The following is a 128547-nucleotide window of genomic DNA, read 5'->3' as shown; positions in this document are numbered from 1 at the left end:
ATGCTCCACCTATTGCGGTCGTTAGTTGTAGGCGCCATTTCAACGGTCGTAAAGTTGCAATATGGCCATTGTACGACTGTTGTCATCAACCAAAGCATATATGTTTTGATTGATGACAACGATTGATGATATCGGGCGGCGGAAACAGTGCCGGTGCCCGAAGAACTGGGAGAAATGGGGAATCGCCTGTATGAATAACGGCGGCTCGCGCACCCCTTGGTCTTCCAGCGACATCCGTTCCAAGGGCGTCATGCGAAGTTATGTAGAAGCGCCTTCCCAATATTATCTTTATGCCTTCCCATACCGAGTTCAACCGAGTAAATCTGTCGTTGTTCACCTGCACTGTGTGGCAGAATCACTGCAAAATCGCGCAATTTATTTTTAACCTAAAGGGGTCTACTTCTATGTGTCACCTGGTGCTGCTAAAAAGGATCGCGCCCCCGACAGGTACGTGCGGTGGCGTGCTGGGACCGACCCAGCAGCTGTGTTGCACATGTCTGCCGGAGGTGGCGCTGGGTGTCGTGACAAAGTGATGGGGCATGCGTGGTCAGCGGAGAAGAAACAGAAACTATGTGGCACATAGTGTTGGAGTGAGATAGTATCTATCCAAATCTACATGAGGGAAATATTCGGCTTCTAGAAGCTGTAGGATTTAAGGGTAGCACAGAGGGAGTTAACATCAAGGCCGAAGAGGCGACGAAAAGATTAGAATGCTGGCGGACGAAAAGCAGAAAGCGGTATGTACATATGTGTCCTGTTAGACCTGTATGTATGTATATACGTATCCTCTCCTTACCTCTATCATCCCTGTTCCCCATTCCCCACACCCCCCACACCAGCAGGCCTTCCGGTGTCCACCCTTAGGTGAGATAAACTACGCCTGCTGGTGGTCTTTTCTTTCCTTGTTAACAATAAATTCGTTCATTCATTCATTCATTCATTGCCTAGGACAGCTACACCTGTGACAGAAAAAAAAAGTATGTTGTGCCTGCCCTAAGAGTGGCGGTAGTATTAAACGAGGAGTATAAAACATAGATTTATTAGTCTTTTTGGTAAGATGACACGTCAATACCCCCACTAGCAATCAATCAAATCCGTGTCACCGCTGTCCGGTGCCTATTGGCGACGAGATGTTGAGTGGCGCTCCCTGGCTCCTGGCGTCAGCTTAGGTACTCGCGCTGCTGCTGTCTGCTGCATTCCGCTTGTGAGGGACAGCAGTTCCTGTACTAGAAATCGCCCGCTTTGATGCTGTAGTGCATTAAAAAGCGTATTTTCAGTAATTCAGTTATTTTACCAGCTTCTCACACATCTCAATTATTTCAAGCTGCATTCCGCACAAGTTTACCATGCACGAGGAGAGAGAACAACTTTCTTCAGAGCATCAGTCAGAAGATCATGTGTAACTCGTTCTTTCTAGCGTATTTGTGAGAATCAGCGCTCAGAGCTCCACGATAAGTATTCGAAATGCGTAGGCTTCCCTAAAGTATTTTTGAGATGCTCTTATGAAGACCCAACCGTGTAATGCTACGCACCAAGCAGCGGGCCCCTACACGCGCATCGCGCAGTAGGAAATAAAACAGCTGTATTCTATTTCTTTCGTTGTCGTTGACTTGTATCAGATGAATGTTTTTTTCTCTGCCCAACGCATTCATTTTTCTGCACCGTCACAAACGCCTTATTAGAAGGTTTGGGGATGTTTGGTAGGCTCACAAGTTCACGTGAATATCTCCTTCAGGCTGTATGGCATACATTCTCTTCTTCACAAATTTTGCTTTCGTTATGGCTGCGTGCAGGAAGGTGCCTATCCGCAACGTCAGTTGTTTGTTCACATGCAAATGCAATGAGAAGGTTTGTGCCACACCACGCGGCGAAACGGCGTAGACAACGATGTCCAGAGTACTCGAAGGCGGTTTTTGTGCCTTAACTGACTCTCACGCCGAACGGTTATGACATGATCCCGGTGTTGAAGACTTCATATACTCGCTAATAAATCCAATAAATTGCATACGTCCCGGTTTCCAGTATAACAAGAATCGAAACTGAACAGGCTGCTCTTTATTGTTTTCCACCCCCTTCAGGCGCAAAGAACAAATCCTGGTCTAATCTCGATGGCTTTCCATTAGTTAAAGAAAATTACTCTTGCTCTCTTGTCCTGAACTGAGGACCCCGCCACTGACCAGTTCAATTTTACTGCTAAATAAAGTTTTCTCTTCCTCCTCCTCTTCAGTGCAGTTTTACTATAAAGGATATCTGCATTGGGAAGATATGGCTGCGGGAAATGTACCGTAATTATCCCTAGTAACACTATAGGTTACACTATGTAACACTATGTAAAAATACAGTAACACTATGTTTAGACGTCTGAACAAACATACTGTTACTGTATTTTTACCGCACGCGAGACTAGCATGCGTGCATTCGTGTGTGTCCGCGTGCGTGCGTGCGTGCGTGCGTGCGTGCGTGCCTGATAAGGCGGAAACATTGATCGATCAATTGATTGATTGATTGATTGATTGATTGATTGATTGATTGATTGATTGATTGATTGATTGATTGTAGGGTTTAACGCGCCGACGCAACACAGGCGATGAGGCGCGCGTTAGTGAAGGGCTCCGGATTTATTTTGACCACCTGGGAATCTTTAACGTGCACCGAAATCTCGTACACACGTTCGTTTTTGCTTTTCACCTCCATCAGAAAAGCGGCCGCCGCGCCGGGAATCGAACCCGCGACCTTGTGCACAGAAGGCGGAAACATGTTATGGCGGCGCACCTGCAGAAATTATGCGTAAATCGACTAGCACATAGATTCTATCCGTACTGGTTTTATAAGGACAGGAAAGCAGTAATGAAAAATGTGGGTGTCATTCCGAAGTCCAAGTGATTTGGCTTACACTTAACAAATATCAGATGAGGTTGAAATCACGATTACTTTGTGGATGAAGCGGCTATGGCGCCATGCACTGCATACGAGTACAGCCTTCGAGCTTGAACTGATATTTGGTATCGTGCTCAATTGCCCACGTTTTGCTCAATAAGCCTCCATACTGAAGAAGCCTGGTATAAAATCAGCACGCTTTTTGCGGCCCATGCATAGGACATATGGCAACATGACAACGCAAAGTGATGTGATACAATACTTTCGAGCGTTCGGCAAGGTTACAAAACTGTTTTACCATCTCCTTAGGTATACGATTACCGGGAAAATGCCGTCGGCCAAAGCCGGCAACCCCGGAGGCCTGGGATTTGTTTTCGTCTTGCATTTTCGCTTTGTCAGTTATTAGCAGCTGGCTGTTACCTTTGTTAGAAAGATTGTTCGATAAAGGAGCTGACGCTCCGACTCTTCGCGCTCCGCACGGGACCGGCTTCCCAAGGAATGGGGAGACTCCGGCAATGTTTCTCCCGGAGCGGTATCAAAAACTGAGCTTTAAATCACGTCTTGAGCTAGGGTATGCGGTTTGAAGTCTTTCATTGTGATAAAAGGTTACTACGCACACGCGGAATCTAGTGCAGACAAGCATCAAGAGTCAACCGAGCGCAAAGAGCAGGGAGACCCGCCGCGGTGGCTCAGTGGCTATGACTAGCGTCACTAAAGTTTATTTAGTGACGCTAGCTACGGCGTTGCGCTGCTGAACCCCTAGGACGCGGATTTGACTCCCGGCCGCGGTGGCCGCTTTTCTGATAGAGGCGAAAAGCGAAAACGCTTGTGCATGTATTCGAGATTTCGGCGCACGGTAAAGTTCGCCTGCAGGGGGTCAAAATTAATCCGGAGCCCTCCACTACGGCGCGCCTCGTCGCCTGCGCTAGGTCGGCGCGTTGAACCCACACATTCAATCCAGAAATAGCAGGGAGAGCGAGCCCGTGCGAAGCAGACGACAAATGCGAGAACTCCCAAGGCGACGTCATGGAGACCTAGGGTGCCTGGATGAGCGCGCGTGGAGCAGGGTGGGATCACGTAATCCAACTTAGCACGTCACACCAGGGTAAATCAGGTGAAAAACCCTGATCACACACGACGACGTGCCCGACGACGTGCCAGTTCAGCGCGTCGCTAACCCTGTGCGCGCGTTACCGCAAGATGGGTGCACCGTCGAACAGCTGTGGTGTGCGGTGAAGCCAACTCTTTTCGCACAGCGGACAGGTCATGACAAGCCCCAGACTCTCTGACGCTCTTGAACCGGCTGAATCCGGTTTCCGGTGCTTCGTATCTCCGAACACACGCCGCTCCTCGAGATCTCCAAATCCCTCCTCTCTCAGACTCAGCATGCTGGCTTCCACGGGACCGGGATAGAGAGTGTTCATGTGCGGCGTGTGCGTCTGTACTCTTTCGTGCCGTGTACAAAGCACCGAGAAAGCTGAGTGACCGTTGGCACTGTGATTATAAATCGCTTCAAGCGCCGCTCACTTGTTCTTCAGCATCGGATCATGCTGGCACTCTGTATGCTGTAAGCACGCTTACGGACTGCTGTACCTGTATCGTCATTTACGTTTTAACACGAAAGTGTTTTATTCCCGGATACATAAAGATATCAGTGACGTCATATCCGTCACGGAAGTGACGTCAGTACAACGGAACAAGCGGCCTGTAAAGGGTGCACCCCTGCACATAGGGTCTTCTTTCGAGGAAGCAACCTTTAGTACTAAAGAGTACGTTATACTTCGGGTTGTTCGTTTTCGGGTTTTATACTTTAACACGAAAGTGTTTTACGCCAGTATACACCAAGATTTCACTGACGTCATATCCGTCACGGAAATGACGTCAGTACACCTTTGCAGAAGCGACCCGCCAGGAGGACGTCGCTCGTCAAGCACACCCACAAGACAGCCGCCGACCCGCAAATCATGCTCAGCTCCAGATTTCGCTCCACATTTCACTTTCGTGGTTTACCGTTTCCTATGGAAGAGAAATCAATCACAGCCTTTTTTTATTTTTTACTCTAGGCTCTCTCTCGTGGTCGCATGAGGCGAACTCTACTGCATTATCGCTCGTCCATTAGGCTACCACGGTGTTGGCGGAGGTAGGCCCTGGGACGCCTCCCCGATTGCAACAGCGGTTACCTTTGGATGTGCACGTTCTTCGCCCAAGCGAGAAAATTATACCCACTCTCTTCGAAAGAAGACGGACCAAGACGCTGCTGTCGGCTCCAATGACGCGGTAAGCTACCATGCTATATTCTTCCTTTTCTGCTAATACAGCTTAAGGTTTCGCAATTAATTTTTCACATAAACCTGTTAGGGAGCGAACTAAATAGACAGTGTCGATCTCCTCTCCCGGCAGCCGAAAAAATTTCAAAAAATATTTCACCCGCCATTCGCCTCATAGTGTTTCTCGGAATCCGCGTCTTCGTTTGCGATTTATTTCCCTCCAACAGTGCAATATGCTGGCATCGAATATGCGCCAGCCCAGCATTCTGAACAGGTACCTTATGCATGTTTTCTCTTCGTTTAGAAATTAGAATGAGCATATCGGGACGACACTCCTATTCTCCGTTTTACGACGTAGGCACAAATTTTCCTTGAACATTGAGCACTCGGTCATTATATATTGTCCACCATCACCGGTTACCTTAGTGCCATTGTATTTCGTGAAGTGGTGCTCGCGTTCAGGAAGCAACGATGTCTAAATTGCCTTTTATAGGTATGACTCACAACGACTTTATTGATTTTGCAACGTATTGCAGTGTGTGTCAATTTTGGTAGGTGCAGATCCGTGCAGGTCACTGCAGCCACGATTTAAGATGAAGAAATGACAAAAGGAAATAGGCACGCCGCACATTCATCCTCCCCGCTCCAAACTGTGCACACGAGACCGAAACCAGTGCTCATGGTACTTACCTTTTCTTCTCAGAAATGTTTTACAGTTGAACCTCGTTATAACACTGATATACTGGCGAATTATCGGGTATAGCGAATTAAAAAAGCGCTTTATTGGTCACGCCTCATTTCAGCGGTACTCATTCTTTTATAACGAAAGTGAAACTCTGATAGCCATATGCGCACTATCGGTTATAACGAAGAAATATTTTACCGGTAGGCTGAGAAGCTATTTGGAAAAAAATTACGCCCACCTCCCCTCGCGGGAACCCTGGTGTGATGCGACGCTGAAGGGGGTTCCGTTGGGTCGATTAGTCGAATTGCGTGAAACGCGTAGTGAACGTGAATTGCGTTCCAATCACATCGTTGGGTTCCACGCGAGGGGATGCGGGCGTAATTTTGAGCATAATGAGAGACGTTGTTGTTGTTTTCGTTTAGACGGTGGCTGCTTCGCGTCGCCGGAGCTCGGCGTCGGCAGCACGCTTCTCCGCATGGCAGCGGCGCGCAGCGCACCCGAAGGAGAGGAGACCGCGGAGAGAGAGAGAGTACTGCACATGCGCACAGCGCGCAGCGCCGCCCACCGGCGGAGTGAGAGTGCGCTGCGCCACGCGCCCGCAGATGTTGGGCGAGAGTGTTCGCTAGAGGAGAGGGGGTGAGCGGAGGAGAGACGCAGCTGTGCGGACGCGGACGACGACGACGACGGACGCAGGACAGGGCCGCCGGCAAGAGATGCTCGTCTCAGCGTCGCATCTAAAAGTCGCGGGGCTCGAAACTGTAGAAAAGGCCCATTTGTTCGCGGCCATTACGGAAAACTTCATCCTGCTCAGTGCTGTGAATAGCCAACAGACAAAGATCACATCCTTCCTTTAAAAAATAGGAACGCCGGCCTGTTTCATCAGGTGAACTTTGTTCTTTTGTAATCTCCCGTTTCATGCTATCGTACATTGAGCTTGAAATGCCACAAGGAGGAAGATAATAGTCACCTTGTTTATAGTGAGTTCGAAGATTAAAAAAATGCGTTTTTGTATCAAGGATTTTTGTGGGGGCCAGATTACCGATTGGTTGGAACCGATTTTTAGCTACACTGTTACAACAAATATCGGATATAACGAAATGAATTACTGTCCCAATAGTACCTCATCATAACGAGGTTCCAGTGTATCTGTGCTTCCTTTAGAGTAGACTGAGCAATTGTTTCTTGCAGAAGCACAAGCTGAATAACGATGCCTTGACAGTCACGCTTCTCAATCAAGTGGATATGGGTTCAGACCGACTCATGGTAAGCGAAAACGAGTCAAACACACTTGTTATGAGACCAATTACGCGTATTTATAGCGCGATGTATAAATGTATATATGTTATAATGACTCCAGAAACTTCGGACATTGCTTCGGATACGAAAGCTGGGACGGAGCGTGAATCAGCAGCTTTCGTTGTCCTCTCGAGCTTTTGCAATGGTCGACGCATCGCTCCATCGGTAATGTCAATTACCTAACACAGCGTTTTATCACCGAAATAGAACACTGATTTAGCCATCTCCAAGTAGTTTCATACACTACAGAAATGTGCCATTGTACGCTTAAGATATTCAGAATATATTGAAAATGCTTTTTTATTTTCTAGAAATGAACAGGGCGTAAAAAAATTTTCCATAAATACAATAAAAGTACACTCGCCTAAACACATTTCGAGCAGTACTGTCATAAAAAGCATATCAATATACTCCGAATATCTTTGGAATATGTTTCAAATCCGTTTTGTATACTTGTGTAATGACCACGGTAGAGATACGCCATAAATACAACAAAAGACCTAATGAAATTATCCTGTAATTTTATTACAATACAACACTGCAGAAGGTAATTTAGGTTGGCTGAGTTTTCAGATACACGTGAAGCCTATCTAAAATTCTGCTTACACCGGGTTTCTAACGAATAAAATTTTTGTCCTTAATGTTTTAAAAAAAATGATGTTAAAGACTGAAGACAATATGTTCGCGCACTGCACGGTTTAAGGCAGACAAATAAAGTCCGAACTTCTAGGCAGACACCCTGCGTGCACATATATGTAAGCGATTGCGTTCCAGCGCATTTGGAGGGGGCAGGGGGCTGAAAATGCCGGACGTAGCATATTTAAATTGCACCAAAGACTCAAAAGTGATCGTACTATTTTCAGCCTATGGCAGCCACACCAAAGTTTCGTTACCAGTCACTTCAATATGTTTAAATTTTGGTACGATTTCAACATTGGAACAGTGATTTAGCCTTCTGTTTCCATCACGGAGCAAGAATAAAATTTTTGCGTCGTGGTTTCTATATATTCTTGCTCCGTGGTTTCCATTTTATGTCGTAGGACCACAATACGGAGAAGCATCCGCATCGTGCGTCCAGCTACAGGTGTAGCATCCACACATTCCATATGGTCTGGGAGTGCCAGAATAACCCAGACTTGAAACCAACTCCCAGCCCTACGTACGAGCAGCGGGCCGGGGAGTGAGCTTGCCAGCTCTGACCCGACTAGGCAGTTATGGCTGACCGAAAGGGCGAAGACGGTGGTAGAACCAACGGAGTCCTGGACTAAGGACCCCGCCCACCTACCAGCTCTTCAGTTGGATAAAGTTTTTCCTCCTCCTCCTCCACACAAAGCCGCAGCCAATACTCTGATGGAAATACGCTGCGTTTGCGGGCTGTGCCGAAGAAAATCTTCAAATTTAATTCAGAAGAACAAAGATGCTCGCTCGTGTCACCACGAGTGGTCTGAAAGGTTTGCGTGGCTTTCTTATGACTTTGAGCGCGTGCAGTAGCTTTCTTCCACGAGTGCCGTGAGACACTCGCGGAAGTAGGAAGTAGCACACGAGCTTTCTCGTTTTTGACGACGGGCTTCCAGAAGTGGAAGAAGGGTGCTGAGAGGATGCAACGCCACGAGAAAAGCCAATTCCATGTTGATGCTATAAACCATAGGCGGAGGCTACAGGGGTGAAGCGAGCCCCCTTTAGTGTTTCCCGGAGGGGGCTCTGCCCCCCACCTCGGGCGATGCTGATCCCTTTCCCCCCTCTACTCCCCCAAGTGTCATTATCAGTGCTTCCAGTTGACATTTCTTTAGAGGTGCCTCTACCGTGTCACTTGTTATTGGGCCTGAATGTTTAATGCATCATCGAAGTGGCGCAGACGTGGACGGCATATTTACATATTTTACATTTATTCCTTCGAATTCTTTCCATGAAAAGACAAGCGCACTAGAAACGCACTAGAAGCATGTATGTATTGTGAGCGCGTATGTCGCGTCGGCACAGCATCGACACTCCCAGGGACTGTTCGTACAATCTGGGCAATCTCCTGCATTGCCTCCTCGCAGTAACATTATCATCCTCATTAACATTACCCAATCCTCTTCGCTCGTGCATCATCATCATCGCTCTCGGTACGGTGTTGGGAACCGACTGGATCGCCGAATAAACGTCTCGGTTCACCCGTTGCTCAAGGGCCTTACAGTATGTATGTATGTATGTATGTATGTATGTATGTATGTATGTATGTATATATGTATGTATGTATGCATGTATGTATGTATGTATGTATGTATGTATGTATGTATGTATGTATATATGTATGTATGTATGTATGTATGTATGCATGCACGTATGTATGTATGTATGTATGTATGTATGTATGTATGTATGTATGTATGTGCATGATGATAGGTACATTTTATCGTCATCATCATCATTGGCTGCCAGTCAAGGGGGGCTGAGCCCACCCTGGGAAAATGAAAACTCTCCGCCTATATGGGACCCACAAGTTTTGAATGCGGTGTGGAGACGGCCCTGCGATGGTGGGGGCTGCTCAGGTACGGCAATGGTGGCACAAATATCTTCGGATTCGGGATCGCCGCTCAGCTCAGAAAGATTTATTTTTGTCAAATGTAAAATATCACCATCATGAACACTGAAGACGAAGAGCAAGAAGATCTGCTCCTCGTGGCGCGAGCGCGCGATCGGAATTCTGGCAGCCATTAAAGAAAGGATTCAGATGGTTCCCCGGTCTCTCTCGTGTTTACAAGTGGTGCCGTGACCAGGATTTCTACCTCCACGCCACGAAAGCAAGCAGCCTGCCTTGGAGCAGCGCAGAAGACGGAGGCGTCGGAGCAGCTGATCGACCTGGTCCAGACAACGAGGAGACCCCCGCGGAATCAACGGGATCCGCCGAGCTGACTGAAACGTAAGAGGACTTCCGACAACCCTCTTCCAAGATGAGCAAAGAGATAGTAACAAAGAAGAGGAGGGCGATACGCGCGCAAATTACGCAGCTAATCAACGCAGCCGAACAGCAGATAGCAGAGAGAGCCGAAAGGACAACGTTATGCTCCACGCAAGCACAGATCAAGGGAATGGAAGCGCGACTTAAAGAGGCAAATAACCAAATGGAGCAATATTTAACAGTGGCGGACAGTGAATTTGAAAGAATCCTTGAATACGACATGAAAATATTGGCTATACTCTCGAAGCTTGAAATGAGCATTGTGGAGTCCATCCCAAGCAACATAAATAGCCCGCCGATAGCACCAATCCCACAGTGCAGCGCAAGGACAGATGAATCGGAGTTGGTCAAATTGCCAAAGCTAGAGCTTATAAAATTCGAAGGGAATATGCTTGAGTGGAACAGATTTTGGACACAATACAAGTCATCAGTTCACGACAGGCCTAACATGAGCAAAGCTCAGAAGTTCAACTATTTGATGGCGTCATTAGACGGAAAGGCAGCTGCTGAAATAGAAGGCTTACAGTTTTGCGCGGAGAAGAACTACGATCATGCAGTCCAATTGCTATTGGAAGCTTATGGAAGACACGACAAATCGGTGGATATTCACATGAACGAGCTGTTAAACATTCGAAAAGTGAAATCAATAAAGGATATTGAAGATCTTCGACGGCTGGTCCAGGCGGTACAAGTGAACATGCTCGCCCTTGAATCCCTAGATGTAAAACCCGAGTGCTATGCACCAATGCTAATGCCAGTGTTGAAGAGGGCTATTCCAGCAGAACTGTCAGTAGAGTTCAAGTTGAAGGAGTTGTCGCAGAACACACGGAACAGGGAAGAAAGACAGCAAAACGAGTCAACAGGAAAAAAAAGCGCAGAAGAACTAACCCGGTTGCTTGAATTCCTTCGGCATCAAGTAAACTTACGAGAGGAGACAGAAAAGGAGCAAACAACGGTCTCTCAAAAACAGTCAAAAGAAAGCACGAGACAGTTTCGAATGACAACAAATTTTTACAGCTCATCCGAAAGAGTGTGCGTATTTTGCAAACAGAACAACCACACGACTGAGGATTGTCGGCGCAATATGCAAATGGAAGAGAAAAAGGCAGCACTAACAGCTAACCGGGCATGTTTCAGGTGCACGCGGCCAAATCACACTGCGCGTGTCTGCAGAGCCAGCGTGCGATGCAAACAGTGTAAAGGAAGGCACGCGACATCAATGTGAAGGACAAAACGAGAAAAGAAAGCAGAACAACATGCCGCGATGGTCCAGCCACAAGAATCGACGGCCTGCACCATGCATGCCATTGAACGGCAGGAAAGGCAGTGCGTACTGCTTCAAACTGCGGTAGCTTGGATTGAAGGAGACTCCTCAGGCGACTACGCACGAATCTTACTTGACAGCGGCAGCCAAAGGTCATTCATCGCAGCCGGATTAGCAGAAGCAATTGGTGCAAAGATCATCAAATAAGAAAAGTTGACGATTGGCTCGTTCGGCGGTAATGAAACGGTGAAGACCATGGATGTGGTGCAAGTAACAGTAGGGCAGGAAACCAAGAGCTCGACCATCACAAGCGAAGCACTGAAAGTAGACGTGATATCCCGTAATTGTCTGCCAGCACCCAGCAAAGACATCAGCGAAGAGATGAAGAAACTAGATTTGGCAATTGCCGACGACACCAATAAAACAAGAACGCAAAAGTCGATAGATTTGCTAATTGGCTCAGATTTTTATTGGGAATTCTTCACAGGAAAGATAAAACGAATAGGTGACAAATTAATGGCTGCGGAAACAACGCTCGGATGGGTAGTGCAAGGACCATACTGTCAAAACAAACTGAAAGTGACAAAAGACCAGACATTCATGGTACTTCATGTCGAAGCTACTGATAAAGGAATACAGGACGAATTGCAGAAATTCTGGAATTTGGAGTCAATCGGCATCACAATGAAATATGGTCCACCAAGTAACGAAGATAAGGTGTTAGAAGGGTTCGAGGAGAAAATAACGATGGAAAATGGCCACTACGCAGTAGGTCTGCCATGGAAAGAGAACGTAAACCTGGACACGAACAGAGAAATCGCAGTGAAAAGGCTACGGCAATTAACAACGACGCTGAAGAAGAGTGGTGCTCTCAGAAGGTATGACGAGGAAATCTCAGAATATTTCACCTCTGGGGTAGCGGAAGAGGTGCAGGAAGGAGCAGAAAAAAAAAATTCCCCCGCATTTCCCCGAGGGGGAGAATGTGAAAGTGCGAATGCACGGTTGTCGGCCCGCTTGCGGCGCTTGCGCTCGGCCCCCGCAGCCCACCGCCTCGCCGCCTTCTCTTCCATCTCTTCCATCGGGTTTGTAGTATCACGTGTACACCACGCAGTTATCAAGCCGCTATAACGCCGCTGAGTCGCCAACGCACGCCGCTGACGACGTAGTTTGAATGCGTTAAAGATATAAGGCGCGTCACTAACACTGATATCAGCGTGGCGTCCGTGGCTTAGTCGGTAGAGCGTCGCGCTGCGGCCGCAAAGTCCTCGGATCGAAACCTGGCGCCGGATGCTGTTTCTTTTTTAATATAGAGGAGCACTGCGGACGCCGCCGCCGCCGCCGGCGGTGGATGGTTTGGGGTCGCTTATAAAGTGCATTCGCACTTAAAACAAAATACCCTTTGCTACTATATGCCCCAACGCAGTCATACGAGAGGACCGAGCAACCACGAAAGTCAGAGTCGTTTTCGACGCGTCGTCAAGCACGATGGAAAACAGATCGCTAAACGACAATTTAGAAGCCGTTCCGAACTTTAACGAGGACATACTGTCCATGCTTATAAACTTCAGAAAAGAAAAGATTGCACTGATCGGAGACGTGGAAAAGGCATTTTTGCAAATCAGCATCCACGAGGAAGACCGAGACTCTTTGCGGTTTCTGTGGTGGAAACACGACGACCAGGGAAGACTAACTGACGAAATTCAGGCGTGGAGGATGACAAGAGTGACATTCGGCACTACACCGAGCACATTTCTACTGGCAACCACAATTAAGCACCATCTAAAAGAAATGACTTCTGAATTTCCAGAAACAACAAAAAGACTACAGAGGGCAATTTACGTCGACGACGTGATGCTCGGAGCGGACACAGTCGATGAAGCCATCAAACTGTACAACGAGACGAAAATGGTGTTCGACAGAGCCTCGATGAACGTGAGAAAATGGACGTCAAACGACAAGCGAGGAAATGAAGTGTTCGACGCGACCGAAAAGGACGAGGGTGCGCACAAGGAGCTTCGGTCTAGCGGCCGAACGAAGTTGTTAGGAATGATATGGAAACACCACGAGGACGTTCTGTGCTTTCCAGTGGAGAAATGGGTGTCAGACCTAACAATGCTCCCACTGACTAAAAGAACAGTGCTGCAGGCAACTGCTAAAATATTTGATCCACTTGGACTATTGTCGCCATTCACCATACGAGCGAAAATAGGTTTCCAGAGCCTATGGAAACTGGACACAACATGGGATGATCCTTTACCTGCTGAAGAAGACAAAAGGTGGAGAGTTTTAATTGAAGAGGCATTAGCGATGAAACATCTACAAGTGCCCAGGTGCTATGCTGAAAATCAAGGTCTGATACAAGACTCAACGCTGCACGTCTTTGCCGACGCAAGCCCACTAGCATATGGAGCAGCAGCGTACCTCGTGACATCAAACAGCAATGGAACAACGACGGCAACATTAATGGTGGCGAAAAGTCGTGTGGCTCCGATCAAAGAACTCACGTTGGCTCGATTGGAATTGATGGCAGCAGTGCTAGCCGCAAGATTAGGAGATTACGTACAAAAACACTACGTGGGAAACCTGGGAAGCAGTCACTTTTGGACTGACTCTATGATAGTGTTGCACTGGATCAACGGAAGCAGCAAGAGAGAAGCATTCGTAGAGAATAGAGTCGCAGAAATACGGGCGAAAACGAAAGCGGGGAGCTGGTCATTTGTACAAGAAGAAGATAACCCAGCAGACCTACTAACGCGAGGAATCAAAGCACGTGCCTTGATTGAGTCACAACTATGGTGGCGCGGGCCCAGTTGGCTAGCGTCACAAGAAATGGATCGCTACAAAAACTGCGGAGGAGACGACCAGTTAATGATTGAAGAACAGAGGATCGAATGCAACAAGTGCACAGACGGAACAGAGAGACCGGCATCATCGATACTGAACATCGAGAACTATGGATCATACAATCGCCTTCTGAGAACAACTGCTTGGGTATTTAGATTCGTCAAGAACCTTAAAAAAGAACATTGGAAGGGCCCATTGGAAACGCAAGAAATAACCTCAGCGGAAAATTACTGGATTAAGAAAGCTCAATAAGCATTTACAGGGCACAGCCATTCGCACCAAAAAGGAAAAAATGTGTTTCAAATACAAGGACAAGACGTATTTATTGACGATGAGGGGATTATACGGCAAAAAGGACGCGTTCAATTTAGCAATGCGATAAACAAGCACGTCATCGTGTTACCGAAGCAAGGACATTTCACGGAGTTGCTTGTGAATCAAGTTCACCGTCTGACGATGCATGGTGGAGTTCAAGCAACGCTTGCTCAGCTGCGAACACGATTTTGGATCTTGCAAGGCCGTCAGACGGTCAAACGAGTAATAAACAAATGCATAATTTGTAAAAGACACAATGCAAGACCACTGAGCCAAGTGACACCTCCCTTACCAGCGGACCGAGTCACGCAAGCCATGCCATTTCAAGTCAGCGGAGTAGACTTTACAGGACCGCTCTACGCAGCCGACAAGGGCCAGTGCCTGAAACAGTATGTCGTGATTTTCACCTGCGCTGTCTCAAGAGCAGTTCATCTGGAAGTGGTCAACAACATGCCAACACTCAACTTCTTGCAAGCATTCCGCAGATTCACAGCGCGGCGAGGAATGCCAGCAATAGTGTATTCAGATAATGCGAAAACCTTCAAGGCGGCGGCGAAAGACATCAATGATGTACTGGGCACCATTCAACGAGAGAACTTGGATGATTACTGCAGCTCACGTTATATCAAGTGGAAGCTGATAGCGGAGGGCGCACCGTGGTGGGGAAGGTTTTATGAGCGTCTTATACTCAGCCTTAAAACCTCCCTGAGGAAAATCATAGCGAGGATGACTATTACAGTAGAAGAGCTGCGAACCGAGAAGTGGAAGGAGCTTTAAATAACCGACCGTTGACCTACGTGTACGGCGAGCCTATGCCAATAACCCCTGCGGACATCATCGGAGGGAGACAGCAACTTAACGATTCACAACGTCTCATCATCGGGAATATCGAAGAGGCCTGGAGAAGTAGGTGTCGGATCGTGCGGACTTGGTGGGCAAGATGGCATCGAGAATATCTCAAAGAAATCGGAGCGACAGCGCGTACAAAAGCAACGGCCAGTAAAGCGTTGGAGGAAGGCGACGTAGTTCTTCTGGGAGGAACCGGCCCGAGGACATTCTGGGAAATGTGTAGAATAGAGAAGACGTACACAGGACGTGACGGTGTGACAAGGGCGTGTCTTCTGCGGAGAAGCAACAAGGAGCTTATACGGTGGTCTACCAAGCACGTTTACCCGCTCGAGGACGGTTTCAAATAAGCGCGCCACTGATCCTTCAAGCGCACTTCCGGCGGGCGGGACTCTGTAAAATATCACCATCATGAACACTGAAGACGAAGAGCAAGAAGATCTGCTCCTCGTGGCGCGAGCGCGCGATCGGAATTCTGGCAGCCATTAAAGAAAGGATTCAGATGGTTCCCCGGTCTCTCTCGTGTTTACAGTCAAACAAGGCCTCCCATGAAAATGGACATTGGGTTTTCCTTTAAAGAAGCTTCCAAAGTCCATTTCAGGTTCGCGAAAAGATCGAATGAACGAGCTTCGAGTTGGTCTAAAACAGCTCCGACAAGCTTGGCGCTTGTCTGCACAACGCTCACGAAGGCGAGCCCCCCTGGTCACGGCTTCAGAGACTCAAGCCATCGCAGAAGCCTTTATGCTTCATCCGCATCGGACCAACCACATTGCAGTCCGTGCGGACAGCCAGGGAGCCCTACGACGCTTCGCCACGAATGACATTCCATCCCCTGTCCACACCAACCTGGCAGCATACATGCAAGCTCATTTGCACCTGCACGTTTTCCTCGTGACCACCAAGGCATAGAAGGTAATGAACGAGCTCACGCTCTGGCCCCCGGCGCTTATTTCCAGGCCAGCCCTCAGCCGTGGCCTGAAGAATGCAATCCAAAAGAGGATAGAGCGATGCAACATAAAAGGCGCCGCGAACATCTCGGCAGCATCCGTACAGCAAGAATGTTACTTCCCTTCCCATCTGAGTTCATGTCACGAAGACACGCCACATACATCAGACAGGCGCAGACTTTGTCCTTCCCCTTCCCCTCCACTACAAACGGAAATCACCAGGCCGACCTCACTACCAGGTATGCGGCGGCTATCCGGACAATGAACACATTGGCGCTGTGTACGGGCCACCTCGTTTCCCACATTTCTTTCTACCAACCCTTTCTCCGGTGATATTCCCTGCTCGTAGTCTAGCTGGGCCGCTGGCCGCCCCGTGGTCCCTGTTGGCTGCCCACATTGAAATTCTTGGTCAACCTCCGCCAATCCCGCCACCGTCGGAGGACTCAACTCTGCGGGTCGGACTTGAGCTGCCGAATAAAGTTTGCTCTCTCTCTCTCTCTCTCTCTCTCTCTCTCTCTCTCTCTCTCTCTCTCCCTGCCTTGACGCAACTGCTAACAAAAAATTGGAGTGGTTCAAATCGTGAGGCTCACGCAATAGTCCTTTTTGCCATGACGCACATCCGTCCTGCCACAGTTAATCGTGAAATTATTCGTTCGTCTTGATTTTTTTTTATTCCCAATGTCTATATCACGAGCGGGAAACACGCAAAAGAGTTTTGAGCGCAGCGCAAAAGGTACAATTTCGCTCTCAATGCCCCGTTGGGGGTACGTACGCACCGCTCAAACGCTGCCTGTGGGAATGCTCCCAGGATCCCCCCCGCCCCCCATCACAAGCAGCGAGCAGTGGGCAGCTCAGGCCTGGCTATCCAACCACTCTTGGTTGAATTTGGTGCTGAAGTCGCCACCAGCCTCGTGGCCACCCGTCACTTTAAGGGTATCGGGTATGATATCAAAAGGGACTAAAAATTGGATTTTTTTTATTATAGTGCCGAACTATTCTAACACTCTTTGGGAACGTCCCCACAAAGTGGCATCCTCAGATGCGCAGCAGAAGTCATTTAAAAATGGTGGCAAACACGCCCCATGTGGCCCCACAGTCACCACAAGAATTTGTGTGACGCACAATGGTATTTTTTTGCTTGAAAGCGTGCACGATAACGTTTATTTTTATAATTAGCGCATCGTTACTGGAATCTTTCTGTAGTTCACTGTATGCCGCGATGGCGGTGCGTTGGTTGAAAAAGCATTGCGCATGCATTGCGAAACGTTTGTTTACATCAGGTCGGTCGCCTATGATGCTGTTTGCGCGCGCGTAACTGGTTTCTTTTTCGACATAGAGCGATCTTTTAGGCCTGGAGTACACCGTGCTAGTAGCATTGGCTCGCTTTTCTCAGAATCCGCGCGAGATGCGACAATTTGACATCTCTTCGTCTATTTGGGTTTCCGAAACAGTTTTTTTTTTTTTGCGAGTTCCGTATCAATGCTGCAACACATTCTGAACCAGAATAAGCATGTTATTTTATTCATCTTTCTCTAAAAAACCATAAAGTTTGTGTTAGTGCTAGGTGCATTTTTTTTAAAAATCAACGGTTAGTATTTTGGCTCGGAGGAAAGCCTGAGGTAATTAACACAAAAATGTTTCAGCGATTTACCTGCTAAAACATTTCTGAAAAATGTACCTTAGGCAGAGAAAAATTTTAACTTAAGATTTGTATTTTTAAGAACAAATTTCTGTATGAAATTCTTCGCACGGTTAGTAGGCCTTTATTTTACATAACCTCCCAAACTTCAAGCCGATTGGTCGAAAAGCAGCGAAGTTAGCTTTTTTTTTCCTTAAATGCTCCTGGGGGAGCTTCTGGATGCGACGTATGAGGCAAGGGGTGCTTTGAAATCAGGTGGTGTTGGTAAAACCGAAGCAGCTACCTACACAGGTAAGGGTTTACCCCCTGAAAACTAGGCTATTGCAGTTGACAGCTAAGGATGTTTAATGGTCATAAATACTGACATTAGGATGAAGTGGAGGAACAAAATTTATTTCCTCGAAGGTAAAGTGTAGGCGGAGAAAAAGGCAAAAGAGGACACAAAAGACAGGAAATACCAAAAAAATGAGGCCCGGAAGGAGAACAAGAGAAAAAGTAAAAGGAAACACACGGGTTTAAATAAAGCACGCACGAAAGTAGAACAAGGAAGCGAAAAAAAAAGTAAACAAAGGAAACACACGGGTCAAAACAAAGTGGAACGCGGAGGCGTTCAGGCATTGACGTCCTGCTCCGGCACATCTTCGAACTCTCCTTCCTCATCGGCCGTCGCCTCCTGGTACTGCTGGTACTCGGAGACCAGGTCATTCATGTTGGACTCGGCCTCTGTGAACTCCATCTCGTCCATGCCCTCTCCGGTGTACCAGTGGAGGAAGGCCCTGCGGCGGAACATGGCTGCGCAGAGAACACGGAAAAGAGGCGAGACGGATACCAGACAATCAAGGACTGAGTGCACACTCAAGAGAAGTCTCTCCTATGAAGAGGAACCAGAGTGAAATCTAAAGGCTACACCAATACCGCAATTGAATCCCCACGTGGTAGAAGTTATTCCGGGCCCATTAATAGCGCCTCGAGCACCTTGTATCTTCCGCTCGTAAAACCCCAGAAATTCAGAGTAGCATTGGTGGAAAGCGTAGTTCCAAAGCATGCCTGGAGAACTAAATACGCGTGGATCAGTAGCATATAACTTATAGCAGACATTTTAACTATTACATCAACTTTGAGAATGCTCGCCTTACAGGCTTTATACAAACCAGTTATGCTAAACAGTGTACACAAACGCTGGGTAAAATTTCATAACGGCAAACATGCCTACTTGTCTAAGTTTCATACACCACATAGCCACGTCAAGTTCGGAGGCCATTCAAAGCAACCCAGGACGTACCAGTGAACTGCTCCGAGATGCGCTTGAAGAGCTCTTGAATGGCAGTGCTGTTGCCAATGAAGGTACCCGACATCTTCAGGCCACGAGGTGGAATGTCGCAGACAGCTGTCTTGACGTTGTTCGGGATCCACTCCACGAAGTACGAGGGGTTTTTGTTCTGGACATTGAGCATTTGTTCGTCCACCTCCCGCATGGACATGCGGCCACGGAAGATGGCGGCCACGGTGAGGTACCGGCCGTGTCGAGGGTCGCACGCGGCCATCATGTTCTTGGCATCAAACATCTGCTGAGTGAGCTCGGGAACAGACAGAGCCCGGTACTGCTGTGCACCCCTGGCAGTCAGTGGAGCGAAGCCGGGCATGAAGAAATGGAGCCGCGGGAAGGGGACCATGTTCACGGCCAGCTTGCGCAGGTCGGCGTTGAGTTGTCCAGGGAACCTGCGTGCGTTAAAGGGAAGAAGGCAAAGCGCGAGATGCGAAGATTGAAATAAAAAAAAAATGGCTCCAATCCACGCTGTGATGGGAGTTAGAAAGCGAAGCTGTAAACGACACCCACACCAATTGCCAATGCGGCGTCACTTTAACACACGTGGCTCTACGAAGAGTGAAATCAGATTCTGCCAGCCGTTACCCGCAATTCGCGGGGGCGGCGTCCCGAACGCAGTAGCGGCCGTGCGTCGGCACAAATGAAACGGAGAGAAGGGTCTTCGGAAGGGTGAGACAACAGAAGCTAGCCATCCTGATGTGCTAGTTCGGGGCTACACCACCGCGCGACACAAGCGCAGACATCGAAAAAATTCGACACGTGAGCTTAGCGATTCGCATTTATACCGATTTGAACTAGTTTTGCAAGTTTTCAAATTGCGAGAAAGCTTAGGGAACTTTTATAATCTCTATTTATCGGAACCGGTTGCTCCTTTTGCCCTTTAATACCTGCTAAAATACAACCAAATTGGTCTTAGTGCGCAAAAGGTAGCGTTTCTCTAGCGGCTAGCTCTGCATGTGGTCTCTACATTTTGTTTTTCCGCGCTGCAAACCAATTGTTAACGCATCTTTGCTGTACAACAACTTAATCCCGACGGGTTACCCAGGAGGTGCTGTTGAACAAGTTAATCAAGCCGTGCGTAGGAAGCGCGCAATGACGGGAAGCTGCGCCAAAACGGGCCCAAAACAGCAATCGGTGAAGCAGACGACAAAGCCGTCCCGCCGAGAGAGAGAGACAGAGAGAGACAGAGACAGAATCCACTCTATGTGAAACTGGTTTTAGGGTGGTGGAGTGGCAGTGGCCTAGAGTGCCGCCGCGACGTCTAGGGCCCGACCGGTGACCAGTTCTTAGCGGTCGCGGTCCGAGCACCTCAGAGCCTGTTTTAAGAGGGTGGGGGAGGGCGGAGGGGGGGGGGAAGGGTCACGTGCACATTCGCAGAGTGAGTGCTAGAGCGTGTACGGCGCGTCTCACAAGGGACAGTTGGGAGAGGAAAAGAGGTGAGGGTACGTATGCACTAATAGATTGCGGTGGGGAAAGGAGTGCGTCTGAAGAAGACGCCACATGTGGGCAGCCTCGGCTGTGAGGGAGGGGTGAGGAGGGGGAAGTTGTCTGTGAAGGAGGCGGTAATGTTGGGTGGGTGATGCCGCGGTATGTGCAGCAGTATGTGAATGCGACATCTCGAGAACGCCGTGATTAGGTGTAAAAGAAGCGCCTGCCCGGGGTGTAAAAGCTAGGGCTTGGTTGTCGTCCCACCGACGCGCCCGCAGGTTTGTGCAGGAACCTGCGCGCGGGGAACGAGGGATAACCATTCGCCGTGCCATCTACACTGCTCCGCGAGCGAAAAGCGCCCTGCCCCTCCCGATCCGCGTTGGGAGTTTCTTGTCGCGCACGCCACGAAGAAACCATTGGCTGGTAAAGGTAGAAAGCTTTGCTTTAAAAGGAAGGACTTAACCGAAGCATCTACAGGGGGACCTACCGGAGGCAGGTAGTGACACCCGACATGGTGGCAGAGACGAGATGGTTCAGGTCACCGTAAGTGGGCGTGGTCAGCTTCAGCGTGCGGGAGCAGATGTCGTAGAGGGCCTCATTGTCGATGCAGAAGGTCTCATCGGTGTTCTCGATCAGCTGGTGCACCGACAGGGTGGCGTTGTAGGGCTCCACGATCGTGTCCGAGACCTTGGGAGAGGGGACAACGCTGAAGCTGTTCATGATCCTGTCCGGGTACTCTTCCCGGATCTTCGAGATGAGCAGGGTGCCCATGCCCGAGCCGGTACCTCCTCCGAGGGAGTGGGTGAGCTGGAAGCCCTGCAGACAGTCGCACGCCTCGGCCTCTCTCCGCACTCGGTCGAGCACAGAGTCCACCAGCTCTGCTCCCTCGGTGTAGTGGCCCTTGGCCCAGTTGTTGCCGGCACCACTCTGACCTGCAAGGCCAGGATGAGTAGGCTCTTCAAATGGGACGCAACAATAACACATGAGGGACCTAGAGAGAGGACAACGTTTGTGAAGCACCGAAAGGCCGATAGTGGCTGCCTGGTCAATAAAGAACACCGTTCGAAACAAAGGCGTACCATCACAAGATATAACAAACAACCGAGTGAGGTGTGAAACCGGAGAGTGGGAAGTACAAGGGCTTAGGCAAGGCAAAACTTGGAAATTCAGGCTGATAATCGCCGACATTTCATCATCATCATCTGCAGGGCAAAGGCCTCTCCCATATATCTCCAATTTTCCCGGTTCTGTGCTAACTGCGACCTATCCATCCCCGCAAACTTCGTGATCTCATCTGCCTATCTAACGTTCTGCCGCCTCCTGCCACGCTTGCCTCCTCTAGGGATCCACTTAATGACCTTTAATGACCAACGGTTAACTTGCCTTCACTTTACATGTCCTACCCGCACCCCTTTCTTAATTTCGACTAATGTGACCTTAACGCGCGAATGTTCCCTGACCCACTCCGCTCTCTTGTCCCTTAATGGTACACCTATCATCTTCCGCTCCAATGCTCGCCGAGTCGCCCATGCAGCTGTCATACTTTCTCTTTCAGGGACAATGGTAGGCTGCCATTCAATATCTGAGAATGCCTGCCGAAAGCACTGTACCCCATTCTTATCCTTCTAATCTCTGCCTAATGGTTGGGATCCGGGGTCACAACTAGGCACAAGTAGATATATTCGCTTACCCCTTCCATTGCCTCGCCACCTATCTCAAATAGTTTCCTGCATATTAATTTTCAGTCCCACGGTTCTCTGTTTGTCTAGTGCGGAAAGCATGCTTTGCAGTTCGTCCCCCGAGTTTAGCAAGGCAACGTCATCAGCAAATCTGAGGTTACTGAGGAATTCTCCATTAACCCTTACTCCCACCTGTTCCCAATCCAAGTTCTGAATACGTCTTGTAAACATGCTGCGAATAACATTGGAGAGATTGTGTCTCCTTCTCTGACGCCCTTCCTATAGGTATTTTACTGCTCTCGTTATGGAGGGCGATGGTAGCTGGCATCTTTTAGTAGGTAGTAATTGATTTGGCCCATCCGACCAGTAATGACAGCGAGGGTAATGAGGGGAATACTCGCCGAAGACGAAGTTGTCGGGTCTGAAGAGCTGGCCATACGGTCCAGACCGGACGGAGTCCATGGTGCCGGGCTCCAAGTCCACCAGGATGGCCCGAGGCACGTATTTGCCTCCTGAAACAAGGCAACAGAGGCGCGGTCAGCTCAAAACTCAGTATTCAAAATACGTGATAAATAGATCTGGTCAGGGCATTCAGCCCTTAGCAGAAGGACAGTAGATTCGAGTATGCTGGGCAATACATTAATACCCAGGATATTATTACGCAGTTTTTATCTGTCAACATCGGGGAGCAGCGGCGGTTATCCCGCCATATACGCTGCCCATGAGGATATTACACATGAACCTTTACCAGAGGCCTCATTGTAGTAGACGTTGATGCGCTCGAGCTGAAGCTCCGAGTCTCCGTGGTAGCTCCCAGTGTAGTCGATGCCGTGCTCGTCGGAAATAACCTCCCAGAACTGCAGACAAAGAAAGCGGTGGGGGAAGAGGTTTAAGTGCACTACAGAAATGCGAAGGTGGTGCAGTTCCACAGATTATTAGGGGAGGGCTGAATAGTGAAAAGGTGCACTTACGCGACAAAAAACAGCCCAGAATTCTGAAATGCGTCAAGGAAGTAATGCGTAACCAAACAACTTTCAACTATTCTCAACTTTTGTAACCTCTGCACGATCTGGTATAGCTGGTAAAATGGAATGGCTTCACCAGCCGCGACACAGAGTTAGTGTTACAGTACCCGTTTCCAGAGTACCGGGAGCCGACTGGACATGCGGGAATTCGTTACGGTAGGGTGACTTAGTTCCGGCGAAGGGCGGCCCGCCTCGTCATGGCCTCTTCCACGCATTCGTTCCGCTGAGGGGGGGCCCGCCTAGCCTTGCCCGCGCATGCGCAGTCGGGTCTCAGTACAACGGAAACGGCACGCTGACACGGTAACAAAGATAAGATAAACTAGAGTTATCAGATCGTTTACATATTTGCGTTACCTCTTAGGGTGTTACCCGAAGCCGAAGTTTTCGTTTACCCCTGAAAACGATACGCCACGTTTTAGCACACCGTTTACGGGTTTGTGTATTCCGGCCGCCATGGTGTAGGAAGCGGCATCTCTTAAATTGATATCAAAGCTAATCACGCACAATTTTGTTGCTCAATTTGCTTTGAATGTTTCACGTTTCGGATGAGGCGTTCACTAACACTAGTTGTTATAATACTGTAGCTATCACCTATAGAGAGACATTTACTGAGTAGAATTAGAAGGTATACGCTGAAATTTACGCCCGCTTTCGGCAAGTAGTGAGTAAAATTTGTTGTAATTACACAACCTGCACTACCTAGCCCAGGCCAAATTTGGGGGCGCATATTTCTACGCGGCATATGTACTGTGGAACACTGCTGTACCCCCAGCTCCGTCAAGCTGTCCTTGAGATAGCTTTTTCTTCCAGCACCCGGCATTGTGTATTCTGAACATGATGCCAATAAAGTTCATCGTTCAAAAGCACTTTGCGAGCTTAGAAACCGATCAACTATTTAAGGCAGGCGAGGCTTGGCACGAGTAGGGACGGTCATTTTGCTCGCTCGTCTGAGAAATGTAATCGTTTGTCGTGCTCCTGTGCATTATTGAGCAAGAAAAACGCGATAAACATCAACTAGGAATAGTTTTATCGGCTGTACAAAGCATCCAGCGCCGAGCTCACCGCCTTTGCTGTAATCAAGACGTGAGGGTATAAGTCGTGTGCTCAGGAAGCTCGCCGTCAACGGTAACGCCTGTGACGGTAAGTTACCCTTCGCGAGAAATCCTCGCGCATGCGCAGACGCCTCCCGCACGCACGCTAGACGGTAACGTAAACCGGCTAACGGTATACCTGTCAGCAGCTGTGGTGATCACTGAGCTGTACAGCTGAGATCCTTGTTATTTCCCTGCGCCACCTGAGGATACGTGGGGGGCGATTTACAGTCTTTGTCAAAATTTTGTGGGCCACGGCGACCGTGGCCGGAGCGCTGCCAAGCAGGGGCGCTGCGCTTGCTGCTGTCGGCTGGTTGCGTGGCTAAAGGGAGCGAGGGGAACTTCTGCTCTTGCTTTTGCAGTGTGCCCGAGCAACAAGTGCTGCGCAAAGTGCCTGCGCTGAAGCGAAGTGCGCCTGCTCTGGGAAGCCGGCCCCGCTGCACTTATCGCGCCAGCCCTACTACGAAAGGAAAAGCGATAGTTCCCCTCGCCCTCTTTAGCCGCGTAACCAGCCGACAGTCGCAAGCGCAGCGCCCCTGCTCGACCGCACGCCTGCTCCGGCCAGGGTCACCGTGGCCCACAAAATTTTGACAAAGACTGTACATGCGCTAGGAATACAGGCAACGATGGTTTCAAGGGTGCTCAGCTACAGGTAAACCTGGATGTAACGAATTCCTGGATTTAACGAAGTTTTTCAATGATTGATTGATTTGATTGATTTTAGGGTTTAACGCGCCGACGCAACGCAGGCGATGAGGCGCGCCGTAGTGGAGGGCTCCGGATTAATTTTGACCACCTGGGGATCTTTAACGTGCGCCGAAATCTCGTACACACGGGCGTTTTTGCTTTTCGCCTCCATCAGAAAAGCGGCCGCCGCGGCCGGGTATCGAACCCGCGACCTCGTGCTCAGCAGCGCAACGCCAGCCCCCGCGGCGGGTGAAGTTTTCAATTCTCCATTGCCAACCCCATTGAAACCCACGTGTTCGCGACCTCTATGTAACGAAGGCGTCGCGACGGTTAACTTTGGTGTAACGAATTCGTTACGCCGCGGAGCCATGTTTTTTTGCCACTTTTTCTGTAAAAAATGGCTGGAGAAATGGAGAAGTGCGATATCGGTTGGGTGCTAGGCCTGTCTGTCGGCGTGTAGTCGCGTGTCTAAACTGCCATCTGTGTTCTGCCACAAAACGAAAAATTCAAGACAAGCTCGCAATTTCAAGTGCCGGCTCCACAGGCGAGAAAGAAGAACGTCGCCGCCTGGTACAATATCTCGGCTATAGTGTCTGTCTTGTGTGTTCCTTGCTGTTTTCTGCCGCTACGCCGGTCCATGGCGGAGTTCAGTGGAGCCAGCCTTGCGGCCGTCTCAAGTGCGAGAAATTTTGAGTGCGGAAAACAGCATCAGGTTCGCGAAAAGACGGCTTTTCAGCATCAGTTTGGTCCTTGAAACGCGTTAAGGCACCGAAAAGTGTCAAAAGTGGTACTTAAGTTAAGCCTGTAAATGCGGGGTTAAGTGACCTAGCGTCTTTGGAGTGCTGTGTTGTGCCTAAGCTCGGGGGAAAACAGCAGGCGCAAATAAAGCCGTTTTTCACCATGAAATAAATCCTTGAGCGGTGAGTCACCATCCCTTATGTCTAGCATTTGTTTCATTTCCACTTCATTCACGCGAGCCTTAATTCAACACCTGCATGTAACGAAAAATTGCGAATTTTTTCGACTTCATTATATCCAGGTTTAATGTGCAGTAAACATGCCTGAACAGTCAAGATCAGCAAGCACCAACCCGGAAAAAAAAAAAAAAAAACCAAGAGCAGCGATAATATAGAAAGTCTGACAAGGGACAGCTCGCAACCACACGTCCGAGCTTGCTTGATTGATTATGGGGCTTAACGCGCCGACGCTATAGACAGGCGATAATGCGCACGGTAGTGGAGGGCTCTGGATTCACTTTGACCACTTCGGCATCTTTACCGTGCGTCTAAATCTATAGGACAAACGGCAGTTTTCGTTTTTCGCCCTTATCAGAGGAGCGGCCGCCACAGCCGGGAATCGAACTTGCGTCCTTGGGCTCACCTGCACAACGCCTTAAGCCCGTTCTACATGGGGCGAATTTCGCTTGCGAATTCGCAGCTGCGGCGCCGCTCGTGCACCAAAACGATCTATTCTCGTTGCTGTGACGAATTTCCAAATGTTTGGAAGAGTCGAACTCCTCTTGTGAACGCCGCTTAGCATTTGGAAATATGTCGCAGCAGTGAAAATAGAAAAAATGAAATCTTTTCGCCGCACGGGCGGCGCCGAAACAGCGAACTCGCAGGGGAAATTCGCCCCATGAGCCACCACGGCGGTGCGCACGTGCGAGTTGCGAAACCTGTTTATCCGAGCCCTTGCAAGGAACCGGGCCCCAGAGGCGCTGCTTGCATGTGCAGACAGGCGAAATTAAATGCAGGACTTCGTGTAGCGCCAACAAAACGACAAGTACAAAGGGGGGCGACGGGCACAAGCGCTAACTTCCAACAGAGTTTATTGAAAAAAATGCGTGAATTTAAAAACACTTGTCAAAAGAAGCAAAGAAGCAAATTTTGTCATGAGCTGTTTTTTTTTCTGTTCTTTCCTATCTGTTTCTTTTGATAAGTGTTTTTAAATTTACGCATTTTTTCAATAAACTCAGTTGGAAGTTAGCGCTTGTGCCCGTCGCCCCCCTTTGTACTTGTCGTTTTGTTGGCGCTACCGCTACCAACTAGCCCAAACCCAAACTAACAAGAAATTGAATGCTCGTGAATGACGAGACATTGCTCACGGGAAGCCCGTGCATGGTGACGGCGCATATAGTGCACCAGTCAAATTGCATCCACGTCTACTCAAGCGAAATTTAGGTACGCCGAATCGAAAGAGCCCCAACAATAAATTTCTCGAATAATCACGTGGGAGCCAGAAACCTGCGCGCGCGCAAGATTCTTTCAACGCGGTATGCCGTTTCCTGTAGTCGTGCAAAGGCAGATTTTAAATAGCGCACGCGCAAGAGGTTCGCAACCTGTCTGCTTAATTGGTTCAAAATACATTACGCTACAAACGTCGAGGGAAGCACGCTAGCTGCACGCAGAAAATAAAACCGCTTGTGACCAGCACCGAGGTGGGTACCAACGCCGAGAAGGGCATTTTTCCGCAAAAATATTTACTTAGATACCGTTTGCAAAAAAAAAAAAAAAGAAATAATAAACATTGTGATTTCCGTAAGTTCGGGCAACAGGCACATTGTGCATGAAAGGAGTCAACAATCTCGGATATAAGTGAAAGTAAAGTAAAATTAACAAGCAAAATGCCGAAAAAAGTCCAGTTAAACAGCGGGAGAAAAAAATACGGCTTGAGCGCAGAAAACAAGCTAAGAACAAAATAGGAGTTTCAAAAATTGAAAAAAAGACCGGTTTATCTTAAAGAAACGGGCACTTGAAATTTCGGCTCACCAAAGAAAATCACTGTTGAAAGACCGCAGACGGTATGGTCATTATTGGCACAATAAGGAGCCGTCGGCGCACTTCGCAGTTAATAAAACATCCCTAAATTCGACGTGAACGATCTTACTAGCACTGCCACACAGTCAATGAATAAAACTATTACCCGCCGCGAACGGCAGCCTCAATGCTGCGTGCACTCGTGCACGGAGGGGTGCCGTCGAACACTATCACAGAAGTAAAAAAAATGGTAATAAACGCGGCGCAGCCGCAGTGGTAGAAGACAAAAAAAAACGCGAACCCGGAAAACGCCAATCCGCTTTAACGAATCCCTATACAGCGAGCCGTTTATAGGTACCAAGCCAAGCCGAGTAGCGAAGCCCGGTAGCTGAGCGTGTTAAGTTGTGTGCGGTAAGAGAATGGCACACAGCAAACCGAAGCTCTCTCGCGAGACGATAAGAAATGCGGGAAGCGGCAATGAGCATGGAAAATAAGACAAGCATTTCTGTAGAAGCAAACACGGATAGCAAGCTGCCTCGACACGCTGAGAAAGGTCAACGAAGGCACGGCCGAGTTGGGCAGGGATTTATACACCCCCCCTACTAACACGCCCCCAGAAAGACTTCGACACCCCCCCCCCCCCCAAAAAAAAAAAAAAAAAGATTCCACAACCACAAACACCCCCCCCCCCCCCTAAATCGAAATTCTGCATAAACCCCTGGAGTTGAGACAATTCGAACGGCTCACAAACGTCGGCTTGGGCGTGAAAACCACTGGGATTTACAGCGGAAAAGCCAGCACGCATGAAATAACCGGGAGGTCAGCAATTAGAATAAAAAAGCTGCGCGTTACCAAACGCGCAAAGCCCGCAGCAAAACTTCGCCCCTGACCCGGCCGCGAGACGGCTTTGCTGGCAACTATCCCATTGGGGTCATCGCTCCGGCATCGTTAACGGGCGTGGCTAACTACATCGTCCCCTACTCGGAACGTGTGACAGGAAAAAATCAGCGTAAATGCGCGCCTGATTACAGGCGATCGTGCAAAAAGAAGAACACGCATTGAACTAAGGCGCGAGAAATTGCAGCTGATGGCTGCGAAAAGGTCGTGGCCACGGCGGCTGGTTTCGCGTTCGGTTAGGCCTAGCAGTCCCGCCTTGCGCAGACTTCCCAAATTGCGGCACGAAATAAAGCTGTCTTACCTTGGCTCCTATTTGGTTGCCGCACTGGCCGGCCTGGATGTGGACGATCTCTCGCATGCTGGAACCGTTTGCGGGAGCTTCACACCGAAGGAAGACCACAAAGACTGGCAGTGACGAGCCCGACCAGGAGACAGCTTACGGCGCGAGAGCAACGGCCAGAATGACTGACGGGACAAGGTGGGGTATGCTTTTCACATTCGACGCGCGCGTCCGCAGCCAATCGGGGCCAGCCACTCCCAACGCTCTGATTGGCGAGCTTGGTGGCGTGACTATTGCTGTCGAATTTGTTCAACTTGATGATGATGATGGTGGTGGTGGTATTGCCTTCGAAGTGGTTGGTACGTACCCACCAGGGATTAGGTTAGGGATAAAGCGTTGACTGTGGCGCTGTTGAGGTTATAGGGTTGATAATTGAAAGCCCGGCAGCGTGTGTTTGACAAACCTGGCCGATTGGTTGATTATAATGATAATAATAATGCTTTATTGCGCAAAATACTGAAAAAAATACAAGGAGGCAGGTCTGCCAAAGCCGCATTGGGCTTGAGCGGCAGCGCCTGGCAGGCAACGGAAACCGCAATAAATAAATAACACTGACATAAGTACGAAGCATAGTAAAGCAGAACGTTTAAGTATACATACAAAGAAAAAAAAAAGGGAAAACAAGTTGACTTACGACACATAGATTACACCCGACAGAATAACAGCACTGAAGATTTAAAATATCAGCTTGTTTCCTAAACGGGCCACAGCTTATCAGAAATTAGTCTACAAGAGCTCGAACGTTATAAAACACGCAAACAGCGTTTATCACACACCACCTGATATGGTTTGACAGAGCGTGAGGTGCTGATAAAAAAAGCGGAATTGCAAAAGGTCAATAGTTACTGGACAGAAATGTATATAGCATTGCTTTGAAGGCTGAGGCGTTTGAACCGATAAACACCATTTCTGCAAGACTACACCCTATGCAAATTATATGTTTACACGACGTAATACCTTTTTAATGAGCGTTTAACTGCGTGAGACAAGGCAGACGATATCACGCATTCATACCAAACCCCTTTCAAAACGCGCGCGAACTGACGTCACGGGTCCGGCGCTTTGGCGGAGTGATACACTACATGAGGTGGTGCCGTTCTTGAGTTGTAACCGAGTATAGGCGTGAAGTGGTGCAGGCACCTCCAGCGATCGCTTCTAACCGCTCGTTCAAATGCAGCACGAGGCGCAAATGAGTTGCTCATGCGAGAAAAGACCTTATAATCTGGTCAAAAGCGCACTATAAAACGTGATTCGCACCGCTTGTGAAAGCGTCCATCAAAAATATATACCGCGGTGGCAAGTCTAAACATCTGCAACGGTGCCCGCCTGCTGCCCCGAGCTCTTCGAAGCTCCCGCCATGTGCAGCGCGTCTCCCCATTGGCGCAAGTCCTCAGGCGCGATTCGTCACTACACGTCATCGCAACCGTCATCCCTCATTGGTCTTTGCACTCCGCCGAACGGCGGAAATGGGTCTCGGTTTTATTCGCTCTGCGCATGGCCGGGCTAGAGCGGCGGCGTGCCGCTCCAGCCCGGCCGTGCTCTGCGGCAAGGAAAACGCGCTGTTCTCGGCGAAAACAGGGGCGGTATTCCCGTGTTTGTCCGTTTTGCGTCCGTTTTATTGTGACGTACTTCCAGTTGTAGGTGGGCTTTGGATTGACTTTCGCGCAACTGTTCTTGTAAACACATTTTAAACGGCTATCTTTTGTGTGTTTATTGCTCCGCCAGCAAACCATCAAGGCGACGAAAATTAGTCTGCTCCGAGAAGCGGCCGCTCAATAAGGGCTTGCTCAAAACGTACACTGATGAAACCGACACAAAACGGACAAAACACGAGAATACCGCCCCAGGTTTCCAAAAGCTGCCGACGTCACAGAACAGGGAGGATTTTAGAGAAGCAAAGGTCTAGCTTTGCCTGTAGTGCCAGAAAAAGCGTAGTGGCGGCGTCGTGAACTACCCAGTACGCCCGCTTGATGGCGCTGTAAACACGGCTTTGTAAACATGGCGGATGCTTTTTGCACAGGCCGCTTGAGCTCCTTAATAACATGGCTGCCCTCGCACGGCGGCCGCCGGCTCGCTGCTCCACGGCCGGACTCGACTCTCCTCCTCCCGCGCGCGAAAGGGGCGTCGAGTCCGGCCGTGGCTGCTCCTGCTGGCTCCTGGCTGGCACGCTGGTCGCGTGTTTACTTGCGCCGCGCTAGTGAAGTGATGTTACGCCAGGTGACCAGATGGCCTCGACTGGCACAGACCACAGTGAGCAGCAAGTGAGAACAAATCGTTTATTGACATCCGCAAGTTTACAGAGGCCAGGACATCATTTCATTTCGATCGCTGCAATTGTACGTCGCTTTCGTGACAACATTTTTTTTTTTTGCCACAACAACTCGTTCACTTGCGCTAAGATTTCGAACGAAGGGCACAAATGAAGTATTGACGGCGACAACGGTTTCCTTTGCACCGTCTTTCTAGCGGAGTGCATAACACTCACCTTCTGTTTGAAGAATCGAATATTCTGGCCTCGACAGCTGCCTTCCGATGCGGAATTTCCCACATTTGTCATTCCACAAGCACTCAATTCTCGTGTTTTGCCAGTCCTCTCAACAACTGATGGACGCAAAAGCACATAACAGCAATAACAGTCACGAAACCGGTGCTCCGCGCACATTGAAACGGTCGGCCGTTGCAGCGGTTTCAATTTGAATTGGCGGCTTTGTGGTTGCGAATTCAGAAACAAGGTGGTGCACCAGTCGGCTGTTCGTAAAAAGTTGCGTACATTTTTGCTCAACGGATGTTTGATGCGGAACTTGTTAATAGTATTTTTAAATAACACATTGTAAGCGAACTGTGTGGGCTCTTTGAGTCACGGAATGAATGTTTTGTATTCTATACCAAAAGTAACATTTTGCCTGCGCCGTCTGGTGGGCTTGATGGTCGAAAACAGCGCTTTAGGTTGGTCAAGGTTGGTCACGTGGGGCGTCGATTTTTACGCCGCCTATAGGGAAGACAGGGAACGTCCAAGCTTGCGAGCCCTGCCGACGTCGGCAAGTGGCGCGCAGCTAGCGCGCCTATAGACCCTATGCAAAATGCGCCCCGCCATCTCACGTCGACTCCGGTAACTAGGTCCGCCATTTTGGTACGGTCGTTTGAAACCGAAACCAAGTAGCAAAACATAGAAGGCGGGCATTGACCGCACTTGTTGATGGACTACAATGCCGTAGCATTGCTGCGTGCCGCAGTGCACGCAACGAGGAAATACCGGTCCAGATGGAGAAAAGGCACGTGAAGTTCCACGCTCTTGAACGAACTTTCTGACGCGAACTACGCCGGCGCGAGCAACCTTTGTGACACGCTGAGCGCGTTGCGCTGGGAGCGAGTATTTGTCATTGGTTCGCTAAGCGCGGGATTTCGTAGTCGCTGTCCGGATGAAAAATACAGCTGCGTTGGAGTTCCGTGGTTCAGCCTTTGTATTATAAATGAAGCCTGAGCGTGCGTCACCTATTTATGACTGACAGCGGCGCTCGAGCGGGGAAACAGTACCACACGTTGTCAAAATTAGGCTTTATTTCTTCACTGATTGTGCCTATGAGAAAGGTGCTCTCTGGCTGAAGTGGCGTCATTTGCGGGGGGCGCGCAAGTCTTGGAGGGGTGCAGGGTAGGAAAACTCAAGGTCGTTGTTTCGCCTGGAGTGATCCGGGATTCTGTACAGACTCGTCGGGTGTCCCAAAGCAAGGTGTCTTGGCCCTGTATTGTGAGGTGCAGCCGGTTGTCCAATGACGACTGAGCGCCTCTTATTATGTCCTCGATTGGCGGTAGGGGTGCAAGGTCCCGTAGCTTCCGTAGATCGGTGAACTTGGGAAGGCCCGTGATGGTCCGAAGGATGTGTCGGTGGAGAATTTGCACTGTCTTTTCAGCTGTTTTTGACAGGGTTACGACTGTACCCCCGTAGGTGATCTTACCAATTGCAATAGATCTCAAAGGATCGTGCACGCTGTCTGTCGTGTTCCGCCGAACTTATTGGAAACGCGTTTGATTGCGTGTAGGACCGCAGGCCATTGCTTTTTGAGTTCCATGATCCAATGACGGCCCGTGTTGCAGCTGTGTATAGGAATGCCGAGAATTCTGACATGTCCATGCTTAGTCTGAATTTCATGTTGTCCCAGTGTTAACGTGATTGCCTCTCCTGCCAGGAGGGCACTCCGCCTTCCATTGACACAGAGGAGTTCTGTTTTCTCCGGTGCTAAGGTAAGTCCTAGTTTTGGAAGAGTTTCCTCAAGTGCAATTAGCGCAGCCTGGAGCTCGGTGGCCATATCTTCAATATTCCCACTGTAGTCCCGTCCCTCTGTCCAAATGGTGATGTCGTCGGCATAAATGCTGTAGCGGGCACCAGTATTAGTTTCAAGCTCTTGGGCCACAGTAAGCATGGCTACATTGAAGAGCAGGGGACCCAAAATCGAACCCTGAGGGACACCGCGATCGAGATAATATGTCACAGGCTGGAGACTGCTGGTGCTCCGAAGTCGAATTGGTCGGGCCTCGAGGAATCTGGCAATCCAATCGAGAGCACGCTGACTGGGGTAAATCTTGGCCAGATTAGATAGAATGTGTTCCTGCTTGACATTGTCAAATGCTTTCTTTATATCGACTGCCAGGATGTAGTCTGGTGGTCCCTTTCTTGCGTTTCGGTTCAGGACCCTCCGAAGCAGCCAGAGGTTATTATGAGTTCCCATGTTGGGTCTGAACCCGGCCTGAGACGGATGTAAGCCTGGCTTGCAATATTCGATGTAGTGGGTTATCCTGGTGTGTATCATTCTTTCCACGAGTTTGCATATGGTTGGTGTCAGCGATATGGGGCGGAGATTGGTGACTTTTGTCGGGTCTTTTCCCGGTTTAGGTATTGGATTAATAATTGAAAGGCGCATGTGTTCCGGGACAGTTCCCATGGTCCACTGCTCGTTTATGATTTTCAGCAGAGCTGTCTCAGTGTCTTCGGTTAAGTTTCGCAACATCTTCCAAGTAATACCGTCATGTCCCCGTGCTGAGTCACTTCTGCCATGCTTAAGGGCGGCATGAAGTTCTCCCAGCGTAAAGGGGTCGTCTAATTCTGCTTTTGTAAACTCGAGCTTGGGTGTTTCGATGGGAGCAGGTGGCGTAAGGCTGGCGTGAGGAAAAAAAGATTTAATGATTTCCTCTTCGAGCGTATCGGTGTCTTGGCGGAGAGTAAGAGTTTCTAGCGGAGAAGGGCCTCTGCCTTTGTTGAGCATTTTCCGGACGACTGCCCACAGCTGCTTCATTCCTTTAACTTTGCCAAGCCGCTCACAGGTAGAGACCCATTGAGCTCTACTGAGTTCTTCCCCGTGTTGCTTGATGAGCTTGTAGGTGTCTCTGATCTGACGGAGGGTTTGATATCTTTTACCGTTGGTCTTGTACTGATGTGTCAGCTTATTAGCTTTCTTCCACAGTGCTACCATCCGAGAATCGGCTAGTCCCTTGTCTTCTTCGCCAACTGTTTCTTCGGTTGCAGAGCTCAGATTGCTTCGCATAAGCTGAGCGAGCACAACGCCAATGCAGTATTTACTGATGCCGCTCTCGATGGATTTCGTCTGGCCTTGGCTTGGTACAAACCCTCAACCAGAGAAGCCAGACGTTACGTCTGCACACTGGACCACGCAACACCTGCACAAGCAGAACTTTTGGCTATCTGGACAGCTCTAAGGGACAACACCGGGCCTTCCGTCATATATACGGACTCATTTGAAGCACTACGTAGCATTGAGGACCCAAAAACAGACGACGCCACTGCTCAACGCATCCGCCAGATACTCCAGCACAAGCAGAGGAACGACATTGACGCTAGGGTCACCTGGACGCCGGGACACGTCGGGGATGCGGGGGCGGTAACGAGGTGGCACATGCTCTTGCCACCTCACAATCTGGAGTTCTACCTGTACATCTCCAGCCTCTCCTGCTCGGATCTCCCGACCTCCGCGACCACCCCTACGCGGACTCGCTGCCAGGCAGCCACTTCGAAATGGCGCGAGTACGATTCTACCTCCGGTTTCTTCACCGCGAGAGATTAAAAAGCATTACCCCTCCACAAATCTTTAAGAATTTACCCCTCAGCCGATCGCAAGAAATATTTATTAACAAAGTACTTGCCAACACGGCCACTACACCTCATATCATCCATAAGTGGCAGACACTTGCTGACAGGAAGAAGGGCATTGGCACCGCTGCCCCCTGCACATGTACATTTTGTCACACTGTGTGTGAAGCAAATATGGACCATCTTGTGCTGCACTGCTCCGCTTTTGATATTCATAGACTGGACCATAATGTTTTTCAAAATTCAGATATAGAAGCATTACATAGGGACATTCTCTTAAATCCTCAACACCTGGTGACCTTAGCCCAGTTTGGCGTTGCCAGTGGCCTGGCGAGCATGATTTAGTGGGCGTCTACCTCCCTCCCTATTCCCCCTCTTCCCCCTCCAGCGACCTTCGGTCCTCCCCTTCCTAATAAAAGAATTTATCATCATCATCATTTCTTCACTCGTCCCTGTGGCTCTACGCCCGCTTCATTTCATTGTTAGATGGTACCGCTTAGCCCCTACACGAGCCTTTATCTTACCTAGGGCTGTAAACTTTTCTTGCCGCACTACGCCGTCACGGCGCGGTTGAAAATTTCCTCTGTGGCGGGCGCGCACGGTATCGGAGTAAGTTGTTAGTTTCTTTTCGGTGCATTTAACCGCCTGTCGTTGCGGAAGTGGCGTACACTGTTTTATGATGATCTGACGTTGGAAAATTCGAGTTTCTGCACTTGGTTCCCGATTTGCCGGGCTGACAGGTTTGTTTACGTCAAGTTAACTTGTTGCCCATTGTCATTTCAGCCGCGATGTATTTACTGTCGAATATTTTGCGACTAAAATACACACTCACTCCTCTAGTTTGTCACATACTGCATGCATGCCTCCGGCGTAATGATAGTGGCCATTGATGTAGGTAGGTGAGGAAATGTTCAAGTTTTCATCAAAAAAAAAAAAAAAACGGCCCGAGTTACATCAGTCCACCGCGCATCAGCTTGAGTGGTTTTGCTTTTTTTGTATCCACAGTGAAAATCCTAGTAAATTAAAATACTTCGCTGATTTATAGCGCGTGCAATATAGCAAACTGTGGATATAAATGGAACAGCATTCGCGCACCCCTGCATGCAGCGGTCTAGTAAACACGACATTGCCCAGCCTCTGCGTGCTCGCGAGATGACCACGGCGTGATGTTGCTTGAATGCTAGCTGGTAGCTCATAGGTGACCCTCCAGGTGACATGCCAGTCCTCGTTTCTGTTACTGTGTGTGTGTGTGTGGGGGGGGGGGGTGAGGCCAGCAAAATTGAGGCAAAAAACCCATTCCAAAGGCTACCAAGTTTTCTCCCGAGCGCTTGCAAGACACTTTATTGCTGCTCGCATTGCTCCTGCACTCGACGTGCGCCGAACAGACGCATTGGCAAGGGAAGGGAGGGGCCATTTTCTTGCGGGCTTCTCCAGTCAATGTCTTGGACACTCGCTGGCTTGATGCCCTGCTGTCTCAGACGTCCCCACTGTTGTGGCAGTTGTGCACGCAAGCTCCGGTGGCGCCTCTTTAAAACCTTGGGCTTGCAAGAGGACGAGTACAGCTGCCAGGATGTGACTGCATGCTCCACTGCAACCCGCCGGGCACTAGCACGCTGCCTCCACAATCGCCCCACTGTCCGTCTCAGAGGTGAGGCACACAACATAGGGCCGGTCAATTTTTATCTGGGAGCGAAAGCAGCTGCTGACCACATGGATGAGGCCCAACCTGCAAGAACAGAGAGAGTAACAGTAAATAGCACTCAGGGAAGAACAGGACTAATCCGCTACAGTTTATGCTACAGGGACAGAGCAGAAAGCAGTGGCCGCAAGGAACATCTCGACTCAAAATGACCAGATTTGGTGTCTTGCTTAACACTGTTGCAAGGGCAATAATCTACACCTCAAACAGCAATGATGTCAAAATTGTTTTTCAAGTTCGAGCGTGCAAGTATCGCTGCATGATTTGTTAATGTACTTTCAAGAGAACCTCACCGTGGGTAATGATACCAGTACCCGCATATTCGTGTTTGTCATAACTTAAGCAAGCAATATTATGATTATCTGGAACTCACTTCCAAAACCTTTCCAGATAAACAGGTAAACATTCTGGTTATACCGATGACCCATCGAATTTTAAAAAAAAATTTAGTTCAGTGAGTTCGAGCTAACGAGGTTTTACGGTATTATCTGTTCGGGCACACTCAAAACATGCGCTTTAGAAGCTACCACAACCACCCCACTGCCAAAAAAGGACAAGCCAGACGCACAAACAGATTTTTGCGGCAGGACATGCGCAATAAATAATGAAAACACACACAAAAACGAAAATTCAAGGCGCATGTGCACTTTTGTAGTTGACTTCGCCGCAAAGCACGAATGCTTTGCGGCAAACGCACGGGCGGACGACCGTCACGGAAAACGGCCGCAACCTTTCCGTAAACATCTTCGCCAAAAATCGTCCCGTAAATTCGATGTACAGCATTTGAAAATACCTAATCCACCCACTAGCGGTACGGTCTGGCGATTGTCGCTTTCCTCTTCCAGGGTTACTGCAACAGGGTCCCCGCTACGCATTTACATGGTAAACAACGGTGAACAAAGTGCTGTACAAATGCTCATACCGGTTAACTCGCGTCAAGTAAAAAACAAAGATTTACTTACTGCGAGTCGCACGTGTTTGTCCGCACCGATGAAGGCGAGCAATGCGGCTCGGGGGCTAGGCGGCATGCCTGCTGCGCTGGGCTCGGATGGGTCTTCGGCGCGGCACCACGAGTAGTGTGAGTCCTCAGACACAGTCGGGAGCGCAGACGAGTCCTTCGTCCACAATCCGTGGTCGGGACCCGAAAAACGCAGTCCAGTTTGAGCCATACCGCGTTACCGTCACCTACTTTTCCACAGTAAACAATGCGAGACTTCGCGATCGTCGCCCGTACCAATATGGCGGACGGTCTTGTTTACATCAGTGTTGCTAGATCACCAAGCAATTTCGCATAGGGTCCATACTATCATCTTTAAATGGCGCTAATGGCCCGCCCCGCTTGCAATCTTCCCAGCTCTGAGATAAGCCTCGCCAGGGCAAGGAATTATCTCAGGTATCGGCGGCGACGAGCTTCCCTCCGGCTCAGCGGGGTGCTGAGGAATCGCGGTGGACGGTCTCTTACCGCGCCCCATGGCTCCGGGAATTCGTGGTCCTCAGGGAACTCAGTAGGCCTTGCGTAGGGTTGTCAGGCGGGACAGCGTTCCTGAGAGAGAGAGAGATGAAACTTTATTAGGCAGCTCAAGTCCGAGCCGCGGAGTTATCAGTCCACGGAGGAAGGGGGTGTTCCACGGTCCTCCGACGGTGGTGGGCTTGGCGGAGGTGCACAAAGAGTTTCAATGTGGGCAGCCAAGAGGGACCACAGGGCTGCCCGTAGGTTTTCAGGGGGAGCGGCCCAGCTAGACCACGAGTAGGGAATATCAGGGGGGAAGGGGTTGGTCGAAAGAAATGTGGAAGACGAGGTCGCCCGTACACAGCGCCAATATGTATGTTCATTGTCCGGATAGCCACCGCATACCTGACAGTGCGGACGGCCTGGTGACTTTTGTATGTAGTGGAGGAACAGATCACAGGGGAGGGACAATGTCTGCGCCTGTCTAATATATGTAGCGTGTCTCCGTGACATAAATTTAGATGGGGAGGGAAGTACCATTCTTGCTTTGCGGAGGTTGCCGAGATGTTCGCGGCGCCTTTTATGGTGCATTGCTCTATCCTCTTTTGGATTGTATTCCTCAGGCCACGGCTGAGGGCTGCCCGGGAAATGAGCGTCGCGGGCCAGAGCGTGAGCTCGTTCATTACCCTCTATGCCTTGGTGGCCAGGGATCCATTCGAGGAAAACGTGTAGGTGGGGATGCGCGTGCATATATGTTGTCAGGCTAGTGTGGACAGGGGATGGAATGTCATTCGAGGCGAAGCTTCGAAGTGCTCCCTGACTGTCCGTGCGGACTGTAATGTGGGCGGTCCGATGCTGGTGAAGTGTAATGGCTTCTGCGATGGCTTGAGTCTCTGCAGCTGTGGGCGAGGGGACGTTGACGTGATGCCGTACGTGAGCTGTGCAGGGGCCAACCGATGCCGTAGTCGTTGTATGGTCCACAAAACGGGCGTCCGTGTAGTAGGTGTCATGGATTGGTTCGGGCAGATGTTGAGCGCGCGATGCTCTACGTTCTTGATCTGTGGCTTGACTCATGTGTTTTGGTATGGGTAGCACAGTGATTCTTGGTATGCTTTCCCAGGGTGGCGGCGAGGGAGTGATGGGTGGGAGGTGGTCGGTGGGATACCCGAGGGCGCGAAGAATCTCCCGCCCTTGCATTGAAGTTGTTAGTCGGTGGTGCTGAGCTTCATGATAAACTGAGGCTTTTTCTTCAAGCGTGTTGTGGAGGGCAGCGTCATTAATTAATGCTGTGGGAGCGTAGAGAGGCACTCCCATTTCTATGCGGATGCATTTTCTGTTGGCTGTTTCGATTTTGTTGGCTTGTGTCTTGGTAAGGCGCTGAAAAGGGTATGCATACATGACGCGTGAGAACACGAGGGCTTCCACTACTTTGCGTAATTCGTGTTCTTGGAGGCCTTGATGGTGTCGCGTCACGCGGCGGAGCATTTGGTGAATTTGGTTAATTTGAGCAATGATGGATTTGACCCATTCTGTACTTTTACCGTCTTGTTGGAGGATGAAGCCCAGGACCTTGATGTGGCTACGGCGAGGGATGGGCAAGTTGTTTACTGTCAGATTAATTAGGTTGCGATATTGGTTATTTTTCTTGGTTCTGTTGTCTAATACCACTACATATTCTGATTTCTCGTTTGAGCAGGTGAGTCCTACGTCATGGGCGTGCCCGCTGATGATATCGAGACCCTGTTGCAACGTGTATTCCTGCTCGCCGGGGCTACCCTTTGTACACCAGAGTGTGACGTCGTCAGCGTATATGGCGTGTTGAAGATTTGGGATAGCGTTCAGTTTGTCGGGGAGATTTTTCATCACTAGATTGAAGAGCGTTGGTGATAATATAGACCCTTGTGGTGTGCCTCTGTGAAGTGGGTAAGGCCGAGATGGTTTCCCATCGGGTCCCAAGATGCAGATGGTTCGGTCTGTTAGAAAATTTTTTACGTAATTGAAAATACGGATACCCGGTCTAGTTTCCTTGAGGCTGAGAAGTATCGCGTCATGGAGCACATTGTCAAATGCTTTTTTTTTATATCTACTCCTACGATGGTGCGTAATTGGGCTGCACTTGGCTGTGCGTATACGTCCTCATGGATGCGCTTGGCAATGTCCTGTGTGCTCACATGCTTTCGAAATCCCACCATTGTGGCTGGCAGGTGGCCGTTGTTTTCGAGGTGCCACTCCAGTCTAGCGAGCACCATCTTCTCCATTAGTTTTCCAACACACGATGTCATGGAAATAGGGCGGAGGTTGGCGGGTGTGTTGGGTGGTTTTCCTGATTTTGGAATGAGGGTAACATGAGCTTCTTTCCATTCGGGGGGTAGGTTTCCTGATCTCCAAGCCCGATTGATATGGTCGAGAAGTTCTGCAAGTTTCTCGTCAGGCAGGTTGCGGATCATTCCGTATGTAATTTTATCGGGTCCCGGGGCCGTGTTGCGATTGAGTTGATGCAGTGCCATGTTTAGTTCTCCGGAAGAAAAGTCCGAGTTGATTCCTTCATCCTCATCTTCTGGGGCCGTTTCTGTGTAAATGATGTCGATGCGTGTGGTACTACAAGGGGGGTACAGTGCGTTACGGATCTGTTCTGTGATATCATGTGGTGTGCCTCCAATCGCTAAGTGAAGCCGTTGGACGGTGTATTTTGGTTTTTGTTGTCCCAGTAGTGTGCGAAACAGTTGCCAGACCCTTGCCATATGAAGCTGGCCGTTGAGCCCTTCGCACACTTGAAGCCAATTCTGTGTGGCTAACTTGTCGGCATACTCTTGGGCTTCGTGATTGAGGCGGTAAAGGCGTTCTTTGAGCACGCCGTTATGCTTGTCACGTTTCCAGCGTTTGACAATAGCACGACGCTTTCTCCAGAGGGTTAGGAGGTGCTGGTCAATGTAGGGATTGGATTCGGTGCGGGCTATTCTTTTGGTGTGTTTACGGACGACTGTCAAGATGACGTCGCTCCATTCAGCAAGGGTAATGCCGCTTGTGTCAATTTCTTGCAGGCGTTTACGGACAATCGGCCAATTCGTTATACTTGTTGTGGGCCTGTTTGAACCGTTTCGTTTTGATGACCGAGTGAGAGGGACACTTATTTGGATAATGTTGTGGTCGCTCCCGAGAGTTTCTTCGGTGTTGTCCCAGGCGGCGATTAACGGACCTCGAATCCAGGTAAGATCGGGATTTGTGTCAGCCTCCTGATTGGAGCCAAGCCTCGTGGGAGATGTGGTGTCATTCATAAGGGTGAATTGATGGAGGCTGGCAAATTCGTCCAATTTACGCCCTAAAGGGGACGTTCGAGTGTAGCCCCAGGTGGGGTGGGGAGAGTTGAAATCCCCAAGCAATATAGGAGCGTGTCTGAGCTACGAGCTGCATTATACATCGTATGGAAGGCGGGCAGCGTGGCAGTTGTTTGTTTGGGCGGCCAATAGCAGTTTACAATAGTGATGTTATTACCGTCAACCATCGTAGTAGTAGCTACGTGCTCTTTTTCAGAAGTATTAAGATGCGTCGTATCCAGCTGGACGGTGGGGAGCGTCTTGTCTACGTAGGTAATTGTCATGGTTTGCGGGCTGGATAGCGGTTGCGTCCCTTTCCTATTTGGGATAATGCTTGGCTGAACATAGCGATCATATCCCGGGAGGGAAAAGTCTCCGTTAGTTTCTTGCAAGGTAATAATATCCGGTTTGTTGTTGGTGATGAGCATGTGTTGAAGTAAGGCATTGCGTTTTCGACGGAGACCTCTACAGTTCCATTGCCATATTGTGAGTGATTGAGGGGTTGGAGGTGATTGGTGGCGCATCCTAGACATGTTCTGCGTTCGTTGGCTCTGCGGTGGTAGGGGTATGGCGCTTGCGGGGAAGGAGCTCCTCTTCTACGACTTGGAGGCGCGCTGTTAACTGTTGTAGCATGTTCTCAAGAGGGGCGAGAGCTTGTTGAATAAGGGAGGCCAGTATTTGCTGTAACAGCCCTGGGAGCGACTGTTGAATGATCTCGTGCACCTGCTGTGCTATTGCTGAGGGGGATGGTGGTTGCAAATTTTGTATTGTGTTTGTGTATATTGGGTTTAACGTGGGTATCTTGAGGATCGGGGGTTTAATAATTGGGGGAGGAGTGGGGGGGTTAGCTGGGCCGCTCACCTGTGGCGGATCTTGCTTGTCTTGTAGCGGATCTTGATGGGGCTGGGAAGGCGACGTCGCTTGGACAGTGGAGCGAGCCGTTTGGGTGGCCTCGATGTGAACCTTGTTCTGCCCATGCATCTTCGTTTGTGGATGAAGCTTGTTCGATGTGCCCCGACGGCGGTGAAGGCTACGGCTCCGGTGTTTTGAATGATCCCGGCTCTTGCTCCGTTCGTGTGACCGGGACAGAAGGTCAAAGCGGTTACTTGTAGGGAGCAGTGGCCATGCTTGTGCGTCGTCACGTTGCGGTGGGGGTTCTTGGCGACGTCGCTGTGTGGCATGGAAGCGGGCGCGGAGAGCTGTCGTAGCGTCGATGCGTGCTTGACACTTTGCGGATGAAGACTGGTGCTCTCCATTGCAGTTTACGCAGTGAGCCTCGCATTCATGGGGGGTCGTTGCGGGGTCTACATTTGGGGGAAACTGCTTGCCGCAGTTCGCACATCGTACGTACTCATTTTTGTTTGGGCAAACATCGGCGCGATGTCCTATTGCGTGGCAGTGGTGACACTGTTTGCTCTGGGGTTGTTGCGGGAAGATGCGGTAAACGCCGGAGAAAAATGTAGCATGTCGGGGCAAGTTACGGCCTTCAACTGTGATTAATATGGTATTAGTCTTCCCTAGTCTCCGGGCAGCTAATATCTTGCGGCCGGGAATGTGAAGCTCTTCGCGCAGGGTTTCGTCTGGAACGTCGGTGAAGAGACCATGAATTACCCCACGAGCATTGGAGGGGTCATTTGCTACGTAAGATCGAACTCCATGGCACTTGCCGTTGGTGGGGACTTCTTGCATGGAAATGATCTTTTGTACAGCAGTGGGGCGGTATGTGTCGATGGCAAGAAGGTTCTGTGAAGCTCGAAGCTTGATGAACGTATCGTTCCTTTCTAGTTTAGTCAGGCCAGCAGTTTGGAGTATGGCGTGGCATAGATGAGCGAAGTTGAGTGCAGATAGATTGGTGTTATCCAGGAATTTCAGAACCACGGTGGTGGACGTAGCTTGGCGAGGAGCCGTAGTAGGGAACTGCCAAGGATGGGGGTTGGTGCCAGCCTCCACGTAATGCGAGGCGACGTTCTGGTTGGTAGAATCCATAGGGATGGTAGAGTCCATGGTGGCGGAGAGCGGGCGGCAACAGCCGCTCCGCTGGTGCTATGGCTGGAAGTTAGGCTTAGGCCGGAGCTTTCCCCGAGGGGGGCTGTAGCTGTCGGTTTTTCTAAAAATACGGGCCGCTGGGCCGGGATTTCCAAATCCCGATGTACAGAGCTCGATCACTTGCCTCTGTGATGAATTCGGCAGGGCTCTGTTGTGAAGAAACGGGGCGTTCAGCAGTTTGAAGCGGGAGCCCGATGAAAGCGCGATCGCTGGCATCGAGATCTTCCAGCGTTCCTGCTCTGCGCTCGAGTGCACGCTCAGAACGACGATGGCGATGAGCGTGGCGCGTTCTGGCAGCTCTCGCGGCTCGTGAGTCGCTGGGTTGGTCAGTTGCCTGAGGGAATGGCAACATACCCACGTCGGGGATTGGCCAAGGAGGTGTGTGCCAGATAAAGGCTAGAGTATTTTAGATGCTGAAAGGACTAAAGTAAATGGAGTAGTGGAAGACGATATCCCGCAACGGTATTAGAACGACCCCGCTAGGTGGATGACGAGGACGCGAACGTGTGTAGTGGTTTCGAGTCGAATTTGGTAGCTAAGAACGAATAGGAAGTGGACGGTGTGAAGAGCACCTCGGCGCCCCTCACCGCCAGCTCTCTCCGCTTACACTCTTCACATTCCACTCACATTACGCATTCCATCGGCCGCAAGGACGTGGGTCGTCGTCGTCCAAGAGATCGCGCGAGGGGTGCGGGCTGGTGGGGCGTGATGGTATGCGGAGGCAAGCGTGGAGACTCTCCGTATTCGGACTCCGGGAGTGAGAGCATCGGTGCAGTGTCGATGACGGGTTGGCTTTAATGGCAGCCCGCAAATATCGCCTCAGACACGTGAGAAGAGTTATTTCACGCAACAGCAGTGTGCCTCATTCATTGGTATGCTGTAGAGAGCACGTCCACAAAGGAAAGATAAAGGAGGGGGAGGAGAGACAAAAACAACCGGATAAATTTGATACAGCTACGTGGAGACACTGGGTGTTGTTTGAGATGTTCAATAAAATCACCCGAAACTGCTGTATTACATTCGTTTTTTTTTCTTTGTCGCAATTCTATTTTTATGAGTTCTTGTTAAAGGGACACTCAAGTGATTTGTAAACATTGCGGGATTACTAGCGCAAACTGAAGTCTGGAGTCTCTACACCACGTTTCGACCACAGGCTCACACCCGAGGTCCACGTAACCGGACAGGTTACACAGATAGGGTGCGGTGAAGCCCTGCGTGGCCTGATCCGCACCTGCGCGCCGGACAAATGAAATAAAGTCCTGTTCTCTCTCTCTCTCGCTGTGCTTATTAAAGGAGCCATGAAGAGAAAACACAAGTTTGGTTCATTCAAAAGATTGTCTCGTTAGAATCATACTGACACCACTTTTAACGTAAACTTCGCTCAAATAAGCTACATAATTAGGAAAAACGGGAATGGTCATGCGACCCACCAGCTCATTTCCCGCAACAGAACCTATGATGCCACATGAGCTAAGCTCTGCGATTGGCGGAGGCTGGCAGAAGCAGACGTAAATTAGGTAGATCTTACAAACTAGACGAACGAGCGATTTGCGCTTAAATTTAGGGCACATTCTTTACAAAGCAATAAGAATGATGGGACAAACAGTGGAAGTTACGAAAGCACATGTAAACACAGAAGTACTGATGCGTTCTGCTGTTCGTACTGCGCACAGCATGCTTGGTTTAGCTGCACAGCACTACGGGGCTTGGGGTTGTCTCAGACGACACTGGCCGATTGACGCAAGCAACGGTGTCTTACGTGACCCCATTTGTCGAGCGAGCACTGTTTCAGGGAACGAATATTTTCTCCCAGAACAAAAACAAGCCAAGTTTAAATTCGGGCAAAAACAAACCAAACGCTTGCCACGGTATGGTGGCGCCATCTAGGTTCGGGTAACGTAAAGAAACGCGGGAACAAACCAACACCACTGTACAGGGTGGAGACAACCTCTGAACGGTCCCGTGCCGCCGCAATTGGGCCAACGGGCTCAACGCGTTATTCTTTTCGTTTCCCACGAGACCTAGCAACGCGAAACAGACAATATGATTCAAACGTCTTCAGTAAACCGCGTTGCGGCGATAATTTTAGCGCGTTTTTGACACAGTGACTTGCTTCGGCGGCGAGCGAGCAACCCAAAATGGCGGCGCCAGCGTATACGTGTCTCTACCCTGTACGGCGGATGCGTGAATGAAGGGATTCTTGGCTGCAGAGCGGTCGGTTCCTGTGATGTCATTGCTGGTCATTGCAGACCCCGAAGACAAACGATTTAGCGGGAAAATCAAAATTTTAACCTAAATTGTTTAATTTCTCAGTGAATAAAGCATCGTTTGTATCCGGACAAGCGCTGAGGACACTAAAACACGAAATCTTTCGAATAAAACCAACTTGCATTTTCTCTTCATGGCTCCTTCAAAAGGACCCTGCAACACTTACCATCGACTACTCGGAATGTATTTTGGGGTAAAGTCTATTGTCCCAGCAATCTCCTCCCGCAAGAATTATGAAAATCCGTTCCCTATCACCTAAACTACGCGCGATGAAAATTCGCGCGTATATGTGCCCTCTCAACTCAACCGCGGACAACGCGCTCTCCCTGGAGAGGGGGGCGGCGCGCGGCGTTCTGTTCGGCGGCCTTCGATATGCCATGTGCCGGGGAGTTTCGTCCTTTTCCCCGGAACGTGGACGGCTCTATTAAGTGCGAATGCACTTCTTAAGCGACCCTGAACCTGCGTCCACCGGCGTTGTCCGCGCACGTGGAGATGGGCGCGCGCAGCCTGGCCGCTGACCTGGCACATACCCACGTGGGGGATTGGCCAGGAATCTCCTCGTCTTCCTTGGCAACGGGGGGAGATGGGCGCGCGCTGCCTGGCCGCTGACATGGCACATACCCACGTGGGGGATTGGCCAAGAATAGGGCGTGAGAAGGGCTAATGCACCTGCTTAAAGGAGTACTGACACGAAATTTCAAAGCTGAGATCCGCTCTAGCAATCAAGTACAACGACAACACAAATAGGTGTCTGTGAATAAATGCATCTTTCTTTCTTTGTAGCTGTGTGTGTGTGTGTGATCTCTCTTTCGCGAACATTACCGAACCGCGCAAATTCAACTCGTGCATTCGCACTTTCACATTCTTCCCCTCGGGGAAATGCGGGGAATTTTTCCGCTCTTGTGCCACAAAAAAGCAGCCATGGTGGCCTGCTCGCAAGCAAGCGCTTAGGCTGGTAGGGCGTTTTTGGAGCAATAAACGTTTGTTGCCGAGTGGCCTCGTTGAAAGTGGAATATTTAGTTCGTCACTCAAACTCCGCGCGCACTCAAAACAAAAGAAACACCAAAAGCATGCGGACAGGTTCAAACATAGAAGAGGTTCATACACAGCGCCGACGACGGCTGATCGTCACAGGAAATGCCAGAATTTAGCCGCGAAGTTGACCAGCGAAGCCAATAGGACAGCCAGGACAGCCATGGCCCGATTGACGTCTCAGAGGCCATGCCAGGGGTGCATAACGAGGAGAATTTGGTTTTTACGCGTCTTTCACGGTGATTTGCGCGCTTACCGCTTCACGTGCACGTGTAATATTTGGCTCGGGAGTTCCTGGAAGTCTAATCTAAACGTCGCGCAAGTTTACTTGCACTGCATGAAGAGTGTTGCAAGGTCCCCTTAAGTCCAATTCGAAAATTATGTACTCTTCTCTGCATCTTCCTTGCCGATATACTATGAAGTTTCGTATGACGTGAAAACAAGATGGCTTGGCTTGAATGTGCTGCTGCACAGCTCACCGACCGACCCTCCGACAGTCGGCCCAGCGTTTAGTCGGCCGGCGGCCGGCGGGTCGTCGCAATTCGTACGCTCAATTGAATTTAAGCCACGGCACGTTTCTTGCTGGGAAATGTCACGTCTTCACGAGGTAGAGTACTAGTATTAAAAAGACAATTAATGCATATACTGCATAGGAGACGCGATATAAATGTTAAATTTCGGCGAGCGATCCGCGATAGCCGCCTGCCGCCAGATCGGCCACGACAAGTTTGGTCGTATGGGGGGATCTGTTCAAGACGAACAAAATTTATTGCTTGTAAGTGCAATAAATTTTTACCTTGATCGATTATATTATGCCTTGAGGATGCGGCGAAACAGAAGAAGAAGAAACTTACTTTATTTTCGCATGGATATACCTATATGTGTGCCGATGATATTGCTTTTTTCTCGGCTGATAGGGACATCCAAGCGTTGTATCAGCGACTGCAGGACTGTGTGGTTGTCCTGGATAATTGGCTTAGCCTGTTACACCTCTCGCTAAATGTCAGTAAATGGGCCGTTATAGTATTTCCCAGCAATAACCCTATATCATTACGTCTAACATACCGGTTGCAATCCATCCCTCAGGTCACGGAAATTAAATATTTGGGTATAATTTATGACGACCACCTCACATGGCGTCCTCATATTTCGCACATTGCTGCCAAAGGTGAAAAAGATTGCGGGAGTGCTGCGTAGGCTATGCAATCATAAATTCGGTATGCGTAGAGACGCCCTGCTAATGATTTATCGTTGCGCGTTATTGGTTGCGTGTTAATTTGGTTGCGTGTTATTTTCTGGCTGCGCGAAGTACAAACTCCATCCCCTATTTCTTATTGAAAGATTGGCTTTGCGTTTATGTTTAGGGTTGCCAAAGTATGTAGCTAACTCTGTATTGTACCTTGAAGCACGGTTGCCTTCACTTCTGGGTCGATTTAAATTGCTAACTGTTGTAACATGTCTTTTTTTTTTCGAAAGTTTGCCCTGCGGCATAATAGATGTAGGCGCTTACAGAAACACGAACAAGTTGGTTTCGTGTATAAAGTTCAGGAGTTGTGACACGGTCCATGCACCCAGCGTTGCAGGTCAGGAGGGCGGCCAGGGTGGAGACCGGTTGCACGAAGGTGCCGCAGGCGAACTTGATGCAATCCCGGGCAGGCCCAGAGCAGGTGCTGCACATTCACGTCTCCAATGGCAGTGGTGCAGAATGGACAGGTGGATCCGCATGGGCCGCGGTATTGCGATGGCCAGGAGGCAGTCACGGACGGCGTAAGGGCCACCACAACGCGTAATCTCCGCAGCGCAACCTCCACTCGGCGAGTTAAGTCGCCAGGGAGGTTTGAACCACACGGTGGTATACGAGTCCTCGTGTGGTGCGCCGAAGATTTTCCTTTTGTCGTTCCAGGTGCCCGCGAGCGTCTTCGGGGAAAGGTAGTAGTGGCCGCATGACCGTGCTCGAGCGGCTAGCTGAGTCTGCCTCCGTATTGCCAGGCACAGATGAACGGGGCACACATTCGATGCGTATCCGCAGCGCCGTGCTTCTTGCCAAGAGAGAGAGAAACAACTTTCGCTGAGCCCATTTCAGGTGACGCTCGCAGGCGTCAGACGGGGTGGAACCCTATTCACGAGTCCCATATGAGTCCAATAGCTCCTGGCCCCTGGACGCGAGCTCTTGCTGCGTCGAGAGGTCGGGGCTGGACATCAAGATCTCCCACCGCTCGGGTAGGGGGCGAGGGGAAGGGGAGGGAAGGTAGGGGATTCTTGAGCTCAGTACACTCCGCCAGTATGTGCGGCAGGGTGCCTTCAGTGTTTTTGCAGAACGGGCAGATGGGGTCGTGCTCTGCCGGGAACATCTTATTCAATAAAGCTGGGTGCACCAGTGACCCCGCTTGTGCGCGGCGCACTATTGTTCGCACCAGCAACTCGACTGCGTCTTGCCAAGCGATGAATGGCATCTGAGAAGGATGTCGATTGTGCCACGCGACGAATGTCATGTATGGCTTGCGTAGAGTCAGTCCGGATGATTAGTCGTGAGTACGGCCCCGCCCTGACAAAAGGTAGTAATGAGACCAGTCCATCATGTATTGCAGCTAATTCAGTAAGATACACGGGTGGCAGTGGATTGGCGGCATATGAACAAGTTTGGTCAACCTCCGGTAGCTGGGGACAAACCAGTGCGGTGTGTACCATGCCATTTTTAAAACTGTTTGAATCTCCATTATACGAGGCTCAACCCATTTTCCTCTTGAGGCCTGACCTTTTCCGAGAATTTACGTGGCCCCGATTTCAGCGACCTCAATTGGATTGCGTTTAGGCATGGCTGCAGCCTCTTCATGCAGATCTTTTTCTACTTCAGCCCTATTCTGATAATTTGTCGCCTGTCGACATAAGCTTGGACAACATTTTTCCTTCGCGTGCGAAATTATTGCCGGCCCGATTACTCATAATTTACTTGAAGATCACTTGGCTACTCTTCATACTGATGTCCACAGATGCCTCGCAAAGTGATGAGAAGGCTGGGGTAGGAATATATTCTCAGTCTCTAGATTGGTCCTTCTCAATCAGGCTGCCAGACTACACCCCGATCTTTCAGGCAGAATTATTGGCGATAATCTTAGCCCTTAATAAACTACAGCACAGTTTTGCGAAGGTAGTTATCCTTTCGGATTCTCTCTCCGTGTGCACTGCTCTAACAAATGATAAACATTCTTCCCTTCTCAGGTCATTCCGTTCATTCATTCCTTACCAGCTTCGCGAGATCCGGTTAGTATGGGTCCCTGGTCACGCAGGGATAATCTTCAATGAACTGGCAGACCAATTAGCCAATTTGGCTCTTGGGGGTCCTGCCGTCGTGAATTGCCCAATTGACGGTTTTCTTTTGCGGGCGAAGTTCAGGCGCCTTCAAGTTTTACAAATTAATCGGCAAGATGCCCTTCGTTCATGCTCCGACTATATTCACCTCTCCCACTTATGGAAGCCTAAATTCTGCGAATCTCGTAAATGTGAGGTCGCAATCACAAAATTTCGTTGCAGAATCCCTCCTTTAAATTTTTATCTACACAGAGCTGGTCAGGCGTTATCTCCTCAATGCCCTTTCTGCAAGGCCCCCGAAACTATAGAACACTTTATTTTAAATTGCCGCAGCTTTTCCTCGATGCGCCGTACGCACCTTGAATACACCTTTAATCGGCTTAATATCCCGTTATCTTCCACCGTTGTTCTTTCCCTGGGTGCTTCCGTCCGAGGAGTTTGCCGCAGAGATGTTGTGATCGCCTTTCACTCCTTTGTTGCGGCGACAGGCCGGATGCCCTGGTAGACAGCTATGTCTTCATTCGCAATTTTTTTTTCTGACAATCCTGTTCTATCCAAAGATAAATTTCTTTTTCTGCTCTCAATATTTTTATCGTACTTCCTTTTTTTCTATCTCTCTCTCTAAAATAAACCGGGTCACAGCCTAATTATTACAGGCAGCTTCTAGGCCAATCCCCCGGGGGTGTTCGCGCCATGTCTTAAGGAACCAACCAACCAACCAACCAACCCCTAGTCCGGAGCTTCCGGGATAGCCGACAGGGCCTTCTCTGCGCGTTCAATGAGTGTTCTTTGCACTTCCGCGCTCGAGCCGGCCAGCCTTCTTTCCCATGAAGTGGGGGTAGGATTGGGTATGGGGGGAAGGTTAGGGTTGTGTGTACATGCCCAGAGAGTGATAGATGCTAGGGTAGTCCCCGCAGTTAGGACACTTGGGGGTACCAGGTAATCGTTGGAATCGGTGTGTTAGGTGTACAGTAGGTAGCGTGTTTGTCTGAATTTGCCTTAGTACAACGGATTCCCGACGAGTGAGTGTTTTGTGTGGTGTTGGGTACTTGTCTGTTTTGACGGGCTGTCCGTAGCAGATCATTGGTGTCAACTGGTTGTTGAGGTCCTGGTTGCGCCCTACGTTCACTTGAATGTGGAAGTGCATGCTCAGGCGCCCGGTGGGAGTGCGTGTGCGCTCTCATTTATTGGCGTGCCTTCGTGCCCAGGTACCCAGATTACCTTGTAGCACTTTTGACTTGAAGCGAGGACCTTGTTCAGTACATGAGCGGTATTTCTGTGCATTCGGTTGCAGAGAAGTTGTCGGCATATAGCTTGAGAGTCGGTGTAGAGATGCTTGCAGCGCTCGCATGTAGCATCGTGCCTTCGCCGCGAGATGGGCCCCTCACGAGTCTCGAAAAAAACTCGAAAAATCAGTTTTCCCTAAGCGAACAAACTCAGTGAATGCATTATTTTGTTGCGGCCTCCGGACGCTGTCGTATGCAGTGGGCGTGCAAGGCCACTAACTTTAACAATCATGAAATAATGACTACCGATAATTATTTCAGTGCTACTGTAGCGCCCTATGTAGCTGCTATGAGTACTCTCACAATGACGATGAACTGTTTCGCGATTTCATTGGGGAAAACGGCAACAAAACAATCGGTCACTTACGTAGTGCGCGACATCATCGCAATATTTTTATTGGAATAATTTTTGGTTTTGGCTTTTTACATAATTGTTTTGTTGCTGTGTTGTTGTTGCCTACTTTTTAATCATTTCATGTTTTACCTTTCCGTTTTCGCCTGGACACGAAATCGTGCGTACGCCACTGCCTCCGGGCGACGCAAAGAGACCAAGAAAAGGAAGCGTATACTTGGTATGTATCCGAATACAAAGCTTTCCTTGGTATGTATCCGAATACAAAGCATCTTTAAAAAATTACACCATCTTCCCGTAGGGGAATCCAGTATGCGAAGCACCCATGGGGTCGACTGAAGTTCCCATTAGCTTTCAGTTCGTCGTTTCCGTTGACGTTCAGCTTCGCGTGCCTTCGTTGTATCAGTAGCTTCTCGACGTAGTTTGAATGAGTGAAGGACATAAGGCGCGTTCGTAGCACATGCTCCCGTCTGGGTTTGTAGCGCAGTGGGAAGAGCGCCACGTACCTCCCGTTGCGGCCAGAGTCGTGGGATCGAAACCCGGCGCCGCCTATTTCTTTTTATAGTGGACTGCGCTGACGTCAGCCCAAACGCTGACGGGGCTGAAGAGACGCGCATGCGCAGTAGAATTCGGACGGCGGACAACAACGAGGGAGGGAGGGACACAGCCCCGAGCATGAGATGCTTCGCATCTAAAAATTGCTGTGGTTTAGTTTTGGTTAACCCTGGTTGATATATCGAAAGCTTCAGTGCCCTGGCTAGGCCCGTGGTCTAGGTGCGGTCGAGGTGTGCTTTCGCAATGATATACAGACATGTTTGCTAGGAATACACTGCTTATTCTTCGTCTTTTTTGCCTCACGGCGCTTTTTAAGCCTCGCCGCTGTACGAGCGACCACAGCTAGATGTTCGTCTTCCTCCATCGCACACGGCTATGCGCCGCATGTGGCCCCCTGGCCTTCCTCTGCGGTGGTGGCGGCCTCCTCGCATTCCTCCGCCAGGTGGCGACACGGGTGCCGCGCACGTCTCCCTCTTCGCCTATCTCTCGCCAGAAGAGTTGCCCCGCATTCGTGAACGTGGGAGGGACGCGGTACCCTCCAGCCGAGTGACGACCCACTGCCTGCTGTTGGTGAAGGTGACTGACCACGAGCTGCTGTGCTCGTCGGTGTTTATTGGCCGTCCCAGCACAATGTTGCCCACCAAGCCTGGTGGGGCCACCAAACTTAGCGGCCAACGAAGATTAGGGTCGGGGTGACGCACATACTTTTCACTTTTGCAAGCTGGGCTAGTTGGAAAGACATATTATAGGATGAAACCAGCGCGAACTTAAACAGAGACAAAGGAAGTGGAACACAAGTTGTATGCGTTTGAGAGCATGAATTGCCAATCTCCCATCATCCCATCTTTCTTCACATTGTACTAAGTGCCGCGGGTGTGAATCTAATTTTTCTGCCACTGACACTTTGTTTAGACACCGTGAACAAAGTCCCCGCGAAATTATGGAAGCTTTTCACAAAGCAGAAAGTGTAGACAAGTGTGTCAGCCAAGCAAGCGCGCGTCTTCATCCCAAAGAGTTTGAATATCTGCGCGCGGGCCTTGACTGTAGCCGGTGTCTATCTAGCTGCCTTATCACCGTGGCTTTTGTACTTGTTTTGCTCATGCGCAGTTTTTTATTGTTTTGTGTGAAGTGTTTATGTTCACTGGACCCGCGACTGTGCTTGTGTTCCACTTCCTTTGTCTTGAATCACCCAAGTATAAGCTTATCTCTTCCCTCCCGCCTCTCTCCCTGCCATCGGGACGCTGCTCCGTGCCGGGCGCTTGGTTTGTCCTCTAGCTCTCAAGGTCAAACTGGTCACCCTGCGAAGAGCGCCCGAGGTAGCGTAGTGTGGCTTTAGCTACAAAAACATTCTTGGAACGCGTCGCAACAGCACCTTCAGACTGGCTCGTTTAGGCTGTTGTGTCGCGCACTGATTATCCCAGAGCGCCACTGGTCAGTTGACCACACGATACATGAAAGTGTTGCGGAGGTTGTCGACCTCCATGCAGCGAAGTTTCTCGGCGAACTTGTCGCGGCGGATTGACGGCGTCCACCCCAACCTCCATGCAACGCGACGCGGCGAACGCCGCCGATGGAAGACAGGACAGGAAGTACAAGGAAGTACAAGGCTGTGATTGGCTGCAGCCTCAAAATGCAGTTTGCCGCTTCCGGTCGCGTTCGCCGCCGCGCGTTCGACATCTAGCTCGTGTGGATCGCCGGCGAACAGCCGTATTTTCGACGCCGGCGGCAGAGCGGCCGCCGCCGAGCGACGTTCGCCGCCTTTTCGCCTACATTTCGCTGCATGGAGGTCGGCCTTTAAGCTACATGGAGGTGCGACGGCCGCAACTGGGCCAGCTAGACCCCTCATAGGCGGCCAGTGACGGTCCGAATTAACGGCACATCGTTCCTTTCGGGCGCCGCGCCGCCAGGCCGTCGGCTGCCAACCAAAAGGGTTTATCCAGAATTTCGATTTTATGGGGTGGGGGCCGGGGTGTCGAAATCCTTCTGGGGGGTGTTGGGGGGCTGCTGGGATGGGGGGAGGTGTATAAATCCCTGGGCCTGGTACTCGTGGTCGTGGAATCTTTTTGGGTGGGTTGTCGAATTCCTACTGGGGACGGGGATGAAATCCCTGGCCAGGATACGGGCCTTCGAGGAGCTGATGCGCCCGCTTCACAAAATCCGCGCAATTATGAACTGGGAACGCAAAATTGGATAAATACGTAATTCGCACCGTTAGACGAAAAAACAAACTAGAACAGAGACACAAACACGGTGCATCAGATAAGCCAGTCGAAAGCCAAGCGGTTTATAGAGTCATAAGCGTTCGAAAACTCGTGAAACACTGGCGCTTGTCATACATCTTCCTGTTGTTTAGCGCAAAGGAAACTATAGGTACATTTGAGGAAAAATATACGTAATTAACCAGCAGCGCCCGCATTCCTTTAGTTAAGGACGCCCGTTGGGTTGGCTTTCACGATATAAACACAAAATGTGGCAGTGCAACGCCGGCACGTGCGGGGAGAAAACCACAGAGAACAGAAGTTCAACTGGCACAGTTTCAGGCGGGGGGCGCGCGAGCACTGCGAAGGCGGGAAATTTGAATTGCATGTGGTGGTAGCAGTAAGCGGATAACAGCGGTACAGCCCATTATGGCGGATCACTGCTGTGCACTTCCGAGAGCTTTCACATTGAGTGGAACGGCGTTGCGCCCGCCCGCCTCTTATCGTGGAAGTACTGCTGCTGTGGCTGTTCAAAGCGAGGCGAGACGAAGATCGCATGCTCAGGAAGCACCCTCTCGAGCTGGAGGAGGAGGAGGAATAAACTTTATTTCTATATTAGTTCTGGAGTAGTGGCAATGGCGGGTCGTCTCAGTCCAGAAGGCCCTGGGTGGTCGCTGCCAGGTGGGCCCTTTCAACCAGCCGACGCTGATCTCCGGGGTCCAGGCTGGCTAGCATGCCTGGATCCCATCCCATTAGGGGAGGGGATGGGGGGCGAGGGATGGTGTGGTGTTGTGGTGTGTGGGAGCATGCCCAGATCATATGACTGAGTGTGCATAGTTGGGGACAGTACTTGCAGGTGGCGGAGTACGCGGTGGGGTGGATGGCATGGAGAAGGGTGCCGTGTGAGCAGGTGTTGGTTTGAAGGCGGCAGTAGGTGGTGGCTTCTTCCTTAGTCAACTTGTCATGAGGCAGGTTTAAGATGCAGTGTTCGAGGCAGTAGTGTTCAAGGATGTCTGAATTTTTGAGGTACCGAATGGCACACTAATGACGGTGACGCTGGAGTGTTGGAGGGGAACGCCCGGTAGTTATGCTTGTGGCCGGCAGCATGAGCCGCTTCATTCCCCTCCAGAGACCCATGTCTCAGGGCCCAGAGAATGTACAGGTAAGGGGGGTTAGGGATGGACGCAGGTGATAAGGCGCGCCATAGTGGACGGCTCCGAATTCATTTCGACCACCTGGATATCTAACGTGCGTTGAAATCGCGTACACATGGGCGTTTTTGCTTTTCACCTCCATCAGAAAGCGGCCACCGCGGCCGGGAATTGAAAGTTCACACGACACGTCAGAAGTAACGTACCTAACATGGTCCGTAACAAAGAGAACTGTTACTGTTAAATGCTTGTGAGCATTCATGTGGTATAATCAAACAGAACCAGAGGCACCACAATAATTGTACAGTGATGCTTCTTGGAATTGGTTTCACTTGTCATAAGTAACTGGCAAAAAAATGGCTGGCATCATGTTTTTTTTTTCTAATATCAAGCTTAGCTGTTGCAAATTTGCATTCAATTAGGTACGTGGTTACTGGGGAGAAGCAGTCTTGACAAAACCAAACTTGCACAATGCTGACTGGTGGAGTTATGTCGCATTGGATGTTCTGGCCCAAAAAAGCTGCAATACCACAAGGATGCAAAAGTGGTGGCCTAGATTGCGCATAGCCCAATTTCAGACACCTCTTGATGTCTTCCACACACAAAAAAAAAAAGCAGAGAAGTGACTTCTATAAATATTAATTTTCAACATTCTGTTTCTTTCCTTAAGCAAGCTGTAAATCAACCCCGTATCTAGCCCTTTCTGAAAAAGTTGTCTTAAAAGAATGAACACGGAACTTTATTTACACGGTACAGGTAAAATCGCAGAAAACACTCAGTAAAAATCTTCGTCAGCCTGGGTTTCCTGGACGGCTGCCTTTTTGTTCTTGATGTGGTCTTGTTTGTTGTACAAATCTGCGACCTGGATAGAAGAAGGGGGAAGGGGGGAATAGAATATAAAATGAGAACAAAGTTTCGGAATATTTTCCTAACAATAGTAAAGACAGACGCCAAAAAAGGCGAACAACAAGCCACTAAAAATACGTACTGCACTAGTGCATCTCGAGTAACTGACGGAAAAACATGACAGCGTGCTGCTGCCAACTGCAGTGTCACCAGAAATTACGACTGAGTAAAATTCATTTCTTGACTTTATTCTATACTGCAGGCTTTCTTGAAAGGCCGAGCAGAAGTCCCAAGAAAAGTGTTCGCAAGTCACATTTGCGCAAAAATAATAGAACAAAAAACACAGGATCAAATGCGCAATGTCAAATAAGAAAAAACAGCAGAACCCCAATAATACGTCCCTTGGCTTTATGACGACCTGCTTCTTACCACGAATCACTGCAATGTAGAAACAATGCATTAAAAACCCCAATTATACAGCTCTTGGGTGTACAGGTGCCCCAAAAAGTAAACGGAGCACGGGTTCGATATTTTGAGGGGATTTCTCCGCCATCTGCTCAGCCAGCAACATCTAAGTGGCTTTTCAAGAAAGGCATTCTAGACTAAAATCGGGCCGCACATATTCTATGTATGCTGGTAGCCGCATAAAATAGAAATTATTCTAATTTCACGAAGCCGTGCTCCGTTTACTTTTTGGGGCACCTGTACGCCGCCCGCTTCATACGACGGACGCTGGCGGAGATAAACCAGCATTTTCCCCACCTTTTATACCGCATCGTTATTTCTTAACCCCCATTTGACATTTCTGGCGAGAGGGGGGGGGGGAGGGCACAAAATCAGCTTTTGTTTTCTTTTACAACTCGAGATTTTAGCTAAAGTATCACAAATTACATGAGGACGTACTAACTATAGTAGTTTAAACATGTTCTTAGCCCACCTGTTAGGTGAGACCGTTTATTAGGGCGGCATTTACCACCCTGCACCCCGAACATAGGACACCCCGGTCATACGACGCTTTCTTACGGTCCCTTGAAAGTTGGACTATCGGGGTTCAAGAGGCGAGTAAGATAAATGCTACACGAACACTCCAACAATGCATTCAGCAACGCCAGGGTATCACCTCGGCGGGGCAGAGGCATTTCGGTTCACAAATGCTTCCAAACGTTCTACAGGTGAGAGTGCAGTGATTGGTAATGAATGCCATTATTGCACTACTGAAAAATGAAAACACGGAAATGTTAGTCCTAGCATGAGGTTGGGTTATATAGATTGGCCTGGTGTGCCAGGTTTTTCTCGTTTTGAAAGCGGTCCATGACCTAACCCATGCTCATTACTGACCAATGTTATTGGTGATCATTTGTTCAGTTACGAAATCACGGAAGTTTTATCTTGAGTAAATTAAACGTACAGCCATAACAATGAAACGCTGGTACTGAGAACCAAAAGTTTGCCAAAAAAAAAAAAAAATCAATTTTCCACAATCTCATTTGCAGCGTACGTCACAGAGGGTACACACCTGCAAAACAATGCAGCTGTATCTTTAGTATTTACAAAGATGTCACACTTTAAACATTCCCTAAATGACCATTTTCACCCATTTTTCCAAGCTTTGTATAGCTTGTTTTCCCAGAACTTGCGAAGTCGACTGTTGGTCGCCCTATTTCGGGATGTACTGGTCAGACTCGCGTAATTTTTGCTGCGTTGCAAAGCTTATGAACTGAACAGTGCAATAACACCACAGAAGTAAAACTTGTTTTTTTTGCTGGGGAAAATTCTGTGCAGCTCATTGAACAAAAACACAGTAGAGCCTCGTTGATACGTTAAAAAGAAAAAACTATAAAAAAAGTAGCCTGCACATAAGCATCCCTTCATTTTCATTTTCTTACCTAATTTTGTTATTTTTGTTTTTGCATACTGATACACCGATGAGTAGTGTGAATACTATGAACGAAAAAGAGGTTGAAATGAAGCCGAACCAAGGGGGGGGGGGAGGGGTTCACCCCTAAAAAAATTTTGGGGATGTCCTCAAGGCACAACTGCTTGAGTACTAGTGCAACTTTCCATTGACAGATGGCAGGCTCATCAGCTTGCCCCTGTTTGCCCCCAGTGCAGGAGGTCCAACCGCATACTCACTTTTGATACAATGGATCTATGGAGAGTTTTGCCACTGGGGTATACTGACCAACTCTGCTACCCACAAAATACAATGCACTGCGCAACTCAGCGAGCCAAAAAAATCCGGAAAAGAATCTGCAGACCTGCTGGGCCGATGTGGCGTCTTCTGGAGTCTTGTCGTCCCGTATCCGTATGAAGCGTGGGAAACGAAGGGAGATGCCTTTCTCTGGGTCGACCTGCGCAAGTGACGAGAGAATGGAAAGAAATTCGGGCTTGAAGGGACCATGCAGACAAACACAAGCTTGGTTCATTCGAAAGATTGCCTCGTTAGAATCATACTGACACCACTTTTAACGCCCACTTCGAATGAGGCTGCCCACAATACGGCTCGAGGGCTCACAATCCGAGCTGGGGCCAGCCTCGAACCCTATCACGGGGCCAGATCCGCCAGAGATAAACTCCTTACGTACAAAGGAATAACCGCTCATTACCGCCTCGACCGCCGTAGGTACCCCCCGGCTCACGCCAACCTTACTAATTTGGAAGAACACACGTGGCGTCTCCTTCAGACGAACACGTTCCCTAATCCCGCTATATACTTCACCGAATACACCCTTCATTGTACCCTTCCCCAGAATGCCCTGCATGTGGAGCCCTCGCCACCCTTTCCCCTAATTTCCTGTGATGAGCAGTGGGAGGAGGCGCTGGGGAGCTCAGACCTAGAGGTACAAACCTCCTTGGTCACCAGAGCTGCCCATGTTGCCGCCCGGCACAAGCCAGCGGCCACAACCGTCCCCTCAGCAACATAAAGCTCAATAGAAATGTTTTTTCTCTCTCTCTCTCGCTCAAATAAGCTATATAATCAGGAAAAAAGCGAATGGCCATGCGACCCACTAGCTCGTTCCCCGCAACAGAACCCCATGATGTCATACGCCCAGCTCTGCGATTGGCTGAGGCTGGCAAAAGCAAACGCAAATTAGGCGCGGCTTATAAGGTTGCCGAACCAGCTATTTGCGATTAAATGTAATGCATATTCATTTTACAGCAGTAAGAATGGTAGGGTAAACTGTGGAAGTTACGTAAGTACATGTAGTTACGTAACTTCAACAGTTAGAAGTACACATCGGTACTTCTAAGTACACTTAGAAGTACCGATGCGTACTGCTGTTGGTGCTGGGCACGCTACGCTTGTTTTAGCTGCACAGCACCGCGGCTCTTTGGGGTAGTCTCGGCAGCACTGGCCGACTGACGTAAGCGACGGTGGTGTCTTACGTGACGACATTTGCCAGGAACACCATGTTTCACGAAACGATTGTTTTCTACCTTGACAAGAACGAGCCAGGTACAAACACAGTCAAAAACAATGCAAAGGGAAAAAATGGCCCGGGACATCTAGGAGGACCGATGGTAAACAAGGCGGCTCCGTAGTCGGCTTTTGAGCCTAATGGCAAACTAGGTTTCACTCTAAGACCTGTTCTTGTGACATCAATGCACACATCATGAAAACACACGATTTGGCAGGAGAACCAAATTTTAACTTAAATTGATTAATTTATCAGTGAATAAAGCATCGTTTGCTTCCGGGCAAACGCTGGCGGTGCTATAAAACACGAAATATTTCGACTACAACAAACCTGTATTTTATTTGAATGGCCTCTTTAATTCCTTTTCCAAAAGAATTTACAATTCCTTCAGTGTTACCTATAAAACTGATACCACCGGACCACACTTCCAAATTGGTAACAACTGCATCCTTTGAACAGGTAATTGAACTGATAGCTATGAAAAATACCTTTGAAGTGTTAACAATTTTTGTTAATGGTTAGCAATTCAGGCGACAGGCATCAGGGCTCCTGATGGTCTATATGACAAAAATTTCAAGCATTTTCAAGAACTTTTAGGGCTCAGTGTGTGGATTTCCAAGGATCGCACTGTCTGCTCGAAATCTAAATAAAACCGAAGCTTTAGATAAGATAGACGCTTGAAAGGATGAGCAACCATTGAAAAGTGGAAACTTTACTCAGGCCAACATTTCAAACAATGGACTTGCCTCCAGACAAGTTCCTGTGCCCAAACGATGGCTCGCGTGACATTTTTTTTTACAATTTCTCATCTGCGTGTGTTAGGATTAGGCAGATAGGCAATTTCAGTGAATTACAAAATGCAAACCTTTATTTGCTACAGAAGATTAACCAAACCTCAAACATTCAATTAGGCCTTACATAGCCTCATGTTACTTTTATGTGTATTAAAACAAACTTCATGAAATTCATGGATCTTCAAGGTTCCGTATGAATTACAGGACTTTCCCAGCCTTGAAAACAGGCTTTGCTTCAAATTCGAGGGTCTAAATGTTTTCAAGGGTCTGTACAAGTCCTGGTATTACACGTGCATACAAACAGGCACACACACACACTTCTGAATCCGCTCCACACTAAGATGAGGTGCATTCCAACTACATTTAGAGGAGAATGGTCATAGTTTTTGTCACTCACACCGCTACACGACATGCCTTTGATCACCCTCCGCCAAAAGAAGGGATCACGTAGGAAAACGGTTGCTGCACTAGAAACTCTCACTCACCAGACCCAGGGCGGCCTTGTGGACAGGTGAGACGGAGAGGTCAGCGCTCTTGACCTCCCACACCTGGCAGGGTTCGAACCAGACGTCAGGCGCCAGGCTGCTGTCGAAACGGTAGTACGACTTCGGCTCCGCGATCACGTGCTCCTTGAAGAAGGCAGAGTGCTGGTCCAGTTGCTCTTCGCTAAAGCCCGTGCCGATCTGAAAAGCGGCAGGCACAGAACGACACCTTGTGGCACGACGAACATCTGTAGCCTGCGCCAATTTAAAACGTGGCAGGGACAGGATGACACCTGACACATCGAAGATCTCTAGCCCGTGCCGACCTAAAAAGCAGCACGGACAGGATGCAATCTTGCGGCACACCGAACAGCTGTAGCCCGTGCCGATCTGAAAAGCAGCAGGCACAGAACGAGACCTTGTGGCACAACGAACATCTGTAGCCTGTGCCAATTTAAAAGGTGGCAGGGACAGGATGAGACCTTCTGGCACACTGTAGCCCGTGCCGACCTAAAAAAGCAGCGTGTACAGAATGCAACCTTGCGGCACACCGAACAGCTATAACCCCTGCCGATCTGAAAAGCGGCAGGCCAATCTGAAAAGCAGGGGGCACAGAACAAGACCTTGTGGCACACTGAAGATCTGTGGACCGTGCTGACCTAAAAAGCGACGGGGACAGAACGAGACCTTGTGGCACACCGAACATCTGTAGCCCATACCGATATAGCTTGTATTCACTGGCGAGGCACACATGCAAGCAACCATGTGAGTGCGCCGTCGCTGGTTACGTAGGGCTCCGCAGGATGGCGGTACTTGTCCGTGCTAAGCACATAATTAGTGTTGGATGTTCCAAACTCTACCCCACCGAACGCAAAGTAATGCCTCGAGTCAAATGTGAGTGCGATTAATAACATCTCTGTTGACACCACCGTTGAGAATCGGGTTGAAACGGAGCAGACAACGCACATCAATGGTTTTTTTTTTTTTTTTTTTTTTTCCCCCATTTTTATTCGGCGTGCGGCGCAGTGGCACAAGCCGCGCCATGTCCATGGCCGCTTCTAGTGTTGGCAAGCGAAGAAATTGACAGGTAAACTTTTCAATGAATACCACCTATAAAAATCGACGGGGACAGAACCAGGCCTTGAGGCACACTAAAGAGCTGTAGCCTGGTGTGCTGGCACAGACTGGTGTACTGGCACAGACCGCCATTTTTCCCTACTGCGGAGGTTGCATATGTTGACACTGGACGCTTCAGATTCTGTGGTGCTGTGGTACTGCGCAGGCAGCAGCAAGCAGAGCGCGCTACAGAACTGACCGCAGCCAATGGGAGGTTTAGAAGTCACTTCACTGCTATGAATGCCAGATGCCTTTTTGCTCAATCAGCCAATTAATGCTTTCACGAGCTTCTGTGGGTATATGCTGCTCAAGCATTGGGTAAACATCTGTGGTCACATGGTACGCACCGCAGCCAACGGGAGGTTGAGCCGCTTTGCTGCTAAATGCTACATCGACACCAGCTCTTTGCTGAAGGAGCCAATTATTACTTTTGCATTGAAATCAGCCTCGACTCCTGTAGACTATGCGGAAACAACTAAAAAAAAACGGCCAACCTTGCAGAGGGTCTGGAACTCTTCGTTGTCGGGATCGTAGCAGCCGAGGAGGAAGCAGCCAAAGGTTCCTGTGCGCTTCCCTTTGCCGTGGTAGCCCCCGAGAACCACCGCATCCACACTGTCGCCAACGCCATCCAGATAGTCCTTCTTCAGCTACACACCCGACAAACAAAAGAGAGCGCACAGGTGGTAAGCCACACCCCAATGCACCACCACTGAGGCCAATGATGACTCCCTGCTAAGCTAGAACTTCGCACAGACAGGCCGATCTATCAATGTCGTTTCATTGCACTTACATTGCTCAAAACTGTGCACTCATATGAAGCCTCATGTGAAGACATAACGGCACAGGCTGGGGGACGGTCATCAGTGAGGGAGAGGAAAGTGCGTATACCTTTTTGTATTTTTTTTTACAATGCCCAGCGTTAGAAATCAATGGAGGCAACACTCAACTGATGTTTCATTGCATGATGTCCTCAGTAAAACGACTAGTCAAGAGAAATGCTAGCAGACCATTGAACAGCACATCAAAAATGCCCTTGTTACACAAAGCCTCTTTGTTATTTGAAAAGCATATGGCCTGCTACCGGGAGAACATCAGCCCGAGTTTAGGTCACCTACATAATTTCGGCCTAACCAGTGGCCTGCTTCCAAACTTGGTCTGCTGATTGACGACAAGTGGTCAGACCCATAAAGTTTCTCTACAAAAATACACTAGAGAGGAATCCGATTCTGCAACTTTGCATCATCGTTAGAATTACGTGAGGAGTATAGGTTTGCATTACCATGTTGCCCAGAACTCATGCGCATTTCTCTAAACGTAATGCATTAACATCCTCCTTGCAAACTATTTTGGTTTCTGCCAGCATACGAATCTGGCAGAGCCTTCTTAAGGCTGTAATTTCTAACACATCTAGTGTTAATCATTCAGCGATTACAGAGAACAACAAAACTACATGTACCAAAATTTTGTAAAAAAAAGTGATGCTTGGAATGCCTAAACTGAGGTGGCCCTAGACATTACAAATTTGCTTAACAACGTGGCAAAGTCAACCACGTCAGTCCTCCCAAGAGGTGCGAAGACAAGGCTCAGCTAGAAGTAGCAGCTGGAAATGTACCTTGAGCCAGTTGTGAGACCGCTTGGCAATTTCGTACGTGGCCCCCGCATCCAGCGACTTGACCATCAGGCCTTCGCAGCTGCCTGGGGAAAAAAAAAGCACATTTACAGCACGCACCTCGCTTAGAGCCAAAATAACTACATCTCCAGCAGTCAAAAAAACATATGCTCTCAATAAGCACAGAAAGTATGCGGAATGCTTAGTACATTCAAAGAATGTGGAGGTGAAAGCCCAGTTAGACTTCCAGTTGACCTGCTGTTGAACTTTCGGATGAACTGTGTGGCTGAGCCCATCGCCACTTGACCACTCCAAAGCTCATTCCCAGGTGCGGAAGTGTAATCAACCAGCTATGACGCTACGGGTTTCAAAGGGGCATAGCTACAGATCCAATCCAATCCTCGTTGGTACCTTTGTCTCTTAAGGCGCTCGTTTTGACACTAAATAACTATGTGTTTTCCCGGGGGATAGTCAGTCCACTTCAAAGGGGCATAGCTACAGATCCAATCCAATCCAATCCTCCTGTTAGAGGGGTTGGTACCTTTGCCTCTCAAGGCGCCCAAAAGGGCATAGCTACAGATCCAATCCAATCCAATCCTCCTGTTAGAGGGGTTGGTACCTTTGCCTCTCAAGGCGCCCGTATTGACACTAACACACTACAGTAAAACCTCGAAACAAGAGACACTGTTACAAGAGACACTTGGTTATGAGAGACATTTGAATAAAGACTGCTTGGCTAGTTTTCCTATGTTTGCCATGTTAGCAACAACGTATATAAGAGACCTCGGTTACTAGAGGCACATTTCTTGGGTCCCTTGGGTGTCCCTCGTAATGCGGTTTTACTGTATGTGTTTTCCCGGGGGACAGTCAGTCCGCTTTCAAAGGGGCATAGCTACAGATCCAATCCAATCCAATCCTCCTGTTAGGGGGGTTGGTACATTTCCCTCTCTCAAGGCGCTCGTATTGACACTAACACACAACAGTAAAACCTCGATACAAGAGACACTTGGTTATGAGAGACATTTGAATAAAGACTGCTTGGCTAGTTTCCCTACGTTTGCCATGTTAGCAACAACGCATATAAGAGACCTTGGTTACTAGAGACACATTTCTTGGGTCCCTTGGGTGTCTCTTGTAATGCGGTTTTACTGTATGTGTTTTCCCGGGGATAGTCAGTCCGCTTTCAAAAGGGCATAGCTACAGATCCAATCCAATCCAATCCTTCCGTTAGCTGCCTTTGCTACTTCTGCCTCTCAAGGCGGCTCGTGTTGCATACGTAACAGTGTTCTGCCCTCCTTTGGAACTGCTGTTTCTCTTCCCTGGTGCACGATTCTCAGCTCGCACTCCCCAGCCCGTGTAACTTCAGCATTTTCGGACCACCTATTTTCCAAACCTCATAGAGTGAGACAGAGAGCACTTTCTAGCGCAAATTCAGCACTGAAAGCAGCCTCACCCTTGATGGATTCCTGGAGGAACTCTTGGATGTCCTCGACCGTCGACAGGTCTGCCGACCGTGCCAGCTGCGTCTCCCCCGGGACTTCGACCAGCGTCTCGCGGAGAAGCTCCCGCCGCCTCCGCAGGGGCTCCTTGACCAGCGACTCCCCGTTCAGGTACAGCAGGTCAAAGGCAAAGACGCACACCTGAACTTTGACCTCTTCCTCCGTGGTCTCCTGCACAAAGCGTTGAACGAAACTCCGCAGTTGAATAAAAATTCCACAATGTTTACATTTTGCTTCACTTTCTACTCATGTCTGCTGCCATTAATAATGACATAGTCCCTCAAAATTTGAATAGCCTGCTGTCTGGCCCAGCTTTGCATTACAACAGTGTGTTATCGCAGAAAAGAGCACACCAGTCGACTGCAGCGCTCTCTCAGCGCACTTAACATGTTTGATATGGCGTTTGCCAGTGAGGCATATTAAAGAATTACATTGCTGTTCTAATATTTATTTATTATTGCTGTTATAATGGCTGTTCTAGTATAATTATTTATTCGCTCACTTTTTCTAGCCTGAATCTTTTTGAGCAAAAAAAAAAAAAAAAAAAAAGGTGCTGCCGGGTTGCAGGCTGTATCTAGATGTAGTCGTCTGCACTCTCCGGTGGGGAGACGACCAGAGGTGTAAACAGTATTGCCAAGTTGTAAAATGCCCAAATACAGCAGAATCCCGATGATACGAATCTCGCGGGACCGCGAAAAATATTCGTATCATCCAAAATTCATATGAACCAACACAGGCCAAAAAAACCGAGCACTCAAATAACAGGGTTCGTACAGGCGTCAAAAGCAAAAATTCAAAGGTTTTCAAGGACTTTCAAGGACCAGAAAACACATTTTTAAGGTCCCCATCTAATGTTTTATCTGGGATTATTTATAACTTTTCCAACACAATGCAAAAGTTTTTTATTGCACAATACCTAAGCACATTAGTGCACATCTAGATAGGTGCTAATGGGTTCGTAAATGCTCCCCCAGCTTTATTTTTTTTATTTCATGGCTGGTATTTACAGGTTTTTCTTTTTTCTTTGTGTTTTTCTGAGGCTGTTTGATTTCAAAACTTCGTTAATGTTGCCTGCATCTCCTGCTTTGTCAGCAAGAGTATGAGCTGAAATTAAATCGAGCAGTATTGCTTCAAGGCAGGGTGAACTATGTACACGTCCACCATTTGCACGTAAAAGCAAACGCAGATGGAGCGTATGAGGCACAGTAAACAAGCAATCAGCAAGCGTCCACAGACTAGATGCAAGATAGAGAACAGAAGCTGGCTTTTACTGGATTGTATTGTGATATGGATTGGATTGACAAGTGCCTGCTCCCAATTAGTCCAGAGCCCTCCACTGCGGCGCGCCTCACTGCCTGCGTCGCGTCGGCATGTTAAACCCTACAATCAATCAAATCAATCAATCGAGATTCCACCGTAAACTCACCATACACCGCAAACACAAGTGGAAGGCGCCACAGCTGTTCACCTTTGTACCCGATGTATCGTTATAAACGGCATTGTTACAAGTGCACTCGACTGTACACGCATATACACATGCATGGGCGCCCGCACCTTGCGCTTGCGGGTGCTGAGCGTCTGGAAGGGCAGGATGGTCTGGGAGGGGCGGTCCCAGGCGACCGCCTCGCTGTCCAGGATGCAGGTCTTGGTCTCCGCAGAGATGGCCGCCCGGAGCCGAGTCACCACCTCCGGGTACTTGCCTGTGTTGTCCTCCTGGTTGCGGCTGTAGATGCGCACGCTGCCGTCCTCCAGCAGGTGGATCTGCAACCAGCGGCCCCGCGGGTTGGCCTCTCTTCCCTCTCGGTGCGCAAACGCCCACTCCGCTTTCACCCCGCAAGCCTCGTTGGTGAAGCCTCCCGTATTTCAACAGCGAAGCAATTTACAGGGTTCGTACGGGCTTCAAAAGCAAAAATTCAAGGGTTTTCAAGGACCTTCAACGACCAGAAAACACATTTTCAAGGTCCCCATCCAATGTTTTATCTGAGATTATAACTTTTTCAACACAATGCAAAAGTTTTTTATTGCATTATACCTAAGCACACTAGTGCACATTTACCAGGTGCTAACAGGTTTGTGAATGCTCCCCCAGCTTTATTTTTTTTATTTCACGGTTGGTATTTTGAGGTTTTTCTTCTTTCTTGGCGTTTTTCTCGGGCCGTTTGATTTCGAAACTTCGTTAATGTTGCCTGCTTTGACGGCAAGAGTTACCAGCCGAAATTAAATCGGCAAGTGTTGCTGCAAGGCAGTATGAACAATGTACACGTCCACCATTTGCACGTAAGAGCAAACGCAGGTGGAGCGTATGAGGCACAGAACACATGCAATGAGCGAGTGTCCACAGGCTTGTAGATGGAAGATGCAAGATAGAGAACAGAAGCCGGCTTTCCCTGGATTGTATTATGACATTAATTGGATCGAGAAGTGCCTGCTCCCAATATTGCCTCGTAATAATGAAAATCCACCGAACTTGTAATTTCACGCAACACACCGAAACTTGATTGTTACAATATAAGAAAACACTCCAGCATTTGCCTTAATTGCAGCAACACTTGCTCGGAACGGGAAAGACACGTCCTAGCGTACGCCCGGTGATGTCCAATGATTATCATTCCCCCAAAAAATGAAGGAAGCTCGAACTTACAGCAACAAAGAAGGATTAAAGGTCATTGCGGCAGCAAAGATGAAGCAAATCGGCTGCAATCGTGGGCTTATTAAACCTTCGCGATGGTCGTGAAGGTTGCGTACAGCTTTGCCACCTTAAAGTCTTACGCGTTCGTGAGAGCTTCCCTTATTTTTTTTTCAAGTTTATAACCCGCTTGCGCAAAGGTTGACGTGCAGAAGCGACGCAAGTACATATTTGCATCTCTTTCTCCACTTTTATTTCTTCGTTTTTTTTTTTTTTGGCGCAAATTACATCGGCGGGCAGACTGGCAAAGCTTTAGGCCACAGCTTCCGCAGCATCAGCGCCCTCTTCGTGGCTGGCAATGCACCAGTTCTACTCACGTGCTGTCATGTCCACATGTCACGCGACATCCCGTCAGCGTTGCACGCACCGGGCTAATTCATACCTGCCAACCTGGTGACACAGAACGTCGTAATATCTGCGGACTGGGAGAAGTGGTGGGCAGCACACTTTCAATTTTTAAGTCTAAAATGATTCATTTTTTTCTTCACGCGTTCTCTGGTTTTCAGAACCATACATGAAAACCGCCAGTGTTGAAGATTAATGAGCAGAGCAACTTCATTGGGAAGGGTAGCAAATTCGGATATCTACGATTTCGAGAACACTTGGTAGTGCTTTCGCGGCCTCGAGCCCGCCTTTGCACTGCGAAGCAACTACCGCAGTCGTACCACGCACAGGAACGGGGCAGTCATACAAAGAGCGCCACGAACACGGAAGTCGTAACCGGCCCGTGAACAACATGCTATATCACCCCGCTGCGTAGCCCACCCCGAGAAGACGACAGAAATCGCAGCTTCGCAGATGGTGATAACAAGACTACGTATTGCTTTCTCGTGGCGGCGCAGGTTCCACAGTGTCATTTAAATAGGTGGTCCCAGTTTTTTTCGAAAATTCGTAAAATTTCAGGCAGGATTCGTAAAATCGTAAGACGCGTCAAAATTCGTACATTTTATGGAAAATTCGGAAGCGTTGGCAGGCATGCTAATTTCACCACTCGCACCCGTGTGCAATACCCATACAAACTCAAATGTCGTCGTCGTAATCGTCGTGTCATGTTAGCATGGTACTAAAACACCAAGAAACTCGTTTACGCCCCATGCTAGAACGTAACACGTGCTAAAAAAAACACCGAGATGCTCGTTTATGTCTCGTGCTAGAGCGCTCCGTGCTTAGAAAAAAAAAAAAAGAGGCTTTTACAGCCACGCTGTATACCAGTAACCCCCAAACGGTTTCATCTCCCTTGGCAAAAACGCCAAGGGGCCAAGAATACACTTACCGTACTTACCCGATTCTAACGCGCACCTTTTTTCCGCAAAAATAGGCCGAAAAATCGCATGCGCGTTAGAATCGGATACGAAACCGAAACTAATGAAACAGCTTAAATTTCGTTCCATCCATCGCCATCTCAAGATGGCGGCAAAGCTTTTAGCAACAATTTTTCGGATCTAGGCGCCTAGGCTTTTCTTTCGGCGTTCACACAAATCGTCAAATTATTCCACTTGCAAGCTTGATAACAGCAATGGCAGCAGCGGCAACGAAGGTACGCTGCTTCTGCGGCTTACGAGCGGCTCCCACGCGTTCACAACGAGCGGTTGGCTGAAGCGTATGCCTCTGGAGAAGCTCGCGGGATGGGCATGCGAGGCGTGGACCACAATCCCATCGAACATGGTTGAACGTTCGTTCAGAAGTGTGGCATCGCGAAAGAGCTTGACGGCACCAATGACGAGATGTTGCGGTCAGTGGAAGGCGACAAGAAGCTGCCGGAGAGCGACGAGGAGTGAGATGAGTGAGATTACTTCGGGGAATAAATCGCCTGTTTCTCTCGCATTCGTTTTTGTTGCTCACAAAGTTCCTTGTGCGTTACAAACGGAGGTGCAAGTTTTTTCGGTTTTTTGCCTGGAAAATCGGGTGCGCGTTAGAATCGGGGGCGCGTTAGAATCGGGTAATTACGGTATACACTGCATGCTTTGCACCTCCCCAGGTTTCACGTTAGTGGAGATGGCCCGGGATTGTTTCACAGTGTTAAGCTGTCTTGAGCTAGGTTTTGACTAAAATTGCGTGCTCTTATCGGGCCATGTCGACAAAGAATCGCACGCACTTGCTTCAGCGCTGGTATACTACACTCCGTAGCTGTCAATCTGACAAAGGTATCCTAGAAAAAAAAAAAAAAAATAGATGCTGAAATATGCCGCTGGGACGGCTCTATCACTATGCCGACTTTCATTTGCTCGTCGCAATGTTGTAAACGCTACGGAATTCCCATCTGCTGTCATTGCACGGCCGTCTATGGAGAGAGTATGGCTACTGAAAACGGCAGCAACTGTCGCTTTATCAAAAATATGCACAAACAAATTACACAAGAATTAGTTCAGAAGTTATGTGCATGCGTCTTTATTCGAATGACGTGGCAAGTCACCATACATAACTCATAGTAATCCCCTGATACTGCTTCGCTGATCTTCCATTTTTTATAAAACCGCAGTGGGAACGCTCTAGATTCTTCGGCTTATTTTTTACAGTGGTGGCCTTTTGCTGTACCGGACAACGACGACACCGATTTCTCGCACAATTCCTAATCCAGAAACCCAGTAACTGGGAAGAAATGTTCGAGACTTGCTTCACCTGTGCCCGCTCTCCGTCGTACTTGAACTCGCAGGTGAAGGCGGAGCCCTCGAAGCGGTTGAGCACCTCCGAGATGGCCTTGGTGGGGTGCGCCAACATGGGCTTGAGGGGGACGCCCGGACTGAGGCGGCACCGCTGGGGCAGCGACTCCAGCCCTTCCTCCAGCAGGGCCCCGATCAGCTGCTCGTAGTTGGGGCACTCGCTGCGCCGGTTTCCAAGGGGGGGGGGGGGGGGGGGGGGGGGGGAGGAAATGCTCGTCTTTAATTAAGGGGGCGCATGGGTCTTTGAGCAGTTACGACGATAAAAATGGGGGGAGGGGGGGGCATCTGTAGTTTTAAATGCAGAGCATTTGTATAACTCACGATGACACCCGTTCTAGGCATCCGTAGTAGTCCGCATTGCTCAAAGGTGCGCCCTCTCCCCCTCTCCTCCTCGCCTACTCTCCGCTCGCATCGCACGCTCTCTCCGCGGTCGGTTCGCGCCCAACAGGTGGGGGTGCGCGCGTCGCGGGATCAACAACATCTGTGGCGTGATCGTGACGTCAGCATCGCGCACGCGTGGCGCGATCGTGGCGTGATAAAGGCGGGTGTCGGCGAGGCTGGAACGCACTCATCGCCGCACTCTCTCGTCAGCAGTTGCCGTTGTCGAGTCTCCGTTGCACGAGATGGAATCAAGACCTTCAACCAGTGGTGCTACGCGATGGAACAATAACGTAACGCAAACTACTTAACGTCGTGCGCCCCCGGAAATGCTCTGCATTTGATCGTGCCCCTCGCGAGGGGGATGTTTCTTTTTCATTCTGATTGTAGATATATAATTTGTTTTTGTGTAAAACGACTACATTCAAACTTATTTGGATTTTTGTATTTGATTTTGTGACAACCTCTGTAAAAAGCCGCTTGAGGGATGCGGCTGAACAGGGTACCAGTGAACTGTGCACAAATCAAGGAGTGCAATAAGACTGACATCATCATTCTATCTGGTCTGTAGCAGAAGTTACGACCATTTGAAGTTTGCGCCTGGAAGGCAAGACGAGTTTTTCTGGTTGCCACCTTTCAAGCCCAAACTTCAAATGGTCGTGCATAAAAATACATAAAATATAAAAATCCAAATAAGATTGAATATAGCCGTCTTACACAAAAGCAAATTTTATATTTACAATCTGAATAAAAAACTACATATGCCCCCCAATTTTCATCATCATAACAGCAAGAATAAACTTTGTTGGTTTAAGACCAGTGTTCCCCCTTAAGAAAGGGGCCTTGAAGAAAACCCAACCACGACTAGCCTTTGGCGGTGCAGCACGAGCACGCTAACAGCAGATTGCCTTCCAAACCACGAGGACCATTTATACAGTGCACCGGTATGTCCGGTATATGATGCACACAACAAACAGCCCACTCTGATACTGCACCACAATTCCGCCACACACACACATTCACTTATTTCACTGCCTTCATCACCTTTCCCACATCAAACGCACGAGTCAAGAGTGCATGCGCAAGTGCACGAGTATGTGTTCGAATTTCACGCCGAACCGAAACTGGCCACAGCATCATCCTTGAGAGTTTAAAAAAGCAAAGCTAGGGAGTGCAAAATGTTGACTTCAGATTGCAGCGCAAATTCCGCCCTCCTGGCACTCAAGCGCGGCAGAACAGTACTGGCGACATAGAGTTTCACACTAACGCATACTAGTTGTTTTATTAGAGAAATATGGATCTCCAGAAGATTTGTCAGGAATTAATCGAAAGCGTCATACAAGACAAAAAAAAATTCTACCTTTTTGTTGGCTTTGGCTTCAAAAGCAAAAAGAAGCCGTGTGACGAGCCAAGCTGAATAGGAAATGATGGATTTTGCTAGCCGGTATGGTGATAATAGCCAAGGCAGCGCGCAACTGCAGTATCAAATTCTTCTCTAGTTTATATTATACTTGGGCACAAGATAAGGACGGCGATAGCTCGTGTCGTGTCACTCCAGCAAAAGAATAGACTCATGACATCAGTATGCACCTGTTTGAAAGGAGATTGCACTTAATGCCATGGCATCACTTGCTTTTCCTCCCCTATTTAAAGGAGTTTAAAAAGGTTAAGCACAAAAAATCAAGGTAACTACTCATGTCACCTTCAAAATATCCACAGCAACACACTCTTTGTGCCATGCTTAGGAATAGCCACATTGGTTGATTGATTGATTGCAGGGTTTAACATGCAACCCAATGCCGGCGATGAGGCACGCCATAGTGGAGGGGTCAGGATTAATTCTGACCACCTGGGGATCTTTAACGTGCGCCAAAATCTCGTACGCACGGGCGTTTTTGCTTTTCACCTCCATCAGAAAAGCGGCCGCCACGGCCGGGAATTAGGAACAGCCAGCTGCGGCGATGAGGTGCAGCGGCAACTTCCGTTGTCGTTCTTAAGTTGCGTCCGAGTATAGTGTGAAACTATGACTGACGAGAGAGAAGGAAAAAAAAAAAAATCAATGACCCTATCTTAAGACAAAGATGCTTAAAACGCCAAGCTTTCTCCCAAGCAACCTGAGTCGAAGTCTAAGTCCAAAATCCAGACTGCTTGGCAGTGTCGGAATCGTGCAAAAGTCCGATTACGGGAGGCTTTTTTTTTTTTTTTTGAGGTGCCTAATGGAGTGTAGAAGCCCATTCCCTAAGTTGGCTTTCCTGCAGTGCATTCTTTTGATTCTTTTCACTTCACCTACGATCATCATCATCATCGTCAGAGAAAGTTTGCTGTCCTACAGTGCATTCCGGGTCAAAGCCACCACCAGTGAGGGATCGAAAGCTTCGCTTCAACAGAGCCTACCAGTAGGCGGTCTTCACCAGCAGGGCGGCCTCTTCGAGCCGCTTCTTGGAGGCCTTGGGGTCGCCGTGTGGCGGGGACAGGGCGACGGCATGGGCCAACGCCGTGAGCAGGGAGGCTTCAGCCAAGCCAATCCGGAGCTTGCCGCCCAGAGAGCGCACCAGGAAGCGCGTCTCGCACTGGCGGCACGCCACCAGCAGGCCCTTGATTATGTCCACCTTCTTCTGCTGAGACTGCCCCAGAACAAAACCAGGGTTACTCCAGTGTAGTTGAATGACAGCGACAAAAGGTTCCATCAGGAACAGTCTAGTAGAGTAAAGACTTGCTACAAGAGGTGCTGGGGCTTTTTGATTATCAGTCTCTGAATCACCGCAGGCTCCCCAAGACAGTCTGGCATTCGTTTTGCACACACACTTTTGTGGCATGGAGAATCCTTGGACTACCAGCGGACTATGCGAGTCTGGGACTGTAAATCAAAGAGCCTGACACTTGGCTACAAAAGATACTCAAAGATAATTTGATTGGTTTCCCTATGTCTTTCACTGATTTGATTGATTGCAGGGTTTAACGCGCCGACGCAACGCAGGCGATGAGGCGCGCCGTAGTGGAGGGCTCCGGATTAATTTTGACCACCTGGGAATATTTAACGTGCGCTGAAATCTCGTGCACACAGCCGTTTTTGCTTTTCGCCTCCATCATAAAAGCGGCCGCCATGGCCGGGAATCGAACCCGTGACCTCGTGCTCAGCAGCGCAACGCCCTAGCCACTGAGCCACCGCGGCGGGTGCCTTTGTCTTTCATGCTAGCAACCACCTCATACAAGAGGAATGGCTTAGCACTAAGGACCACTTTTTTAGGTCCCTAGAGTAAATTCTTCACTATTTAGAAGAGACAGGATGGGAGATATGAGGAAGACACCCCTGAGGATGGGCCCCGGCCAGAATTAAAGGGGCAGATAGGTCTGTGGGGCCGTAAAATGGTCAAAAAAACATTTTCGGCACCCACAGCTATTTTTCTATCAGTCTGCAAGTTTTCTCTTCAAAAGGCACCGTGTTTTATTGTAAATAGCATTTTAGTGCACTCTACAGCTCAGTTTGTGCAGAATTCAATGGTAAAAACGGCACTTTTCTTGCAACGCGAAGCTAGCGTTTTGCCGGTGGACATCTCAGCACCCACGGCAGGTATGACAATTTTTTTTTTTTTTTTCACTGATACATAAATGCATGGAGAATGGAATGTTGGAAACAAATTTTCAAGTAAAGAGTTTGGAAAATTATTATTGTGTTCAATTAACACTACCTGTGAGCCATTTTTGACAGAGCACGAGAAGTTCAGTGTGTTGCAAAACGACTGAAAATAGCTAACTCAACACAGTTCTCCCAACACTGTATTCTTTATTCATTTGTCTGCGTAGCCACGGGGTAAAATTACCATTCTGTATGGAGTTGGTTATTTTGCAACTGTGGCCCAAAATAATGGCGATTAATTATTATCTCAGAAACAATCAACTTGAAAAAGAATCTAAATGCAGATTTAAAATCAGCACAAAAAACTCAATAATGCTGTGCAGTCTGCAGATATGGACCCCGGGTGGTTCAAAGCGCTTACAGATCATATGATCCTCGCACAAGTGAATGGTGCCCTAGAGGGTGAACCAGAGGAGGAGGAGGACGGCCACAGGGACATTGCGGGGCACAAAGTGTTGGCAGATGAAAGTGACGAACACTGAAGAGCATTTTTCAACAGTACTTTACGCAACAGGAAGGCTGGCAAAGTGAAGGGTGCCTGACGTCCATAAATTGAGAAAGAAGCTCATACAACCTACAGTCAAAAAAACTATTACAAATGACTTCTTTAGGCAAGCCCTAGCAATTTCCTGTAGGCATGTTTACACACACTTCGATGATGACGTATACGAAGTGAACCAGTGCTGCCACACAGTGTTCTAAGAGAATTTTGATCACAAGAGACGTGTTTCCTGGGTCCCTTGAACCTCTCTTGCAATGACGTTTTACGGAACCAATTTACCATTCTCGGGCTATGTTTGCTTCGTCCCGCAGCAAGGGACAATGAATGACATCATTGCAGTCATCATCGTCCGCCAACATGACGTCCTGTGCAGGACAAAGGCCTCCCCACTGACTCCAACTACTGAGCAAAAAATCTATTCTTTGTCCCCAAATAACCGGATTACACACCTACGGGGCAGAAGCTTAGAGGCTCACTAAGAGGGTTCAGCTTAAATTGAGGACGACTCAGTGAGCAATGGAATGGAAGATGATAGGTGCAACGTTATGGGACAAGAAGAGAGCGGAGTGGGTCAGGGAACAAAGGTGTGCTAACGACATATTAGTATAAACTAAGAAGAAGAAATGGGTGTGGCCATGTAATGCGAAGGCAAGATAACCGTTGGTCATTGAGGGTAACAGAGTGGATCCCTAGAGAAGGCAAGCGGGGCAGGGGGCGGCAGAAAGTTAGATGGGTAGATGAAATCAAGAAGTTTTCGGGGATAAGTTGGTCGCAGTTAGCACAGCACCGGGATCACTGGAGATCTATGGGAGAAGCCTTTGCCCTAAAGTGGGCGTAGATATGATGATGATGATGATGTTTCAGGCTTCATCCCTCCAGAGTGTTATTCAACTCTGAGTAATCACTCTGTTACCTGGATGGACCCCTGATTGTCACTTTTCCGCTTTACATGCCCAGCCTTCCTCAGAATTTTAGTCTTGGGGCCTTCCACCAGACTCCGTTTTCTGATACAGGAGCTGGAGGGCAAACAGCAGAGAAGGCTAAAGACATTCTGGAGTGACTGTTTTACCCACAGCAAGTTCTATGTCCAAATCGCTTTAGACAATGACAACACCGGCACCAAACAGTTCTCACTTGTTCAGGACTTCAAGTGCAACGCTAGAGACAGCTGCAACCCTCAAGGCAAAGAATACGCACGGCATTTCCCGTCATCTCTGCAATGGAGCGCAGCTTGGCAAACACGGTGGCCAGCGTCAGCGGCGGCGGTGAGAACAGGACGCGCTGGTGGCTGCGGCTGCTCTGCAAAAACAAGAGTAACGACAACGCACTGACAATGCATGTTAACAGAGATATAAAAAAAGCGAGTAACAGACACCACTAGTGTTTTCGTAGCAACCCGCACGGCTTTCCTAATAGCACCTTAATACCCCTGACACACGGGCGCCTAAAAGGCCTTTGCAGAGAAGGACTGCTACCGAAACGGCGTTTGTAGGGATGGGCGAATATTCGGTATTGTCGAATATTCGATCGTATAGCTCTCTATTCGTTATTCGCTTCGATCCGAATGCAGATATTCAATATTTTCGAATTATTCGATGCTCCCGAATAGGCAGCTAAAAGCCAAGCTTTTCGGTCAAGCATTCCAGGAGTTACCCCAGGCTTGGCTCAAGACCCACCAACGCGGACATTTCTATTATCAGTGCCGGCACTGCCGAGTTGCTGCCTTGCCTAGAGGTTCGACGAAGCTCTCGGCCGCCAGCACACTTTAGGTTAAAAAAAAAAAGGCGGCACTGAAACGACACCGCTCCGAACATAGCGGCACCAGGCCAGCAGACTTGTACAGGCCGCCATTTTGAATAGGCTCGCTCAGTGCGGCAGTACGCCGCACTAAGCGAGCCTATTCAAAATGGCGACCAGCCACTTGCGCTTTGCTTGGCTACGGCCGAGGATACTAGTGGCTACAATACTTTTTTTAGCGGAGCTTCTAGGCAACGCTTAACTCTGCGAGTTTCTAGGCGGCGCTTAAACTTGTGAATGAGCAGCCGGCGGAAACTGCTGCACCTAGAGCGTGTGGCGCAACAGGATTTCTTCATGAAAACTTGTGAATACAGCAAAGGAAAGCTGTGTGTAAGATTTTGCAATAAATGTTCAACTGGTAATAGTTTTACACAATGCTGTGCCAGTGTGAGTTCTAATTATTAGAAAAAATTGTGTAAATTAGTCAGGTCACAAGTTGCTCATTTGTCTTTGTGATTTGCAATGTGCACTGTTCGAACTATTCGATTCGAAATCATTCGACTAATCACTATTCGCTTCGAACCTCAAAATCTATATTCGCCCATCCCTAGGCGTTTGCCTCGATGACACACGACAAAGGAGAATCTCCTTCACCGCAGCGGGCATTTCCCGTAAGGGGTGTTCGTCTATCTCCTTTCCCGAACGAAAAGGAGCAGCTAGCGGCGCAGCCTCGTAAGCAGGCACTTGCAAATCATAAGCTTCTCAGAACTTAGTGCGAACAAATGCGATTTCATACTTTCATAATTTTTTAAACTGCAGTGAAATTAAATTGCATTAAACAAGCCCAATCGTAATGTATTTTTGTAAACATCTGCCCACTGTTGCCAGATTAGGCACAGAACATAGGCTAAAAAAGCACTCCATCGTTGCTTTTTAATACAAATATGTGAAATTACCCATTTATTTTTCTAAACAACATAAAACCCGCGGTTTCTCTCTAAAATAATGAAGAAGACCTATTAGCCGCACTTTATTTTTGTTATTGTGCATGCTTTTTTCCACAGAACTGCTAGCGCCACTTTAATGGTGTGTCAGTTACGGGAACTACATAAAGGAGATCGGGGGTTGCTGTGTGTCAGGAGCGCCATTCCTTTCCGCAAAATGTCTTTTGACGTGGCGAAAGGGGTTTAGTTTAAAGGAGATCTAGCGTTGCCGTGTGTCACAGGTATAACTCTTTCTTCACCGTGGGAAATTAACCGATTTTTAGGGGTCTAAAAAAACCTGTTTTACTGCAAAACATATTGATTAGGCACTAATTGCAGCAACATAAAATGCAGATGATTTAATGCCCTTTCCAACAACCCCAGTTTTTATAATGTTTGCATTTGCATATATCAAAGTTGCAAAAAAAAAATTAAAATGAAATTTATGTAAAGTTGTAGTAGAAATTGATAAAAAAAGTTGTGTATAACAAGCCACCAAAAGTAAAAAAAAATGTTGAATATACATTTTGAAGGGAAACATTTCAAAAACATGTCCTACAAAAAAGTTGACTTGCGCGAAACAGCATATATAAAAGTTGCGAAAAAAAGAATTAAAATCGAAATTTCTGTCAAGTAGTTGTAGAAATTGATTAAAAAAAAGGAGTTGTGTATAACAAGCCACCAAAATTAGAAAAAAATGTTGAATATACGTTTTGTAGGGAAACATTTCAAAAACATGTCCTACAAAAATGTTGACTTGCGCGAAACAGTTTGTCAGGCGAAAAAAAAAAAAAAAAACTAGCACGCAAGGCGCCCCGCACCTTGTGGTGAAGCCCAACCTCTATTTCAAAATGCGCAATTTTGGGTGGTTTCTTAAAAAAAAATTCGGCGGTTTGACATTATCAGAGGCACCAATTTGTCCCCACGTGACGCAAGAACATTTTGCCAATGACTGACTGCATTCACGGCCAGCACAGTATTTGGGGTACAGTACGCGATGCCGAAAAATCTGCATGGAGTTGAAAACAAAATTTGTTTGTTGAAGTTCACTGTCAGTTATCCCTCAAAACACAAACTTGCGGCTTATCATCATCTTCTGACTCGCTATTGTAGAACTGCTTGCAGGAATGAGGTGCAATACTCTAGAATTGTGCCCTGCAAACGTTCACCAAGTAGCTGCTGCGCAATGAAAGTTCCGAACTACGCATTGCAGCGCCACCTAACATTTTTTAAAATGAAACAGTACAAAACTTATTGGAGACTCTGCACAAACAGACAGTTCTACTAAAGAGCAACACTAGACCTCCGGAGATAGCCTCATTTGGAAATGAGTCTGGCTGGCGGTGTGCAAGGCTGGTTTGAAGCGCTCTCCTTGTCGGAACTGATATCTGGCGACTGGTTGTTATCTTTTGACTTGTATCAGAAGTTCTTATCACAGAAATCGGGTTATGGCAGGATGAAATCATGAGCGGCACGCTTTCTTCGGGGATCAGTAGCAGACACTGAAGGCTCCACGGCAGATAGGCTTGAAGATGGGTAACTGCGTAGTAGCGCCAAATATTAAATTCACGGCGCAGAAACGAAACCGAAACTGTTTGCGAGTGGTCCTGTGGCACGTAGACCACCAACACGACTTCAAACAATGTGCACAAAGGCAATAAAACTGCCTACAATCATAAAGTAATTTTGCAAACAGGCACTGCTTCATATGTTCAGCCGATTTCAGGGATTATTACTGGCAGAGTGCAAACATGATGATTGAAAATCATCTGATTCACCATTTGTGTACTGGCAACACAAGCCAAATGCTGATGCAAAGTAATTACGAGCGGCGCGCCTTCTTCTTTGGTAGCAGTGATGCACGATGATCACGCCCCTTTTGCATACCCAGGTGGTGCAAACGCGGGTCAAAAATCAAAAACGCAAACTGATTTCAAAAGCGCATTTTGTGAGCGGACTCCAAATAGCTTTACTTGCTCTAGAAATTCTTGGAATGCTATGAAAAGGGGCTCCCAAGGTATTGTTCATATTGAACAATTTTGATTAGGCCTGGCAACGAAAGAGTTAATGAGATTTGGATGCGCAAATGCATGTAGATGCTTTTTAAATATCTCCACATTGCAGAACTTTGGTTTAGTACCAACCCCTTCATATTCCCCGCTGAGTGCCCCAGACTTTACTAGACAAACGCCTCTGTGCTCTTTGCATCCCCCCCCCCCCCATTCTTCAAACACACACAGAACGTACCTCAGCAACGAGCCCCAGGTCCCCCTTGGCTGCGGCTTCAGCTCGCACTTTCTCCGCGGTGCGGCCCGTGGCTTCGGCTAGGGCTTTGACCAGCAGTGACTCGCCGATGCCCAGCTCAAGTCCCTCGTAGTCCGGGGCCAGCTTGTTCAGGCAGAGGTAGACGGCCTTCAGCAAGTCGTCGGGCGAGAGGACCAAAACCGAGCGAAGGAAGTTGCTCAGCACCTCGATGATCCGAAGCCTGAGACAGAGCCAAAGACAAGCCAAGGCTGCTAAGAGAACGGAATGATTTGTTTAGGACGTGGCTATGCCTTCCCAATATTGATATTTTCACACCAATAGTTGTGGATATGAAGCAGAGAGAGGACTGCACATTCCCTCTCGCACAAAATACAGTTCAACCCACCTGATATTGAACTATAACAGTCTGCACATCCCCCTCAAAATTTTTGGCATACCTTGAGTATTTTCTGCATCGATTCATCCATCGCATCAATGACTGTTATGATGATTATGTCGATTCATCTATCGCATCAGTGATTATTATGATTACCGTATTTATTCGAATATAAGGCGAGGTTGTTTTTCCAAAATTTGTATTCTCAAAGTCATACCGTGCCTTATATTCGAAGCTCAGTATATTTTATGGCAGTTTCTTCTTACTCTCCAAACTGCACCCTCGCCTTATATTAGTGACCGCCTTATAATCGAATAACTACGGTATTATAGCTTTTGTAATGGCGCAAGGACAACTAGCGGTCTAAGCCAAAAAAAAATTACTTATATAACGAAGGTAGTGTATAATTAACTAAAATTGGGCAATTAATATAAAAGATAGACAATTTAAAAACAACTAAAATATAATTTCCAATGAACAGTTTAAAAATCCACTTAAGACGAATCCCGGGATCACCAGAGAAGAACTCAGATCCACCTGTAATAGCAAGGCAAGGTTGCCAGGTACCCAAATATACTAGCTAGCGCTTGCAATGCTTTCTGCGCAGCCATAACTGTCCCAGCAAAATTGCCTTTTTGCACCAATTTTCGTGAAGCCCAGGGACTTCATCCTAATGAAATTACACAAACACTTCTCATTATACCGGGAATGAAAACATGGTTTCCAGTTGTATCAAGGATTTTGTTGCACTGAAGTTCATTAAATTGTGGTTTTACTGTAGGAACGTAGGATCCAGCTCTCTTCAACAAGAAATTATTTTCCAACTCTGGCTTTAATGGGGCCATGATGACAACACTTTAAAACTAACCTTTGGAAAATCCCTCTGCTCCATTTCAGCCATGAAAGAAGATCTTTTAAGCGAAAAAAACACTAGAAATATTGAAAAAATTTCAAAGTTCGCACGTGAGTGACGTAATATGAGCAGGAGTGGCGTAATATTGGCCCGCACTAAAAACCTACTTACCACAGTGCTAACTACAGATTGGTATTCAAGTGATACAATCAAACGGAACTAGAAGGCCCTCTACAATCGCCCAGTAATGTTTTCTGGCGGTGGCTTAGGTCAACGATTACCAATCACACAGACAAGTTTCAGCGATGCCAGAAAGAAATCGCCAGGAAGGGGCCCGGGAGTCACCACCGCTTCATCTGCTTTACTGAATAGTATCTCTATTATTTGTCTGAAATTTGCAATAAAATTGGTATTATTATTGGGACACAGCAGTGTTTTCAACGAACCAAACTTGCATTTTGTCTTCTAGGCCCCTTTGAAAGGGACCATGCAGACAAAATACAAGTTTGACTTATTTGAAAGATTTCGTGTTTTACAGTGTTCCAAGCACTCACCCGGCAGAAAACGATGCCGTATTCGCTGAGAAATTAATCAATTTAGATTAGTCCACCTTCACTTTGTTTTTGCCTGCATTTCCACCTGGCTTGTTTTTGTTAGAATTGAAAATAATTCTTTCGTGAAACACTAGGTAGGCTTGACAAATGGGGTCCCGTAAGACACCATCGCTTACGCCAATCAGCCAGTGTCGTCTGAGAGAGCGCCGCAGTGCTGTGCAGCTAAAACGAGCGTAGTGCGCCCAGTACCAACAGCAGTACGCATCGGTACTTCTATGTTTACAAAATTTCGTAACTTCCATTGTTTACCCCACCGAAAGAATGCGCCCCAAGTGTAAGCGCAAATAGCTCGTTCGGCAACCTTACAAGCCCTGCTAATTCGCATTTGCATTTGCCGGCCTCAGCCAATCGCAGAGCTGTCACGTATGACATCATAGGTTCTGTTGCGGGAAACGAGCTAGTGGGTCACGTGGCCTTTCTCTTTTTTTCCTAATTACGTAGCTTATTTGAGCAAAGTTTACGTCGAAGGTTGGGTCAGTGGGATTCTAACGAGGCAATCTTTCGAATGAACCAAACTTGTGTTTTGTCTACTTGGCCCCTCTTAAGCTAGAAGGGCAGAGCAGAGTGTTAAGAAACCAGGGCACCCACCTGCCAGAGATGCCGTCGATCTTGTCCAAGGTCACGGCAAGGGCAAGGTAGGGCACCTTGGCCCCCTTCTTCCAGCAGGCGTCCTCCACGGGGTCGTAGTTGGACTTCTCGGGGTTGTAGTCACTTGCCCGGTCGCTGCCCGCGTCGGACTTGCCGGTAGGAGTGAAGGCGCTGAGGTGGCACAAGTGTTTACCCAAATAAACCTTTAACATACTTCACTGAATACAGCCAGTTTAGAAATAAGATGTCATCTATGCCTTGCTTCAAGCAAATATCTGTATGAATGCATGTACAGTCTTTGTTAAGATTTTCCAGGCCAATTCTAAGCCTTCGGGACCACAAAGAATTCAAAGAATGAGCATAACCTTTAATTGTGACAAAATTATTTTATGACAGTAACAAAGAAAGGCGTTTTCTCCAGCTTTCCAGCATAAAATGTTTCAGCCTCACTGAGGACACAAGCTTGTACATTAAATTTTTCGTGGTCCGTGCACTTTCGACACGGCCTAGGAAATTTTGAAGAAGACAGTACGTTACAAAATCACCCTTGTCATTGCTTTCGGTACACTAGCAACATCCTCCTTAGCGACCTTGCCCTTCATTAAGGACAGTGGCAAGCGATACCAGTCTTCATTAATGCGACAACTAACCTCTGAAGCGAGAATTGTGATTTCCTATTCCGCTCTTGTTACACATTCTCATTTCTTGGTGACGTCCTGTAGAGAGACTCAACCTTTTCTTTTTTTTTATTTTATGTCACCTAGTTCAATAGCAACCCTCCCTGTTATAACTTCCAAACATCCAAGAGAGTGCGCATTTGTTTTCAGTCACCCTTTGTAGACACCAAAAGAAATTTTCGCAGCCAATGCCCTCAACCAGGACGGCTTTACAATGTTAGCACTGTAGGGCCCAACTTTTCTAAAGCATTGCAATTTTTGTTATCCTAGAGAAGGCAAAACATGCCAATAACACATGCCATTGTTTCCTTCAATTACCAGATGATGGACAGCTAAATCTGCCTGAATTCTCACACATCAGAAAAAACACGTTCAATGCATATGAGCATTTTTTGTAACAGTAAAATGTGTCTTAAGTCTGAGCAGGAAATTAATAAGAATTGCAACATGGAGATCAAAGAGACCACACTTTAAAATTTTAACTAGTGTTAAAGTGAGAGCTTGAGACAGACCTGAAATGTAGTAGAGTACATCATGCCCTATGTAAGTGAGCCCCAAAAAATGTTGGCTCCTAGCACTACAGATAGTTTCAAAGCTCTCCCAAAGTGTGGGTATCTAGCAGATGTGCCTTTGAGATATCTTTCAGAAAGAACATATGTCAACAAACATCCATTTTGATATCTTCAAAGTATCTTCTAGCCATCTACGAACACTAAGAATGATGCCACCAATGAGAGCAAGGGACGATTTTGTTTCTGCCTGTCATCTTGTGGCTTCATGCATTATCGCACAAGGCTTAGTGAGACCTGTGTTATTCAAAAAATAAAAGAAACAGGAACTTGGTCACTGTCATGCTCACTCACAAGTTTTGGAGCTTCTTCTTGGCACCTGACTCGTCCGACTTCTTTTCAGCCTCAGGCTTCTTCTCTTCGGTCTTGATTTTCTGCTGCTTGGGAGAGGTCTTCTTCTTGGGTTCGGACTTCTTTGAACCCTTGGTCTCGGCACCTTTCTCCTTTGGTGGGGTTGAGGAGGCCTCCTCTTTTACCTTCTTGTCCTCTGCCTCCTCCTCCTCCTTATTCTCGTTCTCATCGCCTGACTCTTCCTTTTTCTCATCTGCGTATGACAGGAAATCCCAACGATGAGGTGTAGAGTTGCTGAGCAGTCGCGTTGCGCACTGAGCAGCACAACTCCCAAATGAGGCAGAGAATATTTTATTTACCAACTGAGCAATTAATTAACGATTAACTGGTAATTTAAAGGCAAGCCAACAAATCAGTACTCTTAATGTGTCGAGCTCAGTTCCTATTCACTTGCATCTGGTCACTCCCCCAGATTGGGCATGTAGGCACGGTAAAACAGCTGCCCTGGTATTAACTATTAAACAAACCATAATATTAAGCAAGCAAATAGGTTGGCACACTTAGTGTGCAGAGCTCAGTTACTATTCATTATTGGTCAATCCCCACCCAGGGTGGAGACACTCGGCAGAACAGCTGTTTCATAAATCACACCCCGTTACCCTCTGTCGGCAAGCAATGTTCGTGGCTCACAAATGGCCGTAACTGCATTCAGGACAACGATAGCATGTTCATCAATGCACACAACACCAATACAACAGCTTGTAATCGAAATACCAACACCTGTCAATATTTTCCGCCCATTTGACTGATTGTTACTGCTCCAGCCTAAATTCGACGATTGAAAATAGTCACGATTCAGAATCAGCGCCCCGATCACAAAAAACCAAACTGATGCATCGCAATTACAAGAAGTAGGTTGTTTGTTTGTTTTTTGCAAACGGTGGGCAACAGTTATACCCAACTCTGTTGGGAGACACAAATTTCTGTTAAAAATCATGTTTTCGTCACACAAATGTAAACACCACTGATTCCGAAACAGCATTCCCTAAGCCTACCAACAGGTGGCTCTACTTGTCTTACAAATGCCTTGAATGCAATGAATTCGAGAATTAAAACTCTTGACTACCACGATTAATTCTGAACAGGCGTCAAAGCAAAAGGGCACTGTTACCTGTTGTATGTTAACAGGATGGGGAACGGGCACAGGACGTGAACATAATCGACGACCGGACTTCACAGACACTACGGTTTCGGTTAACACAATGCACAGCTAACGGTTCAAAAGTTCACAATGAAGTCGGCCACCTTGGCGTTTGTGTGGTCAAAACCAAAACTGACATGAATAAATGACGCTGCAAACAATTTGATAAGCTGTGGTCGACCATCTAATGTGCATTCTACAATTACTGGGCTGGTAGGCACCCATTATATGAAAAAAAAAAAAAAAAATCGCAGGGGTGAGACAGCTGAATGAGATTTGGGAGCAGTTTTTGGAGCAGCGAAATCTCGATTTTGGAGCAGAAGAACCTTGATTTAGAGCAGAAGAACGGCATTTATTATGTCCCCTTAGGAGCCTAAAAAATCAAATTTTTGGCAACTCGGGAGGGGGGGGGGGGTGCACTTTTTAATCGGTTTTGTGTTTACATAACCCTGAAACAGCCTTTACATAAAGTTCTTTCTACCAGAGTATCACAAGGTACGAATTGCACTACCTTTTTACAAACTATTTTTAAATTCTTAGGCTCCATGTAGGCCTACATAGCATGAATTCCCGTTGAAAATATCGTATTGAAAAACTAAGCAATCGTGAGATCTTTTCATTTTCATGTGAACGACAAAATTATTACTTTTGTAAACCCAGAATCGGCTTTACGCAGAAGTGTAGAGCCACGGCAAAAGTTTGGCAAAGCGAGGTGACAGTCGTCGCACCCCACCAGCCCTCCCACTTCGATCCCCAAGGTGCACGTTCACTAAAATCGTAATTTGAGTAACATTGGTATGTTTAGCCATTTCCCTCTTGGCATTAAATTTCACTTCAGATACATTAACCATCATTACTAGCGTGCAATAATACCCCGTCCTGCTATCGGACACTGCTTCAACATTTTGCGGCGATGCAGCCTGCGCTGCCACTTCCGCAGTTTTGATCGTCCCATTCCCGCCTGCAAGCTCGCCGTCAAACGCAGCAGTCCCTCAGCGTTTTATAACACCCCAATGAGTCCGAAAGTTCACTTCAAGCACGCACCGCGCCTCACACTCAAGGCCCAAACACGGAGAATTCGCGGGCACCACGTTGTTTTTGATGAACTCCCGTCTTTCTGGTCGCGCCGCAACTTCCCGCAACAGATCAAACAACTAAATGTAAACCCGGCCACCCCCATAACCAAAACCACGGTAGAAATCGGCGAAGAGCACTCTGCCTAAACCACGAGCAACTGCTTCGCCCGACGGCCCTGTTTTCCAATCTTCACCACACAAAAGAAGGCAGCACCCAGTAATGTCGTTTTGAAGATACGGCGCTCCGAAAATTGCCTTTTTTCATCAACTTACACCCGCAGTTTGTCGCATCAGTAAACATTAGTATTTTTTCTACAGGACTTCGCAAGGGTTTTGCGATGGGAAAACTTTAAAAACTCTGAATATAACATGTAAAACCTGACATGGTGACTTTCAAAAAACTATGTCGGAGACAATTTTATGGTTCTTTTTTTTATTGAATGATCACTCAAACATTTACAAAACCTCCTCACGCCAGAGGTGCTGGAAAATTATGCTGTCAGTAAGCATTTTTCCCCACTGAAACTGATGGGAGAATTAAAACCCTTGGCTCTCAGACTGTTTTGGAGCAGTCTGGTGCAATTTTTTCAATTTTCAAGCATTCGGAGCAGCCTGGCACAGGAAACCAAATTTGTATCAAAACTGCACAATATGGGCAGCTGTCTCACCCCTGATTTCGTGTCAGTAGTCGTGTTAAGCCCTCTCGGTTAACATGCTTAAAAGGATAGATTTTTGTGCGGGCAATCGCTTGTACTGTAGCCCTTGTAGTCTGTCTGCTAAGCCATTACGCCTTATATGGCACCTCTAACATTCGAATTCCTTTATTATTTTTCATCTTACGATATTAAACCTTCCTCCAGGAATCAGGCTGGCAAGATCCTCATGGTCCTGTCAGTACGGTCGGATTTCAGCCAAACAAAGTTTGCGGCAACGAATTTTCCATTTCCCAACAGCAGTGTTCTCAAAAGATTGACCATTTACACCTATGAAGGAAGGTTTGACATTCACCTCAAACAAAACCATGTGGCTGCAAAGGAAAGCTTTACAGCTTTCTCGGAAACTTCACAGTTGACGAAAAATTTGTCCTGGTCCAGAGATTTCCTGTTATCAACGAGATTTCTCCTAAAGCTCGTTGCTAACATTTGCAGCTACAGTCAAAGTTACTTATGACAATATTGAAGTGACACAAAAAAGCCATTGGTATAACTAGTAATTGTTATGGCAGAGTTGGACAGAAAAAAGTATTTTTTTGAGCATTCAAGGGTTTGCACCCAGTATTTACAAAACAGAAATGTAACTGCACGGCTGACCACCCAGACTTAGCCATGCGTGTGCCAACTGACTCCACAGGGCCTCTAGGAAAGACCATTACCTTTCACACAGGAGGAAGTCTCTGCATCAAATCCTCGACCGTCTTTCTTTTTTAATGATTGGCAGATTGCATGTTACTAAAGTGACACTGTTTTCTGCCTTTTCCCCACGGAAGTTTTATTTTAATCTGGACAGTGTTGAAGAGCCGCCCCCTGCTCCTACTGCCTGGGCCAGCTGGCAGCGGGAGATAAGAGGGGCAGTCAGGGGGTCTCCTCCTTCAGTGATAGCGTAGCTACACGTAAAAGGCACCAACTTTTTCTGAGTGTTGGAAATATAGGAGATGCCGAAACTTATTTCACGCTCATCCTTGGTCATTCACAATGCACCCAAGATCCCTCACAGATCCCCAAATACTATACTCTAAGTAGGCTCGTACCGTCAGGCTCAATTGTTGCGGTTTATTTTGCCATATAACATATAGCAAAGTTGATGGTGCCACGACTGTTCATAGTTATATCCAAGATAATGTTATAATTGGCATTGTTATAAGTGGGTTGGACTGTGTATGCTTATTTCTTGTCAAGTAAGGCTTTGCTACACTGACGTCGGACTGCGAATGATGCCCCCGCAGCCAGAGTGACCCTTACCGGCATCAGGTGGTGACTCAGTTTCCATTTCCTCATCCTTGGGAGATGCAGCACCAGCCTTGGACTCTTCTTCCTCCTTGTCCTCTGCAGGTGACAAAGGAGCTCCGAGAGTAGGCCCCAAGTTCCCCTTAGCCCCCAAAGCAGACTATCTCCCAACTCCCTCCCGCTTTTCTTAGGCTTACCTTCCAACGCGCACGCAGCTTCTTCTGGCTCGATCTTCACTCGCTTGCTGCTTGATGCGATCAAGGATGGGCTCGGATCGGGACAACGCTTGGCCGTTTTGCGCGCTGCAAAAAGACACAGTGTTGCCAACTCTTTACAACAAACTTACCCCCACAATCTTTACACCCAGATCTTATTGGCTAAAATCCCATACAAATGAGTTCGTCCGTCGCGATCAGTCTATTATCTATTAGAATCCAGCCAATTCGCTGCTACTGGCACCGGACGCCAGCTTTTTCACTCAAGGGGTCATTTAATGCTTTCACACTAAAAATTCCAATTTCGTAAAAAATGCAGAAATCCTACCTGTCCGGCGTTTGACGATAGGCTCATCAGATGTGGAAGCGGTTGGCGCCTCGCTGTCTCGGGATGCAGCGTCGCCGTCACCACTGTCTTCGGCTTTGGCTCCACCTTTGGCTTCACTCGGCTCAGACTTCACCTGGTTTGTGTCTTCTTCGTCGTCGCTGTCAGCAAGCATCCGAATGCGCTTTCTCTGGGGGGCTCTGACCGGAGAAGATTTCCTGAGTGAAAGAAACGAAGGAATGAGTGAAGTAAGGGGTTAAATTCCTTCAAAGGTATGCGCGTACACAATTCAGCTCCCTTGCATCAGAAAGAGGCATTGCGCCTGGAAGCACAAACTCCACTGAATCTGCTCCCCACCAAAGCTAAATGAAATCCTCGCAGGCACTTTTTGAGTCTCACAGACTTGCCCCCTGACAACAGAGGACAGAGTATCTGTTCTTTTTCTCCGTGGCGTCGTAAAGGTACTCTGAATGTGGTAATCGGGACTATAGCAATTTATGCGAGACACAAAACAAGAATTATGTACAGTGTGTTTCCATCGCTAAGCAAACCATCTGAATGACATCGGTGTTTTTTCACCCCTGCAACACCTCTTCTAAAGCACTCCACAGGAAAGCTGCAATGAAAACGTTACTGCAGAACACAGCAAGCAGGGCTAAGGTAGCAACACCGATCCCTTACAGCATCTGTTCCTCCAAAACAAACAAGGCACACCCTGATACATCATGCAAGCATCCGAGAGCCAAGCCATTCTGAACTTAGACAATCCAACAGCCATTCAGAAACAGCCTAATTAATTACAAACGTGCCACCCCACGGCCCGCAAGATGGTAGCGCAGTTTTGAGTTTCCAGTTTGCCTAAACAACCTTGGGCTAACGTTATCGTCGTCACAATTCTCCCAGATGCAGTCGGCTGCGAAGAAAGAACGCATTGCCGCCAGACACTTGAACTGTTCAAAATGGCACCTCAAGCCTTAGCTAACCAATGCAACAGCGTAATAGAAGAGAAGGTGTGTCTGGTTGCAACAGCAGTTCTCTGGGGAACGCCTGCGCTCCCCACAATTTTTTCATCGCTAAAAGGACCCGCACTCCCCATTGGTTTTTTTCCCCACACATACTAGTACATCGTACCGGTGCTCTGAAACAGCTTACATACCCAGATGAACTGTAAGCACTGCCCCGAATAAGATCTGACAGTTGGAGACACTCCTTAGGTTACAAGACTGTAAGCCAGGAGGAGTAGGTTCAGCCCACAGCCAAGAATGAAGTCATACTCTGGTTACACCTCAGCCAGCGAGTGAACACCATACAGATTGGAAACGACAAAGAAAACGTGAGAGCATGCACTGTACAAGTGCATATCTTACTGACAGATGTCAAGGGAGTTCGCACTGTCCCGCACTAGTAGTACCAACACAAGCCTTGCTGGGTGTCTAACAGCACGAAGCCCCGGCCGGCTTCGGTGAACAAGTTATTTTAATACCCGTGCTACACGAGCGTTTCGAAGGCCTTTGAGTCGAATGTCCTTTGACTCAAATGACACCTTTGAGCTGCTACACGACGTTTTTCAAAGGCCTTTGGTTCAAATGCCATTTGAGTCAAAGGAGCACGACAACTGACCTTTGAGAGACTCAGAGGCCTTTGAAACGCGAACGGTCGTACCCTCGGGCTCAGTTTCTGCAAGCCGCAATAACAAAACCAATTATTTACGAGAAAAACTTTGTGTTTGAAGTGCAAGATCTTAATAATTTTTCACTTGTTCGCTTGTTTTCGTTCTTTGCCACTCGCTCTACGATTACGAGGTGACTTGGTACTCTCAACACCGGCGGTGCGGAAAAAGACAAAAAGAAGCTTGCTGCCTTGTGCATGTTTTGTTCGCGCTTGTAGATAGTTATCAATTTGGTCTCTAATAATTGCTTTTTTGCCCATTTTAACTCTAAAATTACATTTTCGCCAAGAACGAAACATGGCAGCAGTGGCGACACCAAAACATGGCGGGCGAATGCGGAAACTTTCAACTGCCTTTGAGAATCGCCGTGTAGATCGGCGAAACTCCTTCCAGTTCGAATGGCATTTGAAATTTCGAAGGTCCTTCGACTGAAATGTCCTTCCAAACGCCCGTGTAGCACGGGTATAAGTCTCTTCAAATAGCCACATAGCACTATGAAGATAACGCACTGGATACCTTCACGACTTGTCCGTGTCACTTTCAGTTAAGGATGATCCCAAGCTACACAGGAAACAGATAATGAGGGCTGTCAGACAAATGCCACCACTAACGCCGATATTGGACTTGGAAGAGCTCAATGAACCAGCTCGTGCTCCAACAACTGTTCCCTAATATTTATTTCAGTATTTTGTAAATAAAATTGAGTGATTATGTGTTCGTTTCTATTCTAATCTTTTATGGGAGAAGCACCTTATGGGCTGGGGCTGTTGGCGTTTCCTGTCGATGTCGTAATTGCAAAAACCTTGTCTTGTCTATCTTTCTTTCGTCCCGTTTAAGCGCTGTTATTCTCTGTCAAGTCGTAATTACACCGAGAAACTCGTTTATGACTCATGCTAAACATCACGCATGCTAAAAAAACACCGGGACACTCGTTTACACCCCGTGCTAGAGACCTTTGCAGCAAAGCTGTATGTTGGCAAAAACGCCAAGGCACCAAGAATACACTTATACACTGCATGCTTCGCCCCTCACCAGGTTTCACATTAGTGGAGATGGCCCGGGAATTTTTTAGTTGTTGTTGTTCCATCCGTCAAAAGCTGTGACAGTGATGCTCACCCCTGTAATAATCCCTACGAGGGATTGACAGTGTTTTGTAAATAAATAAATTGCGAGTATTTTGTTGGCACAACAGCCTCCAGTGCCAAAGGAGGCTTCGTTGAAGTCTGCGACTTTGGGACCTCCTTTTGTATATCCTAACCATGTACTAAACCTTCTCTTTGCAATACAATCGTTGAATTACAACCCGTGTTCTTATTTGGCGTCATTTTTGTCACCTAAATACGAGGGTCACGGTTGTGATGTACTAGATAAAGAAGGTGTATATAAGGGTGTGGAGGGCACTCAATCTAAAACATGAAGTTGGTTACAATCAGAGGCGATGGTTAAGTGTAAAAGTGCTAGGAGCCTGATAACATGCCACACAACGTAACAGACAGTGAGGTCCCTCATAATTGCGTTCAACCTCTGAAGAAACGGTTTGCTACGTGTTCTCACGACAGCTGGGTGAAGGCGGGGAGAGCGAATACTGACTAGACATACGGTTCGAACCACCCCAACATGTCGAGACTTCCTCCCTACGCTGCTGTAACGACACTTTCAAACGTGCGGGGAGTGATAACTGGAGAACCTACCCGTTAACCTTCTCCTCTTTAACCGGCGGTGACGAAGAGGTTTTCTTCTTGGATTCCGACGCGGCGGCGGGCTCCTTCGCCTCTTCCTCGGGGTCGGACGACGACGATGCGGAGGGCTGTTTCTCCTTAATTGCAGTGAATGGCTTCGACGATGAGTTTTTCACATTGGTGTCCGACTTTTTACCCTTAGCGTCCGACTTGGGAGTCTTTTTAGCCTTGGTGTCCGGCTTCGCCGACGACTTTTTGCCCTTGGTGTCCGACTTCGGAGCAGTCTTTTTGCCTTTGCCATCCTCCGATGGCTCGGGAGGCTCGCCGTTTTCTTTGGACTTCGACGAAGGCGTGGTGCTCGTGAAGAACGATCTGCGGAAAGAAACGGCCGCGCCCGGTCGGCATTGTTTGCACCAGTTAGTCGACGGTGGACTGCAAGCGATGAGAAGACAGCGAGTAACCCGCGTACAACACATCCACAGCAATCTCGTCGCGCCCATCCGAGTGAGACGGGACGGACGCGCCTGCCCGCGCAGACGCGGACAACGGCTACTTACGATATCTTTTTCTGCGACATCCCTGAGATTGTGAACACTGCGAGCTTAAACGTTAAAAGCGAAAGAAGTACGATTTAAAACACTCGAGAGACAGACTCAACTGCGCGGGACAGCGCGCGACGGTACGGATCGCGCCAAAACAGTCACGTGATCATGTAAACAACTTTTGTAGTGAAGTTATTAGCAGCAACAACTTACTTTAAACTAAAATTTATTTGTGTTTTATGCTAAATGTGTAAAAGACTTAACACGCTGTTAAGTTACTGTAAAATATTCTTATTTTTGGATTACTATCACCATCATGCACAAACTGTAAAGCAGCTTTTGTATTAAAGTTGCTAGCATTAACAAATTATCAAAAACTAAGGTTACTTTTTATACTGGATGTTTTACATTGTACAACGGTATTAAGTTCTCGCAAGTATTTTATTTTTTTAACTAGTATTTACTATCATCATCATGCACACGTTCTTTTTTGTGAATATGGCGGCACGCACGGTGACCTCCATGGCGTGCTGTCACGTTGTTCTGCGCCCGTGAAAAACGCTTAATTTTAACCGTGCCAGAGTGCCGCGAAAATGACTTCGATCGGGGAACCGTTCGCTTTGGGCACAGTCACGAGCGAAGCGGACGCTTTTCAGACCTTCTGCGTGCAGCCGGGCCCATCGGAGACGACGGTCGTCGTGTCGCATGGTCAGCTATCCGCGTCCCTCGTGGAACTCGAAGGCAGGCCGTTCAAACTCAAGACGTGGCACACCTCCCACACGGAACCGTTCACGTGCCCCGTCGTTTACGACGGACAGAGAGACAAATATGTTGCGGCGAGCGGTAGCAGCTTGCTAATCCTCCCACAGGACGCCAACGACACCACTGCACGCGAAAAGATCGCTCTCTCGAACCGCGTGTTCGCAGTTCTACACCAAGCCGGCGATCAACCGCTGATCGTCCTGGACAGTGGCGTTTGCGCAACGCTAACAGAGCTGCAGGACGGAACAAAGAGCGAGGTTTCTCACCCGACCCGACGCCTGTGCGACGACAGGGAAAAACTTATTCACGTCGAAGCCGCAACCGACGGTGCGTCGACGGTTGTAGTGTTGTCCGTCGCGACGACGAAATCAGACTCGTCGCGTCGCTGTCGCGTATTCCGCCGCGGTAAAGCGGGGTTTGAACGCGTGTCGGAAACTTCCTCGCCGAAAAGCGAGAAGCGACCTGTGTGCCTTTTCGACGGAGGTTTGCTATGTCTGAGCGAGGACGGATCGTTGGCAGGACGAAAGCTGCCTTTGCCGGCCAGCAAGAAGTCTTTGGCAGCGGCCCTACTAGCGCTCGATGCTAGCCGCGTCCTTGTAGGCCTTGAAGACAAGGTTCTCGTTTGGAACGTCAAGTACGGTACGCTTGAGGCCTCGAGGAAGCTCGAGCAGGTGCCGCAGCGATGGGGGCTGGTACGAGGTGGTGCTTGCTTCGTGACAGGATCTTCGAGCAACAACGTGATGTGCGCGTGGGTGAAGCTCGGACGCGCGACGCTGTGCCAGGCTGTTGGGCTCGGAGCGAGGCCCGAAGATAGCGTGCCCGCAGCGTCCGCTGTTGCGGCGAAGATATGCTTTGGTGACCCCAAGGAAGTGGCCGAAGCGTTGGAACCGGTGAGTTCTAAAAGACTGCAGCAGGCGCTTTGTAGCTTTCGACCGGGAGGTCATGTGTTACGTTATTCCGTCGTTTTCAGACATGTTTTAATTTTTCTGCAGAATAGCGTGACCTTTTGCTTGCAACACGCTTTTTTTTTTCTTTTGAGGCACTTCGTGTGTTTCTAGAAGTTGTTCTGCCGCAAACACAGAGCAGTCACGTAAGGCCCTATGCAATGCATTGTCACAGAGTTTGCAGTACTTGTGCATGCCAGACTAAAATACCGCGTTTTCACGTGTATTACACAGCCCTAAATATAACGGAAGGGGTGTGTCCAGCCCAGATTTTTTTTCCCTCAAAAGTGACAATAGTTGTCCCTTTCTTTTTTTCTGGTTTCTCTGCCTTCCTTTCTGCGTAGTTTATTTCAAAACCCTTTCGTTCTTGGTTGTTGCAGGTTGCTGACACAGTCCCGGAGCGAGAGCTTGTACTGTTGCTCAGCCGTCTGTTCCATGGAGGTTCTCCGCCTGCAACGGACTCTGCCGAGCTGATGGTACTCCACAACCTCCTCCGCTGCCCCCATACCTGCGACGTTCTCACGCAATGTCTCCGTGAACACCTTCCTCTGGAGCAGGCTACCGCCCTCGTGGTGTACCTCATTAACTTCCTGGAGAACTACTCCATGGCTGATGAGAAGGAGGTTCCGCTCGCAAAAGCGATGGACTGGCTGGCATGCCTGTTGGACGCACACTACAACCACTGGGCTCTTGACACAGGCCCGCTGGCCGTTGACGAACTCTTGGAGAGACTGTCAGTAGCAGTGTCACGCGTTCAAGAGCTGTTCAGTGATCTGTGCGAACTGGAACAGTGGTTGTTAGTACTCTCAAAGAGAGTAAAGCTGCTCAAGTTCAACGATCGCTCCATGTACTCGATAGAGATGATGGAGATTTGATGTTTCCCAGTTCAGCAGAACTTGTGAAGGGGCACAGCTACAATGTGAAGGTGTTTTGAACTGGACCAAACAGACATTTGCAACAAACGCTCGGTGCTGTTGTGTTTGTGGTGCTTTTCTTTTGAAACTTCTAAATAAAACTACTGGCCTCAAACCTCCGACTTGTGCAGTGTTTATTTACATTACGGTAAGTAGTGTACGTGTTGCGTCACGGAGCTATTTTTGTGGATTTATGAAAGCCAGAGCCCATTATAACAGAAGCTGCCATAGACAGTTGACATTTCCTCTTGTATGAGTGTCTAGCGATAGCAGCACTGGTCTGCAAAATCTAATTACTATTAGTTCTACACAGTGAAATAAAACGCAGGCCACAGAATAGAATAGACCTCAGAATGTTAAATCTGCACAGATACCTAGTACATGGGAGTGCTTTTGTTTTTAAATAAAGTTCAGTAAAAGGGCAAATGTGGGGGGGAAAAAAACATGGCTTCATGCTCAGCATGAAGTCATGTTTTCCATGAAGCCAGTACAGGAAAAGGCTTACACTGGTTATAAAAATCAAAACAGAGTTAGGGAAGAGAAGATTGACGGTAATTGGATGGCCTCAGAAAGTTGTCCCTGATTGGCCAGCATACAAATGCAGTCAAACTTAGTCATAACGAAGTGGTGTCAGGACAGTAGTTTAGTTGGTTATATCTGATTTTCGTTGTAACAGTACAGCAAAAAATCGGTTCAACCAATCGGTAATCTGGCTCCCGCAAAAGTCCTTGATACAAAAACATCAAGGCAAAAACAAAAAAAATCACCCCATATCCACGGAATGAATGATGATAAGTGGGGCGAAGCTCGAGAGGGGGAGATCATCGGTAACCGTAACTCTCCCGTGAAAGTTCGCCCATTACATCATTAAGAAAGACGTAAGACTGTGTGCGTACATTGTACAAATCAACTTTTATTTTCGGAGTCAATGCTCCCAGGCCCAGACCTGGTGAAAGACCCCGCGCCATCGAGGACTACCCCGCACCTCCACCACAATTTGTCACGTAGGATGGGACACAACGGTAAAAGAAAGAACTTTTATTAAGGGCGAACTTGTGCCCGAACAAGACGAGAGGAAACGAGCAAAGGTCCTTGCGTCTCGTTCGATCTCCGAGAACGACTGCCTGCGTTCGTGGCGTGATCTCTTGCGTGATCTCCCCCTCGCAGTGCACGTGCGCTCGCGCCTCCGTTGGCGAACACAGACAAGCTCGCGCTCCCGGTGCCGAGTTTGCGCGGCCGGTTGCAGCCGGTTCTTGCGCGTGCAACGCGGCCCACTTTGCGACATCTCCGAAAGCATGCGGCGGTCACGTACCACGAGACACAAGGGATGGACAGACACATGACTTAAGGAGCTTCGCCCCTAAAACTTCGAACCTACTATAAACAATGTAACCCTTATCTTTCTCCTTGTGGCATTTCAAGCTGAATGAGCCAGAACATGAAATGGGAATTTACAACAGAACAAAGTTCATTCCACAAAACAGGCGTGCGTTCCTATTTTTTCGGGGAAGGATGTGATCTTTGTCTGGTGGCTATTCACAGCACTGAGCAGGATGAAGGTTTACACAGCGTCCTCGAACAAGGGGCCTTTTCTACTTCTGCAGTTTCGTCTGACGACGGGAGTTTCTTCGTTATATCCGATAGCGGGCGCGGCTCTCACAGTTTCACTTTAAAAAAGAATAACTGTCATTAAAATTAAACGTGACCAACCAAAGTTAGTATTTAGTTCGCCATAGCCGATAATTCGCTATATCAGTTCGTTATAACGAGGTTCAGCTGTAGCGCGACTGACCCCACTACAGTGAACTAGAATTCTAGTTGGGTACAGAAATGCTCAAAAATGGACGTCATGGAATTGTAGACTGTGGTTGGCCCTTGTTTCGCCATCAACTATTCCTAGACGAGCCCATTAATGACACAAAGCTAGAAATTTGCCGGAACCTGAAGTTACACGCCGGAGGTGCGGGTGATGCCAAATACTTGGCATCCTCGATTTACCAGTCCTGGACGGTCCGCGGGCAGTCCGAGGACTGCGTTCGGACCGGGAGCCCCATAGGAATACATGGGAAAATCGGGTGCCGGATCGCGTCTCGGGCAGTCCGCGGACGATCGGGGACTGATAATCGAGGAGGCCCACTATTTATGGAGCTAGCGCTGCCTGTCAGTCTTCCTTCGTCCCTAAATCTTTTTTTTTTTCGACTAGAATAACCAAGTAAATCAAATTTTAGCCTTAACCATCGCAAGTGGCGCTAGCTACAGCCATCATTAACTCAGGGGAAGCTGCCGCCCCCTAGTGGGTGTGACGTCACAGAAAATTGCCGCGCTCCTGACGTTCGGGTTTCTTGCAAAAACTCAGCAGTCATGTGGCGAAGCCCGACGCACGCTTCGTAGTTCACTTTTAGTTGCGCGATTTTTCGTAGCACGGCTGCCGCTTGAGGCTCGCCCCAAGAAGTTAACCGCTCGGTCCAATCTAGTCCATTTTTGTGTTTCGATAGCACTTCCTACTCGTCGCAATGTGTCGTAATGTTGTCTGCTTCGTGCTATTTTTGTCCGCCGTGTACTGCGTGGTCGGCGCTCACAGTAACAGCAAGTACAGCGAGGCGATGAACCGCGTTGGGCCACCGCCCTCCCCAAACGCCGAGAAGAAACCCTTTCGCATGCACAAGTTAAACATGCTCTGGGAAAAAGCGCAAAAGGTGAGTGCGGTACTCTAAATTTTCAGTAGCTGAAGGGTTTACCTTGGATGCGGTACGCTGCCAATTTTGTTTCCGTCTCCGTGTAGAGTATCCGCCTACTTCCGCCCGTGAGCCGGCCGACGCGGCACCTCTGTTTTGCACAGGGTTCAAAATTTACTGGACTACCGAGGTTACCAATTGTAGATTGTTGTAGTTCGCTTTCTTACTACTCACCTTGAAAAATATTTTTATTGTCGTCTCCCATGTCCACACTGGACGTGGTCGAAACGGGCCACCGTGAGTTCCCAGCCCGGAGAGAAAAAAATGTTGCAAAAAAATGTTGCAGTTTAGTTTAATGTGCACCTGCTGTGTCGCAATTTTAATGATTATTTCGACGCGACTACAGGGACAATGTGTGTGTGGTTTCTAATTTACGTTTCTCCGGCGCCCTGAAACGCAGCGGCTAAGCGAAGCCAAGCTGAAAGGTCTCTTCGCCGAGCTGCGAGTTCAAGACAAGGAGGAACTTTCGTGGAAGAAACTCAAGAGCCAAGACAAGGACGGGCTCAAGGAGGCCGATCTGAGGAGGAAACTCAAAGGTGCGCAGTTTATTTTTTCAAGACCGTGACAGACATCATAAGATGTGCACCCAACTGTCATTTTTGTACAGACAAATGAGGTGACATTTCAGCTCGTCTGGGAGAATCAGCCTTACGACAGAATAATCACTGCTTTGCAAATGCGAGTAAACCATTTAAGGGTCTTTGCCTAGTATTCAATGCTTCGTGCAAGTGGCCCTTCGGTTATTATGCTTTTGCTGTCCAATGGTAACAGTTGTTGCTGGTGCATTTCTGACGTCACCAAGGCTGTAGGTTAGATTAGGCTACAAATGCTTCTTTCATGCGCGTGAGCATTTTGCATGCATGGGCGTTTTCACGCCCATCAGAAAAGCAGCTTCTGAAGTGTGGAATTTAGTCTGCTACCGTATGTGTGAGCAGCACACATTTATTACACCTCTGCAGCAGCAACTTTGTCCCTTGTCAAAGCCACACAATGCCCTTCACCTCCTGATCCTTAAACTCTATTACAAAACACTGCAAACTTGTTTCTGTAGTACTTTTGATGGTTAGTCTGGGAAGTACCGCCGTGCATGGCTGGCTGAAGAACTAATGTTTAACTAAATGATGGTTTGACGTAAGCTGCAGTTCAACCCCTTTAGTACGTTACCGTTTACTGTGCTTTCCTGGAGGTTGCACAGTAACCGTTTGGTTCCATTCTTTAGTCTAAGTATAGAGTAAACTCCCGTTATGACGAATTCGAAGAGACCATGAAAATTTGCTCATATCAGAAATTCGTCTTAAGCGGATGTTTTTTGCATTGTGCAAAAAGAGAGCAAATGTGTTGTTTGTCTTAATAACGAGTCTACCGTATGTTCAGGTATGTTCTTCCAAATCGCGCATTTGTTTCTCAGTTCCCTGAAACTCGCTGAGGTTCTCTTGAAATGTATTCCTGTCTTCAAGGCAAGCTGTTCAAAGTGCAGTATTTTCGTTTAGGGGCTACAAGCACCAGTAGGGCACTTGTCAAAGATTCTACGGTGTGCTGGTTTCACTGTGTGTGCACGTGGAGTTTTGTGTACTGTACGGGAAAGGAATTTAGTCAAGACAAGCCAAACCACAATCCTGTCCATCACTCTGCATGCCCTCAGTGAAAGTGAAGGGTAGTAGGAGGGTTCTTTAAACGGAAAGACATCGTAGCTTAATCAATGAAGCCCTCGTGCAGTGCACCCCACATTGATTTCCTAGCTTTATTGCCATGGAAGAAGCAAACAAAATCCACAAAATGCCTGGTTCCAAACAAGGATTTGGCCATACGCCACATTGTATGCTACGTAAGTGAAGAGCAGAATGAGGTTAAGGGCAGATCAAGCCCCTCATGAGGAGTGAATTGTGGGCGCCCAATGACCTGCCATTATTGCTTTTGAGGAGGGGGACTGAGGGACATCTACGTATTGTCTAGTGAGACACCGGCCGATTTTGTGAGGCCCCGTAGTGTTGGTTGATTGCATGAATGGAGGATGAGTGAATGGTAAGGTAGCAAGTCTTGTCATGGTTGCCTTTGTGGTGGGCTTTTAGGAACAATCATGTGTCGTGACCTCTCAAGTTCATTGTCTGTTTCTCGCTGCTGTGAAGGTTCATTACGTGCCATTGTCAAGGCGGCGGTGTTTTCTGAAAGATTGTTGTAGTGCATTTTGTTTGAGCAATCATATAATCTTTCTTACATGCACGCAGAAATTGTGGACAAGTTCGACCTGTCCGACCAGTTCAAGCACCACGAAGATGAGCCCCCTGAGCACCCCAATGTGGCCCGGAAAGAGGGCTACATCTTCAGGGACAAGAAGCTCAACAAGCTCTGGCTCAAGGTGCAGAAGGCGGGACTCAGCGGTGAGAGTATTTTATTGGACTTAACTCGCTTGTTAGTCAGCACTAGCGTTTGATTTGTGGGCTTTAACGTGCCAACGCAACACAGGCTATGAGGTGAGCTGTAGTGGAGGGCTCCGCACTAATTTTGACCACCTGGGGATCTTTAACGTGCGCCGAAATCTCGAACACACGGGTGTTTTCGCTTTTCGCCTTCATCAGAAAAGCGGCCGCCACGGCCGGAAATCCAATCCGCAATGTCCTTGGGCTCAGCAGCGCACTGCCTTAGCCACAGAGGCACCTCGGCAGGTAGCAGTCGTGTTAGTTAGCGTTTTTAATCCCCACCTTTGAGGTGTTTTTTGTCCCCCGTCAGAACGTCCTCAACTTTCACTCTGAGCTTAAGAATTCAGAAGTTGATTCCTGGCTGCACCAGCTTCACATGAGTGCAATGTGCAAAAATATAGAATTGGCCTTTCCTCCTTTTTTTTTGAAGCATCAGATGCATTGAACAGTGTCTGACCCACCTTTGAGTTTTTGTGCGTGCCTGCGTGGCCATCTTTAGTACATCTGAAGAGTAAAATGTGCTTGTCGGTCCCAGGGAATTGAAGCTGGGCTGTATGGCTTCTAAGGAAGGAATCCTAACCAACGAACCATAGCAGTGCAGGGTTTTGTATGCAAGTTTTGCGTCGTCGTGAAATCAAAAATTTGTTACCCTCCACTAAACGGTTAACAATGTAGTGCGCGGTAAATCACTTTCACTTCGCGCTAGCTGCATGGTGTAATCGTAATTTGGCTGAACCTAGATGTTGATAATTGCAGTCACATGCCTGATGCTATACTCGGTGACAACTTAAGAACGGCACCGGAAGTTGCCGCTGTGTCTTATCACCGTAGCCGGATGTTTCTCCGCGCGGCGCAAGTAGAGCGTTACTGGGAATATTTTGAACATGGCGTGAGCCGTTCCCGTGATTTTTTGGACTTAATATGCTTATAAACGACTCCAGTGACGACAAACAAACTGCGTGAGACAAGGCAGGCGATATCACGCATTCATAGCAAACCCCTTTCAAAACGCGCGCGCACTGACGTCACGGGTCCGGCGCTTTGGCGGAGTGATACACTACATGAGGTGGTGCCGTTCTTGAGTTGTAACCGAGTATAGTAAGTGCTGCATCGGTACTCATTTTAGGTTACACTTAAACACCCTTACAACATTGGGGCAGGCGTTAAAGACGTCCTATCTTAAGAGACAACTTGCAGTTGTGAGGGAGTACTAAAACTATCATCCTGTTGTGCAGACGAGGAGATGCGCACGTTGAGAGAAGAGTTCCAGCACCACCAGGACAAGATCGACCAGTACTACACCACACAGGACAAAGAGGGGCAGAATCTCACGAGTGAGTACCGGAACCTGCGATTGTGTTCCTCACAGTGCCTCATGGCAGTAACGTATAACTCTGCACTACAGTAAAACCTCGTTACAAAAAGACAGTTACAAGAGACGCTTGGTTATGAGAGACATAGAATGAAGACGGTTTGGTCGGTTTTCCTGTGTTCCCCGTGGTAGCAACATTGCATACAAGAGACCTTGGTTACAAGAGACTTTTCCTGGGTTCCTGGAGTGTCTCTTGCGATGAGGTTTTACCGTACAGGCTTGTTACGCAGGGAATAAAACAGTGGTGCCCGTCTCCGCTTCACATAGTACCCTCTCATAAAGTAACAGTTTATGGCTATTGAGCGAAGTAGAATTGTGCACATTTTTGTACCTCACGTTGCACTATCAGCTTTTGTTTTTTGTTTGTTTTCCACCCAAATGACCACTGCTCACAAGTTTGAGAAACAATTGGGGGCCAACTATCACTAATGAAGTGATAGAAACGAAGTAACCTTGGTGGAATGAAGGATTCATTTGTATCAGTCATGGAAGACTCGCTGCTAAATTTTTCTCTGCATTAACTCTGCAAAGGTGTTGTTGCATTTCTGTTTTTAAAGGCAGCGTTTGGAAAAAGTATTCGCGGTGACTATTTCCGATTCGCATACATCACGAGGCTGGCACACTCATTCTGCATTCTGGGTGAACGTTGTTGGAAATTTAGTACCCATAGTAGCTGAAAAGAGCATGAAAGGTTTAAAATGAGACTTGGAGAAAGATGGGGAAGATAGGGGGAATGGGGAAGGTAGGGAAAGATGGTGAACATATGACGAGAGTTGTGTGAAGGATATTGTGAAGGGGGTGAACATAACCTCTTTCCCCGTCTTGCAGATGAAGTGGAGCTCAACATGCTGGAGGAAGAGGAGCGGCAGAACGGCCTCCTGTCGGGAGACTTGGAGAAGAAGAGGCACGAAGCCCTGCTCGACTCGTACCGCAAGCTCAACAGCCGGGCCGAGCAGGCCTGGAAGCGCAAGGGCGGCTTCGCCGAGGACCAGGTGGCCAAGCTCTGGAAGCTTGCCCAGCAGGGGGACTTCACGCCTTCCGAGCTCGAGTCACTCAAGGTGAGGGAGGAGGGTGCCTTTGGGTGCCATTCCGACAGCTTGAAGGGTTCTCGAAGTTTTTGCCTTGAGTCTTGGACGTTCAGAGGGGTAGCCAGTAGTTCTAGCACTGATCCGAATCCAGGCAAGGAGTTTCTAAGTTATAAGGTTGGTTTGAAAGTAATTTTAAGACATTAGGGGGCAAGTTACCTTCCTCACTGAGAAGTTTCAGCAGCTTTGGGCTTTCGGTGCTCAGCTCTGGAGTAGCTAGCTAGTTCAGTGCGAGTTCAGTGGACCGGAGAACGAACCCTTGCAAAGGACATTCTAGATCACCATGCACCTAGTTTGGCAGGCTGTGTGAACTGGTGGACCATACTTACAAGCAGCTGTGTACTTTTACAACACCTTTTCTTTGTTCCTAAATGCATTTGGGGTGAAGCTCACAGCCTCGCGTGTAAGCTGTGATGAGGACAAGGGCGACGTGAGGTCATTTCAAGGAGAGCGAGAGTCAATCTGATGGTTTTTGGCGGCTGACTTGCGTTTGCTCTCCCCCTCTCCCCAAGGAGGAGCTCCAGCACTACGAGCACCGCATCCGCAAGCTGCACCACTTCCAGGAAGAGCTGGAGCAGCACGGGGCCGACCCCAAGGCGGCCCCCGACGCGGACCACGTCAAGACGCTCAAGCAGCGCATCAAGCAGTACAGCCACAAGGTCAGCGGCGGCGGCAGTACTGTGTCCTGCACGCCCCCTCCTTCCTCTTGACCTCCCCGCCACGCAAGATAATGCCATTCCCCTTAGGGTACAATGTGCAAAACTGGGCTTCGTTGGTACATGACCCAAGGAAACGGCACAAAAAAGACGAGGACAGAAAGAGGACGGCAGAGACTGCACTAAACTTCCAGCTGGATTTATTGCAAATGAAGTACAATACATAGATAGGCCACTGTCCAGCTGAAGGCTCTCATCATGAGCGCATGCATAGAAATTTCAATTCTTTTTCAGAGAGCGTGATAGAGGCCGTGCTCACACACGCCTCACCAAGTGTTAAAATTCATTCTGATTCAACGTGTTTCGCATTCCATCATGGAAGTATTTTCTAGATCTGGCAAACAGTCTTTGCAAGTCGAACTATGGCTTTCCAAGAAGCCTTCTTGCCGTTAACACTTGGTGAGGCATGTGTCAGCATGGCCTCTATCAAGATCTCTAAAAAAGAATTGAAATTTCTACGCATTTGCAGATGAGAGCCCTCGGTTGGACGACTGCTTATCCATGCATTGTTTCATTCGCAATAAAATTAGCTGGTCTTCTTTGCGGTTTTCTTAAATTTGTGGTTACAAGCCCGCCACTTCCCGTACGCACCCAGCACCACTTACTGCCTTGATTGGAACACTCCTACTATTTTGAGCAACTGATACATGAACCCCTGCTTTCTGGCCTCAGTAGCCATTAGGGTAGGACAACACGTTTTGGCGTGAATGGTCTGGTTCGAACCCCAGCAGTGCAAAATTTTTTTGGGCAAAAAGCCTCTTTGGGGCTCGAGCTGTTGGTGTCTCATGTCGTCATCGTAACCATTGTCTCATGTAGTCATGGTACTAAAACACCAGGACACTCGCTTACACCTCGCACTACAATGTAACGCGTACTAAAAAAACACCGGTACACTCGTGTACGCCTCGCACTAGAGAGCTTCGTGCTTCAAAAACAAGAGACTTACAGCCAAGCTGTATACCTCTGCGCCCCAACGGTTTTCATATCCGCTGGCAAAAACGCCAAGGCGCCAAGAATGCACTTAAACAGTGCATGCTTCGCCCCTTTCCAGGTTTCGCGTTAGTGGAGATGGCCCGGGATTTTTGGCAAGGCCCTTGATTGTTTTTTCAGTATAAAGTGTACTCTTGGATTAATTTTACGCATTTCTTTTGTAAATAAGGGGCGTCTGGTATCTTTTACATCATTTAAGTGGTACGCCGCGGCATACCAATACATTTAACATTCTGCATCGCACCGCAAGTGCCTTCCTTGTACCTAACTCGTAATGGAATACACCTCCACAATCCTGAGAAATAAAACTCCAACCAAAAGTACAACTTACGGTTGCGGGAAAAAAGCAGAAAATATACAATATATTTATGCCATTTACAGTGCTGGATAAGGCCAGTAGGACAGCAATGGAAGCTGGTAGCGAAAAGCGTTTTGTCGTTTGCTAAGTGCAGTCCAAAGAATGTAGCCATAGCGGTTAGCTTCACGTCTCCAAATCATTTTGTGACAATACGAAGAACTGGACATTTCAGAACCTATTTAGCTAGTACTATTACAACTTGAAGTGGTTGAAAAAAAAGTTGCATCATTCTACCACTAGCATCTTATACGTGGTGTGTGTAATAACGGCTAAATTTGCCATTACTGACAACTTGTATGACACCAATCATTACCTTGCAACTATTGAGGCCTGTTCTTGTTAGCTGTGTGTGTGCCAGTGTTTGAAACTTGAGTGAGGCTGCCTCTTCTTTCGCAAGAAAAAATTGTTGCCCGCTAAAATGCGTCCTTATGACTATATTGGAAAAGGCTATGCAGCACAAAGTACACTGCAGAGGGCTGTTTGTAAGTAAACGTTCTACAGAAAAATGTCATCCCAGCTTTCCCCTGAAACACGAAACCATCACCGCTTGTCTTGAACAATCGTTACACTAACCTTAGTAAAATCAGAGCCTCTACTTGTGAAAAATGATTAAAATTCGATGCGTTTTTCCCATGCAACCCGAGTCCAAGCCAAAGTTCAAAATCCAAAACCAAAACTGCCGAAGTCCAATGCCAATGTCCAACCCCACACCGCCAATCTCCAACAAAGCCAAAGTCCAACCCTGCTTAGAGAATGTAATTCATCATCGCTAACTGTGTGTACTGCCAAACTATTTTGTGTATTGCGAGAGGTTCGTTAGGTGTCCAAAGACATCCCATTGTTATGCTATGTGGTGTACGATTGATGTGCCCTTTGTGAAATTCATTGTGTAAAGTTGGCTTTCCTGCAACGCATTTCACTCGGACGTCAATGCCATCATTAAGGCATAGAAAGCCTTGCTTTAATACGAGGTTAGTCAGTACTGGTTAGATGTAATCAAGCCAAGCTTGGTGACAGTTGCAAGTTACATGTCTAGGGCGGGCAAGTGTTCTGGCTTCAGCTAGAAGGAAGTGTTTACCAAAGACCTCACTGGAGGTTTTTGCACATGCTGCATGAACGTACAATCATTACCCCTCCCTTACAGGTCAACAAAGTCCACCAAGAGCTGGAGGGGCGCATCCTTCAACGGCATCTTGAACTCTAAGGTGAGCCAAAGCTCAAATATATTTCCACTGCCGATACCCGTGTGCGAGCATCAGTCTCATCTTACTCTCTGCCTTATCAAATGGGCAGTTATGCAGACTCCGATGCTCAGTTCACGTTGCAGACTGCCTTGATTCAAGAGGGCCATGAGAGACAGAGAGAACCAACTTTTATTTTACGCAAGACCAAAGTCCAGGTCCTAGTTTGAGTGTTCAATTCACGGGGTCCACGTAGTACTCCAGAATGTCTGTGCGGATCTGGCGCACGTTTGTAGAGAGCTTCCTGGGCAGCCTGGATGTTCACTGTCGGCGGGGGAGACAGCCAGAGCTCCCAGGAAGTGATGAAAGTGAAGGATTGAGTAAGAGATGGTGGGCTGAAGTCCCAATTAGAATGAGGGATGGATGGGTAGGAAGAACAGGTGGGACAGGAAGGATGGACAGGGCGCTGATAGATGTGGTGAAGAGTGTGATGGGAGGGGAGTGAAGAGGTTCGAGCCTGCTGAATGAGGCACGCAGCCTCACGAGTTAGACGGGAACTGGGGGGTGGGTACAGGGTGCGTGATAGGCGTTGGGCGTGCAATTGGTAACGGCGGGAAGTGCGGTGTTGAGTACGAACCGTCGGCGGGTGGTAGAGGGTTGGCCAGGACATGGGCGGACCCGGGGAAGGCACTCGGGTGAGTGCGTTTTCTAGGGTGTTTCCGTACATGCCAGCGTGGCCAGGAACCCAAACCAGTGTGAAACGTGGACGAGGGTTTGAAGCAGGTATTGAAGTGACGAAGTCAGTGGTGTGTGGGCGGGTCTTTTGGTGAGCAAAATTACGAAGGGCTGATTGAGAGGCGGAGAAGATATATACTGGCCTGGTGGCAGAACAGTGCGAGTAGCGTGCTCTATTGCAGGGGCAATGGTGGCCATGAAGACAAAATGCAACTCTGTTCAGTTTGACACGACTGGCCTTTGGTAACTCCCTCAGCTCCGTTGCAGCCACGAAAGACTCTTCTTTGAACCAAAAACACTCACGAAATACTGAAAAACTTTGAAAATTCGCGCTACATTGACGTGCTGTGGGCACGAGTGACTTAATATAGGCCAGCACTCAAAGTGGAGTTATCAGTGTGTTTGTTAATAGCACGTTAGCATGATCAGATAAAACTAAAGTTCCTACTACAATCGCCCAGTCATGTTTCTTGGCGATGGCTTACATTGGCTGCTGCCAATCACACAAATAATATTCTGTGACGTCAAAAAGAAATAGCCAGAAGGGTGGATGGGGAGTCGCCACTGATCAGCAGCAGCAGCAGCATACTCGGACTGTGTTCCAATTCGTGGACAGCTTGGTAGACAGGTTACAAAGAAGTTTAATTAAACGTCTAAAGAAAGGAGAATTCGAAGGGCGCAGCGGTCACCAACGCAGACAACTTTGTAGCTGACGTGTTGAAAAACGCAAGCCGCAGGTTTTGTAAATATTACTGTTATTATTACAAACATTCTGCGATTTCAAAACTAAACGGATGCATCTTCACCACTAGTAAATTATACTATTTCAATAAAATAACGTTAGTTTGTCACTGGTACACAAAAAGATGGCGCTGATGTCACTTAGTAGTTTACGCAGGAAGGTAGTCTGCATCGTTGCTGACTTCCGTGCTGTCTCTTCGAAGCAGCCTTCGTTGACTGCTTCGTTTGAATTGGAACGCGGCTTAACATGACGGACTGTCCGCGAAGACTGCAACGGAGCCGTCTAAAGGGGAAATTAGAACGCACCCTCAGGTCCACTGCAGGATCTGAGTAGGCTTATGATGATGTCTCCTTAGAAGTTTGTGGTATAACTGGTGTCATTGTTGTGGGGGAAAAGCCAACCAAACCAAACGTGTACTTTGTCTTCATGGCCCCTTCAAGGCTGCAGAGGCTTACGCAGAAGAGTTTCCGGTATTAGCAGTGTGTGCGCTTTTAGCGGTTAACAAACGGTATCTGTATATTTACCTTTGCCTGCTCCCATAGTTCAAACTTTGATCATGAAGCATAGGTAATGAGAATGTTAGAGGTATTTTAAAATAGCAGTTTTATTCAACTTTGTTCATTCAGGCTTTAACTCTGTTTAATTTAAGGAGCTCAGTTCCCTTGCACTGGTCAAACGAACCACTAAGGCAGTCGATTTAGGAAAAGTTTGTTTACAGAGCACTGTATTCACCCCCCTTCCCTTTTTTTATATGCAAAGAAATCGGTGTACACCAATTTTATGGTCACCATAACTTGCATGACCCTTTTTCTATTAGGCATGCCACTGTAGCTCTGAGGTACTGTATTTACAATCATAGGCCGACTTTTTTTTTTTTTTTTTTTTTTTTTTTCACGTTAAATGTGAGAATCCAATGTTGGGGGGGGGGGGGGTCGACTTGGAATTGAAATCGAACCGTGTACCGCTAGTAATGGCAAGAGAAATGAGGAATCAGGGGCGCTACAAGGTGGGGAAAGCTTGGTACCCTTGTTTCCATGGTTGTGGTCGAAGCGTAGCGTATCAATTTGCCATTGCATACATTCTGGCTTCAATAAAGGTGATGCCGACTTTGAAAGTTGGCGTTTCCGATCTGTGCCCCTTTTTCCACCGTACTTAGTGACTAACCTCCTACCAGAGATGCGTTCGGAAGTGTACTGAACAATGTGATACAATTGTGGCTACGTTAGTGCTGTGCTTTGAATCAAGGGATTTGCTAATGCATACTCATTTTGTTTATTGGAGATGAACAAAAGGCTTCTTGAATGCGAGTAACGTGCTCACTAATGAAAGGAAATCGCGCATGGCCGCTTCCGTCAGCTGCCATGTTGTTTGTTTTGATATCGCGCGGCAGTGGCCGCTGCCGGTTGCTTCGATGATTGTCATCTCGCAGCGAATGTTTTCCCCGCCCAACCCTCAGTGCATGGTTATTTCACATGCTTATACAAAAGCTTTCCTTTTTTAACATCTACTGCGCACACCAAGACCGCACGGCTTTCGTGGGAGCATCGTTCATTGAGGGGGGGGGAGCCATCGTATGGGGATATTGGTAGTTGATGGGAGAGCTTCTCTTTGTGACACATTTTTCTAGGTGGAACTTTTTTTTTTTTTTTTTTTTTGAGAGAGAGAGAGAGAGAGAGAGAGAGAGATGCAATTTTGGGGGGGTCGACCTACATTCGAGTCTATTTACAATCGCGTAAATTCGCTAGCCAACAATTCATTGAACACTTGGTAGTGTCAGAAAATTACCTTCTTCACTATTTCATCTATAAATACTAAAATGGTTTTTCTTAGCAGATTAACCCAAGGCTTTACGTGGTAAAAAAAAGCAATTGTTCACCGATATTACGAGTGGCGGTATAAGGTGTACCCAGCCTTAGCATTCCCGTAACACCACTCTGGTATTCCAGCGAATGATCTCATTGCTTCTGTTTTTCTTTCATTTTCAGGAATTCATCTAGGCGCATGTGGACAGAAAGAGTGGAAGGCTACCAGGGTCAAACTACCGTTCAGGTCACCAGCGTGCTGTAGTACCAGGCGGCGGTGAAAACGGTGCCTTAGATGAACGTCTCCCAACAAACTCTTTTCTGAACTTGTGACTTCAAAATCGAGACTTTGCTGCCATTCAGTGCTTTGCGTTGCAGAGACAACTTAAATGCGTCTCCCAACAAACTCTTTTCTGAACTTGTGACTTCAAAATCGAGACTTTGCTGCCATTCAGTGCTTTGCATTGCAGAGACGACTTAAATTGGAAACTTATGATGTGTACGCACAATCTCGGGAGCTTTTGACGGGCAAATCTCGGCCCCACGTTTGGTATCGACCAAAGCAGCAAATACTTCACGCAAGCTGTCGTGGCTTATTACTTAGTACTTGGATGTCGTTCAGTATTTTGCATTTATTGTAAAGAAACGTGCATTTGATGTATACGTTTATGTAAAGTACCATGTCACACTTTAGGCCCAAGGTCCTCCTGTGTTTGTTTTTGTGGCATTTTGTACGGAAATAAATTGCGGATACATGTATTTTTCGTTCAGTTTTGGCAGTGTGGAGTTTTTATTCACCCCTTAATCTTAGTTCTCTAAAAACTGTGGTGTTCCTGGCCACATCCAATTTGAGTGATAGTGAAATTATTGCAATGGTACCGGAGTGTTTTTTTAGCTTTGTGTACTGTTGTTGGTTACTAGGTATTCTGAATAGGTCGAATTTGGTTGACTGCATTTGCTGTGTGGCCAGTAGAGGGCTGTGATTGGGTATTAACGTTTATGACAGTACATTGGCTGTGCGATGATGCTTTTTATACTTCAGTTGTAGAAAGCATTGTTTGTGGATTCCTGGAGAACTGGCATGCATAAAGGAATATCGGCTGAAGTGGGAGCCAATTTCTTGCAGTCGCGAAATTCCAACCTGTTTTTTAAGCTATGCAACGAATTCTACTGTTATCAGACCTAATAAGCCTCAGTGATTTCGTGTGTGGTTGCAGCCTGCCTCCCTAGTTCAGGCCTCTGTTTTTGCAACTTGGCTTTGAAGTGCAGTAATGCATTGAATTAGCCAAGCGAATCCAGCAGGCTTGAGCCAGTCGTGTGCTTTGTTGCAATGCCAGCGTTTTGACAAATAAGATTTGAAGGGTCTTACCGTTGCATGATGTGCGTGGAGCAGCCAGCCAGGGTAGCCTTGGTCTGAGCCGCACAACTTCTTTGACTGCCATGTGTAGCCCAGTTGCATTCTTGTTGACCTTGATGTCGACCTTGACCTCATCCTTGACCCTACAGCTCGCAGCGCTCGCACAGCTTCGCAAAGCAACGGCACAGCTTGTCGCGGCATAACGTGACATTTGGGGCTGCTGTTTCATTTTAAGTGCGTATCAAATTTACCTTGCCCATCATCTAATCTCGCTCCTTACGTAAAGGCGCCGTTTCTGAAATCTCCGGAAAAAGGTAGCCTACAGCCATAAAGGAGCAGAGGTGTTTTCGGCTGGGTATGCATGAAACTTGGGAAGTTAAACTTAAATCTTATCATTCACATAAGTTGCAAAAATAGTGCAAATTCATAACCTGCACGGGTTAATGCGCAAGCGCTATTCCCCAGTTTAGTAAATGCCTGCGAGTTTGATTTTCTAGCTGTTGCCAAGGCTGTTTTCCACACGAGATTCCAGAGTTTGCACCTTAGGTTCGGAGAAGAGATTCTCTGATGTCGCTGCTTGTCTTTCGCAAGCAGTCCACCCATGTTACATTTTCGACGCAAAGCACAGCCTGCTTGGATTATCAAGCAGTGGTGCACAGACACCTTGGAAACGCCACCCTAGGGAAAAAAAGCCTGCAAGCCCTGTCGACTTGACCTTGGCCCGTTTTTGTAATTTCGTGCCAGTATCCTTTAAACGAATCAGTTCAACAGCCAATCTATGCCACTTCATAGCTTGCACGCATTGCCGTCCAGGGGGCTTTTACTCGTTGCATACACCAGCCAAGGAAGCAGTGTGCACCACCGAGACAAGCAGGCCTGCCAGACAAGAGCGCACCCACCAGAAAAGAAGCCTGGATTACCATCGACAGACACATGCTCGAAGGAACCGCCCGTCGGCACCGGTCGGGTCGCTGCTTCATCTGCACAAACAGCGAATCGTGCAACTAAAAAGCCGTTCCACTCAATGTGAAATCTGTCGGAAGTGTAGAGCAGCAATTCGCCATAATGGGCTGTGGCGCCGTTATCCGTTCACTGCCACCACCCAACGCATTTCAAATTTCCCGCCTTCGCATTGCTCGCACGCCCCCTGCCTGAAACCGCGCTAGCCGGAGGTCTATTCTTTTTTGTGCTTGATTTTCCTCCCGCACGTGCCGGTGTTGCAGCGCCACTTTTTTTCGCTTACTATCGCAAAAACCAACCCAACGAGCGTTCTTAACTAAACGCGGGCGCTGCCAGTTAATTACACATGTTTTGCCTCAAACGTACCTACAGTTTTCTTTGCTCTAAACAACGAGGAGATGTATGACAAGCGCCAGTGGTTCGCACGTTTCATACTGTTATGACTATATAAACCGCTTGGCCATCGAAGCTTCTGGGTTACACCGCAACGACGGAACACCGTGTGGCTCTATTTGCGTCCAAGGCGAGCCCCTACGACAAGGCGAGCCCCTAAAGTGCTCTGCACTTGAAAGTGATAAACAATGGTGTCCTTGCCGGCCCAGCAAGGTCAACCGCGGTACCATTTGCTAAACTGCTTTGCTTTGAGTTTGTGTGTGGATGTTGTGTTTAGCATGCACGCTGAAAGTTCGTTTTGCCTACTACTTAACGCAATGTTTGTTACAAATGGTATTGGTGATGCACTTGTTGCAACATTGGCATGTGGGCTTTCTGCAAGTCTTAGCGACATAAACTTGTCCCTTCAAAACAATGCTTCAAACAACTAACGTTTGCCATAGAATGAATAGTCCACTTGGGTACTTCCTCCGGTTGTACAGTGCATGTTAAAAGGGGTGGGAATGGCATTTGGCTATGGACGTTGTAGCAGGCAAACGTTAAGGTAGTGAAATCTCAACAAGTGAGAGTTAGCTAGCTGCAAACTTTTGTCAAGTCATTAACTATGGCTAGAACATCCAGTGACAACGCAAAAAGGTGCATCAATTCAGTGTTCGAATATTGACGTTTGTGTTCCATTCATTGCCGACTGTTCAATCCAGTACCAGTAAAGTCTTATTGTGCCATTGTTGAAAAAGCAGCACACTTAAGTTATCTATCAAGCTTTGAGTTGGCTGTACTGAACTGTATGGGGGCACACTCGAAGGGCTTATTTACCTGCTGTGGCTTCCTGAAAAGAGGGTTTGTAAACACCAGATTACATCCTCTGCCCAATCTTTCTCACATTTTCAAATCGTTTGTTTCACTTGCGGGCCTTTTAGCGGCAAATTTATCTTGTGTGTGCCTGCTCGCCCAATCAGATTTGGCGGGAAATTTAAACAACTTTAACTCGTGTGCATTTATATGTGCTTCTCCCTCGCTGAGGACTGTATTTCACATTGAGGCAGACAAAGGCAGCCTTTTTATTGTTTTTCAAGCGGTTGCAGTGTGTTCAAGCAGTGTGTTAACGCAGTCCCTGCTATTTCTCCTTCATGCATAATCTGTGTGGCTCACTGAACTATTAGTGCCTGGTAGAAAGTTAGCAGAACTGTTCTAATACCCGCCGTGGTGGCTCAGTGGCTAACGCGTTGTACTGCTGAGCAGGAGGACGTGGGTTCGATTCCCGGCCGTGCGGCCACTTTTCTGATGGAGGCGGAAAGCAAAAACTCCCGTGTGTACGAGATTTCGGTGCCCGTTAAAGATCCCCAAATGGTCAAAATTAATCTGGAGCCCTCCACTACAACACGCCTCATTGCCTGAGTAGTGTCGGCGCTAAAAAAAAAACAAAAAAATCAATCAGTCAAATCAAGAACTGTTCTAATACATTCAGTCTTCAGAGGTGATTTTAACATGTGGACAGCCGAATCACTTGAAGTGCCAGGCTACTGGGTGCACCTTGAGCTGCTGGCATTGATCCGAAAGGGTGGTACTGCACTGCCAAAACACATTCTGAACTGGCACCGCTAAGCCTAAAGTGTGCATCGCCGTTGCTTCATGCTGACGATGTTTTAAAAGTGCCATGAAGACAAAATAGTTTTGTTTGGTTTGGAAGGATTGGCGTTAACTCACTATGCTTCATTCTAGCCACAGAAGACGTTTTTTAAACCGAAAAATGCAAGAAATATGAAAAGATTTCAGATTTCATGCTATAGTGATGTAATATGCACCAATTAAGTGACGTAATTTGGACAGTACTAAAAAGTTATCAGTATAGTTATAAACACTTTATTAACATCTCCATTATTTGTTTGAATTTTGCGATAAAATTTGTCATTGTTATCAGGACGAAACAGCCCTTTTAAGGAACCCAGCTTGTATTTTGTCATATTATCCTCCCTTTCAAAGCGAAGCTGTGTATGTCTTACTAATGTCGTTCGATGTCGCTGCGAAACGCGTTGCAGTAAAGCCCACCTTACACATCAAACGCGCCATCAAAAAACTCTTCCCGTGGTCGAAATCGAGCCTTGGTCCGTCGCATTATGAAACCCGATTGTGCCATTCCGACGCGGCCGAAGCAGTTTGGATTTTGGACTGACGCAAATTGCATAGGAGAAAACCACGTTTTAAAGGGACTCTGCCACACTTCTGATAAACTCTTTCAATCATTGCGTTGCGTCTGGATCTAGACGAAACGGATTAATGATTGAACGAGAATGATTGAAAGCACCGCGAAGGCTATAGTTATTGCTAAGGTCCCTAAAATTTCTAAGGTAGCGCCAACTGCTCCCTCCTTCTCTGCTGCCCTCCTCTTTTTCTCTCCCCTCACCCGCGGCGCCGCGGTCCCTTTAACTCGTTGGCACCGTAACTTTAACTCGTTGGCACCGTAGCCAACGAAGCTGTGCAGGGCGATGTGGGATGGTCCTCCTTTGAAGCGAGGGAAGCTTCCAGCAAGCTTCCCTAGCAAAAATTACCAATAGACAAAACCAATAGCCTATTGGGTTATTGACACCAATAGCTATTGGTGTATCAGTCTATAGGTGTATTGGTACCTATTGGTGTATTGGTCTAGTCCTATAGGTGTATTGGTACCTATTGGTGTATTGGTCTAGTCCTACAGGTCTATTGGTACCTATAGGTGTATTGGTATCATGGGCCCACTGGAGCACCAATTGAAATATGGCCAAATGCATGCCAAGGCCTTTAGTTCACTGCATTCATTTGGCCATGCTACACTTGCTTCAGCAAGTTTCTAAACACAACGTGGTCCCACTACCCTTCAAATACCACAAAGCCGTAAGTGCTCGTTGACTGCAGTTTTATTGAACAACAGGCTGTCGAATTTCCGCTGCATATATTCCTCGAGTCAGAGCTGCAAGACCTGCAAAAACAGTATGGAAATAATTAGGAACTTCTGCAATAACTGCACATTTTTATAAGTGAGTCTAGCATTTCGTCCAGGCGAAACATATCTCTACGGCAGCACGCCGCTCAACCCAAACGAACTACGGTGCGTGAATACGCCAATGTGGTCGCAACGCTTCTAAAATTAGACATTCCGTTTCGATTCCATCTGGATGAAACATTACCCGCGGCACTTCATTTGGTTAATCGCAACACAAAGTCTTACATGCATTTGTACTCAGTTCACACGTGGTTGCATCGATAGTGGCTTTTCCAAAAATGAAAGCGCCGCTTGTCGACCTGCTCTGCTATTTTTAATAAAAATTTTATCAGGAAATAAGAAGCTTCTACAGCTTCGCGGTGAAAAGGAATGTGTACATACCTTCAAATGCAAAAATCCGAGCTGCGTAATGCGTGCACGTTCGTCACCTCGCCGTGCGTGAAGACAATAATCCTTGAATACGAGCGACGTCGAAGGTGTCTTTACATTCTAGTGCTCCACAGATGATGTCCTCGTAACATTAAAACTATCAAATAAAATGTGAGGCACTAAAATTCACAAGCACGGTGGCTGGCCGCTGGAATGAATGCCCACGCCGGGGATCGTGCCGAAGCGCTGGACATGGAAGAAGCCATTTTGCTTTTTCTTGCATACGAAACCTCCGCCAGGTTCATACTTTCAGAGAAGCATTATTGAGCAGTTTTAATTAATGTATTTCACCTTAAAATTATGAAGCAATTTTAAAATGCGGGGTTAAATATTTTGGTGTTAATTTTGATTTTGTAGGCTTTACTTTCTGCAAACATAATGAAGTACGACACCTATCCTAAGAACCGGCCGTTGAATCGGCACCCAAAACAAATATGGCCGCTCCGCGGCTCAGCGAGTTTAGAAAAATTAGAGGCGATGATTATGAAGGCGAGCGCTGACGCTCGCCAAAAAAATTTATAACTACTGTAGGCACAGAATCACACGCGCGGTGTTTTTTTTTTTGCTTGTCGCAAGCATTGCGGGCAACCACCATGAGCCGGCGGCTGCAACTCGTTGCTGCCAGGAAATTTTTGAGCGCTACAGGGACGTTATTTTTAAGGCGTGCTAAATGCAAAATGCTTGCAGCTAACGTGAATCGAATGTCTTCGGGCAGAAACATTGCTTGCAGGGCTGCAGATTAATTTTGACCACCGGCGGTGTGTACCGATCGAGCGCCGCAGCGCGAGATCGACACACGGGCAGTTTTACCTTTCTCCTCGATCTGAAAAACAACCGCTGCGGCCGGGATCGCACCCCCGTCCTTGTGCTTAGCAGCACACCGCCTAAAAAAAAAGCTGACAGCTCTACTTTTTATTAGTGCCTGTAAATCAATAGCCCCGAACAATGTATTTGACCAATAGATATCCCCTATTGGTCTATTAGGCTGATACAACCAATAGCTATTGGTCCCACTATCCCAATAGCTTTAGATCCCAATAGCTATTGGTCCCATTGGGACCAATAGAACCAATACGAATTGGTCTATTGGACCAATACATGTCACTCTATCGGACCAATAGATTTTGTATTGGTCCTATAGATACTCAAATAGAACCAATAGCCCGACCTATAGGACCAATACATTATTTCTATTGGACCAATTCAAATTTCTATTGGAATTTTTGCTAGGGTTGTCTATAAGGGCCGCCTGCTTCTTATGAGCCGTGAACGCTGGGCGCGCCGAGTCTTCGAGTACCTGTCGCCGACGTGCCTGCGCACCAAGTAGACGCGTCGAATGTACAGGCTGGAACAAAAGTATGGACTCTCCCGAAAGCCTGTCGAGGCGAACTCGGCAACCTTGTGGACACGAGAAGTGCGGCTGCAAGTTTGTGCGGCAGAAGAGGAGGAGTGGCGCCGCAGCTGCTCCGAAAAATCTTCTTTGGCCCTCTACAGAGCCCACAACCGTGCGATCAGCTCGGTCCGGCTGTATGACAACAGCCTGGGCAGCACGCTCCTTTTTGAGGATCGAGCGGGGGCACTTCGTACGCAAGTTCGACAGAAGAGGCTGGACGATTCGGTGGAGGATGTCCTGTGTCGTGCGTGTGTGCATGAGGAGGAAACGATGGAACATGTGGTCCTCCAGTGTGATCAGCTTGGACCAGACCGCAAGGGCGTGGGGAGCGATGGCAACACTCCTCTGCATGTTGCTCTTGGGTTTGAGGAGGGTGGCTCAGTGGACATGCGCGCTGTGGCACGGACAAAGCGCCGCCTTGAAATGTGGAAGAGGGCGACCCTTGGCACACAGTAGTATGGGTCGTAGTGTGGCGTAGGACTAGGACGGTGGGTTCGGGTTCTTCGGCCACTGGGCCTTCACGGGTCCTGAGCTCTTGTATATAGAGTGCGTGCGTAGTGTTAAACTTTTTTTTTTTGGTTAGGGTCGAGACCTCTCACCCGCCCGCTGCAAAGGGTACAACCGCAATATCATCATCATCATCATCTCCGCGGCGGGGCCGCCATTTTTGTTGGCTTCCTCGGAGCAGACGCCCTCGCAACGCTTCGGACCGCTCGCTGCAGTTTTTCGTGCAGTTTGCTCTTGTTTTCGCGCCGCAATCGCTCTTTGGTAGCATTAATAGTATTTCTAGAGCCCCGTTTTACCAACACGCATTAAGTGAGGCTGTTTTGTCGTATATTTTTGTCTAGAAGGGGATATTTGCGGGGTGGATGCCGCGGGCGCATACGGACAGCGCGGTGTTCGTTTACGTGTGCGGCATGCTCAGGATAGTTCGTGAACGCGAAAGGATTGAACGTGGACGTTTCAAACTGCTCTGTTACATAATATTTCTAGAGCCCCGTATTACCAACACGCCCTAAGTGAGGCTGTTTTGTATATTTTTGTGTAGAAGGGGATATTTGCGGGATGGATGCCGCGGGCGCATACGGACAGCGCGGTGTTCGTTTACGTGTGCGGCATGCTCAGGATAGTTCGTGAACGCGAAAGGATTGAACGTGGACGTTTCAAACTGCTCTGTTACATAATATTTCTAGAGCCCCGTATTACCAACACGCCCTAAGTGAGGCTGTTTTGTATATTTTTGTGTAGAAGGGGATATTTGCGGGATGGATGCCGCGGGCGCATACGGACAGCGCGGTGTTTGTTTACGTGTGCGGCATGCTCAGGATAGTTCGTGAACGCGAAAGGATTGAACGTGGACGTTTCAAATTGCTCTGTTACAGTAATTCCGTTCTTGAATTTGCGTGATTAAGTTGTGGTCGTGCAAGCGCTGCACAGAGGGCTTGCGCATGGTTCGCGGTGACCTTGGTTCGCGGCAGTTCGAGCGCTGCAGCTGGCTTTTTTGCGTTCGCGTTTTTTGCGTTAGTTGTAGATAAATTAGGCAGCGCTCAGTATGCGTCCCGCATTAGCTACTGACATTCATGCCACCTTTATTCTGTGCACTTTCCGGTGCTTTGACGATGTTGCAAAATATGTCACCTTCACGCTGCTGTCAGGGTCAAAGTTCTCGCGTCTCCTCGTTGGCCTCGCCCATGACGGCTGTACTTTTGGCAGTGCGTCCGTGGCATAGCAATGTTCGTGCGATTGGCGTTCACAATTACTTCGAGTAAGGCCCTGTCGGGCATATCTGAAAAAGGCTGGCACAAAGAATTAACGCGTAGTTAAAGAATGCGCTCAGCTTACAGTTAGCTGTAGTGCCCAGTTCTATAATAACTACCGTATTCCAAGGCCAGAAGCGCGCTAACAAGCGCAATTGTGAATCCTTTTTATGCTGTACAGCTAACATTGATTCATGTGTGGGCTTTGATAAATTACAGCTTGCTACAGCCGAGCTGGCCGTGACTGCACTGACCTTATTCGAGCAGCCGAAGGCACAACAACTCGGCATCGCGAAGCTACATTAAGTAACGCCGACGTAACACTTTTGAAACGAGCAGCTGACTCTTCGGTGGCGGCTTCGATAAGACCTGCTCCGAGGCAGCTGAGCCTAAAATGGCGAATTTAAATGGACAGTGGCGGCGAAGAGAAGAAAAACAAACAACGCAAGGACGAGGTACTACGTCACTGGCCGTTGGCCAGTGGCGCGCGGCGTTTGCAAAAGAAAATGGCAAAAAGCGAAGGAGGGAAGGAGCGCGGGCGAAAGGCGGCGAGATCTAAAGATGGCGCTACCTTAGTAATTTCAGGGGGGGACCTTAGTTATTGCCAGCATGGAGCGACAGTGCGTTTTTGCTTGTAGCAAATGCGTTATTTGCTTGTCGTTTTTGCTTTGCTTTTGTGGCTTTCCAAGTGGATGTGGAATGCATTCATGGCTGAAACTAAAGGAAAGCTGGCGAATGGCCACTACCCCGCTGCAATGATGTAATTCCAGCGGTCGAAGAATTAACGTCAAGGCCAAGAAAGAGGTTAAAATCTTTTGAGCAAGTTTTTAAGTTACCTAATGGGCAAGAGCAGTAATTTTTGGCTTAGTATTTTGCGACCCCCTAATCTAAGTACTGGATGCGTTGGTTGACTACGTTTTGCAAGCATTTAAGACTTCGAAAAAAGTTGAAAGAAGTGTTGCAGGGTCTCTTTAATCATCCTTCTCTTCAGAAAGGGGTGTTATTTTTTAAATATTTCCTCGATACATCCCCCGCATGGCGTTAGAGGCTTAGCCATGTAGAGCATAGAGTTGATGTAGAGGAACTGTACTTCTCGATGATGATGGTGATGATGATGATCAAAGGCCTCCCCTTTGAATCGGGGTGACGGCGTGCGCCATCTAACCTATCTTAGTAGCTTGAATTTAAATTTAGTCCCTCAACTCGGATTTCTTTTTAATTCTGCCCTGCCGCTACCCCTGGCTGGGATGTTATTTAATTGACTTCCCTGTTTGTTTGTTTTTGTTTTTTTTTTCACCAATACTCTAGCCGCTGCTTAGTTATACCTACCGCTGACCAGTTAATGCTTCCATCGATTGCGAAGCCCAGTGCCTCAGAAAGTAGGACTTTCCCCCCATTTCTATCCGGCTGAATCTTTTGGCATCCTATTACTATGTGGTCGATTGTTTCTTTATCCTTGCCACATACAACACATGTCTCATCCTGGGACGAATAGTTTCTCATGTAAGTTCGAGTTCTCAAGCAGCCAGCCCGCGCCTCAAAGAGCAAAGCACTACCTTTATTGTTGTCATAAAAGTTCTCTTTCCGGATCTCTTTTTTGCTTGCTTTGTAGATTCCCAGCGATCCCTTCTTTTCCATCCACTCTTTTCACTTGAGCGTCTCTGTTTCCTTCACTTCCTTTTTAACTGCCCCCCCTTGTTTATTTGCCGCGGTCAAGGTATATTTAGTCGCAGCTTTCGCGTCCTCTTCCGCCATTGGGTGTCCACACTTTTAAGGTACACGTACCTGTGCTCTCTGGCTGCCCAGTTCTTCTCATCTAAATGTCTAAGCCGCTCCTCAAAACGTATCTTACTTTGCGCTTCCCTCGCCTCAAATGAAGCCCAACCCATATCGCCTTGTACCGCCTCATTTGTAGTCTTACTGTGAGCTCCCAGTGCTAATCTGCAGACTGCCTTTTGGTTAACCTAATGATGATGATGATGATTGCTATTGGTTTCCCCTTTGAAGCGGGGTGATGACGTCATCTTACCAAAAAGGACTAATATAACCATGTTTTACACTCTTGGTTTAATACTAGCGCTGCTTAGGGCAGGCACTAAAGCTTATTAGGCACGAAATACTTTTTTCCCCTGTTACAGGTGGTAACTGTCCTAGGCCATATTCCCCTCTCTGCTTTTCGTCCACCAGCATTCTAATCTTCTTTTCGTCCCCTCGAGAGCCTTGAAATTAACTTCCCCTGTGATACCCTTAAATCCCAGGGCTTCTGGAAGCCCAATATTCCCTTCATGTAGATTTGGATGGATACCCTCACATTCTAACACTATGTGCCGCATAGTTTCCGTTTCTTTTCCGCAGACCACGCATACCCCATCATTGTGTGAATACTTCCCCACAAAACTCTTAGTTCGCAGGCAACCTGCTCTAGCCTCAAAAAGCAAAGCACTGCCCTGGGAATTATCGTAGAAATTTTCCTTTCTGATGTTCATTTTCTCAGCCCTGTACATCTATAACGACGTTTTACCTTCCATTTTTTCCCTCCATTTATTCGTTTCAATCTGCCTGGCCTCTTTTTTGGTTACCTTGGCTGTTTTGGATTCTCCACTGTTCTTTCCGTATTTCATCGTTAGCCTTCTAGTCTTCCTTAGCCACTGCGTGTCCACGCTTTTCAAGTATAGGTACCTAAAAACCTTAGCTGCCCACCTTCGTTGATCCATTGCCCTCAACCTCATCTCAAAGCATATTTTACTCTGAGCTTCTCTAACTTCAAACGACGCCCAGCCCATATCTCCCTGAACTGCTTCGTTAGTTGTTTTTCCATGCGCGCCTAAGGCCAAACGTCCTACCGTTCTCTGGTTTACTTGAAGGCCTGATGAAGCATTCGCAATCGTGAGACCCGGAACCATTACTCCTTTCCACATTCCTCTTACTACTTCATATTTGTTATACCCCTACAGAGCTCTATGCTTCATTATAGCTGCGTTTCGCTTTCCCTTAACCTTAAGTTGCTCCTCGTAAGTTCTTAAGTAGTTATCCCCTTCGTTTGTCCACACTCCCAAATATTTATATTCAATCACTCTAGGTAATTCGCCTTGCTGGATAGACACTATGTCAGTGGTAGCATCATTGAAAACCATTATTCCTGATTTTTCTGCACTGAAATTTAAGCCGAGGTCGGTGGCTTCCTGGCCGCTAATATTTATTAGCCGATGCATATCGGTTTGGTTATCAGCTAAAAGAACAATGTCGTCTGCGTATAACATTCCCGGAATATACTGTTGTACCACTTCGCCTTGCAGCATATGGGTTAGGCTAAACCCTACTTGACTTTCTTCCAGTTTCTTTTCTAATCCTGTCATGTAAAGCATGAACAGTATTGGGCTCAAAGGGCATCCCTGTTTCAGTCCCCGATGTATGTTGACCTGCTGGGCGCATTTCTGACCTTCCCTAGTAAGGTGCACTCTATTGTCTTTATAGATTGCTATAAGGAACTGTACCAACTGGTCATCTAATCCATGGAGTTTCAACATTCTCCACAGCCGTTCTCTGTTTACGTTGTCATATGCCCCTTTAATGTCCAAGAACGTAATCCATAGTGGTCTATTCTGTGCTTTCGCAATTTCAATGCATTGCGTTATCACGAACAAATTGTCATCCAGTCGCCTGTCTTGTCTAAATCCATTCTGCAGTTCCCCAAGTATTTCATTTTCTTCCATCCATGCTTGAATTTCTGATTTTATCGCCTGCATTACGAATCTATACACCACTGACGTTATTGTGAGTGGTCTGTATGAATCAATACTGGCTTTGTCTCCTCTGCCTTTATATATTAAATTCATCCTACTTTCTAGCCAGTCCTCTGGTATATGTTTGGTTTCTATCACCTTATCTATTGCCCTCATAAACGATTCCTTACTTACCGATAATAAAACGATAATAAGGGTAACGATAAAACGATAATAAGGGTGTCGCGCTCCCTCTGGTGGTGATTCGTCAGTGTGCGTTGCGGTCTGCTCACCGTCCAACATGGCGGCGGCGTAGACGGCGAAGAGGATGAACAGCACAGCGGCGAGTCCAAGGAGGTAGAGGATGCGCTTGAAGGTGGACATTCCCTCTAGGGAGCCCGGGCTGATGCCCCCGCCCCAGTTGACGGGTCCGCCTCCTCCGATCCTGCCGCCGGGGTCCGCCCCTGGGCGCCCCGGGTTTCTGTCCCGGGGCGATGCCGCCGGCACCGCTGTAGTAGCAGAAGAAACCATCTGGCACCGTTACAAAATACAGGTTTGACTTATTTAGAAAAACCACTTTGTCCCGATAACAAGGACACCGATTTTAACGCAGACTTCGAACGAATAACGTATAGCATGTTCGATAAACCGCACCGGTGTGCACCGTCTGTCCTCGATAAACCGGGGCACACCGCGCACCAAGACAGTTGACGGGGCGGCGTGGTGCAATCCCAAGATGCATCGCGAACGACCGGCGTCTGCTGCAGCGATGGCGCATCGACGCAATCGTGTCAAGGCGTAAGTTGCTGACAATTAAGGATGACTTGCTTGCGAATTCATCGGGCAATGATGCGACAGGCTCTGAACAGGCGGTAACCATGGCCAGCTAGATTGTAAATGAGGACGCGAACTTCGTGTACTTCAAAGACGGCTCCATGCATTGCCAGCCAGTTGGGGATTGGCATTCGTTTCGTTCGACTGAATTATCATGAACTGTCACTGGAGTGCCAAGACCATGAAGACCTACTTGCTTTGCTGTAACGGAAGGGCGGAACAAAACAGGCACTCGCATTACGGCTCAAACCATTCCTCCGAGGCTCAAACGAAGATGAGGAGCCGCCTGTATGTAGCTGTTTAGTGGAAGCGGTAGAGGTACGTCCCGCATGTCTGGCGGATATGGGTTATAATTATTGGCCTTCAATAAATATCACTTTCTAGCGCTGTGTCTCATTACAGTGCTGTGTTGCCACTTGTGAACGTTTTTATGAGTCGCTTGCTTAGCTTAAGAGATGGCGCTTGGGAAGAAGAACTCGGTTTGTCCTCGATCAATGCTCCGTGCCGGTACGGACCGTCGTGGAGCACTGTGCACCGCGCCGGTTTTGGGGGCAACACCGGTGCGTGTTTATCGAGGACGCTACTAGATATTAAAGAAAATGTATGAAGCAGTGGGGAATTTACAGCCAGCTTTTCTGCGACTTCACACACCCTTGTTTGGGCGAGCGCACCGACCTAAACCACCCCCGAGAAACAAGACTGGGTGATTGTATGGGGGCCTCTGGTTCCATTTGATGGAATATCTCTTGAATGCTAACGTACGTGCAATTAACGCACTTAACTGTGTTTACCGCTTGCCCATATTACGTCACTACGCATATTGCGTCGCCGTACCGCAAATTTTTGAGCGTTTCTCAATGTTGTGCCTTTTCGGTAAAAAATAAAATTCCATTCGTGGACTGAAGCTCGGTAAGTTACCAAAAACGATTTTTTTTTTCAACATGAACAAAGCTTTGTTTCGCCATTGCGCCCTTAAAAACGCAATGAAGACAAAATGCAAGGGTTTTATTCGAAAGATTTCGTGTTTTGTCCCCAGCACTTGTTCGGAAGCAAACGATGCCGTATTCACTTAAAAATTAATCAATTTAGGTTAAAATTTTCATTCTCCCGACAAATCTTGTGTTTTCGTGACGTCTGCCCTGATGTCATGATGGCGGGTATCCAGTGCGTCATTAGGCTCTGCAGCCTTGCTTACCGTCATAAATCTCAGATGGCGCTACCATAGTCAGTCGAGACCGTTGTCCGCCGTTGCTTTGTTTGTGACCTCATTTGCTTATATGGCTTGTTTTTGTCACGGTAGAAAGGCAATGACTCAGTGGCTTAGGCGTTGTGCTGCTGAGCACGAGGACGCGGGTTCGATTTCCGGCCGTGGCGGCCGCTTTTCTGATGGAGGCGAAAAACAAAAACGCCCGTGTGCGCGAGACTTCGGCGCACGTTCAAGATCGCCAGGCAGTCAAAATTAATCCGGAGCCCTCCACTACGGCGCGCCTCATCGCCTGCGTGGCGTCGGCGCGTTAAACCCCACAATCAATCAATCAATCAATCAATCAATCAATCAATCAATCAATCAATCAATCAATCAATCAATCAATCAATCAATCAATCAATCAATCAATCAATCAATCAATCAATCAATCAATTTATGCTATGTTGATTTGCTTGGTTTTGAGGGTGGCATGGCCTCGTCAGGCATTTATTTGCCTTTAGCCTTGCCACCCGGGACAATAATTGTGTAAGAATTGTCTCGAATAAATACAACCAACATCAACTGGCCCGGATGTACCGTATACGCCTAAACCCGGATACGCAGGCGCCGAATTCTGTCAAGGAGGAGCGGATTTTCACGGGAACCCACACGTTGGGGCCCATTGTTGAAGCGCGGGGAGAGATGAGAACAGGCCTTAGCAGTCTGCGATCGCCTACGTTTGTTCTTGCATTTGAGAGCTTATCGCGTACGTGCGTTCACCAGCACGACTTCTTTACCGCGCAGCGGTGCGTAGGCATTACACTAGGTCGTTCGCATGTCTAGGCGCCATGTTTTAACACTCAGCGTGAAGGACCCCACGTCGTAAAAATGCCGGCGTCGTCGGCGGCGTTGACCATGAGCGAAAAATCCCGTAGCGACACCACGCGGCTCCCAGTGAAACCAGCGGGATCGTAAGGCACTTCCTACCCATTTTTCCCCAGGCACCAATATTCGCCGAAGCGTAACATGGCGTCTTTGTAGCCTTTGTAAATAAACATGCGTGGTACTACCGCGACCCAACAGATGGCGTGCGAGTAGGAGCGGAAAGTTTTCACCGCTCGCGGGCGCACGCGTATAAGTAAAGGAGTGGTGTCTGGACCATCACCTGATTGTGTTACTCTCTCTCTCGAGAGAGAGAGACAACCTTTAATAGAAAAGGATGACCACTGGTCACGATGGGGAAAGGAATGGGGAGGGAGGGTAAGAGAAAATAAACAAATTAATGCTGGTCGTTCTCAGTAGTCAAGCAAATGATAATGCGATGCGGATGGGGCCCGATAACGCGTTCCACGCTAAGGCTTAAGCGTGCTGTAGTTTTTATCTTTCAGAAACCGAGACTAATGGGCGTGTTAGGAGAGGTGCGGTCTTGTGGGAAGACATGGCGCTTACGAATCGGGGTGAGGTCTGGCACTGGCACATGCTCGGAGGCCAGCGGACGCAGCAGCGGTGGACCAGGAGGTTGGAACTGCGGTACAGGTACCGGGGCAGGAGGCGAGTACCGGGGAACAGGAGGCGTCGGTACTGGCGCTTGCCGACGCTGGATCGGGGAAAGCATGTCTAGGCGAAGAACTGCACACGCTGTTGGCTCGGATCAGGGCGGGCGCCTCGCGTGACTCACCCCACCCTCACTTACTGCTTCGTCTTCTTCGCTTTGGGCACTGCACGGGCTCACGATATATGGCCAGTCCCCCTCGTCAGTCATCTCAAAGGTAAACTCCCACGTGGGGACCCGGCAAGAAGACGCACTCAACTGTGGCCTAGCTGGTAACAAACCTCTACAACTACTATATTAGCGAATTTTGCAGTGCTAGAGAACTAACCATCACCATAAGAGAACAAAAGTGGGAGCATATTCCTCACCCAAAGATAGGAATCCCGCAGGGATCCGTATTGACTCCCACCCTGTTCAACCTGGTCGTGCTTAAGTGACACAGAGCGCTGACAACCATACCTGCCATAGGGCATACACTCTGCGCAGGTGGACCCTATGTTGCGAAGAATTACCGACAGAAACAGAGGGCTCTTGGAGAGGCCAGATATGCTTTAAGAGCTCAATCACGTCTCAGAGATTCATGCCCGAACTGCTCAAAAATTCTATATATCAATCCTCGAGGTGGAGGGCCGAGTTGCATGAGGCCGACACGCAAGGGCCGGACGGAAATTCGGACGTGAAGCGGACGGAGGGGGGGGGGGTGCTTTATTTGTACAGGTGCAAGAAAAGTAAGTGATGACCTTACCTGGCTAAGTGTGAAGATGGACAACAATGCCAAGTGGAAGCGATCTTGCTTTGCTCCTGTCTAGCCCCATTTGAGGTTAAAATTTCCCTGTCAGCCTTCAGCTAGAAAGGAAGTGACTAGGGAAGGGGGGTTCTGACGTCGTTCCAGGGGCCTCGTAGTACTTCCCCGCGGGACGCAGGTCGACGACCCCTGCTATACACAAATCTAAACGAGCAAGAGAACAAGCCTAACATACTATGAAAATAGGCATCCCAGCACTCAATTAATTTTGGATACGGCAACAGTATACACAGAAGAAGAGATCATTGTCACTCGTCGATATAATAAAATAGACTGCTTCAGGCAATTCCCACAGCGCCCTATAGGAGGCAGTGAGATACGCAATCATGAAGCATAAACACGGCATTGCAGTGTCGAGCTTGCCTAAGAGGATCTCCCCTCTTACAAAAATAGTCCGGGTATTCGACAACGTGGACAAAGAGTGACATGCCTCCACACTCAGAATAAGACGTTCACACTACGCAAAGAAAGTAGTCGGGGACACAAACTAGAAGCACGTGTTTAACGACGCTGATGTACGAAACAACAAAAAAACTAAAGCCGTTGCACTTAACGTGAAGGCTGTCGGAAGTGCAGAGCAGTGATTCGCGGTAACGGGCTGTGGCGCCATTTATCCGCTCACTGCTACCACCCATCACGTCCTTCACCTCCCTGTCTCACTCCTGTCTTGATGAATTGAACTAAGGTTTGCCTAATGCAATTCAAATTTCCCGCCTTCCCAGCGTTCGTGCGCCCCCTGCCTGGAACAGCGCGAGCGGGATCTCGCACGTGCCGGCGCCTTACTGCGAAGTTTGGAACGTGTCGTTCTTGGCGGCCACTTTTTTCGCTTACTATCGTAAAGACGAACCCAACGGGCGTTCCTAACTAAATGGACGTGGAGGCTGCTGGTTATGCGCACAGATTTTGCCTCAAATGTACCTGTAGTTTTCTTTGCGCTAAACAGCGGGGAGGTGTATGGCAAGCACTAGCGGTTCAGGAGTTTCGAACTGTTATGACTTACCTTATTAAACGGGCTCGTGCACAGAAACCTTCCCGTACCACCGAGGCATAACGGGTAACTGTTACAACTATGGGTAACTGTTATGACTATATAAACCGCTTGGTTTTCGAAGCGTCTTTGTTACGCCGTTACGGTACGCCGTGGGGCTCTACTTGGGCCCGTTGTCTCGCTGCGCCGCCTGATTCCGGCAGTCGCGTGACACTGTGACATCGCGAGCTACGACAAGGCGAGCCCCTTAAGTGCTGTGCACTTAATACCCCCGTAGCTTACCTTCGCAGTGC

At 48.1% G+C, this 128547-nt stretch overlaps 4 protein-coding genes across 5 annotated transcripts; 2 read left to right on the top strand and 2 right to left on the bottom strand.

Moving 5' to 3' along the window:
• Positions 1-18296: 18296 nt before the first annotated feature.
• On the bottom strand, positions 18297-29289 carry LOC144138182 (tubulin beta-4B chain-like). The gene is made up of 6 exons (XM_077670347.1): positions 29116-29289; positions 23107-23215; positions 22760-22870; positions 21167-21611; positions 19207-19643; positions 18297-18716 (listed from the first exon to the last, which is right to left on the bottom strand). Exons 1-6 carry the CDS (start codon positions 29170-29172, stop codon positions 18535-18537), a joined length of 1341 nt encoding a protein of 446 aa, XP_077526473.1. The 5' UTR covers positions 29173-29289; the 3' UTR covers positions 18297-18534.
• Positions 29290-56637: 27348 nt separating this feature from the next.
• On the bottom strand, positions 56638-93320 carry Dnalig1 (DNA ligase 1). Of its 2 annotated transcripts, none has more exons than XM_077670345.1 (18): positions 93161-93320; positions 92616-92975; positions 89259-89473; positions 88913-89017; positions 88731-88832; positions 84499-84748; positions 82959-83129; positions 80510-80747; positions 76740-76841; positions 73798-74027; positions 70985-71186; positions 67234-67440; positions 65634-65850; positions 64184-64266; positions 63066-63218; positions 61459-61656; positions 59019-59111; positions 56638-56776 (listed from the first exon to the last, which is right to left on the bottom strand). In XM_077670345.1, the coding sequence occupies exons 1-18, from the start codon at positions 93178-93180 to the stop codon at positions 56690-56692; spliced, it is 3033 nt and encodes a 1010-aa protein (XP_077526471.1). In that variant the 5' UTR covers positions 93181-93320; the 3' UTR covers positions 56638-56689. The 2 variants fall into 2 exon arrangements, with proteins under 2 accessions (XP_077526471.1, XP_077526472.1); XM_077670346.1 differs by having other exon boundaries at positions 88731-88814.
• A 306-nt stretch (positions 93321-93626) lies between these two features.
• Positions 93627-95884, top strand: LOC144138180 (uncharacterized). The gene is made up of 2 exons (XM_077670343.1): positions 93627-94797; positions 95232-95884. Exons 1-2 carry the CDS (start codon positions 93739-93741, stop codon positions 95724-95726), a joined length of 1554 nt encoding a protein of 517 aa, XP_077526469.1. The 5' UTR covers positions 93627-93738; the 3' UTR covers positions 95727-95884.
• A 2221-nt stretch (positions 95885-98105) lies between these two features.
• On the top strand, positions 98106-110668 carry LOC144138179 (alpha-2-macroglobulin receptor-associated protein). Its single transcript, XM_077670342.1, has 8 exons — positions 98106-98461; positions 98901-99036; positions 100726-100878; positions 102153-102251; positions 103118-103347; positions 103887-104033; positions 106583-106643; positions 110082-110668. Exons 1-7 carry the CDS (start codon positions 98279-98281, stop codon positions 106640-106642), a joined length of 1008 nt encoding a protein of 335 aa, XP_077526468.1. The 5' UTR covers positions 98106-98278; the 3' UTR covers position 106643; positions 110082-110668.
• The last annotated feature ends 17879 nt before the right edge of the window (positions 110669-128547 follow it).

Source organism: Haemaphysalis longicornis, unplaced genomic scaffold (assembly GCF_048455015.1).
Source record: "Haemaphysalis longicornis isolate Haplotype H1 unplaced genomic scaffold, Haemaphysalis longicornis Haplotype H1 scaffold_5, whole genome shotgun sequence".
NCBI classification, from domain to species: Eukaryota; Metazoa; Arthropoda; class Arachnida; order Ixodida; family Ixodidae; genus Haemaphysalis; species Haemaphysalis longicornis.
This window is presented reverse-complemented; position numbering and strand designations above follow the sequence as displayed.

Excerpts from the sequence above, each read along its gene's own strand:
- Dnalig1 (XM_077670345.1), bottom strand. The coding sequence starts at position 93,180 with ATGTCGCAGAAAAAGATATC. Across the intron at positions 64,267-65,633 it reads CCTCCAGGAATCCATCAAGG|GCAGCTGCGAAGGCCTGATG; the intron begins GTGAGGCTGCTT and ends TTTTTTCCCCAG. Across the intron at positions 59,112-61,458 it reads ACAAGGCCGCCCTGGGTCTG|GTCGACCCAGAGAAAGGCAT; the intron begins GTGAGTGAGAGT and ends TCACTTGCGCAG.
- LOC144138179 (XM_077670342.1), top strand. The coding sequence starts at position 98,279 with ATGTGTCGTAATGTTGTCTGCTTCGTGCTATTTTTGTCCGCCGTGTAC. Across the intron at positions 100,879-102,152 it reads GCAGAAGGCGGGACTCAGCG|ACGAGGAGATGCGCACGTTG; the intron begins GTGAGAGTATTT and ends CCTGTTGTGCAG. Across the intron at positions 104,034-106,582 it reads TCAAGCAGTACAGCCACAAG|GTCAACAAAGTCCACCAAGA; the intron begins GTCAGCGGCGGC and ends CCTCCCTTACAG.
- LOC144138182 (XM_077670347.1), bottom strand. The coding sequence starts at position 29,172 with ATGCGAGAGATCGTCCACATCCAGGCCGGCCAGTGCGGCAACCAAATA. Across the intron at positions 19,644-21,166 it reads GGTGTCACTACCTGCCTCCG|GTTCCCTGGACAACTCAACG; the intron begins GTAGGTCCCCCT and ends TAACGCACGCAG. Across the intron at positions 18,717-19,206 it reads CATCTCGGAGCAGTTCACTG|CCATGTTCCGCCGCAGGGCC; the intron begins GTACGTCCTGGG and ends TTCTCTGCGCAG.
- LOC144138180 (XM_077670343.1), top strand. The coding sequence starts at position 93,739 with ATGACTTCGATCGGGGAACCGTTCGCTTTGGGCACAGTCACGAGCGAA. Across the intron at positions 94,798-95,231 it reads TGGCCGAAGCGTTGGAACCG|GTTGCTGACACAGTCCCGGA; the intron begins GTGAGTTCTAAA and ends TGGTTGTTGCAG.